This window comes from Nelumbo lutea, chromosome 2 (genome assembly GCF_056320005.1).
Source record: "Nelumbo lutea isolate HS-2025 chromosome 2, American lotus-T2T, whole genome shotgun sequence".
In the NCBI taxonomy this organism is placed as follows: Eukaryota; Viridiplantae; Streptophyta; class Magnoliopsida; order Proteales; family Nelumbonaceae; genus Nelumbo; species Nelumbo lutea.
The window spans coordinates 35,820,067-35,956,855 of record NC_142685.1 but is presented as its reverse complement, the minus strand read 5'-3'; the positions used below and the strand labels follow the sequence as shown (position 1 = coordinate 35,956,855).

Below are 136,789 nucleotides of genomic sequence, written 5' to 3'. Positions count from 1 at the left end.
TTCTCGCCGAGAAGAAGCCTCTCAAAACCCCCATAAGAGCCAGGCCTCCTCCCGCGGCAGACAAGAAAGACCGGCCACCTCGGTCTCACCGTGGGCAACCAGGACAGGAGGACCCCAACTTGCTAGATCTACATCACCTCGGCAGTCAAAGTTTGAAACCCCGCTTCTGGAGAACCGGTTTGAGATCCTAGCTACAGACTCCAAGCAGGATCCCTCGGGCTACTTCCTGCACAAACCATTCCTGATAGCACGGAGGTGAGCAGCACGAATGTGGAGCCCGCCAAGAAGCAGAGACGCCACCGCCGAGCTCGTCGATCTGCCATCCATAACATGCCCGAGTTCGAAGGCAGAGAAGAGGTAAGCTCGGGCGAAGCTAAGGCTCCCCTCCTTTCAGTTCCATCCCCCCTATCTCCCGAGCTCCTGGCTGTCCCAATGCCTAAAGACTTCAAGCTCCCCCCTCTCAACAATTATGATGGGTCGTTTGACCCAAATGACCATGTAGACGCCTTCTAGTCGCAGATGCACCTGGCAAGGGCCAGGAAGTCTTGCATATGCCTGGCCTTCTCCACCACTTTCAGAGGAGTGGCCCGTACATGGTACCGAAACCTGACACCTAGATCGATAAGAAGTTGGGCGCAGTTCACGCAAGCCTTCACGTCCCACCTCGTTACCAGCAAACGGTGCCCGCGAACTGAGGAAAGCCTTCTCAACATAGCCCAGAGAGAGGGAGAGTCCATCCGGGGCTATATCAAACAGTTCAACAATGCGTGCATGCAGATACCGCGCTTGGACCCTGCTATGTGCCTCATAGTAGCCAAGAAGGGCGTGACGCATAAAGAGTTCAAATGGCACATGGTCGTCAACCAACCGGCGACCATAACCGAATTCCTTAAGCTCATGGACAGGTTTATAGCCACGGAGGAAGAGATCAACCAAAAGAGAATGAGAGCTTTCCAGCCAAGGGGACAATCGAAAGAAAAAGGATGCAGCTCGGGGGGCAAAGTTGGGTCAGTCGTTCCGAGTCCTTGTAGCGGACTGAACTGATTACACCCCACTGAACGCAAAGTGGGCTAAAATCCTGATGGAAATCAAGGACGCCCCATATGTGAAGTAGCCACCCCGCCTGAGGGGGAATCCCAATGAAAGAAATAAGAACTTGTACTATAGTTTTCATAGAGATCACGGTCATAGTACCAAAAATTGTAAGAACCTCCGCGACGAGATAGAAGAGCCTATCCGTAGCGGATATTTAAAGAATTTTGTACAAAATAATAATAATAATAGGGCAGGTCGGTAAGGATGCTCCCGAGTCCAGTAGCAGGCCGGCCGAACAGTCATAGAGGTAGCCTCCAGAAGAGAGGCCGGTTCGGGGCACCATCCACGTGATAGTGGGAGGATCGATTGTCGCAGGTTGTACTTCAGCAGCAGCTCTGACGTCAGTTCGTGAAGCTGCCCAGGAAAAGCAAAATCCTCCGAAGCGGCTGAAAACAGAAGAACCAATTTTCTTCACGGAGGATAATGCGTGAGGGGTCCACTACCCCCATGATGACGCGCTTGTGATAAAGCTAAGGATCAACGACTTCGAGGTCAGGCGCATCCTCGTTGATTCAGGTAGCTCGACAGATATTCTCTTCAAAGTCGCATTCCACCAGCTTTAGTTGCAGGGAAGTGACTTGAGGCCTGCGAACACTCCCTTGGTGGGCTTTAGCGGAGAAGAGGTCAGGCTCCTTGGGAAAGTAACATTACTTGTGGAAGTCGGCAAATGGCCCTCTGTAGTCAGACTCAACCACGACTTCCTAGTGGTTGCAACCCCCTCCCCATACAATGCCATAATAGGTCGGCCAATCACCCATGTCCAACGGGCGGTGGTCTCCACTTATCATTTGGCAATGAAGTTCCCTACAGACTCCAATGTAGGGGTAGCGCGAGGCAACCAGCTCGAGTCCCATAAGTGCTATGTCGCTGCCCTAAAGGGAAAGACCAAGGTGATCGACGACTTTGAACTGGAGCGGACTACTGAGCAAGGTGAAGAACGAGCTGCACCCACGGAAGAAACAGTCACTGTTCCGACTTCAGTAGCAGACCCAGCTCGGACGCTTCAAATCGGTCCTTTCGTCTAGGAACCTCTATGATCCGAACTGATAAGTTTCTTACTTTAAAACTTAGATATCTTTGCATGGTCCGCGGCAGAGATGCCCGGTATAGACCTTGACCTTATAACTCACAAGCTCAATACTGATCCTGTAGTCAGGCCTGTTAGACAGAAGAAATGCAACCTAGCCCCGGAGCGGTGGAAAGCGGTCGATGAGGAAGTCGCGAAGCTCCACGCAACTGACTTCATAAGAGAAGTCCATTACTCGAGCTGGGTAACCCACCTTGTTCTGGTAAAGAAGGCTAACGGCAAGTGGTTCTCGTGCGTCGACTACACCAACCTAAACCAAGCTTGCCCGAAAGATTGCTTCCCGCTCCCCAGAATCGACCGCTTGGTGGACACGACCTCAGGGCACAAGTTGCTGAGTTTCTTAGACGCCTATTCGGGCTATAACCAAATCAAGATGGACCCGACGGATGAAAAAAAGACCGCCTTCATCACAGAGTTCGGTCTATACCGTTACAAGGTTATGCCCTTCGAGTTGAAAAACGCAGGGGCGACCTTTCAGAGGCTTGTAAATAAATTGTTTGAGCCATTAATTGGCAGAAAAGTAGAATGTTATGTAGATGACATGGTTGTCAAAACCTAATTTTCGCATGAATGAATTCAAGATTTGCATTCTGTTTTTGAAATTTTGCGTAAGTTTAATATGAAGTTGAATCCAAACAAGTGTGCCTTCGGTGTTACCTCGGGTAAATTCCTAGGGTACATCGTTAACCGGCGCGGCATTGAGGCCAACCCAATAAGATTAAGGCCATCTTAGATATGAGACCACCCCAAAAGTTGAAGGAGGTTCAGAGGTTGAATGGTTGCATAGCCGCCCTGAGCCACTTCATGTCCAAGTCGGCAGACCGTTGTCTGCCGTTCTTTAAGGCAATTAAGAGCAAAGAGTTCGAATGGACCCAAGACTACCATCTCGCATTTGACGAGCTCAAGAAATACCTCGCTAGTGTGCTGATCTTAACCCGGCCCGAGGAGGAAGATGTTTTAGAACTGTACCTCTCGATGAGCGACAAAGTGGTCAGTTCAATACTAATAAAGGAAGTAGATCGGGTACAATGACCCATCTATTATGTTAGTAAAGTATTGCAAGGAGCAAAGACGAGATACCCGAAGATAGAAAAGCTAGCATACGCATTGGTAATTGCAGCTCGGAAGCTCCGCCCGCACTTCCAAGCTCATACTGTTATCGTCTTCACTGACAAACCTCTGAGGCAAGTCTTACTTAAGCCCAAGGTCTCTGGTCGATTGACAAAGTGAGCAGTCGAGCTCAGCGAGTATGACCTCCAGTACAAGCCACGAACTGCTATCTAGGCCCAAGCCTTAGCAGATTTCATCGCCGAGTTCACATTCAGCTCCGAAGTCCCCGGGCCAGTTAAGCACGAGATCCCCAGTCCGGGTGAGCCCGAAGTTCTCAGGCCAGTTGAGTCCGAGCCCCATGAGGTAGCAGCCTTTGTGGCATCTCTCCTAGTTAGGCCAAGCGCGAACTGGGATGAGGAGCCCCGGATCCTTCACGTAGATGGCTCCTCGAACCAACATGGCAGCGGAGCCGGAACAGTTCTGCATGGCCCAAGTGGCACAAAATTGGAGTACGCGCTATGCTTCGAGTTCGCGGCATCTAACAATGAAGTGGAATATGAGGCGTTGATAGCTAGACTAGCTTTAGCCAGAGAAGTAAAAGCCAAGCATGTCGTTATCTGCAACGACTCCCAGCTCGTGGTCATCCAGGTCACTCGCGAGTACGAAGCTCGCGAGCCAACCTTGGTCGCCTACTTAGCTAAAGTCAGAGAGACCCTACTCAACTTTCAGTCACACTTCATCAGAAAAATCCCGAGGTCGGAGAACGCTGAGGCTGACGCCCTGTCCAGGTTAGCTAGCACCAGCGACACCACCATGAGAACCATGTACATAGAGGACCTTACATAGAGGACCTGCTTTGCCCTAGCATTCTCGGGGGGGCAGAGGAGGTCGCTCCCATCGTTCAAGCAGAGCCGAGCTGGATTGACCCGCTCGCGAACTTCTTGCTACACAGGACCTTCCCTGCAGATCGCAATGCAACCAGAAGGGTGCAGCGCCAAGCAGCCAAATATGTCATGATAGATGAACGGCTATACCGGAGGTCCTACACGCTCCCCTACCTGCATTGCTTGCGACCTACCAAAGTCGAGCTCATACTTCGTGACACTCATGAGGGTATGTGCGGCAGACACTTGGTGGGCAAGGCCCTCGCCTAAAAGGCACTTCGACAGGGGTATTATTGGCCAACAATTAAGGAAGATGCCATTGAGCTCATTAGAAAATGTGACAAATGCCAGAAGCACACTAATATTCACCACCAACCTGCTGCCGACCTCAAGTATCTCACCAGCCCGTGGCCTTTCACACAATGGGGCATTAACATACTTGGACCATTCCGGCCAGCAGCAGGCCAGAGGAAATTCTTAGTAGTAGCAATGGATTACTTCACCAAGTGGGTAGAAGCCAAACCTCTTGTAACGATCACATCCTGGAACGTCCAAAACTTCTTTTGGAAGAATGTCGTGTGCCGCTTTGGGTTACCTCGGGTACTGATTTCTGACAATGGCAAGCAGTTCGAGGACATCAAATTCCAGAACTGGTGTCAAGACATGGGAATCCGATAGAATTTTACTTCAGTCGCACACCCTCAAGCAAACGGTTAAGCAGAAGAGACCCCCTTCAACCTCACGGAGAAAACTGCCTAGTGTTCTATGGGCTTACCGAACCACAGAGAAAACTGCCACAGGAGAGACCCCCTTCAACCTCACCTACGGCACCGAAGCAGTTATCCTGGCAGAAATCGAAGTACCTACGTTGCGACTGGAAGCATACAATGATAAGACGAATAAGGATGAACTATGTACCAACCTCAATCTCCTCAACGAAGTAAGGGACCTCGCGTACATCAAGACTGCAGCTTACCAGTAGAGAGTAGCTCGGTACTATAACGCCATGGTCAAGAAGCGGAACCTCCGCGTCGATGACCTGGTCCTGTGTAAAGTTATGGTACCTGAGCCCGACGCTGGCAAGCTCGGGTCCAACTGGGAAGGACCTTACCAAGTGAAACGAATGCTCGGGGAAGGAACATACGAGCTTGAGACCCTCGAAGGGAAACAAGTACCTTGGGCATGGAATATTGTCAACTTAAGACAATACTATCTGTAACAACTGAGTAGGCTACAAGCCACTCCCCGAGCCTAAGGGCCAAAATACCGAGCTAACATGGTCTCAACATTATAAGACCCTGTTGCCTCTTCGGCACAGGCAGACTCTAGGAGGACAGACTATAAGCCGCTCCTCCAGCCTAAGGGCTAAGAAGTCGAGCTAATGAAAGACCTCGACACCATATAAAGCCTAGTCACCTCATCAGCAAGGGCTAAGTACTTGTAATTCCTAAGGCGCAGGCGGTTCAGGCACAGACCTTGTGATGTATAGCCCGCCCCGACATGCAACAAGTTGAACCCGTTAAGGACAACTGATATCAACCTAACCAAGGAGCAGACAGGTCGGGCATGTACCCTACTATGTTACTCACCTCGGTGCACGTAAGGCTACCCCTACTAAGTATCGGAGTATGGTTCGGAGTCACGACAGTGGAGGAACCCTCACTTCTGGTAATTAGCTTGATAGCCTAACAATTCAGAATAAAATAACCACTTCAGCAAGTGAAGGAAATTACATAAGTGCTTAGCAAAGTGAATTTCTCATTATGAAAATTTCATTACAAAAGTTTTGTTACAAGAAAAAAAAAGGAGATTGAGCTTGCAAATACAAGGACCGAGCTATTTTGGAGGCTTGTTGTCTTTGCCAGGGACCTCTTCAGGGCCAGTAACTGGGTCAGCAGCCTCTGCTTCAATGTCGGCGCCTTCATCCTTGGAGTCCAGATCATCCACCGGCTAACGCACTATCTCATCGGTGATCCAGGAAGTGGTGATAGTGCTTGTGTCCAAATCGGGGTAGAGGTGCCTGATCAGCCACCGGCTGAGCTTGAAGCCCTTGCGGTAGGCCTCGGTCATCACGTCGTCAAACTTCGACGACTGGACATAATCAATAACAGCCTACACCTTGGTCTCCTGGAGGGCATCCTCAAAGATTTATGTCTTCTCTTTGAGGTCGGCTCGGAGGTACTCCACCTCACGCTCTAGTTTCCCTTTTGCTTCCTTGAGGCCCTGCACCTCGAGCTTCAGGGAGTCCCGGTCTACCTCGAGACCGTCCCGGTCTGCCTTGGGACTATCTCGGTCTGCCTTGAGACTATTAACCTCAAGCCTCAAGGCTTCTTGGCCGACCTTAAACCTGTTCACTTCGGCCCCCAGTCTATCCTTGTCTCGGGCCAGCTCGCTCTTCTCTGCCAATAGCACTTCAATAAAGCTCACTTGAGCTAAAGCATCGTTCTGCAGGCGGTGGATCTGACCGCGAGCTGTCCTCAACTCGGTATGGGCTGCGCGCGATGACTTCTCAGCTTCCAAAGCCCGTCTCAGGTGCCAATCAAATTGAAAGGTCAAGGCACGCACGGCTATGTTCAACTACAAGAAGGAGACCAGTAAAAAAAAGAAAAAAGAAAAGAAATAAAAAGAGAGGAAAAGAAAGAGAGGGGGAGAATCTTTCACAGGGAACTCACCACCATGGTATGAGAAGCAGCCCGGGCACCGAGCTGACCAGGAGTGAGATCAACACATTCTGTGACCTCCCCCGGGTACGCGACCTCCTTGCTCTTCTGGAGAATACATCGGGGGTTCAGAATACTTTCACCCCCCGACTCTCCGAGCTAGACGTCGTCATCTCTGCTGCATGGGCGGACTCTTCGGAAGCCTCGACGGCAGCATCAACAGGACAGGCCCCGACTGTAGCCCCAGCAGAAAGTGCCTCAGGAGCGGCTTTTGTAGCACCCCCGACGATGGTCTCGGCAGGCTCTGTGGTGAGCGCTTTACCGCCATCTCGGGACCCTGAGCCACCGTGTCCCCCTCCAGGTTGATGACGGGTTGAGGATAGGGGAGCTCGGGCTCCAGAGCCGGAGCCTGTGAAGGCTGAGCCTCGACGGAGGCCTACGGAGACTCAACGCGTGCCTTCTTGGCCATGCACTTCTTTCTCTTCATTCGGCGAAATAGCCTCTGGCCGTCAATCTTCTCCACCTCCATGGGACCTGCAGTGAAGCTCGGCGTTAGTAACCCCGAAGTAAATATGTGGACAAAAAGCCGAAGTGAAGGAAAACCTACTCGGGCTCAAGCCGACCTAGATGAGCTTCTGCTCGGCTGTGAAGTCTTTGTAATTTAACCCGAGCTGAGCCAGCGACTGGAGTGCCTTCTTGGTCTTCCCATCTATGATGACACTGGGGTCTTGAACGACCACCCTCCAGTCAGTAGGGAAGGGCCACCCCATGCTACTCCAAACTACGAAGAAGTCCCACTTCCAGGCCGAGACTTTACTCGGGAGCTTGTGCATGAGTTTAAAGCCCGAGCAGGGAGATAGGTAATAAGCCCATCTGTGCCCGGGGAGAGTGCCCAAAGCACTCTTCTTTATGGCCAAGACAGTACTGAAGACGTCTAGGTCAATGGAGAGAGAATGGTCAAAGCAAAGAGAAATGGTCCCACCACATTCCGTATGGAGTTCGAGTGAAGTTGGTCCAAAGTGATGTTAAAGTGCACCAGCACCTCAACAATCAGGGGGTGAAGAGGAAGTCAGAGTCCGGCTATCAATTGCTCCCTAAAGACCACAATCTCGTTAGGACGTGCTCCCATGGGAAGTTGCCGGTAGGAAGACTGTATGAATATTGCCTAGGGAGGTTGAACCTCTGTATGAGATCCTGGAGCCTCTCTGGAGTCATGGTGGAAGGGCCGAACTGATCTAGCACCCAACCTCGGTGGGAGGTGGATGCCAGATGACCCAAAGCCGCATGTACATCGGACGGCTGGGCGGCAGAGGAGCCACCCTGAGCCGAGGTACCCACCTTGGGCTCATCGATGAGACTGTCTATGCTAGACGACATTGCAAGGAAAAAATGAAAGAGTACTCAGAAAAGAAAGAGGAGCTCGGGACTCACCACAGGAAACGTGAACTGACTAGAGGAACAAACTGAGGTAGAAGACCCGAGTTGGGAACCTCAAACGCGAACTCAACACTGACGCTGGAGGCTTTGTGGCGAAGAGATGGCCAAGGGTCCCCCACTATTTATAGCCACTGTGCCCGAGCATTAACGGTCAAGATGAAGACGATCCAACGGCTCTTAGAAAAATTGGCTACGGGTTCCTCGAGGTGAAATCAGTTTAGCGCATTTTTTTGCGTCCGCGAAGTCCAAACCACGTGACGTCCGCGCGTAAACTTAACGCGACCTAGGTTCCTTTTGACTGAGCCGGGAACTAGACCGGTCCAGCTGGGCGAAACGCGTGATGAAGCGGCATGAGTACCGAAGCCAAATCCACCCGGTGCAACATGAACTCCCCGCACTGGGTCAACACTGCCAGCACAGGGAGTAGGGGGCAATTGATGGAGGGTGATTTGGCCCGACCTCATAGCACGGGTACACGTGGGCGTGACCTTGCTCAACTGATGACTCAGCATGACAGCACAACAAGCATAGCCGCAACTCGGTGGGAAAGTCACACCGAGTTCAATCCGGTAACTTGGTGGGATAGACTACTCGCCGGGAGCCACCTAGCCCACGCCTCCTCCCCGGGTCTAAGGCACCCCAAGCTGCCTCTGAGCTCGGGGCCCCCTGACCTCTCCTAATACTCGAGCCCCTCCTAGTGGATCTCAGGCCACTCCCAGACAGGAACACACCGATCCGCCTCTAGATGCCCCGAGGTGAAGATACATCGGGCCAGACATCTCGGCATAGCTTGCCACAGGCAGCTCGCCACTTACGGGATAGCCCGACACAAGGTAACTCGTGAAAGAGTAGTTTGGCATATCGCAGGAAGATCTCCTGCCCGACCACCATACCCGACAAATCTAGGGACAACAGCCATGTCCCTCGTCAAACAGCGTCGTGCCTGCCACCTTTAGAGGGTGCCTTACACCTGACAGGCACGTACCCTGCAATGACGGCCCTGCGTGTGCCACCTCAGCCTTGGTGGTTATACCTGTCCTGTCAGAGGCCAGTGGCTTTGATGCAACGGAATTCTGTTATAAGGAGTCCATTCTCAAAGAACATAAGTATCTTCTATCACTCGCACTATCTGCACTCTTATCCTTCACCTTCTCCTTGCTTCTTCCATAGAATACTAACTTAAGCGTCGAAGTGTTTCCGTCGGGCAAACCCCCGGGGATTCTTCTTCTTCTTCATCTCAGGTACCTTTCGGGAGCCATGCAATGCCAGCTACGAGTGACCGGATTGCACACCATCACTAACCATTTTATTTTTCTCTTATTTGGTTTTTCAAAAGATAAAAAATAAATTAATGTTATACCTATTTTTATCAAATTATGTATTTATCAAGTTGTCATTGATGATGACGATGATGATGAGTCAACTTTTAGAAAGAGAGGAGTACTAATAATAATTAACGACTTCTAATGAATTAATTTCAGCTATTAATTACTAATAATAATAACTCACTGATATTAATTAATTACTGATAATAAATTTCTTATAATAATTACAGTTAATACTTAATTACTCACAATATTTCTCATTATTAATTCGAAATGATAATTAATAACGATTTTTATAATGGTAATTAATAATTCAAAAATAATCATTTTACATTTATATTAGCTCATATTAATTATTTTGAAAATAAATATTTAATGTTAATTATTTATATTAGAATTTTTATCAGAAATTATAATTCATACATTTATATGAAATAATTAGATATATTATTATTATCAGTAATTATAATTGATAATTATAATACTTAATATAATTATATACTTATATTATTATTATCAATGATTATAATTAATTATTACTAATAATTATGATTCCTAATAAAGTTTAATTACTGATTATAATTACTTATTGATAATTAATTCCCTAATTATAACAATGATAATATTACTTTAGAATGTAAAGTAATTAATGATAATTAATAAGTATTTTAATAATATTAATTATTAATCGGGATACAATCATTTTATATTTATATTAATCCATATTAATTATTTTATAAATATATAACCAATTCTACTTATTTACATTATTGTTCGTATAAGTACTTATAATTAATACTATTATTATTCTCCAATAAATATTTCATTTGGTTAAAGTTAAATTGTAAACTTTCAATTATCCATTATTGTTAAACTAAAAGAAATATAAAAGAAATTATTATTTCAGGAATTAACTAAAAATCATAATTATAACAAATTAATTATTTCATAATAATAATTTAATATTACTGATTTCAAAATCAATACACACATAATAAGAATATATTATTAGTAAATAATAGTAATAATAATATACTTATTATTATTATTATTATTGATTTCATAATTATTAATATAGTATTAATCTATATTAACTCAATAAAGACATGGAATAAAAAAATATTCAAATTGCTATTAAATGAATGAACTAAAAATCTATGAGTGTTCTAATTGACTTGAATTTGACATATCAGCATGCCCAAAATTAAAATTTCAACCTACATTTCCTATTTTTGTCCCCCAATTCCCATAATTCAAACATACTATTATGTTATGTACATGTTTCTCTACCTTTTTCCTAAAGATAAATTCTAGCCAATCTATGTGCAATGTGGGGAGCTTAGACTTAATATTTGTAACCATGATCGACCAAAAGAAGCGTTGCCACCTAACTTGGAGGTGACTTCCATACTTAGGATGGTCCCATTATTCTCCTGTCTTTCATGTTTCCTCTATTGGATGGACTTTGGAATCATGATTAAATTATCAGTTGATTGTAGCTAATGTGTGGCTCATTGTGACTCTAGCAAGTGCATTAGCCGTTCAAGTAGTAAAGTAGTGAACAAAGTATCATTCCCAAGAGGATTTAGGAAACAATTACCAATACTAAATTGGGTACTTCTTATCTGATCAACAATAAATCAAAACTTTATTCAAAAGCTAAAAAATCCTAAACTAAAATCTATCTAAATTATTGGCCCAATTGTTTTCAGATCAGGTTAGAAGATTAAGCAGTAAATGGCAATCTTAGAATTCAACAATCTATCAATTTGGATCATTCGAATAAATCATGATTGAGCCTTGGTTTGGTGAAACCCCAATGTCATGAACAACCTCTCTCAAGTGCATGCTCATCATATGCATGAGTGACGGTTTTCTATCTCTAGCAAGAATCTAATCCCCATGCATGCATTTCTTCAAACACTTCTAAGGCATCAATTCAAATCGGAATTGATCACCAATTGAATTGTGCAAGTTATCTCATACTTTGCATTCAATTTAGTTCTTGAATAGTAGATCTGAATTCCTAGAGTCTCTTTCAAGCACTCTAGGAATTCCAAGCTTTGGGTCCATTCGGCCAATCTGAAATTTGCAGATCTGAATTCTCTTTCAAGCAATTCAGATCTTGCAATCTCAGATATGAGAATTTAGATATGAGTTTTGAAGGTTAATTGGCCGAATTAATCTACAATTTAACTCCTATTCAAGAAACTTCAAGTACAATTCATAACCATTCGAATGAATCAAAAAGAATTTGAATGGAAGAAGGAGAAAGAAGAAAGAAAATATAATAAAGAAACTGAATTCAAATTAAAGGAGAATGAAACTACAATTGAGTTATTACAAAAGATCTTTGAATCACAAACCCCCAATTTCGAACTCACCTTCTTCTTCTTGATTGCTTGACTTGAACTTCCTTCGGCCCTTCTTCTTCTTCTTCCTTGCGCCTAGCCTTCTTCTCTTCTCTTCTCTCAAGGTGGTTGAACCTCTAAGAGTGGGAGAGCCTTCCTCTCAAGCAATTAAACACATCTCCCCCCTCCTAGAGGCCTCCTTATATAGTTTTTCAATGGGGCTTTTGCCCCTTCTTGAAGCCTCTAGAATGGGGTGTATTACACCCATTTCTTGAACTTTCTAGAGCTCTCTTGAAAGCCTCCTAAGGGCTGCTATTTGGGTTGCACTTAGGCTCTCTCTTAGCACATGATAGCTATACTTTGAGCTATTCTTTTGGGCTGAGAATGAGCCTTCTTTGTTGGGCCGAATTCTACTCTTAGCTAGGCTTTCTTTTCTTGGGTTTTCTCAAGGAATCCACTTGCTCTTCTTGGGCCGAAGTGCTCTCTCTTGCTTTAACAACCGGGATGGGCTGAATTTGGCTTTTTGAACATTCTTTCCTTGCCTTTTTCCTTATTTTTCTTGGATTAATTACCCCTGAAACTTATTCTTAGCATTAAGCTAAATTAAGGCAAAAATTAATAAAATCAACATAAAAATCCATGCTAATGTCCTAAAAATTATAGATAAATTGTAGGTTCATCAGTAGCCATACATGATGATTTGATTGTAGTCATATATTTTTTATCTCTTACTTCAGAGGATGGATGCATCTGTAAATGTTGTTTGGCATGGATTGTTTTTCTTAGCAGCTCTTTGAATGATTTTCTTCCTTCTTTGCCTCTTTGAATAAATATCATTTAAATGCTTTTTATCCATTCATATGTCCCTAAATATTAAGCAATATTGGTGATATTGTTGTAAACCTCTATCTAATTTTATTATTTTATAAATAGATTAATGATTTCCAAGTTATTGATACTTTTTTGGGGGTGGGTTGCTCAATAGGACATTGATTTTTTATTGTTAAATAGTAAATTTCAAATTAAATGATACTGTATTTTCCCCTTACTTAGTATGGGGTCATTGTCTAGATAAAACATGGTAAGTCTCTTAGATCAAATAAATAGACTACCCTAAAGCTATGTTTGGTATGAAGGAAAATGCAGGGAAAGGTAGGGAAACCTTTACAAACACTGTATAAGTTTCCCGTCCTTCCCTTCCTTTCCCTACCTTTTCCTTCAAATCAAACATAGCCTAAATGTCTATTATAAATAATTAAAAAATGAAATAATTATTTGCTGGAAATTACTGAATTAAGTAAATAATAATAATAACCAATTATTTATAGAAATAAATAATAATAATAATAATAATAATCATCATCAAGTACTTAATTAAGTAAATAATAAAAAAAAACAAAATAACAAACATCAGTTATCATTAATGATTATTCAAAGCATGCCCCATAATAATTATTGAATACAATAATTAAACCTTAAATAAGAATCAATATTTATTAACAACCATTAAAATTGTTAAGCCGAATCATTAATGTTTATTCTTAAATGCAAAATGTAAATTGACAAATCTATTTTATAATAATTATAGTCGGTTGGAAAAAATATTTTAAGTAAATATTTAAATAATTACAAATTTAGTTAATATTATTACTATATAACAAAAAAATTAAATTAAATACTTAAATAAATTAATAATAATAATAGTTAAATTAAAGTAATAAACAGTTCGAATTGAATTTAATGACGCATATAATTTTACAGGTTTGACATATAAGGGTCAATTTATGTGGACCCGTATATGGATGTCTTAAAAAATGGCAATATATAAATAATAATAAAAATGATAATAAAAATTATTAATATTTATTCATATATATATATAACTTCTCCGTACTTACTACGGGATTATTTACTGGTTGAAAGAATTAAAAGAACCTTTAAATTTCAGAAGCTTCTTTTCATTACATGTCATGAGTAGGTTTAGTTTAGTCTCTTGATGACCAAGGAGTCGGCCCATTGGACTTTAATGACTGGCCCAACCCGGCCCTGTTATGATACGTCATTCTCGAGCTTCTGGCTCGTAGGCCGACCTCCTAACTACTATGATTCATAGCCTGTTTAATAGTTGGTTGGGTTCTTGTTGGCAGTCATGTTTTGCTACAGGAATTTAGGTACGAGAGTTCCCTATACCTGAACTCCGCGCTGTTGTGCATGTATTTCCACCTGTATTCGTAATGTGTGCTGTGATGAGCTATTTGGTTGGAATGCATTCAATGCATGACACAGTTTTGGTTCAACCCTCAACTAGTACGATGTAACAGATACCGTTCTCCCAAAACCCACTCCCCAGCTATTCTTCTTAATTACAAACAAGTGGAAGAAAACGAATGATTTTGCATTTTGGGGTTGTAGAATGGAAGTGGCTAGCTTCACTCATTGAGCAATGCCAAGCACACAAATTTGTGTTGATTGTTTGTCTAATCCCTATTCACTAATGGCTCATCCACCACACATATGGAATATTGGATCATTTGAAGTGGGTCCCAAGCTGTCACTTGTCAGTGTGGTAGTTACAAACATATTACTCCTGATGTGTTGCCCTCCCTCCCTCCTGTCCGTGTCCGTCCAGGTGGTTCCAAACATTTCATAATATTCTAGATGTGTTGCGTAAGTAAGCAATTCTCTCTCTCTCTTGATAGGTGGAGTAGGAGCATAAACTTTGTAAAGAGTCAGAATGAGTCAATCTGCATAGATCATTTGATTTAAAGCCACTTATACTGCAATGTTAAGCATGAAATCGGTATGGCAACGTGGTGGATTTGAAAAGGGTTTTGTAAATTTTATACCCAATCTGTTTTTTTTAATCTTTCAATCTGTATTTGTTTCAAAACCTATAGTGGCTTGTATTTTGAGAATCCAAAACTCTTTTCGCATTTGAGGGTAGGGATGGGTTGGGTTTAGAATCTGTATCTAATTTACTGCTTTTTATTATTATATATAAATATTATATAAGTAAAATAATACAAATATACAACAAAATTTTTGATTATTTGATTAAGACATATATAAAATGCATAAACTATTAATTATTCATCACATAAAATTTAAAATATTATTAAATTCAACACCTATGATAAAGGTTATGTTTAGTTTGAAGGAAAAATTAGGGAAATAAAAGGAAAGATAAGAAAACCTTTACAAGTCTTGTATCATAGAAAAAGTTTATATGCTTTCTAACAATATACAGGCAAGGGAGGGTCGGGGTTTAACCTAATACTATACCCGTACAGGTTGTAGAATCCCAAAACCCATCTTTCAAACAAAAAAGCCCACCCCGTCAAAGAGAATAGAGGCGAATAAACACAACTTAGGGTAGAAATTGGCATCCCTAATATTTCATGGCCAAACTTCAAATGTGGCTGTTTAACAAAATCCAGTCTATACCCAACCCAGTTAGCAATGTGGTAGTTCCTCTGTATCCCAGTTTAGCTGGTTTCTAACAATGGAAAGGATAAAATTGACGGAAATTTCGAAAACTGGTCCAACTGGATGGATGAATCCGTCAGATGTGAAAACGTTGACGGAAATTGACGGAAATTTCGTACCAGATTGTTCAAGATACTGTCTTTATCATTTTTAATGAGCCGTTGGTGGTTTTGGACGGTTCGAGCTAAATGCTTGAATTGTTGAGTGTGAACCTCCCGCCAAAGTTGGTCCGATTAAACAGTAAAAATGGCAAATGCTATCTTCTGGGACGTTGTTAGGTGAGGGAGCAATTAAAGCTCCATGTCTTGGTTGTTGGTCCCCAGAGGTCTCATAACAACCCCACACATCAACTGTATGAAAAAACATCTGATTTGAGAGATTAGGTGATCAGTAGACTTAAACAAGGTAGAATTAAAAGATGCATGGTGTGAGAAAAATCTGCAAAACCCAATTCAGATTCACCATCTCTCTCTCGCTCTTATTGATTTGTCGACCTAGGTCACCAAAACAGCTGTCACATGTGGAGTGAGAATACGTTGAATCCGAAGTTGTACTTTGGTGGGTGCAGGTAAGATTGTCAAAAGTGTGGCCCAACAAAAGAACATGAGAGAGAGAGAGAGAGATGTGGAGATTTAGGAGAGGTTGATTGAGAGATTCAACTGTATTTAGACATCAAGTAAAGGCAAGGGGAGGAGCTTTTAAGTAGGGGATGGAGAAAGATGGGTAGGAGTTAAAGGCTTCTGAGGAAATAGTGAAGGAGCTTGATTGAACAAGGAGGGTTGCTTATAATACTTCTTGCCTTTCTTTCTTGCTTTCTTTCCTATTTCTGTTGGACGCCAATCGGTAATTCCTTTGCTTCATCTTTCTATAATAATTTGTGTGCTAAATTCTTTCTGTTCTTCTTCTTCCTATATTCTGGGTTGTTTCTGTCTTATTATATATAGCGGTCCGAAGTCCAAGACTCTGAGTGCTGATTTCAAAGAAGAAGGTGACGGAGGTGAGGAAACCAAGACCAAGAAGAGAGTCGGAACAACCATTTCATTTGATTCCTGGGAAAATGGCTGCCTCATTGTCAACGTGGCCATGGGAGAACTTTGGCATCTACAAGGCATGGACTGATCATGGAACCCTAGCTGCTGTTAATTTACTTCATCTTCTTTTTCATATTAGTATTGTTTAATCGTCACTTAGTTGTTCTATTTTGCTTCTTAACTGTTTTTGCATTTGTGATCAACATACAGTATCTGTTGTATGGACCTCTTGTAGCAAAAGTGCTCTATTCCTACTTGTATGAGGACATCCAAAAGGATATGTGGTGCCTTCATATTCTACTCATCTGTACTCTCAGAGCTGCCATGTTTCAGTTATGGTGCTCAGTTTGTAATATGTATTTCCTAACCAAAAATCGCCGGATTGTCCAACAATGTCCAGATTTCAATCAAATAGACAGAGAGTGGAACTGGTAGTTCTTGTTCTTGATTTGATTTCCTTTTTTTTTTTATTTACTTTAAATAAATAAACAACATTCTAAGTGGGTTTATTCCCTTCTCTCCCTTCTCTCTCTCTCTCTCTCTCTCTCTCTTTTATTTTTTACTTTGAACAGGGAAAACTTCTTAATCCTGCATGCTTGGATTGCTTTCATGGCCTGTTACATGTTTCCATCTCTTACAGAAATTCCTACGTGGAACTCAAAAGGGTTAATCTATGCCGTGATACTCCATGTGTTGGTTTCAGAGCCTCTATACTATTGGATACACAGACAATTCCACAGTGACTATCTCTTTACTCATTATCATTCACTTCACCATTCCATTAAAGCGCCAACTGCCTATACTGGTATATATGAACCAATCACAAAGATTTAATTCGCTTTCCATTATCATTTCCAGAGTACTCATCATTACAAGAATATTTTAATTAACAAAGATTTTTATTTACCCTTTCTTTCTTAAATTTGTCTGGTGCAGCCGGGTATGCAACCCCTCTGGAGCACCTTGTATTGAATGTGATCATGGGGATTCCTGTACTGGGAGCATCTCTTATGGGAGCTGGATCAATATCATTGATCTATGGCTATGTTTTGATCTTTGATGCCTTGAGATGCATGGGACTTTGTAATGTAGAAGTCATCCCACACCAGATATTTCGGCTCTTCCCATTCCTTAAGTACCTAATCTACACAGCAACGTAAGCATAATTACTATTGAATTTGTCCATCTCTTCATCAGTTTAATTTTCTCCTAATAATATTCAGACAAAATCTCAAGATGATTCAGATTTTAGCTCTTATTAAATAATTAAATCCTTGTTGATGATTAAAACTAGTCTTTTGGGTTAATTAGAGTTTGATTTCTAACCATCTCCTGTAATAATCTTATATCCATTCATTCATTGTTGCTGGGATTGTGCAGATACCACAGCCTGCACCGCGCTGAGATGAATACCAACTTCTGCCTCTTCATGCCCATCTACGACGCTCTGGGAAGAACACTAAATACCAAGTCATGGGAGCTTCACAAGAAGATCAGCACAGGTGGGTCCTTGACGATTGAACAGCGGGAGTAGGACAAATCGATATGGGCAAAGCGTGCAAAATATAATATCTTCATTAATTAACTGAGAGATTTGGTTAAACAGTTAGTTGAATGGGTGGAATGAAACATGTATCGATTGATCACTGATCCTCGAGCTTAAAACTGTGCTGCAGGCCTGAACTGCAAAGTGCCGGACTTCGTCTTCCTCTGCCATGTCGTCGACATAACGTCGTCGATGCATGCGCCGTTCCTGTACCGGTCACTGACGTCGATGCCGTTCAAGATGATGCTGGCCTATTTGCCGTATTGGCCGATTGCTTTTATGGTGATGTTAGCGATGTGGATCAAATCCAGGCCTTTCATCGTCTCGTTCTACAGTCTGAAGGGTTTTCTTCAGAATACATGGTCGGTTCCTAGATATGGGTTTCAGGTGGGGTTCTGCAACTCTGCGTAAAACTGATTATATTCTTGTTAAATTTAGAAGTGAAGAACCTCTGCAATATTTGTCCGTTCTACTTAAATGTATGTGCTCGTCCTCTGCAGTATTTCATACCTTTCGCTCTGGATGGCATTAACAGACAAATTGAGCATGCCATTCTCGACGCCGACCGATTGGGCGTTAAAGTCATCAGCCTTGCTGCACTGAACAAGGTCTCCCTCTCTCTCCCTCTCTCTCCCATGCTTTAATAAAATCAAATTTCATTTCTTAACAAATTTTTCTGTTGAAGGGTTGATCCCATTCTTTAATAAAATCAAATGATGAAATCGTGAAGGCCCTAACTTGTGGGGCCTAACCCCAATTCATAGTTATTATACCAAAAAAAAAAAAAAAAGAAAACCTAATTCATAGTTAGACAGGGTTTGAATGGCCGGCCTCAACGTCAACGAGTTGAGTTGATTTTTTTTCTTTATTTTTTTTAAGCCAGAGTTGAACTGTATTGAGACGATATATTTTATTGCCATCTCATTTCTGTTACTTGGAGCTTTTAGTTTCATTGATCATCCATATTCCATTTGATTCTCTCCTCAAGATTTTGATTTGAAATATAGAGCCTGATGATTTGCCATACGGCCCATACCACAGGTGGAGTCTCTCGATGTGTAATATTAAAAACCTTTTTCACTTTCTTCCTTAAAACCTCTAATGTTTTAATTTTTTATTGAAACCTATCATTACTCTTTTTTAATAAAATCATTCTTATTTCTCCTTCCAATCTTCACCCTTTGTATTCAATCTTGTAATCCCTCTATCCCCTGTGTCCTTTGAAAAAATGGGCATAAATTAGATGGGGCGGGTAGGGTTAAGTAGGGGTGTGAATTGGACTGAATTTGATGCAATCCGATACAATTCAACGTGAATCCATTATAAATAGATCAGGACCAATCTAATTTAATGAATATTTTGGACCAAAATTATATATGGTCTATGAGATGTACCTTTAACATAAAATGCAACCCAAAAAATATAAAGCCAAAATTTTATATATTATTAACCATATAATTAATTTAGGTCTTAATCAGTTTGGAACAACAAGAATCAATCTTTTAGTTCAGTCAACATAAAATCTTCCACGTGGCAAGATGGGTCATAGGTAAGAGTTTTAGGAATGTCAATGGACTGGCATTGGGTAAAAACCCATGCTCATGTTGGGTTGAATCTTTAGAACACTTTAAATGAATATTTAGTATCATTATCGTTTTCTCATACAACACCCACATCATGAAAAGTAGGAAATTAATTGACTAGGCATGTGAGTTAGGCATGAGTGAGCACGTAACAGTATTACATATGTCCTAGTTAATGCGTCTTTTATCCAATCATTTTGTTCGGTTAAACAGAAATTATTCATTATTTTATTATCTTTATTAAAATAATTAAAATAAAAAAACATAAATAAATTCTAACATATTTAAGTTTTTGATTTTTATTATTTTGATTTTTAATTATTTTGGTAAAAATAATAAAATAATAAATAATTTCTGTTTTACTAAAAAAAACGTTTAGATAAAAAAACACATTAACTGGGATATGCCACACAGCTATTACGTGTTCAGTACTAACCTATCCTGCTTATTACATCCGGCGAATCACCCTTGGACGGTAAAAAGGTGAAAACATGGTTTCATTTAATTTGTGGTGCATCATTGTTTTATTGAGGCCGCCGGGTTGGTGGCAAGAAATTAAGTGATGTGGCCTTGGTTGCAGCAAATACGAACTCAATCGCTGAGACCCTGACACGGGCGTAGGCTCCGTTATGACACATGCTATCCTTGAATTTTCATACGTAGCGTTGCGATTTAAGTTTGCGTGTCCTTTCCACCTACCTTGTTAATGGGGCGAGTCTGGATTTGCCACAATTTTCTTCCTACAGTAAGCAATCCGTGTGTTCTGTTCAGTGTCCTGTCCATTTATTACACTCTGGGTTTTTAGATGTACCGACTTTTACAGACATCTAGAGTAGTGTAAAACCCATCACACATGGATTATTTAATGTAGCGAAATCGGAGTGTGGAGAAAAAGTGTAGTAGATCATGGGGCAGGAAGTGTAGTAAATCAAGGATCAGTTCAGAAACTTCAGATTAAGCCCAGCCATATCATCATCACCATCATTTTCTATTATTTGTTGATACTAGAATTAGAATTAAAAGTAGGAGCTTTTCACAAACTCCAACAACTAACAATTGGTATGTTTATAATGTTAGAACGAAGCTCTGAATGGAGGTGGCACACTGTTTGTTGAGAAACATCCCAACCTTCAAGTACGAGTAGTCCATGGGAACACCCTCACTGCCGCTGTAATTCTTAATGAGATTGGAAAGGATGTGAAGGAGGTGTTTCTAACTGGGGCGACTTCTAAGCTCGGGAGAGCCATTGCTCTCTACCTCTGCCGAAAGGGTGTTCGTGTCCTGGTGAGTACCTCTTATTAGCTTCAATAATCACCTTCTCTAACATCTATATATATGGTTTTCCATTTGGGTGTACGTAGACTAACTATATATATTTTTGTTACCTTAACTTAATATTAATGGGCGATTTACCTAAAAAGTTTAAACACTAATAAGCTAAACATGAGAACATGGGGTTATTCATTGTTGAGCTTGGGTTTGGACGATTGTTTGTGTTTATTATTTTTCCTTTTGCCTCTCCTTGTTTACGGTGTAAATCTGTAACTATGTTCTGCACTCTTTATCTTATGCAAATTAAATTTGCATTGTTTCATTAATTTGCACTCACTGACAGTGCAAATTTTATACCATTTTCCTTACACCTCAAATCTCTCTCTCATATGAATCATACAATTAATGCTCACAGATCATGGCTCAAGAAATGAACCATGACTTGAAGAGATCTTTTCCCGGAACCATATCCACATTTTTGGAAATTATTGACCAAATACCACCAAGGTCAAAATTAAATTTAAAGCAAGACTTAAATCAGAATTTACACTCTTATACATTTATACCAGTGTAAATGTATAAAAGTTTTTATTAGACCATCCAAGTGTAATAGAGTTTGTTTTTGCTAAGTTTCATTTGCAAGTTACTCAAGTTGTTTTCTAGAATAAAATAAGTTAAAATAGTGTTTTGTGCATATTTTACTATTAATTTATATAATAAATGGTTTAATTAGGGGAAGGTTAGGAGTTATGAGAATCAAATTATATATCAGATCATTAATTTCTTTGTCATCCATGGTCCAAGAAATTCATACTTTTACCATGTTTGCAGAGGCTTTCCATGAATGTCAGTCACATGTCACCTGGTCATCCCAAAGCTTGTTATTAAATGATTGTCCAACTAATTTCTATCAACCTATAAAAGAGTAGAAGGAAATTGCAAGCTAACTTGGAAGAGGCTTGTGGAAGCCAATTTTGCCACGTTTATCAACTAAGTACCGGTTAATGATTCCTCTTTATTACATTGCTATTTGTCTAACCACTCTTAGTAACAAGTTGGAACATATGTCCTGGATAATTTCTTCCTGCACAACCAGAATTAATTTGATTATTTAATACTAAGTCATCCCTTCAACCCCATATAATACATTTGCCTTGCCTTAAAGGCCCCAGTAAATGCAAGATGATATTGGGTTTCCATATAAGTATCGATAAGTAAATAAGATGAAAAATCTATTGAAATTTTAATACACAGGTGCCCTTTCTAGAGGGTCTTATATTTCTTAGGGTGCATTCGTTTCTGGATTTTGTGAAGGGAGAAAGTTGATTAGTGATATTTTGGCTTCGATCAAGAAATTTATGTTTTTTTTTTTTTTTTAATTATGTGAGGAATAAGGAAATTTTATTTTTTTGGGTATTCCATCTCTTATGTGGATAAATAATTTTTCTATTTAGGAAAAAGTGTCAACATTTGGATTGAAAAAAAAAAAGACTCTTTTAATAAAAGATTATTATGACTAAAATAATCATTATTTTATTTACTTGAAAAATAAAAAAAGATAAATAAATAACTTACTGAAAAGCCAAAAAGGCCTTAGCATCCATTTCGGAGGACTTAAATAAATGAAACATCTTTTCTGACTTTGTAAGGCCCCTGTTGGTTGTCCACTTCAAAGCAGCTGAATCTTTAATTGGCCTTTACACTGTGTTTTGTTTGAAAGAAAAAGTAACCGTAATAAACTTGAGTTTGGGTGGCTTTTCCTTTAATTGGCCTTTACAAACGTCGTATGAGTTCTTCTATCCTTTTTCTACCTTTTCCTTTAAATCAAACATAGCCTTAGTAACCGTAATAAACTTGAGTTTGGGTGGCTTTTGTTCTCAAAAGATCATTAAATGGATCGTATGGAACTTGAATTTGATTGTCGGTCCCTTCACGTGGCAAAAACCCTAGCCATAATGATTCCAACTACTTATGTGTGGGTTGAAGTGGAAATAGATATCCAAACTATAAGTGATGGTTGTGGAGAATATAATAGCGCCACGGACAGTAGCCATAATGGGCCCCCAAACCATAAAGGACGAGTCAGTGTATCTAAAATGGAAAAAAAAATATTATACCGATGGCGGTATTTGAGCAAACTCATGGGATCATGAGGTTTCCAAATACTTTCCTTTAAGGTGGTTTTTTTTTGGTATTTGATAGAGTGGTGTTGAGTTGAAATTTATAAGGAAGCGACCATTAACCGACCCGAAATATTTTAAAAACATTTTTGAGTTTATCAATAAAATTATAATTTCTACTTCAAAATATCAAATTTGATATTCATGCATATTTATAATTGAAATGACACGCGTTTGTGATGTAAAAACATATATTTCTTACAAAAATTTGTATTTATTGATAAACCCAAAAAACATTTCTAGAGTCCAAAGTTTGAAAAACTTTGTCAAGTTTCATTTGTGTTGACGTGTAAGTGACCATGATAAAAGGTTTTATTTGATAAGTGGTCTATTCATAAAATATTTTTAAAGACATGTTTGAGATAGGTCATAATACTATTGAGGCTTTGAAAAATCCAAAAAATAGATTTTTGCTTTTAAGGTTTCCACTTTATCAAACACCCTTTGTACGCTCTGTGAAAGAGATTGAAAAAATCCTATGTACTGAAATACCCTTTGTATTTCGGTATAATTATAAGATTATTAACCTTGTCCGTCGCATGATACATGGACAGCCAAGATAGAGTCAAGAACAAATTATGATGATATTGATGCTTATGATAATCATGATGATGTACATGTACTTAAATTGTAACATCTACTTACAGATGCTGACCCAAGCCACAGAAAGATTCCAGAAAATTCAAAAGGAAGCCCCATTGGAATGCCAAAACTTCTTGGTTCAAGTGACAAAGCACCAAGCAGGTCAAAACTGCAAGGTAATTTCTGATTTTACTTATTTGAAATGTTGCTAATTTGTTCCAATTACATACATTAATACTAAGTGAATGCTCCGTGGATTAAACGTATAATTAGACATGGATCGTTGGGAAGTGGCTCACACCAAGAGAACAAAGATGGGCTCCACCCGGGACCCATTTCCATCAATTTGTGGTCCCACCCATTTTCCAGTTCAGAAGAGACTGCACCTATGGTGATCTTGCGGCCATGAGACTGCCCAAAGACGTGGAGGGTTTGGGTTGTTGTGAGGTATGTAACATATGATCCATCTCTTCATCTACTTTTACTCTAGCCAGTACAAATAATAAAATTCATGGTTTCTCTATTGGATCATTTTGGACCGGGTCCATTCAAAGATCCTCAACTCACTCTGGGTCCTTAGCCCATTAATATGTCAGAAAAGTTTTTCTTGTGCAATTCAAGTTCTATATGCAGTGTAAATCTAAACTGAATGTAAATTTTGCATTTGGTTTTAGATTTTCTGATTATGATTTGTACTCCCATCTGAAGCAAAATCTGCATTTCCTGTCTCATTTGCACTTATTAAAAGTTGAAATTTTACATCACAAAACCTGGTGCAAATTAAATTTACATCACTTTTCTCCTACCAACTCTCTCATATAAACAAACAACTTTCCTTTCCTCTCTTCTCTGCACCCTATCATCTGAGGACTTCCATTTCTACTTCGAAGCAAATTATCTGAACTGAAATTACACTCGGTCCATTTGCACTCACATGTATTTACACCGGTGCAACTTACATTTGCACCGCTTAGTAACGTACAACATGATCATCAGCCAATCAGCAATACACGAACAAATTAAGAAACTAAATTGTTTTGTTTGATTTGTTTGTGATGGTACAGTACACGATGGATAGAGGAGTTGTTCATGCATGCCATGCGGGTGGATTGGTTCATTGTCTAGAGGGCTGGACCCACCATGAAGTTGGAGCCATTGACGTTGATAAGATCGATATGGTGTGGAATGCTGCACTTAAACATGGACTTACTCCAGTCTAGGCTGCACTTCTCTGTCTCTTGTCTCTCTATTTGTTTTCATTGTGTCCATGCAAATTAAAAGACCATCTTGTATTCCTTTTCAGTGTATCCGTGTTTCTTTTCATAGAAACGACCATGCTATTACTGTAAAGTCATAAATTTGCAGCAAGATGTTGTTATAGGACTACAAATTGTTTGCAAATTTAACGGGAATGCACTGCTTTTTCTTTCTATTAGTTATTTACATTTAAGTTTCAGATGGGTGCACATTCAGAAGCAGTGTGAGTTCAAATGGACTTATGTTCTCTATATTGGGCTAATTTAAAACCAGGAATAAAACCTGTCTATATAGAGTCATTAGTCATTACAGTAAATTTCTAATAGTAGAACATTGGAGCTTTCAATAGTTATCAACACTTGAGAATAGGTGCACCAAATTGAAGATATCATCCGAAGGTCTGAGTTAAGTTTTGCTTATAATGGGGATCTTATTTTTTTTATTTTTTTTTAGAAATGGAGATTTTATTTGGTGAGCTGTATTTGATTCACATGGAAGGGGCTGTTTGATAATCTATATCTATATCTATCTATACTACCATTAAAACTGGGAATGAAGTTTAAATTCTTGACTTTTTTCTTGAATAAAATATCCCTATTTTTGAATTATGTCCTCTTTATTATAATGTAGGTAAAAACATAATTTGTACTACTATTATTATTAAATTCATTTAATTCTCTCTAATTAAGTCCTATATTTAAGATATTAATTATTTTTCCCTCTCATTAAATCCTATTTTTAAGATATATTAAATATACGAATAAGATTTTCTGGCTTTTTCTTGATGAAAACACCCCTGCCTTTTTGGTCCCTGCATAACTATGAGGACAAAAAATGTAATTTAAAAATATTACATTTTACTTTGTTTAATTCCCTATCATTTAGGTGTTAATTAACCCCGTTTCTTTCTCATCATTAGATTCTTTTGTTTGAGATATTTTTGTTTCTTACCAATAAATTCTATTAGTTAAATTAATATCAAATAATTTTGACAATACAAAACCTATGTATTATAAAACTGACATGAAAACTAAACCAGCTTTCTTGTGGCAGGTGAGCGGGTCAAATATCTAGGTCAAAATGGGTCAACCAATGGTCTCATAGTTAAGCAATATCAATTTGTAAATAAATAAAAATTATAAAAATAAGTGTGATAAATAAGAAGTATTTTTATTAATTGTGGAAGTGAAATACAAGATTTAAAACTGACTTAGAAACAAAAGCATTTTCCTATTTAAGTAGTGGATCAATGATTCAACCTTTTAAGTTGAATGGGCCAATCCATCTCCTACTTCAGATATGGTGGAATTAACTCAAGACTAAGGTTTTAGAAACTAGACCAAACACATAACCATTTTGGGGACATGCTCCCAAGTCAAACAATCCTACCGTCTGGTTCGAATGGATGGCCCATTCTATTTTAGAAAATAAAAACGACAAAAAATCATTGTTTGAGTCAACAGGTCAATAGTTTGATCGACCACCTAGGTCAGTGGGTCACTAACCAAATCAATGGTTTTTAGGCCAAGAGTGGTTTTAGGGTGAAACGAAACCAGTTGCCTGACCAGTTCCTAGGTTAACCGGTCTGATTTTCAAAACCATGCTCAAGACTCAAGGATCTCCAATCTCCTATTCGTCCCCAAGATCGTATCTCGCATCTCTTCCCAACTATTCTGTAGTAAAATAAGATGCAAGATCAAAATGACTATAAAACTCTCTTGAAACAAGTGGAACAACTTGAGGTACAGGACGTCCATAATCAGCCATGGGAGCATCCTCATGAAAATACTCCTAGTGCTCCTGATGCTTTCTTTCATGCTTAGTCTCTTCTTCTTTATGAAACTCTCTCCCCAGCTCCACCCATACCCATTTCAACCTTCTAAAGTTTCTTATCAAGGTTTTAAAAATCAGATCAAACATGAAATCATTTTGGCTACCAATTCTCAAGTCAAAAGGTCTGACTGTTCAGTTCGAACGGGATGACCCATTTTGATTTAAACAAATGAAAAAAATAAAAAAATAATTAAAATAAAAAACAACAAAAAACCATTGTCTAGGTCGATAGTTCTATCGCCCTGGTTAGAGGGTCGTTGACTAAATCAACAACTTTTTGCCCAAGAATTGTTTTAGGGTGAAACGGAACCAATTGCCTAACAAAGTCTTGAGTCAAAGTAGTCCAATTGTTTGGTTTTCAAAACCATGATTCATATTTTTGAAAGTATAGGCATTGATGATTCTACTATCAAGGGGATTAATTATCCACTCATTCCCAAGAGTAACATTTATAGTGATGTCGTACGACCTGCCCTGGTCCCTGTTGAAGAGGAGATCTAGGTGAGGTCGCTTGGCTTGTACCTGCAAAGGAGATGGCGCCAGAGTGATTGGGTTGTGGACCCAGGTGCGGAGGCTCTAGCAATCAAGTTAGTGCTGAGCTAGGAGAGCTAAAGAGAGTTGAGTGGAGGGAGAGCAGAATGAGAGTTTAAGTGCTAATAGAGAGCATACCATTTGAGGGTGAGGGATTGCCCTTAAGTAGGCTCTAGGGAGCGATCAGAATGCCTCCGAGATAATGGGCCTTGACCACCAGGATCTTAGGCATACCTAATAACGATCATTGAGTGGACTGCTCGCCATTTTCCCAAGAAACAAGGGAGACTCCTATAACCTCTGCTAAGTAGCGACGTGCCCCCAAGTGTCTCAGAGGTATTAGATGGTTTGCATGGTATAAGACGAGTGAGTGACATAGGTCGGCCTTTACGAGATTAGGGAACTTATCGGAAGCCTGGGTTGTATAAACCGTTTGAGGTGATGTCCGACGTCATGGGTCGGTCTTTCTTAAGTTGTCTTCAACTAGCCTAGGTACTTTGATGTGACACGAATCTGTTTTACTGGTGGACCAATTCCAACCTAAAGCTACTTTAAGTCCTGAGGTGGCGTTGGACACCCACATGGCGACAAATGATTGGCGTGCTACTTTTACTTGTAGTATCAAAGGTCCTAGTAATTTCCACTCTATATGGTTAAGCCAAATGGTTATTCAATGAAGCTTCATACATGTGATGCATCATCACATGACATGAAAATGGATCTACTAGTCTTAAGACAATACAACATAAGCAAATCCATGTTTAAAATAGTCTCGAATGCTCTTTTCTTGGGAAGTACAAACTTGGCCACAATGATATGTGTGGACACTAGCAGTGGCCCACTTCATGGTAGAACTGTTGGAGCCGCCACCCATCATTAAAAAGAAAAGGGAGTGATGGGATGGGACTCCTAGAATTTGAATTTAGGCTGTTTTTAATTTGTGGTGACTCCCATGCCAAGACAAAGGCCATTTGGGTAAGTTGGGGAGGAGAGAGGGAAGGTGTTAGGCACCCCCTCCCTCCTTTCTATGTGAATGTCATTTTCCCTAGACCAAAAATGAAATAACAGAGTGCTAGCAAAATGTAGTAGACCTCTCAACAAATGCAATAACTCACTCCCAATAAGTATGAACTGAATCTAAAAGCCTTCTCAAACTTTGGTGAACTTTCTAAATGAGCAGAGCTTGCTCCTGGTGAGTATGGAAGCCTTCTCAAACTTGAGTGAACTTCCTAAATGGGCAAGAACTTATTCCCAATGAGTACAAACTGAGTCTGAAAACCTTCTTAGACTCTGGTGAACTTCCAAAGTATGCAAGAACTAACTCCTAGTGAGTATGAATTAAGTCTGAAAGTGAGTATGAATTGAATCTAAAAGCCTTTTCAGACTCTGGTGAACTTCCTAAATGAGCAAGAACTTACACTTTGTGAGCAAAAATTGAGTTTGAAAGCCTTCTCGAACTTTGGTGAACTTCCTAAATGAGTAAGAACTTACTCCCGATGAGTATGAATTGAGTTTGAAAGCCTTCTCAGACTCTAGTGAACTTCTAAATGTACAAGAACTCACTCCCGGTGAGTACGAACTAAGTTCGAAAGACTTCTCAGATTCTAGTGAACTTCCTAAATGTGCAAGAACTTACTCCTGGTGAGTATAAATCGAGTCAAAAAGCCTTCTTGATTGGACTCTAGGAAACTTCCTAAGTGTTCAAGAACTCACTCTTGGTGATTACAAACTAAGTCTGAAAGCCTTCTCAGACTTTGGTGAACTTTATAAATGTGCAAGAATGAGTGTGCCTACATTGCTATCACCACCATTATTAAATTCTTTGTATTTATCATATTCATCTATTGGTATTATCATTCTTATTGCTATTATTTACATTTTTGTTTAGCATAGAAAACATCTACTCTAATGTTGGACTTGGTAACAAAGCTTAGTAGGAGCTTGAACTCTATACCTCTCAATCATTTCATCTTTTAAGAACTATTATGGGCTTATCCTTTCCACAATCCTAAAAGGGTTTAGGTTAGAGATCAACGAGTGGAATAGTACTAGGGTTCCCTCTTCACATCTCTCTTGGTACCAAGCCTCTACTTCGATTGAGCTCTTTTTCTTCAAGCTAGCATCCAATGAGTGGGGTAATACTAGGATTTCCTTCTCCACACCTCTCTTGGAACTGGTTTCATACTTAGAGGAAGAAGAGAACCGACGCCTAACCAAACTCTCATTTATTCTCTACCCAGGGCACAAGTTGGTTGTAAATAAGTAATCATGAGAGAGCTTACCTCAGTGTGATTCAAGGAGATGGGGAATTAGATTTTACAAACTCCAACCCCCAAAGCACCTCCAAAGCTTTCAAATAGTAATGGCATCCTGGTAATGCCGACCTTGTGTGCCAAATGGACTGTTGGAGATTGAAAAATTTATAAAGTATTAGGGGTAACAATGATTGGGTGTAGAAGAGACAGTTTAGAATGGCCGACATCCGTTCATGGCATCCATTCTTCTCCATGTCATCAAGCTCCTCCTTCATTTCCTTTTCTAGGTAAGAAGATGGAGGAAAGAGAAGGGGCTCGAAATAGAATGCTCCCTCCTTTTCCCTTTTGGTAAAAAGATAAACATATTTGAAGAAAAGAGAAAAATAAGCAAAGATGAAATATTCACCTGATGTGACAAGAATATTTAGGTGAAGGGGACCATTTCCCTAGGTTGATTCAATGCCTTGGGTCCCCCCACATCCCCTATTTATAGGGCTCAAGTAGGGGTAGTTTAGGTAGGAGGAAAGGTGTGGTATTTTGTGTATTTTGAGGGCTTTTAGGGGCAAAATGGTCCAAACAAGGTGAATTTGGGGATATCCTGGGTAGGAGGAAAGGTGGGGTATTTTATAGGTTTTCAAGGGGTAGTATAAACAAGGTGAATTTAAGGGTATTCTAGGTAAGAGGAAGGGTGGTGAAGTTTCAGATATTTTGAGGTTCTTGCGGTTGTTCTAATAAAAGCTACAAACAAGGGAGTATTCTGATCCAAGGGTTGGTAACGAGGGATGGACTTTTTAGATGAAATTTGGTAGGGTGGGGTTTTTGAGGGTCCTGGACTCATTGGTAGGGTGAAATCGGTCTAAACTTGTATTTGGAGGATTTAGGAGATCATAGCCCTTAATTTGATAAGCATGGGTTTTAGGGTACCAAGAGCCTTTAGAGGGTGTTGGATTAATTGTGTGAAGTGTTTAAGGAGGGATTCAAGGGATGTTTATAGTGTCCACCTTTTGGGCGTTGACAATATGCAATACCCTCATGGACACACTCAGATCTTTGACTTTAGCTTTGTGGGAAGCCTAAGATTAGGGTTACCAATCACAACTCTCAATGCTTTTCCTCTACTAACCCTTTCTAATTTGTCTATTTTCTCTTTTCATAGACACAAGACCCCTCAATTTGAATTGAAATAATTAACTACTTTTCTACTTCATAGCAACTTGTCAACTTCTTAAGGCAAGTAGTCAATTGCTTAATGACCCAAAAAAATTTCCCTTAGCCAAGTTAACTCCTAGACAATAGGAGCCAAAACACTTAACCAATCAATTTCTTATGATAGTAAGTCGACTTCTAACACCTCCAAAATGCAGAATTTTGACATTTAAACAAATTGAATATCAAGATTAATCGGTTTCAATCATTCCCAATTCTCTTCTAATGAATGTAAATTACTCATCACCTAATGGTTTGGTGAAAATATTAGCCAATTAATTTCTAAATGTGCTCTAATGAAATGATGCTTAGGGCCTGTTTGTTTGCTCTAACGTCTAACAGTACAATAATTACATTAAGAGGTATATTGGTATTGGTGAACTTTTCTTTCCTTTGAACTCTAAATATAGAAAATGTTATTCCAAATTCTAAAAATTGTCAAGTATCCATTTTAATCTTATATATGAGAAATTTTGTTTGTATTTTGGGGGTATCATTGGAAAACAAAAAGTTGTTAGATTCCTTTTTTAAGAGATAAGGGGAAATGAACACCCATTTTCCTCTTAAAGTTCTAAGATTCCTCTTAAGAGATAAGAGTTAAGAGGAAACGAATAGACCCTTAGTTTTAATGTGATTTGCTTTGGAGTGTTGAATTGGATTCTTTAAGAGATTTATGGCAGTTGTGTTCTTCAATTTAGTGGAATATATTTGAATTTTAGGGGTTGTTACAAGTTCATACCCAAACTTCAAAACATGCCAATACAATCCCTAAACTCTCGAAAACTGTCAATTTAGTCTTTGTTTGTTATCTATATCATGTGATGACATGTGTGGTTTAATTTTTTTAAAAATGTCTAAACTACCCTTCAAAAGAAACACTATTCATTGTCTTCTACCTCAAAGAGGAAAAACGATATGAAATCAGAAAAGTACAAAAGGAGAATAAGATAAAATTGAATAAGAATAAAATACCAAAAAGAAAATTAGGGATCCTGGTATAGAAAGGTAACACATGCGCAACAGTAGAAGGGAATGTGCTTGAAGGGTGTAGAGACTTCCTTAGTTTTGGTGCCACCCCATTATGTCACCCACTCTGTTTTCGTAATACATGTACAATCTTTGTTGTGTTGTTTCTTTCCCATTATTTTGTTGGCAGTCCAAGATAAAAGAAATTTGGAGTTTGCTCAGGTTGCACTCCTCTATTTGCTTTGTCAACTCTTTTGTAGATAGGGCTATTCACAGGTCGGATTGGGTCAGTTTATTGGCGTTTTTTCCAACCGACCCAACCTGGTCAGTTTACCTATAAATGAAACTGAAACCGGCCCAATACTAAGTAAAACCAACCTGATCGATTTGAGTCAGTTTGGGTCAATTTTGTGAGGGATTCTCCTAGTGTGAATGGTAAAGGATTCAAGTCTAAGAAGCGAAGGCTGGATGCCTAGAAATTAAAAATGATTTGATGGATTAAAGCTGAAATTTTATATTTCCGAAATAAAGCTGAAATATATATATTTCCACAAATATATATCTGAAACATATATATCAAATATATATTAAAACTGAAATATATCAGATATATTTAAGTCGGTTCAGTTTCAGTTTTCACACACAAAAATCGAAACTGAACCGAACCATCAGTTTATGTTTTTTTGTAAGCCAAAATCGACCGGTGCTGAAGAAAAACCAGCCAACTCGGGTTGGATCGGACCGAGTTGGTCAGTTTGGGTCTTGTTATGAACAACCCTATTTGTAGATCAACAATAGCTCGAGTATGTTTGTGTTTACGTCATTAGTGTCGACTGAGTTGCGTTAAAAAAGCTACCAAAACAAGCTTCAACAAATTAAAAGTTGATTAGCTCAGTGAAAATTCTGATTTCTAGGACTTTTGATTCAGCTTCTACAATGTTGGGTTCACTTTGCTAAGCCAGAAGCTATTGCATCAAATTCAAAGTCCTCTTAAATGTGGGTGATCTGAATCTGATTCTATTTGTATATGGATCCACTATCCTATCCAATATGATTTTATGATTTCAATATATTTTCATTGCAATCTAATCCAAGTCATTTTGATATTTTCAATTCACCGATCTTATACCTCTTACTTTCCACAAGAACTCTGAAGGTATGGCCTTTTGCATGACTATTGTTATTCCCTTCTTTCTTTTTGCTAGCAGTTCAACTTATTTGGGAAAGTAAGATTGCATCTAACAAACATTGCATGTAGGGTTGTTCATGGGTCGGGTTGGATTGGTTTATTGGCGTTTTTCCAACCGACCCGACTTGGTCGATTTACCTATAAATGAAACCGAAACCGACCCAGTACTAAGTAAAACCGACCTAGACAGTTTGAATCGGTTTGGGTCGGTTTTGTGAATGATTCTCTCGGTGTGAACGGTAAAGGATTCAAGTCTAAGAAAGCAAAGGTTGGATGCCTGGAAATTAAAAATGACTTAATGGATTAGAACTGATATTTTATATATGAAAAATTTTATATATAATATGTATATTTCTGAAATAAAGCTGAAATATATATATATATATATATATATATATATATATATATATATATATAATATCTGAAATATATTATATATATAATATATATCTAAATTGGTTCGGGTCGGTTTGGTTTCGATTTTCATAAATGAAAACCGAAACCGAACCGAACCATCGATTTATGTTTTTTTGTAACCCGAAACCAACCAATGCTGAAGAAAAACCGGCCAACTCAGGTTGGATCAGATCGGGTTGGTCGGTTTGGGTCTTGTTATGAACAGCCCTAATTGCATGAGTGCAAACTTCACTTGGCTTCTTTATAATCACAACTTTTGGGATTGAGTTATAAACACATTTTGTTATTCCTTAAATAAAGTTCACTTTCCAAAAGTCTCAGACTTAAGAAGGAAACCACATTTCTTGGACTGGTTATGCAATAATACAAATGTGGGTTCCCTTCTAATCAAATCAGGATATATCTAAATCCAATGCAATAATACAAATCTTAGATCTAATATGATCGAATCTCACAAATGTTGATTTGAATCCAAATCCAAATCCAAATCTGTTTTGATATGAAAGTTTTAATAAATTATTAAAAGGAAAAAGATAACAGTTTATATAAAACAAAAAAAAAATACAAGTCTTTTTTTTCAACCATTTTCATCATATATATTGGATAGGGAGTGATCCAAATTAGGGATGTAAGCGACCTAAGCCTACTCATGAGCTACTCAAGCTCAGCTCACTAAATACTTGAACTCAGATCATACCAATTGAGTTTGAGTGATTGAGTCGATCTCAACTCGAGTCAAGTATTTGGTTGAACTAAGATTGAGCTTCGCAATAACTAGCTCAAGTGGCTCATAAACCTAATTGAGCTCATAATAAAATACTATTTTTAATATATTTGTATTTATAATCTAAATAAATAATAAGTTTTTGATATTCAATTATTAATAATATAAATAAATACATTTATAATTGATTTTGACAATATATTATTTATTGTATTTATAATATTAACTTATCTATAGTTTTTAATATATTTTCATTTTTAATAATTTTAATATGCTTAATATTAATTTATTTATAATTTTTAATACTAATTTATTTGTAATCAGCTCAAGTCAAGCCAAGCTCGAGTAGCTTGTAAGTATTGACTCAAGTTGAATTCAAACCAAAGACATGAAAGCTAAGTCAAGTTTTGAGATCTGTGTTTTTGAGTTGGGGATTGACTCAACTTAATTACATCCATAATCCAAACTCATGGATTTTTGGCTTTGACAACCTTGTACTTTTCGAAAAGGCCACTTTTTTTCCCTTGTACAATCAAAAGGTTCAATTTAAACCCTATACTTCGAAAAAGGGCCAACCATAGGCAAAGCCAAACAATGCTTGTAACATCATCGCCTACACTATTTCAGATCGATTAAAATAATGAAAAATGTTGACTTGGCATGCCCATTTAGCATCTGATATCTTTGTGGGGGCCACTCTTGAACGTTAAGCACTACATGTCATCCCATTCAAACAAGAATAAGTTGTAGAGTAAAATTCAATGGAGGCACCCCATCATTTTCTCCATCTCCGACCACAAGTGATATACAGATCAAGCACTCTGGTTGTTATTAAAAGACTTGTGGTCTCCTAGCTCTGGTTGTTCTATAAAAACACATACAGTTGTTATCTTCTACATCACACTAGGAGTTTGATTAACCTTGCCCTCTTCTTTGTCATCATTCAATGCCATTGTTGCAGAAATGGAAGGGTCATCATCATCAAACTCAAGTCACCGGTCTCGGAGCTTTGACTACGAAGGGCAACCTATATTTTGTCATTGTAACCTAAAAGCTCCTAGAATGGTAGCTTGGACAATCCTAGTAGGAGGTTCTATGGTCGTCCAAGATACAAGGTAATGTGTAAATACGGTTTCTTCTTTTAATTTTGTTATTTTTTTATTCTAAGGAAGCACTTTGTTTGTAGGAAAATTGGTGTGATTTCTTTAGGTAGCACGATATAGAAAAGTTTCCAAAAAGGGTAGTTGAGGTGATCAAGGAACTTCTTGAAAAGGGAAAGGTCGTTGATGAGGCAAATTGAAGAACTGGAGAGAAAATGTTTGTGTGAAGGTTTGGAGGGTAGTCATTTTGGACAATTGTCACATAAATTTTTTATTAAGGAGCTTAGAGAATTAAGGGGGGGAATTGATGGATATGAAGGAAGTTGCATATACAAGAAGACATGCTTTTTGCTTTGGTTTTTCTGTATTTGCCTAATTAATTAGTTAGGTTGCCTTTAGAAGATGGATATGATAGGCTTCTTGTTATTGTGCTGTAACAATGAATGAGTTGTAATGAACAATGGCATCAGCTTGATGCATGATAATGAAATATGTTTTTGCCTCATATACATAGTGTGATTCCATTTCAGAGTGTAATATCAAGCAACCTAATTATTATACTCGTTTAAACACCTAAACATTACTCAAAATACATTGTTCAAAACCTCTAATGAGATGAAGAAAGATATGAACAAAGAATGACAACAAAGGAGGAGTTGGTTGGAGAAGACGACCGGACTAGAGTAGCTGCTGATCAAAGATATTTTGAAAAAAAGAAGTTTGGGTAAATGATCAAGAACAATGGTTGACGTGTAGGGCTTACCGTTCAAGACTGGGCCTCGCAGAGATATCATATGCTGAATGGGCATGCCAACTCAACATTTTTCATTATTTTAATCGACCTCAAATGGCACAGGTGATGATCTATCTATCTATGGTTGGCCCTTTTCTTTTTTTGAAGTCTAAGGTCTAAATTAGCCCTTTCGATTGTACAAGTGTCACGGGGCTATTCGATAAGGCCCCGTGTGGCACTCGATGGGGTCGAGAAAGGCTATGAATGCAAGCAACAACACACAAAATGCAACAAGGAGGCACACAAATTAGTCAAAAGGCTACTTGTATTGCATTGATTGATGGTAAGCACAAGCACACAGTTCAATGTAGAGGGGATCTCGTGCTTAAACTTTACACTCTATTGACTCACTCGACTACTTACCTCCCGTCAAAGAGTACGTTAAGCTTTTGGGGGAGTGACAATAAGAAACATCAAAAATGTGAAAAATCATACTACAGAATTACAATAATGCCATTAGCAATCCCCCCCCCCCCCCCCAATAAAAATACATGCAATGTCCCACCCAAGACACACACTTGGACACTCGAATGGCATGTTGAAGGTGTGGTGATGGCACTTGAAGGCGCAACAAAATGGTCACTTGTGACATTCTCCCCCACTCAAATCTGCCTTCGTCCTTGAAGACCACCTTCTGCTTGTGGCTCAAACTTCTTATTGGTGAAGGAATGTCCTTCAACTACTCCACGGACAGGGTTTCTTCCAAGGCCTAAATAGGAGGTTGGGTGGATGGCTTGTGGATGTCCTTGATGGTGGGAAAACCTATGGCTAGTCCCTAAGTTAAGTCCTTGCCTGGCTACTTCAAGATAGGATTTTGGATGTTCCCCGATGGTGGTAGGAAAATTGGTGGCCAAGGTTGGGTCAAAGTGATGGTTTGGATTTTTTGGGTATTGGTTCCCCTGCATTTATGCCCAAGGATGGCTGCCCATCGTGCTACTACGTGGTTCGGCTTGAGGAGAAGTGAGAATGTGATTCCTATATTGCTTGGGTGACACTCGATCTCCCCGATGATTGAGGTAGTGGGTACGATTATAGTTGAAGTTGGCCATGGGTCTTCTCTTGGGCCCATTAGTTGTATGCATATGAGGCTTTTGCTACAAAGGTGGCTTCCGGTGCTGTGGCGGTGTTGGCAGTGACGCTGGCACTGACTTCTTCCTAGAGTCGCTGCGATCACTTCTAGTTACAATAGTGGTGGTGGTTGTAGATCTCTTTGCCATCCCTTGAGGTTGAGGTTGGTGTTGGAGTTGCAAGGCTGAGACTTGCTTATTCTTGGTATTGGTCGTGGCGATCATGTTGACCATGCAAGGTGACTGCTCATCCAAGATCAGAGTGCCAAGGTGAGGCGCCGGTGACGCTTTTGCCTATATCATGAAGTCCATTCCAAGGACAACATCGAAGTCATCCATGTGAATAACGGAGGGGTCAATCTCTCCATCCCAAGTGTCGAGTTGTAGTCTTACTTGGCAAGCCATGCCTTCAGTAGGTTTGACATGTGTGTTGACTACTTTGAACCAGTCGGGCTCTTTGGAGATGGCCAGATTAAGTCTTTTGGCCTCTGTAATGGATATGAAGTTGTGAGTGGCCCTCGTGTCAACTAGGGCCCTAGTTGGCCTCCCGCCAAGGGTTACATCAACATACCTCAGTCCTCTCTTAATTGAGACGAGCTGTTTGGAGCTAGCCCCTTTGTTCATCATAGCATTGAAAAGTTGTAGGGCACCCATCACTATGCTCGTCATCACTCAACTTAGCAATGAGGGCATTTCGCTTCTCCCGTTCGGGCAATGTTTTGTCAAGTGTTCCTCCCCAAAAATGTAGCATGTAGGCAGACAGGTTGGTCTACCTTGGTAGTTGTTGTAGGAGCTGTGACTTCCTTGTGGGTGCTTTCCCTTCTGGTACTGTGCTGGCTGGTTGTGATAGGGCTGCTTCCCTCTCGGGGGACTTGGTTGTCTATCTCCCCCACTCAAATGTGCGGCACGTGGGCTGGATGGCTTGCTCCTTTCATCATTCGACAATCTCAGTTCACTAAGTTGTTCAGCCACGACCATGGCAGAGGCAAGGTCTTGAACATTGTGTCGTTGGAGCTCGAGCTCGGCCCAAGGCTTTAGGCCATCCATGAAGTTGAACAATAGGTCTTTATCTGACATGTCGATGACTTCTAATGTGAGAGCAGAGAATTCCTTCACATACTCGTGGAGCGAGTCACCGTGCTTAAGGGACTTTATCCTTCGACGGGCAAGGAACTCTACACTCTCTGGATAGAACTATCTCTTCAACTCTCGCTTAATATCGGCCCATGATTGTATGGTGCACATACCACGTTCTATGTCAACACACTTTCTGTGCCACCACAATGTAGTTGTATCAATTAAATACATTGTAGTTGTACGTACCTGAGTCCTTTCATCAACCACATTGGCTGCAGTAAGGTGTTGTTCTATTTGCCACAAGAAGTTGTCGAGCTTTTGTGCATCGCGAGTGCTTGAATAGGGAGTTGGCTCCTGAATCTTGATGTAGGAAGGAGTGTGCAAGGCTGAGGTGCTGGCCGGGTTGGCAATTGCTCTCTTCATGACAGCACACTCCCCCTTGATTTCCTCAAGTTGAGCTTGGACATCAGCGAAGGTGTTTAGGGCGGACTTCAAAGCTGCCCATTCGGTTTTCATCTTATTCAGTTCAGCCTAAGTGGCCATTGATGTGGAGATGGTTCTTCTCCATGTTGCCCACTCTCTCTTCATCTCGTCGAGTTGCGCTTGAAATCTCTCAAGCTTGTCTTGGACATGCGAGTTTGATGAGCTTCCTTCTTGTTGGCACATGGTGCTACAGATTTCCTTGAGCGTGCCATTGAGTATGTCACGGACCTCATCCACGACTCCGCTTAGGCGGCCTTCCACTTCCACAGTGTACTCTCCATGAAATCCATATTTTGGTGTAGCTCGTCTAACGAATCTCGCATCTCACCTATAGTGGCTTCGCAACATAGCATGCACAAGTCAATGACTGCATGCTTGTTGGTGGATTTCTCACATTTGCTAGGCTTTAGTGCCTTGTCCTTGTTGATGTTGTCGGCGGGCGCATCATCGGGCTCATGGGATGTGGAGAGTCCATGCTCGATATCCTCCATGATGTCCCTGTTGTGCTTCATATTGTCACTCGCGTCGCAGGTCGAATGGTTAGAAAGGAACTCCTGCTCTGATACCAACTGTCACGGGGCTATTCGACGAGGTCCCGTGCGGTGCTCGATGGGGTCGAGAAAACCTACAAATGCAAACAATAACACACAAAAGGCAACAAGAAGTCATACAAATTAGTCAAAAGGCTACTTGTATTGCATTGAATGATGGTAAGCACAAGCACACAGTTCAGTGTTGAGGGGATCTCGTGCTTAACCTTTACACGCTATTGACTCACTCAATTACTTACCTCCCCTCAAAGAGTATGTTAAGATTTTGGGGGAGTGACAATAAGAAACAAAAAATGTGAAAAATCATACTACAGAATTATAATAATGCCATTGACACTCCTCCATACAAAATACATGCAATGTCCCACCCAAGACACACACTTGGACACTCGGATGGCATGCTGTGGGCGTGGTGATGGCACTTGAAGGCATGGCAAAATGGTCACTTGTGACACAAGGGCAAAAATGATATTTAAAATATACAAGGATTGTCAAAGTAAAAAATCCTGAATTCAATTGAATTCCTATTTTCCCATATGAATATCAAATAAGGAATGTTCAAATCATCGGATCGGATTCAATCCATTTGCACCCCTACCTTACCCGACCCGATTGTTCATATCTACGAGGATATCTGAGTATTATCGTTAGCCACCTCCACGTGCCAGCAAATGAATAAGTCGTAGCTCCCACGCTCTTGTAAAATGTGTACTATTGGCGACTTAGCGTTGCTTTGCAATTTACCTCTCGGTTCTCACGTCAGTTAGGGTCTTCTGGTAAACAAACGAATGCTTGTGGCTTCTTATATAAATCTCCATTTCATTCTTCACTTCTGAAGGAAAAGCGATTGTTGCAACTTGCAAGCTCTACTCCGGAAGCTCCGATGGCGGCCAGAAATGCTATTCTGAAGCATCTGAGAGTGAATGTACAAGGGCGAAGTCAAGCTCCATTCGTTTTCTCGTTCAATCTCCTTCGGCGCCATTTCTCCGAGGAGATTAGGGGCTCCTTCCTCGACAAATCAGAGGTTGCTGATCGCATAATCAACGTCGTTAAGAACTTTCAGAAGGTTGATCCTTCCAAGGTAACCTATTATTTTTTTCCTATTTTGGAAGGGGAAACTAGGGTATTGATTTAAATCATCATGCCTTTTGGGTTTATTACTGATTCTGTTCATAAACATATGTCAATCAACGTGAAAACTGAAATTTGGTAATGAAGCTCAGAATTCCAGAAAGAATATATGCGGTAATCTTTGGTCAGAATTCTTATCCGATTTATCTTTGTGATTTGATTGTAATTTTGGTCAAGCTCGTTTCTCTCGCAAAATTCTATTGATTTTGTTATCTTGTTCATTGTAGTTATTTTCATTCTTGGTCCATATTGGTTGGTCTAATATCTTATGGGCCATTGCTTGGTGCAATGGTAAAATTTGGGTCTGACTAAAGTGAGAATGATTTTATAGTGTCTTTTATGAATTCCGATATTTTAAGATGTATGCAATGTCTCTTGTGAGTTCATCTGGTTCTTATGTTTTTATTTCTGATTTAAGATGGTGAATGGTTCCACACTTGCCTCTCTTTTTTTTTTTTTTCCCTGGAGATATAAACGTCGGATGAACAATTATCAAAACAAAAAAATCTGAAATAATTATCGGATGAATTCAGGAAACAAGATCTATTCAACATGGGTGTCATTTCTGATTGCCCTGTTACTGTTGTAGCACCTTGGTTGGTTGTTTTTATTTTTTGGTCTCAGTATGGCTTGGAAAGTAGTAGGCTCTGCCACCGGTCTATAGTTTCGGAACAGGTAATCCCCTTAAATATACTGGATGTCAATATCTGAGTAGATCACCCTATTTATGTTAATTGAAATAGATAATTCTATAGGCTCATTACATTGGAATCTCTTCGTGGAATACAAAGGTTCTTTTTGATTTTGTTGACTGTATTTAGATTACTACATCGGTAGATCCTGGGATTTTGATGCTACTGCATCAGTTTGATTTTGAGCTCTGTTTCATCATTCTAGTTGCAATTGTAAGTCACGTCACTTTGTTTGTGCATTTATATCTTGGATATATGAAGTATGAAGCAGCATCTTGAAACAGTAAAGTGCAAGGTAAGTTTCTTTCCTAGACAGAAACATCACAGGCTTACCCTTTTCAGGAAAAAAAGGACACATATAAGTAAAATTTTTTGTTCAGTTACTCATAAGAAAAGTACAAATTTTGTTTTGTGTTTAAATTTGGAATTTTGTGCTTTATTGGTACAGTAGTGTTTAACTTACATAAATCCTTCTTCTTGTTGAGAATTAAATAAAAATAGAAATAACTTATAGCATTTCTTGTTGACTTTATGTATTCTTAGTGCCATTTTACATGGTCATGACGCTCATGCCTTGAATTTAAGGTGTCAAAAGGCCTATTCTTCATTCAAACCTTATGAGTATGCCATATACATGTTCCCTAAGGAGACCCAGCCACAGGCATATCTCAATGCCTCTAAAAACACTAAAATAATAGTCAAAACCAACTAGGTAACTGTAGTAACTAGTACATGCCAGATAGATATACTCTAACAATTGGGGCAGGGACATTTTAATTGTTCTGTTACAACTTACAGTTAATGTGGTTCATTGGATACTACACCTTAGTGAGAGAGGAACTGAATGATTTCTTTACAGATGACTTTAATAGAGTATCATACCGTGTGGCAAGCTATGTTACTCAGATATAACAAGGACACAGCTAGAGGTGTTGTATATAAAATTTACACAGAAAGTTTTAACTAAATTTGGTATGAAATGAAAGTGCAAGTTCATGGGGTGCAAATATTTAATGTGGGATTAATGAATAGAAAGGAAACTCTATGGATGTGCAGAAATGAAATGGAAAAAGTTCAACTATTTAATGAGGGGTATACAAGTGCAAGTTCAGCCATTCAGGGGGTGCAGAGATTAGCGAACAACATTGTTGATACTTAGCAAAGAAAGGGGCACATAGGGATCGATTATTTTGGGCAGTTATGTAGTATCTAGTATGATATTGTTTGTTTATAAAAGGGGGAGATAGCTTCTATGCTAAACACTTTGTATAAATGCTTCAAGAATTCTATTTAATATTAATGAATGAATGAATCTTGTTGCCTACCACCCAAAAAAAAAAACAACAGTTACACTGATACAGCATCATGTAATACAACCTTACAATGTGACAGTTAATTTACAAAGAAGCCCAAACCAGTTATGCCCTGATTGTCCAGTTGTCCCATGCTTGGCGAGTGCATCAGCCAAGCCATTTGCTGTTCTTGTAGCCCATCAGAAATTCTGAATCGGGCTCCCATTTCTTTTTCTAGGTGCCACACCTCTTGCATAGCTGATCTGTGATTTCAAGCTCTCAAATTTTCCATTCTCATCCTGTCCATAGTGATCTTAGAATCACCTTCTACCTCAAAATCTCTGAAGCCAAGTTGTTTTGAATTCCTCTTTTTAATTTTTTATAGGCAACTGATATTTTATTCCAAATCAACCAGAGAAAGTACAAACACCCGAACGAGATACCATATGAAAAAAAAAAAAGGAAGCTTGGTACCAAAATAAATTACAAATTATAGACTGGCATGAGAGAATCTCCATGGCCAAGTGGCCCTTAGTATAAAGCCACAATCCTAAACCCTTGTCTTAATGCTAATATTTATTTTTTTGACTTATTTCATCACTTGTTATATGTATTTTCTTGCCTGTTTTTCTCCATTTTATGATAGAGTTTCTTGACATTTCTCCTTCTTTGCTTCTATTAATAAAGTTGTCAGCTACCAAACATTAAAAAACAGACATGTAGTACTTAACCAGAACTCTCTCTAAGACGGTGACTTAGGGCTTTTACCATAGTCTCATCTACATCAGTGTTTAGGCAAAGTTTGGATACGTCTAGGCTCACAGGTGAGGCACACTTTGTGGGATTCTCTTCACCTGACTTTTTGCTAAATTTTTATGATTCCACTTTGAATTTAGTATTTAATAGGAACTTACTATATTGTATATTGTACCTATGAAATTTAGGGTTTAAACAATTTGGCCTATGTAAGACTTGAATATACAAGTTTCAACTTTTGTATTAATTTTTTTGTAACATAATGCTCTAAGCCTTGATCAATTTAGGTATTTTTTGGTTGGGCTGTGACTGGGGTTTTGAAAGCCATAAAGCTCAAGAAAGTTCTTTTATGGTCTGCTAAGATTCTCTTTGAAAGCCAATGTGCAGTAGAAGCTAGAGTTAAAAAAAAAAAAACCAAAAATGGGAAGCTTCAATTGAAGCTTTCTTCCAATCTTTGCCATTAAGTTTCCATTCTATAATCAATGTTTTAAAAATACTCAAAAATGGAACCATTTTTTTTTCCCTCGGGTGGAAGATTAGGGATGCAACTATCTAGATCAAATGTTTCAACCCATGACATAATATAAGGTTCAAAACAAAAACAAAAAAAAAAATGTAGAAAATTTGCAAAAGCAAGCATGAATGTAATATTATATATCCATCATATTAATCCAAAAATAAGTGTGATAAGTGAGAATTATTATTATTTATGGAAATGAATAAAATTAAAAATTTTGAAAAAGATAATTAATCTCTAACAAGTGAAAAAATAACAAACAACTTTTGATCATCTATTAATTTTTTGTATCGAAATAAGCTTAAAATAATAGTTATTATAGGTTACATCATTAGTTTGCACATGTACTAAAAAGGTTTGACCAGCTCAATATTTTTAACAACCAATCAACCTAAAACTGTTTTGGCTATTAATTCCATTTCTATGATCCAACCATTGGGTCTGGTCCAAGCTTGAGGACATTGATCAAGCAAGTTATTTTTATGACAACCAGAATACGTTTCCATCATTTAGCATTCTTGTGAGGTGAAAAGAAAGTATTTGGAGAGCATGTTACTGAACAAGATCTTTTGAATTTTTGAGCTGTGAAAGATCTTTTTTAGAAAGCCTAACCAAACATCACCTTAGTTATTGAGCTTTATGAAATATTTTATTTCAGAATTTAGAGATTTGCATATTCTTGTATATTTGTTTTTTTTAAGTGGCACATTGCATTGCACTTTAGGCTCTAGGAATGCTTCTCACTTTAAAACAATATTCTAATTACTAAGGGGGTGTTCTACAACATAAATGTTATTTTCATTTGTTTTCTGAATCACCACATCAGCAAAAATAAATAAATAAATAAAAACATGTTCTTGAACTCTGCTTTTGTTTTCAAAGGGAAAAATAGGTTGGTTTTGTTTCACAAAACATAACATGTTTTTGGAACTGACAAAATAATGGTTTTTAAAACAAAAACAAATTTTCTAGTATAGAAATTATATGATTTAGGGAATATGATGCTAAATAATCAAATGAAAACATGTTTTTAAAACCAGATTCAAGGACATGTTTTTCATGTTTTTGTTTTAAGAAACAATCTGATTTCAAACCAGATGGTTTTGATTTGTTTTTGGAACTGGAAACAAGAAAAACAATTCATGTTGTAGAATGCCCCTAAGTGGTTAGCTTGGTACAGCTTTAAAGCTATTTTGCCACATGAGCCTAGGTGTCAAGGTCACAAATTTGGAGGGCGAGCTTCTTCTTTTTACTGATAACCTTTCTTTTTAATCATAGAAAAAGTAATATTTGCAGTGAGTATGTACATGTAATTGCTCCAACATTATGACTGTTTCTTTTGCATTTTTTGCATTTTTAAAATGTTTAAGAATTTTTTGTCTTTCTTCAAAAGGCGCATGCTTCCCCTTGCACCTTTCACTTTGGGTGCAAAAAGCCCCCTGTGCTTTTGCACTGTTGTATACACCTTGCAATTTGCTGATCTAGGTACCATTCAAATAAATTGACCCTCTCCTTTGCAACCTACTTAATTTCTCTCAAGTCATGTTAGTACTGCCAAATTCCTTGTCTATCACTACTTAGCCAATTATTTAGAATCATTTCCATCCTTAAATTTCTTATATTTAACCTCTCAGGTGTTCTGGTTCCTTCCAAAACTGCTTGCAAGCCTGCTATTTCCACTATTTTGAGGGAAAGCTTTTTAGAAGCCATCAATTGATGCAGTTTCCTTAGGGAGGCTTGCTGGGGCATCTAGACTTGACCAAGGCTCAACCTTTGCCTTGTCTGTCCCATTGTAGACTACAGAGCTTGCTACTATACTTTCCAAAGAAAAGTAGACTATATCTTTATCTTCAGAATAGGTAACTGGATGCAAATGAGCAGAAAAAGGTAACTGGAAGACTATGGAGGGCATCCTTATATTGCAAGTGTTTGACTTTTGGTAATCTAGGGGGTGAATTCCTCTCTCTGTTCTTTGTCCTCTTCTGCCTTTATCAACTCTCTCTTCATACTTTCTTCCTTATCTTTCCATTTGGTCATGTTCATATAGTCTGGTTGCCCACTTAGGCCATTCTTGTTATTGACAAATTGACATTTATCTTGTTATTAATCAAAAAAAAAATTGACATTCATCTTAACACAACTATGGAAAAAGTTTCAGCTGTCTTTATGTAATATCAGGCACATGTGATGGTTTGGTTGATCTGGCAAGTAAGTATCACTTATTTTCAGTACATTATACAGACACCATCTCTCTTACAACAAAAGAGATGTGCATTGTTTTATGAGATTTTGTGTTCTATGGGTAATGTTAATGCACTAAAACTGATAAAAAAAGCAGATTTTTTTTTTTTTGGAAAAAGGTAAAGTAATTTTATTCAATGAGAAAGCCAATTACAACAAGACTTAGGCCAACTAGGCCTTCCTGGGCCCAAAACATATTACAAGAACATCCATGATTTAGTACAAAGAAGGAGAAACATTCTGACTTTTAAACTCCTCATTCACTGACACCCAGGAGCAAATCTTCCCCACCACTTTCTGCACAGTCTCATCTGGACTTTTAGATTGATTACAGAAAATTCTATTGTTTCTTTCCATCCAAATGGACCAAAGAACAGCCTACGGAATAGTTTTCCAAACAAGCCTGCCTTTCTTGCTAAGACCCTCCAATCTCCAACTCATAAACAGCTCCTTCACAGACTTAGGCATAGCCCAACACACCTCTAGTTTCTTGAAGAAATGTCCCCAGATTGAAGAGGAAATCGGACAATGAGTGTACAAATGATCTATAGATTCAGCACCCATGCCACATAAAACACAGGAGGGATCAGGAATCTGAATACCCCTTCTCTCCAAGTTGACCCTAGTTAGACATTTATTCAAAACCATTGTCCAAACCAGGAAGTTAACCTTGGAGGGATAGGTGGGGTTCCAAATCTGCCCATTCGGGAAGTTCTCCTGACCTGAGCTGCACATCTTAAGGAAAAGGGATTTAACTGTGAATCTACCATCTGCATTCCACTTCCAAGTTCATTCATCCTCCATACTCATATCAATTCTCTGATTTTGAATTTGCCCCAACAGACCCACATACTCCTCCACTTCCCAGTCTAGCAAATTCCTCCTACATAGGGGAGTCCAAGTAAAGGAGCCCCCCCAGAGGTACTAATGTTATCAGCAACTGAAGAATCTTGATTCACTGCAATTTGGAACAGCCGGCGAAAAGCATCAGCCAAGGGGCCTTCCTCACACCAGGAATCCTTCCAAAACTTAATTCTATCCCCTTTTCCAGCTTTAAACTTGACCCCGTTCATGAAAAGAGTACTGACCTTAGAAATACCAGCCCAGAGAGAACTACCCCCAAATGAAAGGGGATCGAGAGTTTTCCAATTTCCCCAATCCACACCATACTTAGCCACAATGAGGCACCTCCACCAAGCATTTGGAACAGCCGGCGAAAAGCATCAACCAAGGGTCCTTCCTCACACCAGGAATCCTTCCAAAACTTAATTCTATCCCCTTTTCCAACTTTAAACTTGACCCCGTTCATGAAAAGAGTACTGACCTTAGAAATACCAGCCTAGAGAGAACTACCCCCAAATGAAAGGGGATCAAGAGTTTTCCAATTTCCCCAATCCACACCATACTTAGCCGCAATGAGGCACCTCCACCAAGCATTTCTCTCATAAGCAAATCTCCATATCCATTTGTTAAGAAGAGCAGCATTGAAATCTTTTACTTTTCTAACTCCCAAACCACCCTTCTCCTTAGGCTTACACACTTGCTCCCACTTAACAATGTGAATTTTCTTCTCATCCTCCCAACCCCTCCATAAGAAGTTCCTTTGAAGCTATTCCAACCTCTTTGCAATTTTATTTGGAATTGGAAAGAGAGAAAGAAAGTGTGTTGGGAGGTTGGACAGGGAGCTCTTAATCAATGTAACCCTACCACCAAAAGATAAATATTTAGCCTTCCAAAGAGCCAACCTCTTCTCCATTCTCTCAATGATTGGACACCAGATTGAAGAAGAGGAACATTTTGCCCCAAGAGGCAGCCCCAGATACTTAACCGGATGGAGCTCCATATGGCAGGCCATTATTTATGCACAATCCTCCAAGTTTACAACTTGACCCATTGGGATGATCTTACTTTTGCTCAGATTGACTTTGAGACCCGTAACCACTTCAAACCAACTCAGAATTCCAAGAACTGTTTCCAACTGAGGTAGGGATGCGCCCACAAAGCAGAGGGTATCATCAACAAACTGAAGAATATTAACTTTCTCTTTACCTGGAGAGATAGCAAACCCATTCCATAATCCCGATTCTGTAGCCTTACTAAAAAGAGTGAGGATTTCCATAACACAGATGAACAACAAGGGTGACAGAGGATCTCCCTGTCTCAACCCCCTAGAACTACCAAAGAAACCCGTGGACTGCCCATTAATTAGGATTGAAAATTTAGAGGTCTTAATACAAACACTAACCCAGTTTCTCCATTTCTGGCCAAAATTCATGCAGTCCAACACCCTATCCAAACAATTCCAATTGACATAGCCATAAGTCTTCTCAATGTCAAGCTTACAAACAACCCCCGGAATACCCTGTCTTCTCCTTGAGTCAATTAACTCATTAGCAACTAAAATTGAGTCTACCATCTGTTTGCCTGGAATAAATGCACTCTGATTATTTGAAATAACATTACCTATCACCCCTTTCATTCTTTCTGCCAAGATTTTCGCCAAAATTTTATAGAAACTGTGAAGTAAGCTAATCGGCCTAAACTCCTTACTATTCACAACCCCCTCAATTTTTGGAATAAGGGAGATAAAAGTGGCATTTAGACTTCTTTGTAGGGATGCATTTGCATGAAACTCCTGGAACACCTTCATCACATCTTCTTTCACAAAGTCCCAGCACTTCAGATCCGACCCAGGGGATTTATCACCTTCAAGCTTCTTAATTGCTGCATTGACTTCCTCTTCTGTAAAAGGCCTTTCAAGCCAACTTTTCTGGGTCTCACTTAGTTGCCTAAAGGAGAGATTGAAGGGAAATGGTCACAACTTCCACTTTTCCTTGTAAAGATCTTTATAGAAAGTGGTTGCAACTGCTTTAATCTCTGAATCAGATTCACCACATCTCTCCTTCCATGTCAACTTCTTAATAATTGAAACTCTAGCTCTAGCATTAGCCACTTTGTGAAAGAAATGTGTATTTTTGTCACCTACCTTTAGCCAATTAACTTTAGCCCGTTGTCTCCATTTCAATTCCTCTTTCACCACCAATTTTTCAATGCTGTTTTTTGCTTGAAGTCTTTTCAGACTTAACTCTTCAGAAATAGGACCCATTTCTTCTACTTTATCAATCTCTTCAATAATACCCAATAAAACTTTTCTTTCAGTCCCCAACTTTAACTTATTCCCCAAGTTCCAGATTTTAATTCTTTTTTTATAGCCGTCATTTTTTTTGCCAGAACAAAGGAATTGGATCCCTCCACCTGAAGTTCTTCCCACACTTTCTTCATCAATGGTCTGAGAGTTTCCTCCTCATACCAAGAGTTTTCAAATTTAAAGGGAGCTTTGACCTTCTCCCTCTCCCCACAAATAAGCTGAATAGGACTGTGGTCTGAGACAGGTCTGGGTAAAGATATCTACCTAAAGTCCAGAAAGATGTCCTCCCAATTTGAGGAAACAAGAAATCTATCCAATCTGACCAGGGTAGGGGTATCCTGGTTATTTGTCCAAGTGAACCTATTACCTTGAATGGGAATGTCCATTAGATCCATATTATTAATGAAATCTGCAAACTGCCTCATCGATACAGTTCTGCCACTTCTTGTATTCTTCTCTTCCACCGACAAGGTGACATTAAAATCTCCCCCAATAACCCAAGGATGAGTCAAAGTCCCCCTCATATCAGCCAGTTCCTCCCAGAAACACCTCCTAAGATTAGAAACTGTTGGACCATACACATTTGTTACTTGAACTATATTACCATCCTGCAACTTCAAGACAAGAGAGATCGAGAAATTCCCACTTTTACAAGAAATCAAACTACAAACTAGGGGATCCCAAAGACATAGCAAGCCTCTCCCGCACTCCCATTGGCTGCCTTTGCCCTCCATCTTACTTGACCATCTCCCCAAATACTCCGAATAATACCAGCATCAATTTTCTCCAATTTGGTTTCTTGAATCAATACAATTCCCGAATTTGAAGCCTTTAAGGAATCACAAACCACCATTCTTCTTCTCCCAGACCCCAGCCCTCGAACATTCCAAGAAAGAATTTTAATATTCATTGATATGACAAAAGAAGAGCCAACACCTCCCACTCCTAGAACTCACTCCCCCCACCCTCTCAGTTTTTCTTCGACCCCCTTACCACCCCAACACTGCTCCCAGCCTTCTCATTCAAGCCTCAAGAGAGACACATCATTTCTCTGCTTCTCTTGGAGTTTGTCCCCCCCTCTTTTAGCCCCCATCTTACCCCTTTCCAATAGAATTCTTTGTTCTATCTCTTCCAAGAACTTCATTGTCTCCGCTTCCATTCCCTCCATCAAGACCCCCAAAAAGCTCCCCAACCCTAGAAGTTTAGAAGTGACCCAAGAAGAGGACTTAGGAGTGCTGCTACTAGACTTAACTGCTTCAATAGTCCCAAGATTTGAATTTCCCACACTCACTATCTGGCCACTTTCTTCTCTCCTATCTGCCGCAGCATGACTTAGCTCATTTTCCTCCGCCACTCTATGTTGATTCTGAGTATCACTCCTAATTGTAGACTGATCTTCAACTTCCACTACTGCCAGCGGCATCACCTCCAGCAACTGCTTGTTCAAAGGGACCATGGAAAGGGAAGGTTGGTTCAATCTTCTACAATCAGCTTTCACCTTCACCATTTCAGAAGGACAAGACTGGGGGGCTGAGTGCTCCAGGCTATCATCACCAGGCTCTACTTCAGGGGAAGAAGAGGTCTGATTCTTCGAAGTGGCAAGCTCAATCTGTCCATCCTGTAAACAAGGTCAAGTGATCCATGTCGGTTTAAACCGGTCCAGAGAAAAAGCTGGATCCAAGCTAGCCGGGCTGAACTGTCTTGGTCTACTTCCGGTCCATCTTGGTTCACTTGCAGCTTTAAGGTTCTTTTTTCTACTAGGCTTCTGATTAGGCCGGGTAAATGGATTTAGCTGACCCGAATCTGAATCTTGGACCCTCATTGAAATTCCCACATCTGCACCATCCCCAACTTCAGAGAGAAGTCTTGCCTCATTAATTGTTGTTAGTGAGCACTCTTCTATAGGCACCACTTTTAGGTCTCTTAAGCACTCTTTTATTAAATTTTTAATATTATCGACCAACTCACCATCTCCAAGAAGACCCATTTTCAAAACAGAGGCACTTCCCTCAAGGCCCACCCTGACTTTTGAATCTTGGCCCTCCGTTAGTATTGGGATCGAACGTTTCCTATCAGAACCGCAGGATCGATCTTCTTTTTCTTCCTTCTCCGGCGATCTCACCCGCATCGGTCCTCCTCCCCCTAGATTAATTTGATGAGCATGCAGTGGGGAGAGCATTCATTGACGTCCTCTAAGACTATTGTCTTCGAGACCATCGAGTCCTCGACCTTTTGAGTTCCCTCTTCTGTGAGCCCCTCCGTCTTCCACCTCCGAATTGATGGAAGGACTTCTCACCAAATGGAAACTGAGAAGAGAAATTCCCCAGCAACAATCTCCACCTTCTCCGGAATCGAGCCACCCTTCTTCACCGTCATTCGAATCCATTTGCAAGTAGCCAACTCAGAGTGAGAATCATCTGTTTCGAGAAAACCACCGCACGCATCCCCAATTGCTCTGATGACACTCGGACGCCATAGAAGCAGAGGCAGGCCGAACAACCTAATCCAGATATCCTCCGACCGATCAAAGTCCTTTTCCGACTCCAGATAAAAACAGCCCGCGCTAGCTCCCCACCAATCAAGAAGAGGGTTCCTCCCCATTGACCATGAACCTTTTTCAAGAATCCATTGCGCCTCTGCTCTGGAAGGCAGGATGAACAAGAAGAGCTCATCCGCCAACTTCTTCACCTTCACTCCCCCCACCTCCTTCCAGATTTGATTAGCCCAGATCTCCACCTCCTTTAACCCCACCTTCCACCCAGATCTACCAACTAAACAATCCCTTAAAAACCAACTTCTTGCTTCCACCCTGTTCATCTCTGTAAATATCATAAGCTTACCTTCGACAGTTTTCAGATCAGAACGTCCCAAGTCCGGCCAAACTCCTTTCACCGCTTTTCTGTAGTAGAAATTTGGTCTTGACCTTGCCCCCATGCCTTCTCTCTTGTACCAGTTCTGAGCTTCCCATCTCTTTCCTCCCCTTTGGACACTCCTAGGAAAACTTTTTTGGAATATTTTCATCGACCATGAAAGAACCAGAGGGGGTGAGAGTCCAAATTCTACTATCTGCCTCCAAGATTTTAATAAATTAAATTAAATCTGGTTTTCACTTTTCAGCGGTTCTCTCCACTTTGGATTGGGCAATTGGACCCAAGCAGAATTAAGGAGCCTTTTAATAGCATTCTAGGCTCTGGATTCTGTCCAGAATCAGATTCTAGTGAGAATCTTTTCTATGTGCACATCTTCTAATGAATTCTACATTAAGCAAAACTCCACAATCTAGCTTCAATCTAATTCTAGGATTTTGGGCAGTTGATCTTGACAGAATATTAGAAACTATCAGAATTCAAGTAATCCAAATTAAATGGAATTTGAGGTGTTTGAATTTGTATTGCACATTGATTAAAAAAAAGTATTGCACAACGCTGATTCTAAATCCCTGTGTGTCGGTGTTGTTATTAGCTTGGAGTATAGTAATTGGACTAAGAGCAGGGAAGATTTGTGTTTCAGTGCAAATAGGGAAAAAATAAAACAAGTTTCTAAAGTGTTTTAAAAGGTGCACATTTTAAGGCATTCAGCTTGCTTGAACCGAGGTGATGCTTTTTTACTGAAAGAAAAACAAGTGATGCTCCTTTCAAAAGGTATATGCCTGGTGTGCCCTGCACCTTGGCTTAGGTGCACTCCTTTTATAAGTTTGTTTCTTCGATTACTTTTTATACGATATTATGTCTTTGACACCTTTGTAATGGTCTATTAACTTTTAAATTACTTTCTGTTAGTTCTTGTGCACTAGTAATGGTCTTTGAATTGTAATTTGCAAATAAAATGTTACTGTTTGCAGTTTGTATGTGTAATGTGCAAATAAAATTTTCATTTCCTTCCATACATTCAATGTTACTATTTGCAGTTGCCAAATTATATTCGAGAATTTGTTAATTAACTGCATTTTTTGCAGGTTACTCTAACTGCCCATTTCCAGAATGATCTTGGACTTGACAGTTTGGACACTGTAGAGGTTGTGATGGCTCTTGAAGAAGAGTTTGGGTTTGAGATTCCTGACAATGAGGCAGACAAGATCAGCTCCATCAATCTTGCTGTTGACTTCATTGCTTCCCATCCCCAGGCAAAATAGAGTTGGTGCTTTGGTTGGCCTTTATTTCTCCCCCTTTTTATTTAGATCCTTTTGCTCTTTTTATTCCTGAGAGGATACAGATACAGAGAACTGGAATCTTTGCCAAGTTGCTTCCTCTAAATGCGTAGAAGAAACTAGAATTTTTGCATGTTCATTAGTTTCGGTTGATACTTCGATTGCTTGTCTTTGGCATCTGGTTAAATGAGGGGGAAGATAGATACCTGTTATTTACTTCAATAGTCCTGGATTGGATTTCGACTTTGGGGTCTGGATCAAATATGAAGTCCAGCCAAATATTGGCATCATCATAAAGTAAAGATATGGGATATATTAACTAACAAATTTGTTTTTTCTTTTGGTTAGATTTAAGAACCAAAAGTTCATTAAGAACCACCATACTACACACGAAAAGTGCAGTAGGCCATTACATATCAGCTCATAGGAGCATAATTTTTTAAAATTTTGATTAGATTTAGCAAGCTGTAGCTTCCACATTTACTTGGGATGGAATGTATACCCATTTGGGTTTCATAATCAGAAGGATGATGCTATCCCATAAATCTTTTTCATGTCTAGTTGTTGAGGTCTAGCAGAAGGGAAAATCTATGATGCCCCAAGGTACCGTAAGGGCTTTGACCAATCAAAACCCATCCATGAATTTTTATCATCTGATTGGTTAATACCAATGTTCAAAATTTTGCAATGAATCGGACTGTATTGGCCGATACGTATCATTCCGGTACAAGTCCGACACACGGAACACAGAATTTATCTGAAGCATTTCTTTTCTTATGTACAACTTGATATAAGTTCCTTTCTCATTAATTTCATTAAATTATATTTAAGGCCGAATTATCTTTCATTAATTTTATATTTAACGATATTATAATGATATCTTTGACATTTTTAATAATAAAATGATATTAAAATAACATCTTTAACAATTTTAATGATAAAACGATATTATAAAATATGAATCAATGAAAAATAAATCATATGATCTATAACGTGATTACTTAACATGCCATAAAAATTTTGGACTCTTAAGTTTTTAGGTTAAATCTTAAATGTTCTAATTTTAATTTATAATCAAAGACCGGTATACTTAACAAGCAAGGCCCATTAGAGTCATAAAGCCCACTTTCCTGGGCCCTTCACGGGTTCCTTTGCTGGCTGTGGCCTGTGGATTCTCTTCTCAAACTTCCTCACTATCATGATGGACACTCAAGTACAAGCCCGATTTTGTTTTAAACATTATGACAGAACTACCCTCTAATAACCAATTTATTACAAACTGCATATTGATCGGTTAGATGCCACGTTTCATGCAGATGGGTGTTGAAGACACACGCGGTTTTTCTATAGAAGGTATACGACACTCGTCCAGACCACAACGACCAGAGCAGGAAGAGTTGATCATTGATCAATAATCAAATAACTATCAAGTTTCAAGTTTCATCGATCTCCTTCGAGACAATCGGCTCATCCTGTGATTATTGTTGGGTTAGTTGGGTACGTACTTGGGTGAGAGTTGAGAAAGAATCAGTTGAAAGCAATGGAGAAGAGAGCGGCTTTAGGGGTGAAGAAGAAACCCATCAAACAGACCAAGAGGAGATTTCTGAAGAAGGTTGTAGACTATCTCAAATCCGACTCCTATATGTACGCTCCGTTGATCTCTCCACCTCCACCGTCCAATTCTCCTGCTCGACACATCACCAGCTCCTCTGATTCAAGTACTCCTTCTTTCCCTCCTATTCCCCTCTGAGTTTTATTTATTTTTTCTTTTTTTAGTATTTTGTGTTGTTGAGATACTGTCTGCCCATGGATACGTTGTTTAAAGGGGTTTAGGGGTTTTTCTGCAGAGCAATGATGCTGTGGAGGGTAGAGAACTCGTTTACTATTAATAGGGTATTTCAACTTGCATTTATATAGTATTAAGACAAACCCATCTCCCTTTATAATCTGAACAGAGAGGGAGGGGATGATTTTTTGTCTTGTTAATTTGTTATTTAGGCTGTGTTTAGTTGCAGTGCAATTTTACTTGCACTAGTAATGAAAAAAATGCATATTCTGGTTTAACTTGGGTTTTATTTTATTCTGATTCATGTCTTTACTTACTTCATTTGTACTGCAATCAAACAAAGTAAGCTAAAATTTGAAACAAAAATAGGTCAGAATTTACCCTCGAATCATTACAAATTTGTTTGCATTGCAACCAAACACAGCCTTAGGCTCAGTTTGGAAGGAGTATATGTAGAGTGTAAAACCTTATATTTTGTATGTACATCTTTGTATTTTGTATGCATTTGTACCGTACATATTTGTATTTGTATTTGTACTCCTTATACTTCATGTTGTCGGTTTATTTAAACTCATAAAAAGAAGAATTGAAAGAGAAAAAGAAAGAAGATAGAAAGTTGAGAATGAGTTTAATTGGTTTCTTGACGGGTTTGTTTAGGGAAATATTGTGGGATGGTCAAGATGAAACGGTGGGACCAGTGGAATTGAATACATATCTTAGGGTCTGTTTGGTTCAGAATTGGAATGGTATATTCCTCCTGCCTATTTGGTTCATAAAGGGATCGGAATCAATCGGAATGGATTCTCATTTCCAAGGGAGGGGGAAGCAATGGCCATTCCCTTAAATGCGAAATGCCATTCCATCATTGATTGAGGTAAAAATCGATGATCCCTACTAGCAATGGTGATGTGTAGAGCTTGGGTGCAACTTTGGTGACAGATATGCAAGAAAACAGTGTTAGAGGGCCTGGGTCGACCGGGCAAGGAACTCCGAAGCTTAAGTCAGTAATTGCCGAGCTCTTCGAGGTGATGAAAAGTATGCAAGTAGGAATCAGAGAGTAAGTATCCTAGTATGTGAGTGTACCTTGTGAGAGTCGAGGTTTACCCTTATATAAACCTTGAAGGCCTGTTCGTTTCTTCTTAACTCTTATCTCTTAAGATGAATCTTTTAACTTTAAGAGGGAAATGGGTGTTCATTTCCTTTTATCTCTTGTCTGTTAAGTGCAATTTTATGACTTTTTGTTTTCTAATGATACCCCGAAAAGACAAATAAGAGTTCTCATATACGGGGTTAAAATGGACATTTGATAATTTTTAGAATTTAGAATTCAGAATTCAGAACAACATTCTCCGCATGCATTTAGAGTTCAGAGGAAAGAAAAGTTCACCAATATCAACATACCTCTTAATGTAATTATTGCACTTTCAGATGTCAGACGTCAAAGCAAACAAACAGGCCCTGAGACTTGGTTGAGACGTGTTTGGCACATTTGGGCTACTGATGACTACGCGTCCACTGCTTTCGGGATGTGCCCCGACGGCACTGCAAGCGTCTTTATTCGCTTCCTCGTGAAGCGTGGGCAAGAGGGCTTATAGCTGTCAAGTGGGCTTTGTGCTTGCATACGTCTTGGGCCAGCTATCCCGTGGAGACAAAGGAGAGAAAAAGCGTGTGCGTAGGTTGGAGGCATACTGAGGTTGGAGAGGTCCCTCAGGTTGCAGGCTACCCAGGTCAAATAAGAAGGTCGGTAACACGGTATGGTCGAATCGGATGTGTGCTTCGGGCCTGTAGGCCAATCTGCCAAGGTGCTCTTAAGCGAGGTTAGAGTTCACTCGGGCTTCATAAGCTGATCTATCGAGGCGCCTTTAAGCAAGGTTAGAGTTCACTCGGGCTTCATAAGCCGATCTGTCGAGGTGCCTTTAAGTGAGGTTTTGCTACATGTGTCGCTGAGGTGCCATAATGTATTTCTGTCACCATGTGGAAGAATATAATTGGAGAGGAAGATCATCCCTCATCAACCATGAATGGAACAGTTAATGGGATTCTGATTCCACCAACCCAATGATTGGTGCAGATGGGGTGTCACTTGGACCAGATTTCGTCCAATCCGATCCAGTCCACTATGAGCATTGCAGATGGACCAGGTTCAATCCAATCCGATGAATACTCTGGACCATTTTTTGGACCAGTCCAATTCATTGTCTGGACCATCGAATCCATTCAAATTGGTTTTAATTTGGATTGGTTCCAACCCAAACCTAGTCCATTGACACCTGTGTTCTTATCTTCTATCAATGGAGGATATTGGTTCAGTCTGACCCAATCCAATATAAATCCATTACAGATGGGTCGAGTCCAATCCAATCCAATAAATACTTTGAACCATTAAGTCTGGACTGGTCCAATTCAATATGTCTTATTGGTCCGTCCAAGTTGATTATGATTTGGATGGGTCCAACCCAAAATTGGTCCATTGACACTCCTAGGTCCAGATCACTATTCTTGCAAATAACTAATACCAATAAAAGTACCATAAAAATGGAAAATACAGTTAATGAAGTAAGAGAAAAAGAAATATGGGAGTGAGTCCAATGCCCAGGTGGGTAGGTAATGAGGAAGCCGTTAGTGCTCTTCAGTGCCAAGGCCTTGCTCTTGAGAAGAGAGGTGGCCCATGAGTGTTAACCCAGGAGTTTCTTTTGTGATGCTTGGTTGTCATCATCTTCTGGAGCGTTTAGGATTACAAGTCAAAGGACATATTATTTTTGGATCCCACTTTTCCCTTGGTCAGTTATCAATTTGATCTCCATTAGAATGGTGCAGAGGGTGTCTACTACAGATAATTTCAGAGAAACTAACTTGAGAAATCTCAGTCCAACTGAACATTGATAGACTTGCCCAGGGTGGGGGGTTTCAGAGCCTTCGAGTATTGATGGTGCATCACAGAACAGTTTGGAGGTGTTCCATGCACCACCATCAAGGGCCCGTTCAGAAAGTTCTTTACTAGTGAACGTTAAGTTGTCCAACCAGTTGTTCTGAGATATGGGATAGTTACAATGGCTCTAGTGTTCCAGGGTAGCTTGTTTGTGCTCTAGTCTTTCTTCTAGACAATGTTTCTTTTCATCATTTTCTCATTTACTCTGGTCACTTTTGTTTCCTTTTTCTCTTTAAAAGGGGGTATCAAATGGAGACTCTGTTTTTTCTTCATAAGCTAATTTGAATTTCCTTGGACTGGTTTGAACTGAAAGAGAGTTCACTTGGAAATTTTCAAAATGACCCATTGTTCCTATACCTGATCAAGATGGAACTGCAGCATTGGCATTTATTATACAAGTAAACCTTGTTGGTTTTGAATCCATAACCTTTGGCATTGTTGCTTCAAGGGTCGACTTGTGAATAACTGTTAATATTCCTGTAACTTAGAAATCTTTTGCCTTCTTCCACTACGTAGGAATTGGTTGACAAAATATGAATTATGCACTTCCAGATAGTCTCTGCTTGAGGTTGTGTACAATTTTTCCCGCCATGATGTTGTTATCTTGGTTATTGAAAGCTTTAACTGAGTTTGTTTGAATGACAGCTTTATTTCTAGGACTTGCATACACAACTTCTGGTGGGAATATTTATGTGCTACTAACCTCAAAAATGCTGTTTCTATTCCTTGGTTCATCAAGTGAGGTTTCAAGTATTCATTTGGTTTCACTGAGAATATCTTGTTCAAGTCACGACTTTCATACACACCACAATTCATTCTCCAAGAAATTGGCAGTTGTGCTGAGTCGGATGGCTGAGAATTTTACATGTTTGCAACTATTTGAGGGTAATGTAAAGAATGTTAGTGGAACTATCTTCCTAGATTGGTCATCTATATATTTCAAGATGTGATTATATCATCAATCCACATGAAGGTGTTAGGTGTGTCTTATTACCAAGTTGGAATTATGGTGCAGCCATTCCAGATCCTCCATCTGACATCTTTATGTATATGAGCATTGTGTTTCAGTGCTGAGGGCACAACCTACAATGTCTCTTTGTTCACAATTGGTGTCTTGAGTTCATCCATCAGACAAGCACAAGGTTTTACAGGGATAAATCACATAGTACTTTTGATACCTTCCATGCAGATATTTCCTTATACCAAACATTCTTTTGCACTAAAGAAATTGTAAAACTATTAGCATGCCGGGGCACATGGCTTTACAGGAATAAAATCATAGAAATTAGAACTTCATGTGGGACAGCCTTTTTATTCTCATAAAAGAATTACTATAGATTCAAGCTTTTTCTTGGAAACAGACTCTTTGTATGTGCAGGGGTAAGTCTGTGTACATCTGTCCCTCCCCAGACCCTCATTGGTGAGAGCGTCATGCACTGGGATGCTCTTTATAGATTCGAGCATTTGATTTTGTTTATTTCTTCCCTGTCTGGAATCTTTATAATGTGCATTAACCCTGTTCTTAATTTCAGGACCTCTTAGTTGTCTAACAGGGGTGACTACAGCAGTTTCAACAAGGAAAGTGAACAACAAAAACAATCAAACAAATGACGAGCCAGAAAATATGTTGAGGGAAGAACAAGACATTGAAGGTTCTCATACTCAACCAGGTAATTTGGGTCCAGGAATTTCTAGACACTTTGAGATGGTAAAGCATATTGTACACAAGAACTGTCGTCCTTCTTCCTTATTTGGCCATGATGTCCAGAATATCAAACGTTGTACCACTACCCTCCCTACAGTTAAAACTTAAGCAGTCAAAGAGCACATATCGGTGAGTCCTCCAAAATTTTCCTTGATTTCTTGTGATTTTCAAGCACAAGACCATTAACATCAGTTTGTTGAAAATCATTATAGTTTCTGTTATTCAATGTATAATTCCAAAATTCTAGTTAGTGGAGTCTTTGTCAAGGTAAGATACTGAGATTTAATGTTCTTCGTTCTTGTTGCAGCCAAAGTAAAAAAGATGCCTGAGACGTAGCTGCAGAAGTATTGCACTGTACTTTATCATGTTCTTTCTTGTATAGTTAAAGTCCTGTGTTTAAGTCTTCCATGGTTTAATGGTCATATTGTAAGTAAAATTGGTTTGCATCTCTCTCTCTCTCCCCATCCCCCCTAACAGTTCATAGTTTTGAACTTAAGTGGGCAGATTTAGATTGACTGTGGTTAATTCGTAGAGGAGCTGGACTGTGGTTTTCTAGCCTCTTGGGGGTTTTTCTTTTTTGAAATATCCCCTTCCTTTCTGCAAAGGAGATATTGCTACCTGAGTCTCTGTTTGCTAGGAGAAGGACAAGGAAGGGCACGAGCACGAAAATGTCATGGAAGATGGACTAATGATGCATCTGGTTTGTTTTTGTGGGAGTGTTTGGTTGGCATCTTTTTGGTTTCTATAAGTCAGATGCCATTTTGGTTAACTCGATGGCAGGTTAGGCGCTTAAATGTAATCAGTCATTTATTCCTCTGGAACTCCCCAAAATTAAGACTGACCTGGCCTTGGGCAGTTGGGCTTCTTATATATGACGAGTGAGGAGTGATCACCATTTTGTGCTGGCTGAGTTCGGCTTCAGTCAGTGCAAGCCTGTCCTCACATCGTTCCAACGGCCTCATGATTCATGAAATAAAGCATATGGAGATATACCAATGCAAGGTTGTAAAGGTGGTTAGAACATGCGTTTCACTGACCGAAGCCGGACTCGTGTTAGCTTGGTTTTGGGTTATACTCACTTAAAACAATTTCTGGTAGTTCGTTTCAAGGTTTTTATCAGGGGTCCGGTTCTTGGGTTGAACAGTCTGACCGTTTAAACCAATTAGATGGTCTGTTTTGACCAAAAAAGAAAAATATAAAAAAATAAAAAAAATGGTTAAATTGTTGAATGGTTCAAATGATTCGATTACTTGGGTCAATGGTTTGTTGATTTGATTACTTGGGTCAAATGATTCGATTATGGTTTGTTGATCAAATTAATGGTTTTTGGTGAAACAAATGGATTGATTTCTGTTTTTTTTTGGTCTGACTGTCCGGTCTAGTTCAGTTTTGAAAATTATAGTTTGTTTCATTACAAGAAGAGAAGAAAAGATTGTAAAAAAAAGGATAAATTGCTGAAACTTCTCTTAGAATTTTCATCTCTAGGGATAAAAATGTCTAAAATTGGTTTTAACAATTTACCCTTTTTTTTCATTCAAAAAGAGATCAAACAACAAAAAAGACTTTGACTCAAAACAAAGTCTATTATAAGTAAAACCCCACAAGCATATGTAAATAACGAGTTTGCATCACCGGCCCACCGCGCTTCACCCCACGACGTGCGACTGACACCTGTCCAGTCGCACGCGGTGGGGCATTCCCGCGTGCGACGCTTACGTGACGGACATTAGCCCCGCCAGTTAGCCCCAAAACCAGTTCTTTTACCATATTCGCACCCCTCCTGAAGCTCAGATTGGAGGAGAAGTTCTGACCCCCGTTCTCTGTCCGAGCTCAGATCTCCGCTTCTATCTCCGGCACCGGCGAACGCTCCGGTCATCAGGTAAGTTCTAACCTTTGTTTTTTTTCTGGGGCTGTGATTTTTTTCATTAAACCCTCTTTGATGTTTTATTTTACTTTTGACTTTTTTAAATGAAACGCTCCGATCACCTCCATTTTTGCTGCCAAAGACGCGCAAGCTACAGATAGAAACTAGAACATCCATGGCTTCCCACGCTAGAGACGATGCAAGAAATAACAAACCAGAGAAGAAATTAATGGATTTGGCATCACTAATTGATGGTTCTAAAAATGGAAAAATGCTCATTTTCTTAATCAGGGTTTTTTGATGGCTTACTTGAAGTTCGTACTGTGATAAGAATCGATCCAGACAATTCACAGATAAATAAACAGTCAATGGTTCGAAGTTGAAATGGCGATGAACCTTCAGAATACCATAGGAATTCACATGAGAAAATGGAACCACCAGAAAAGAAAAGAAGTGAAGCAGGAATGAAAAAAGATCGATATTTTCGATCAAAAAATCCAAAACCCACCTTGTAAATCCAGTCAACCGAGTCATTGCGAGCAGAAACGTCGCAATCCTCCCTCGGCATCATTTCTCCTTCTTTCTCAAGAAGCAACGAAACTCTCGTATCGAAGCCCGAATCATCGAAGAAAAAACATCCGTTCTTTCTGGTTCTGGCGAGACCCGCTCCCGACTGAATCGGCTCCGTCGTCGACGACGATTCGGCGCAGAGAAGGCCCGAGAAGCAGTCCAAGGGGAATGCCATGGCACAATTGGTTTTGGGTCTAACGGACGGGGCTAACGTCCGTCACATTAGCGTCACACGCGGCAACGCCTCACCACGTGCGACTGGACAGGTGTCAGTCGCACGTCGTGTGGGGCGTTTGTGGGGCGAAGCGCGGTGGGGCGGTGATGCGAACTCGTAAATAACGATACATCACCTATCCTCGTGAGTCCCTTATTGGGCACTTGCCCGTACCGTCCAGTGGTGCCTAATACAAGGAACATAATAAACCCAATAGTCCGTTCCTTTCGCCAATATTTTGAATGTATCGGCCAATACATACTAATTGTATAATATTAGAATCCATTTGTATTATTAACTCTCATTAATAATCCTATAATTACTCCTTATCTCTCTAATAATACATATATTTAATATAACTTGTCATAATTAACCCTTAATCCCCCAATAATTACACCATTAAAGCATTATTTAAATTTGAATTTGACTTGCCATTAAACCAACCCTTCTTTTGGTAAAAAAACCTATTTAAAACTATAAACATGAGATAAATAGAATTAAACCTTGGTCATTTGTTTGTCATGACCATAAACCCACCACTATGGCATAATCTAATTGTTGATATAATTGTATGCAATTTATCCTTAAGCAAATTTTCTTAATGGATGTCTATTAATTAATGTTAAAATTGATTATTAAAATTTATATACTAATAAATATTAATTAAAATTATATTGTATTTTTGAAAATTAATACATATTTCAATCTTCCATTATTTTTCAATAATTACTAATTATGCCTCAATATCTCACACTTCAAATAAACCATTGAAGTATGGTTTTGTATGTTTACCTTCGTATAAAACTTATATTTTCTATTATTAATATATTTTTAAAATTTATTTGTATTTTATAGTATTTTCATAACTTGAATTTTCATCTGTTTCCATATATATCCAAAGCATATCCTGAAATGTTTTTTAAATGTCTTTCCGATACATCTTGCATTTCCAATATTTTGAACATTGCTCTCAACCCACCTGTGTCATGAATTAAAAACATATCCAAACCTTGCTCCTAATCTTGCTATTATTAATATATCTTTAAGCTTTATTTGTGTTTTTTAGTATTTCGATATCTTGATTTTTCATTATTTCCATACATATCTAAAGCATAACCTGAAATGTCTCTTAAATTTGTCTTTCTGATACGTCTTGCATTTCCAATACTTTGAACCTTGCTCCCAACCCACCTGTGTCACAAATTAAAATCATTGCTGATACAGGTGTAACATATTGGTTGTGTGCTTACTCAGTATGTTCACCAGGTGTGCCTACTGGGTCCAGGCTCATGAAAATGGTATTCACTGTTCAGTCGAAACTTTGAAGTTAGAACCATGTATGAGTTAAGAGTTACTAGTGTACATGTCCTGTTTAGAAAGATTTCCCAGTTGAAGTTATTCTTCATAACAATCTACCTTTATTCCTTGAGCCAACAGAGATATTTCTGTATGGCACATTAGCACCTCATAGTTAACTGAGTAAACAATTAACATTCGCATTCAATAATTGACAAGATCAACAGAGGGTGCCATTTCTGAACATGCTTATATGTTCCTCTCTTGTATTCTAAGAACATGGCAATCATCTTGGTGGGACTTCCTCACCTTTCGCTCTAGCAACAGAAGCTGAAAGGATCCCAAGATCACGATTCAGGAATGTTAATGCAGATTCGCACTCAGCAATCATTCTTGTGACAGAAGATGGTTCATCTGCTGCGTCAGAAGATCCAATGGCCAATGCAGCATGTGAATCTCGAAGGTTCCTCAGGTTTGATAGGAACTGTCATTAGAAGCAGAACACTTGGTTTTTTTCCCAGCGAATATGTATTCACATCCTTCAAAGTCTCGAAACAGATATAAAACTAGTGGTGATCATGAAAAACTGAAAAATAGAACCGAACCAACAAGACCAAACTGAAATTTCCGGTTAATCAAATTGACCGGTATACATATATTTTTATATTATCTATATTATAAATGAATATATGCATTATATATATAATGTATTATTTATGATATAATTTTTTATATGCATTTTTAGTTTTTTATTATATATTTATATTATATATTATAAAAATAAAAAAATTAAAAAACCGACAAACCGAACTGACAGTTAGCCGAACAGATCGACTTAGGTTCGATTTCAGTTACTGTTTTTCAAAAAACTGGCACTATTGGTTCGGTTTGAAAAATAGGCCCACGGTTCGATAACCTAACTATGGGCACCCCTATACAAAACTGAGGAAAACTCTAGGCTAAAAGAAGTGGTCTTTTACAATAAAAGAAAATACAATAATAAAAGCAAAAGGAAGTACAAGATGAGGTGATAAGAAATCATCGAGCAGTAAAATCAAAAGAAAAGGCCTATAAGCCCTTCTCCTTGACAATACCACCCAAAATGACTCAAATTGAGCTACTTTTCTAGAGTGAAAAAAAAAGCCTTGAGCCATTTAACAACTTCAGAAACCCAAACTAAACATTACCAATTCAAAGACAACAAACATCAGAAACCAACCCTTCACTAAAAGGATCTTAGAAATTCCTCATCCCTCTGAACCCCTATGACTTCTCCCAGCTCTGAAATAGCAGCCCACCATCCACCAGAAACTCAAATTCCCTAGACCCTGAATTCAAAAGATTCAATACAAACTTCTAACCTAGGTTGAGAACTGAGATGTCAGATTTCTCAACAATTTCCTAATCCAAAGACCAGAAGTAATGCATAGATGCTATCTAAAAAATTGACAGTTTTCTTTTACTTGTAACAACAGATAAAGATATATTGCCAACATAAAGCCACCTTTTCATGCATCAAGGATAGATTAGTTTTTATGCAAAAGTAGCATTAGAGTTTAATTTAGAACAGTTAAAAACTCCATTCAGGATCTTCTGAGTTTTAAGGCAGTTTATACAGGATAAAATGGAAGATCAGATGTTCAAGCTTAAGAAACTAGAAACTAATGTTGAAGACATTGTTGTCATTGCAGTGAGGAGAAGATAACTAGTTGTTTTGGATTCCTTGGCACCTAGGCACTCACTGTCATCATCATCCAAGCCCTGTACCAACTATATGGGGTTGGCTACATGAATCCTGGATCCTGGATCAATCAGTTTCTAAAACCCTATTCCTGATAGATTCACTAGAAACTAGCCACATGGAACAGGAATTGCATTTCCTTAAAGGGGAAAATAGCATTAATCAAATTAACCCCAACTAATCTACCAATGTTACTACTTTCCAGATTTCCATGTTTAAGGTCAAAATCTCTATTGGCAAAAGATTGGAGAAAATCATGAGACTTCTTTAGGAGCCAATTGGGCCTAAAGGAGAATATTTGATCAAATGGGAATCAGTTTGTAAATTGTAAAAGCAAAGAAGGCAGCTTGGTAAGTGGCCTAGAAAATCCATACCTTTACCTTGAAAATCCATACCTTCCTGTTCAAACCATTTTTTGCAGTATACCCGATATATTCCTAATGGCAGCAATACTAATTTTTGGAATTATTTATGGTGGTGGAAAGGAGCAGCTCTGTAGGGGCAGATTTCCTGGACTTTCTCTTTGTCCCTCCACAAAGATTTTCCTGTTTTCCATTGTGCATCCTTAACCAAGAATGGGCTAGTTTAGAACCTTGCTTTGAAGATTTTTTTTTTTTTTTTTTTGTTTTTTGTTCTAGCTGTTCTTGCTCTTCTGGAAGGTGATATTCTTGGTATGTCTAAAGACTCTAAACCTAACTTTAGAATTTGGTCTGCCAACTCCTCAGATCTTTTTTTTCTCATTTTTTTTTTCTTCTGCGGTTCCTTCTTTAAGGGGATCACTTGTGGTCTATTTTGAAAGGGCCAATTCCACTTAAAATTAGGGTGAGAATTTCTGAAAAAAGAGGCTTAATTGGTGCTTATCACCCAATATGTATTATTTGTACAAAGCAAGCTATGATTCTCATACAGTTTACTAATCTCTTGTTCATTTGATTATTTCTATTTCATACAGTGGTATTTTGGATTTTCTTCGCTTTATGAATGCAGGTCAATCCTTCCAACAGACTTGAGAACTGATTGGGAGATTGTTTTTTATGCCTACTCAAGAAGAGAGGCAGAATGGTGCACTACAGCAGAAGAATTGTGGACAATGAGAAAAGAAGAGCACGAAAAATTTTCAAGATAAATCCTGTACAAGAGCTGCACTTATTTGAAAACTTTTTTATCAGTAAATTGTGGAGAAGAGGGGTAGTTTTATCTTTTTATTTATTCCTCTTTGTCTATTATTGGGCATGTATGCTAGTGTACAGCCTTGTACAGTTCTATATTTTAATATAAATACCTATTTCCTGGGTTGAATCTGGACTGATAATGATAGACCAACCAAGCAGTCATTCTCTCCTTGTGGTTTTGTCTCTTCTCTCTTTTTCTCACCTGAACTATCATGGTATCAGAGCATGTTGCTCTCTGATCCATCTCTTCTCAGTCAAAAATCAAAATCTGTTCTTCCCCTTGTTTTGAGATTGGTTTCAGGGCTGCTTTGCTCAACCAAAAAATCAATCTACTCTATTCCGCATGTCCATGAAGGAAGTTTTAATTAGATCGATCTTGATAGATCTAAGATCATGGTGAAACTACATAGAGTGTAGAGGAAGTTCTGATCTTCTCTCTTGGGTGGCAGCAGGTTTCTCTTTCCTTTTTTGGACTGTACTCTCTATCACTTCTTTCTCAGCAGTTCAAACAGTTTTTCTTGGCTGCAAGAGGTTCTTTTATCTCTTTCAGAAATTATTGCTCGTCATTGGTGTTCATACTACCTGTTCCATTGTCTTTATCTGTGTTTATTGATCTTGGAACTTGAGAATGCCGAAATCATCTCAATCAAGTTTGATGGCAGCAACTATGCACTTTTGGAAGTTTCATTTTCAGTATTTTGTTGAAAGGAAAATGATGTGGGGCTATATTGATGGTTCTACAACCACGCCAGATGCTAGTGATGCAAAGGGGCTCAAATAGTGGAAGATTGAAAATGCTCAGGTTGTCTCCTAGATTTTGGTTCTGTAACTTTTGATGTTGCTATTAATGAGGGAACTTAAGACTGCACATGACATGTTTGGGTACCTTGAGAAGGTCTATAAGCAATCCAATATGTCCAAACAATATCAGATAGAGCTGGATATATTTTCTTATATTGGAGTAAAGAATCCAAGAGTACTATGCTAGATTTATGAATCTTTGGACTGAATATGAGTTCATTCATTTGGGGGATTTATCTACTAGTTGTGTGAAAGCAATGAAGAGTCACTTTGATAAGAGAAAAGTTATGCACTTCTTGATGCATCTCTAGCCTGATTATGAGACAATATCTTCAAACATACTTAGTGGGAAAGTCGGACTTAGATGTGACCCTTGGGGAGTTATTAAGAGAGGAAACTCAGCTCCTTACTCGGTCCTCTCTTGATAATAAGAAAGAGAATATGGCATAGATGCAGTTTTTATGGCTACCAAACAAAAGGGAAAGAAGGATTTTTCGAAGATACAGTGTTATAAGTGCAAGAATTTTGGGTGTGTTGCATCATAATGCAAGAACTTTTGCACCTATTACAAACAGGAGGGACATATTATTGTTGAATGTCTGGCTAGGCCACCTAAGAAATGAAAACATAAGGTTTTTCAAGCTTTGGTTGAACCATCCAATGCTTCTCCCTCCACTTCAGCACCCAAGACAGATTCTCAGGGTTCACTAAATGAAGATAAGATTCGCCAACTCATATCTTTGGCTATTTTCTCTGTTTTTTTTTAGCTATTGGCCTGGCTAGTAAGTCAATCGGCTTATTATGCTCTTCTCCATCTCATATGTGCATAAGCCTCAAATCACATGTTTGGAGCTTCCTTTGGTCATTCTCCTAAACTTTACACCTCTGATAATCACATTGTTACATCTAATGGTGAAACTCATCCTATTTATGGTTGTGATGATTTGTTTCTATCCACTTCCAAGTCTATTCCATTCCTATATTTCTAAAACTCTTTTTGTTCCCAAGTTGACTACTAATTTAATTTCTGTTAGACAACATGTTGATGATGGTAATAATGTCCTTTTCTCTTGTGATGGTTGCTTTATCTAGGACCAGCACATTGGAGAGCTAAGGGAGAAGGGGCGTAGGCTTGGAAAGGCTGTTTGCTCTTGAATTTGAGGATTAAAGTTAAAGTTTTTCATCAGCTTCTTGTTTGCTATTTACTACTTCAAAATTTTCTTCCGCTTCATATAATAATGTGTAGCACTTATGGCATAGATATTTAGGTCATACTCATGCTAAAAACTGAGATTATATGTTTTCTTCTAATTATTTGCCTATTACTAGCTCTTCATTCAATAATTTTGATAAATCCTATTTGACTTGTTGCTATAGTAAAAGTCATGTTTTTCCCTTTCCATATCCTGAGCTTGCTTTTACTCCTTTTCATCTTATTCATAGTGATGTAGGGCATCTCCTATTATTTCATGCTTGGGTTACAAATACTTTGTGTTATTTATTGATGATTGCACTCAGTATACATGGGTTTATTTTTTCCATAAGAAGTCTAAAGTTCTCCCCACATTTAAGAACTTTTATGCCACGATTATGAACCAAATTAAAAGTACCATGAGTATCTTGCAATCTAATTCCAGGGGAGAGTACTTTGATGATGAGGATGATGAGTTTCAAACTTATCTTAAGCAACATGGTATTCAAGCCCAAAGGTCTTGTCCAAGTACCTCTCAACAAAATGGTATTTGAGCACAAGAATCATCATATTGCTAGTATTGGCAAGATCCATTTTACATTATTCATATGTTCCCATTACCTTCTGGATATATATATATATATATATATATATATATATATATATATATATATATATATATACTGGTTGGTTTAGTTATCTACGTTTCGGTTTAGTTTTCTCAGTTCAATGTGTGAATATTGGTTTTCTCAATTATAAAATTGATCAAGTGGGTTATGTGCTTCATGTATACCCACATAATTCAAAAAATGACAGAACAATAAGAAGACTTATACAAGAAATAGAGAAAGTGAGTGACAAAAGTCAATATCGAATTGAAGATAAAGAAATCATAGGAGTATTCTCAAGTTTGATCAACAATGATTGAAGATCATGACTCAACCAAATGGTTGAACAAGCTCCTAAATTTTATTGAATGGTTAGACCTAAGTTCAAATGAAAGTATAAAGTAAGAAGATTGAAGTATATATGGGAAGAGTTCTACCAAAAAAAGTATGGGAAGAGAAACTTTTCAATGACTCATAGAGAGAGTGATGTCTGATATGATGCTACATTTATTATTGTGTGTATTCTTGTTTATGTAATTTGATTATGTTTTTCTATTCTCTTGTATATTTTTTATCTTATTTTCGTTTCATTTGGAATGAAAATCTCTCTCTTTCCTAGCCCTGTCTCAGAAAAGAAAGTCTAAGAATGATTTTTATTTTTTCTTCTGATTAGAAAAACTAATGTTTGAGTGACAAGTGACACATATTAATATTATGCACAAAAGGCAATATGTTTCTATTAATTTTTGAGTGACAAGTGACACATATTAATACAGTGAATTGTTTTTTTCTTGTTGCTGCTTTCAAAAACAAGTCAAAACCATTTGATTTGAAAACAGATTGTTTTTCAAAACAAAAACACAAAAACATGTTCTTGAAATTCTGGTTTCTTAAATATGTTTTTATTTTGTCACTTAAACCATATAAATTCTATACTAGAAAATTTGTTTTTGTTTTAAAACCCATTATTCATTATTTTGGTGGTTCCAAAAACATGTATTATTATTTTTTTTTGAAACAAAGCTAACTTGTTTTTCCTTTTGAAAACAAAGAACACGTTTTAGTTTTTTTTTTTGCTGATGTGGCGATTAATTCCAAAAACAAATAAAAAGAAAAGCATTCATGTTGTAGAATTCACTCTTAATTTTTTTTTTAGTTCATAAATAAAACTCAAAAAAATATGAAATGCCTATTGTTAATTTCATGCGTTGGGCCACACACACACGCACTTCTACGCACTATTTAGTTCTTATGTTGCAAATACATTGCTTAACAATGAAGAATTTATTGGTTATATTTTTTACTTAAATGACCCTAATTACTTATTTACTCTTATCTATGCATTAATTAGTAAATGTATACATGTATAACACACTTGACAATTTCAAATGGTGATGATGATCAATGTTGTTGTTATAACCTACCTATATGTAATTAACAAAGAGAAGTAGTCTTTGGTGTTAACAGAGACAAATAATTGGAGTTTGGATCTCCTACATAGTATTATGCAGGGGAAGATGTTCTCAATTCACGAAAGGTAGTATATTGTGAGTTCTGGTGGACAGAAGATCCAGAATCAAATATAATTGAATCATGGCGGGCCGTGATTTAAGCTTAGTTTGGGCCCAAGTGAAACTAGGCAATAGTTGGTGCCAACTTCTTCAATTTGGGAGAGGCTGAGGGCCGTCCTTACAGCCAGAAAGGTATAAGAATGCCGGCGATGGATCTTGGTGAGGAATCTAAAAAGCCTAATCTTATCTAAGGCGACATGCAAAAAGACAGGCCTAAGACTGACGTGCAAGAGGACGTCGGCGAATCTAAAAAACCTTTGTGTGATAAGGTTTCTGGTTTTAGCTAGAAGGCACAATTTTTGGAGTAGGAGCTAGGTGGGGGGCTTCAGTTTCTGTATAACAGCTGGGGCATTGCACCCAGCGCCGACTGAGGGAGGACTGGAGGAAGTTAATTGTATTGCGTTTGGAGGAGGTAGGGAGGCAGGTAGCGAAGCTGTATGTGGACTATTGGGTCAAGGTAGACAAGGAAATCAGAGTCAGAAGGTCTTCTAGTGGTAGAGGCAAAAGGGGAAGAGGTGGAGGTTAGAGCTCCTTAATTAGGTTTGCTAGGGCAGGTCATAGCTTTGCGTTTTCTGTGCTGTGTGGTACTTCTTTTGTTCTTATTTTTCTGAAGTTGTTTTTGTTTTGGGCTTGGTGAAAGTGGGCCGGTTTCGGTCTTGAACTGGGTGTGCTGACCCCTTTTCTGTTTCATCTCTTTTTTCTATTTGTGTGTAATTCTGTTCTATTTATTTATCAAAGAAAAAAAGGGTTAAATATTTAAAGTATCCCTATAATTTAGTAAATGGATAAAAACTTATCATACCGTTTGAAAAATTAGTTACGGTACCCTTAAGATTTTTAACACTGGACAAAATCCTCCTCTATCATTAACGTGCCATACGATCTGTTTGCATATAATGCCATCGACTTGTATGTTTTTTCTTAATTCTAAAGCTACCCTTCTACGATCAATATTATCTTTTATTGTTTTTTAAATTTTCAAAAGAAACCAAATTTATCAGCACACTCCTAGCGTGCTGATAAATTTTCAGGTCCCAACTAATTTCCCTTTTGTCTAGGCAGCCAATGACCATCATGTATCAGCACACTCCTAGCGTCACATTCCAAGCTCATACTTTTTTTTTTTTTTAATTAATAATGCCCTCTGATGAATCAAACAGCCAGTCTATGATAGCGTACACATGGACATGGGCTTAAATCAATGAGCAGGCTTCCCTCAGTTTTGCATTGATAGATGTCAAATGAATGAAACTGAGAATGCATCTCTCTCTCTCTACACTTCTTAAATGCCAATAGCAACTTGAAATGAAGGAAAAAAGAAGAAAGAAAAAGATCAATCAGTTCAAACGGGAACTCTTTAACCGGAAGCACATCAACAAAAAGGGTATTTCTTTTCAATCTTTGTATAGGGAAAGATCTCCAAATTATCTATTAACTTTGACCATCTTTTCCCTAAGCAAAGCCCCACCTCACTGTAAAGACCCACCTTGGCATAAGTGTATTACAGGGTAGAGCTTCTCACCATTAATGGAAGCTCAAGCTCACCCTCTAGGGATTTTAAGATCTAATATCAATATCAATTTGGTGGGGCCTTCTTTCCTTAGACTCTCTTATTTATGGTTCTTCATTTTTTTTTATCAATTAGGTTTTATTTTGAAAATTTAATAAATAATAAAAGACAAATTTGACATTTTACTTTTTCTGTCAATAGCACCTATGTCCATTGTCAAAAAACTTAAAAGTACCTTAAATAATTTTTCAAATAATAGGATAAGTTTTTATTCATTTATTAAACCAGAGGGATAACCCCCCCCCCCCAAAAAAAAAAAAAATCCAAAGGCCTATCTTCAGACTTCTTATTTGTAGTTTATGTCAATGTATTCAATACTTTCTTATTTGAACTACTGATTTATTTGACTATGTCAATAAATACATAATTCCTATTTAATAATCTATATAATTTTACTTTTATTATTAATGTTGTTTGGCAATTACAATGGCAACATATAATTTTACTAATGTTTGGCATGAGTACGCATCATTAAGTCAAACTTCAAAGCACTCACCAATTGGGACACCTGTTCATTCATTTATTGTATTCATTTAATACTTTTAACAAAGGATAAAGGAATAAAGGGTGAAAACCACAACATTGAAGTGGAACTGATTTTATTGTCAATATATATATAAATGTAAAGCCGGAGTCCGATAGCCCTAGTTGGCACTCAATCCAGGGCCCATGTATCATGATAACTTGCTTTCAAGAGCACTAAGGGGAATCAAGAATTTATCACCGGCATGAAACATTATCGTTGATTCAACGATCGGCTGAACAGCCATCGTATTCAGCTGATCTGAATTATCTTTTTCATTGCATTAACGTACATCTGTTATCTTAGATCTAAAAATGGGCGAATATGGAAAACTCAGTTGTACAAACAAAAGAGACTCTTGCTCTCCAAGCACCCAAACCCAATAAATCTGTCATTTCGAAAATCAAAGCTTGGTCTCACCTCCAATGCCGAATGTGACCTATAAAATAGGATATATAGATAATTGAGAAAATCTATCATGTCTAAACTCTGAAAGACATGGTACGGGAAAGAGCTTTAATCAATCAAATTTTATTTATAAATTTTGATAAATACCATTTGATTCATTACGAGATCTGAATGATCTTGTACGGATATTGCAGATATGGGTTAGATCAACAGTTTTGTTTGCAAAGGGTTTTTTATCTGCTATTATATCGAGTATTGTTGAAGAAGAACATGATTGGTTTCCATGGTCGGCCAGAGATGCAAGATTTGTTAAGTCCTATGGTTCAAAGTATCGATACATCTCTTGATTCAGCACAGATGTATGGATAATTATTTAACCGATATGCTTATTATTTATTATTTTTTTTATTTTTAAAATTTTAATTTTAAGTATAATTCTATATTTATGATTTACTATAAAAAGGATTTTGTAAAAATAACTAAAATAAGTATATCAAAGCTCAAAGATATGATACGACATGTCCCATATCAAGCGTAAGATATTGATACTTTAAACCTTATTATAATTAGAGGTACTGATTTGAACCTCTTGGAGGTCACCATCTACTGTGTTGAGAGATTGGATGTTACCATTGTAGCCTCTCTCACTGCAGTTTGGGAAGAAGGGTGAAAAAAGGGAGCAAATGGTTACACTGTTTACCTCGTTCGAAAATGAGAGTAAAGTATGTATTACTTTTTTCAAAACAAACTTTCTCTCATTTTTGGGGCAAAATTAATCTGACATGTATGTATATTTATTTCAATTTTTTTTTTATGAAAATTTACTTTTAATTACCAAATGATAGTAATTTTGAACCGGAGCACATATTTGCAACTTCTAAATGCAGTCTTAGTTTTTATCAGTATTTTTTATAATGTGGTCAAATTGATTGGTCAAACTAGAGAGAGAGAGAGAGAGAGAGAGAGAGAGAGAGAGAAGTTCCAATAGGACCCCTAAAAACCAGCTCAAGAAAACACTACCTTAAGCCCCAAAAAAGCCAGACTAAAATAGTAAAAGCTTCACAAACCGAGAAAAAGATAGGACCAACAAAGAGTAGGCTCAGCCCACCAAAGCCACAAAATGATGGGTTTGGATGTAGTAGGCACGTTAGGTGAGCACAATGAGTGAACACATAATAGATGTATGACACATGTTCCAGTTAATGTGCCTTTCATTCAAACGTTTTTGTTACATTAGACATAAATTATCTATTATTTTATTATTTTTATCAAAATAATTAAAAATAAAAAACAATGGAAAAAGAAAACGTAAATAAGTCCCAACTCCCAACACGTACTCATTTATGTTTTCTTTTTTTACTGTTTTTTATTTTTAATTATTTTGACAAAGATAATAAAATAATGGATAATTTCTATCTAACGGAACAAAACAATTTGGATGAAAGGCACATTAATTGGGACATGTGTCATACAACTATTACGTGCTCACTCATTGTGCTTACCTAACATGCCTACTACATCCGGACCCACCCAAAATGATAGGAAGCACTGAAACAAGCAAAAACTATAAACCATCTTTTACAACCACTCGATCAACAACATACTGGCAGCTAATTGAATCATTGAACTTTTTTACTAGGTAAATGGGTTATGGGTTAGACATTAATTCTCTTTTTTTTTATCTTAATTTTTGTATTTTATTTTCAACATTATTTATTTTTTATATAGAAAATATATAATATTATGAACATGTCCAAATTTTCTATAAAGTTTTTATATTTTTACAACTTTTTCTAGTTTCTTCTATTTTAAATTTTTTATCATTTAATTATGATATTATGGGTTGACTCATTTGATGTAGACAATTAACCATTTTCTTTTTGTAGTAAAAGAAAATTCTGTTAAAAGAAAAACAAAAGATAATTACAAAATAATAACCCAAAATGTAAAAAACAGATTGGTATAACAACCTATACAAAAATTTACAATCACACTAAAATCTAACCCCAACACAAGACAACCTCAAAACGAAGCTCACACTAAAAACCAACCTAAAACCTAGAAGCCTTGACAAAGGGGAACCAAGGCCGCGACCATGAAAGAAGAAAACCATATATATAATACCAGGATCAAACCCAAGCTAAGTAGAATTTTCCCCAACTCATTCTCCACTCCCTCTACCCAGAATACTCCTTAACCCTCTAGCATTTGCTTAGACCAATTTTTCTACCTATAGGCCACCAATTACTCAATTTTTTGATTTCCCCAAAGTCACGATATCCATATCCTCAACCATTCCCTCCTCTTCATTTTGCTCCTTGGGCAATCCATACCAAGCTTGGATGGCATCTATTTGATAGCCTCTTGCTTCAAACTATAAAAAGATTTTCCATCCCTTTTTTCCCCACCAAAAAAGAAGAAACCCATTGAATTCACCACCTAAACATCTCTATCAAACCTCCTCTCCTTTCATAACAAAAAATCACCTCTATTATGGGTATGTCCACCTTATCTATAGCCTAACACCTAGAAAGGTCCATAGACCCCTATCTATTCAAGGCCAAGGCATCTTTTCTTTATTAGGACAGATGGGGAACTATCTTGATTGCCATTAGCCGGCCCACAATACTTCTTTTACCCTTCTCACCCTTTTTCGACTCCTAACCACAAACTCACCCTCTTGATGTGTTCCTTATGTTTTCAAGCTGAAGTGATTAAAAATCTTCTAAGACTGTTCTACGATTTTTCAATTTCTTACTAACATTTTCCAAGGCTATAGACTCTCTTAGGCACCACCATTGCCACCTTAAGCCTATTAGATGGTAGAGATGGGTACCAATTGGAGATGTGCCCATTTATTTTTTTGTAACTTTCGTAATTCTTTGTATTTTTTCATATTTCAAGTAATTTATCATTTAACTATGACATCATAGATTGATTCATTTGACCCAAGATGTTGAACCACTGCCACCTAGACAAGAAACTGCTTTCATTTTTGGCTTAGTTTTAGATTTTCTATTCTTTCCATCATTAACACAAATACTTCTCATTTATTATCATACCTATCTTTGTTTAATATGATGAATACATAGTATTAGAGATGTTACCATCTTTTTTAATAATTTTTTTACATTTTTATATTTTATCTATATTTTAATTTTATTATTTAATTACGATATATCATAGATTGATCCATTTCACCCAAATGGTGAACTACTTAGCTGCCTTTTGGATTAAAGAAAAATGATTCATTTTTTAGTACTAAGTAGCTGATCTTGAACTTCCTAATGCAGCATTAAGTACTAAGTATGTGGAGTCTACTTCATTAATTGGCGATGAAGTCCTAACATACAGGAAAGGACATTTGAAGGTTCTAGCCACGTACCCAATGAGGGGCTTACTTAATTACTTGGCACCTAGCTACCATGGTCGGACAAAAGTGTCCGACCACTCCATGATTTTTACATCAAACTCTTAAATTTTAAACCCTAAATCCCTAACTTCTAACCCTAAACCCTAAACCCTAGACCATAAAATTAATTGAAAAATGCAATTAGTTGAAAAGATGTCCTCCCACCAGGTAGGAAATGCAAGCGTCCTTCTTCCGAGCACTTACCCTGTGAACATGTAAACTGTTCTCATAGTCAGCCTGAGAAACATTCCTAACTTCCATTGGCTTGCTATTCATCAGTAGGGTGTTCCCCTTCATGGAAGGAGAGAAAATAATTTCCATATCCAACTAGATGATATCCTCAGCGGATAGGCCAATGCAAACTTGTGATTGTGAACTACACATAAGTGGTAGTTATGGCGATTAAGTTTTCCATACCCATGACTGATTTCTGGCACAGCTAGCTGCTCTTCACAATGATGCTCCAAAGTCCAAGCAGATGGAATATGACAGGTTATGGATGCCCTAGAACGGTGCATGAGGTTATGTCCCTATATCCAATCCAATGCCCTAGAACTGTGAATGAGTTATATGTCATCCTCTGGCCTATACCCAAAATTTAACCTTCAAATTTAAACGGTTGTACGTACCAGATATAAAAGTAGTAGTTCTCATGACTCCACTCTCTGGGAACACATTATATTCAAAGCATGACCTAACACATCAAGACTACTTTAATTTGCATTACTAGCTATACAAAACTTTTCCCTACTCCAATTTACCTGAATTGTACTATAAACAATAACCTCTACTGCTAGTTATCATGGTACTGAACTCACGGATTTGAATGTGCAGAAATGAAGGCCCACAGGTTACGAACCTAGCATCGTAAGGAATGGCAAGTGATGTGGCTTCAGATGGGTCACATGCGTTTGTCATCTGGATAGCAACCAACAGAACCAAGTGGCCCACAAAAGAAGCAGAAGGGTAAAATTAGCAATACATGGACGGGGAGTGGATGGAATCAGTCACCAAAGATGGCTCTCGAACCATGTCTTATGGTAAATATGTACTCTGTATTGCTTTTAAAGATAATTGGTTTCGTGGAGTAGTATTACAAAACCACAAACACACTGATTCAGGAATACCAAGCTATATTCTCATAAAGAGCTTTTCCACAATAATGCAGAAGAGAAGGGGGAATTTTTTTTTTCTAAGGAAGAAAAGCCTGACCACATGTTCCGTTAGATTAGGAACTTTGAAGCATAGAATGTATCAATCAATCAAAGGCTCTATCACACAGTGCACGTGTGAGGCATTAAATTGGAACCTATGAGAGATAAAGACGTTCACATGCTTTTCAAGGCATCAAACCCTGAAATTAAATCCTTGTTCAATTCACACTCCTCATGGGTCTCTCTCTCTAATGCAATATCACCTCAATCTTTATCTGGCTAGGCTGTCCGTGGACATTTTCAAGTACCTCTCACCACAGAAAAAGACTTGATATGTCGATATACAGACAAGTTCACCCTTGAAACAAGGTCACAGCAGATAAAAGTACAAGCAGAGAGAAAGACTAATTGTTACTGAAGTGAATTTCAGAGATACAGGTCAAACATGTGTGCTTGCTTGGTACTTGCTACTTGGTATCGTGTTGAACTGGAACCAACCTACCTCATGTTATAGTCTTACTAGTGTGGTTGCTGTTTGTCCTGTTGATTCGAAAAAGAAAGCAAATTAATTGAGAGGAACAAGAAAAAGGAAGCAGAATGCCTTCAAGTTTGGTAAGACACTTAGGCTCTGTTTGGATAACTTTTTGCTTTTGAGATTTGGGCTGTAAAAAACAAAATTCAGCGAAATAAATATTTTCAGCGTTTGGTAAGAGTCAGCATTAAAAGCATTATAATCTTAAGCCAAAAAAACTTATTAATACCAAAGCATAAAGCCTAAAGTGAGGCTTTAAACTTTTGGTAGGGGTGCAAATCGGGTACCAATTTTAAGATTTTTGGAGTTCATGCATAGGCCCCATGTTTTCAGTCCAGGCTCATTCAAATTTTGACAAAACCCCAACTTGATCCCGCCCAAGTTGCACTTGTAACTTTTGGACTTTGAAAGCACAATTCATGAAGCTTATCCAAATAATGTTTTAGAGTTTAATGACCCTAGCGGGCTTTTAATTAAGGACTAGGTGAGTGTTTGATCATGTGGAAAAATCAAAATCCAAAGACTGCTCGGGTTTTGGACTCATCTTCACCTTTAGTTCATTTGAGCTTTTTACAGGATTAATTGAGTACTGATCAATGGACTGATTAGTTTCTTTCATAAATGCAAGATGGGGTAGATATTTGCCTATATATGAGTCCCCTAAACCAACTTATCTGAGTGCCATAAATTCTTTTCTTCCTTTTTACTCCCTCCTTCCCCCCCCCCCTCTCTCTCTCTCTCTCTCTCCTTCCTTCCCTCCCTCCCTGGAATAATGAGAACAGGGTTTTCTTCCAATAGGAGAGAAAGATTGTTGTGTGTGGGAAGAAGGAAGAGAAGGGTGGTGATGGCTCCTTTGGTGGGCAGGAAAACGATCCGACCATCCATAGAGGGGAAGCTGAAGAAGCTCCAGAGGATTGTACCAGGTTGCCAGGAGTTGGATGTTGATGCCTTGTTCCAGAGGACCGCTGATTACATTCTTGCATTAGAGCTTCAAGTGAGTACTCTCAAGAGTCTAATATTATCTTTTGGACCCTAAAGACATGTAATCAACTAATCATCATTTTGATGGTTACTTATTCTTCCACTTTTTAGCCCATGTAGTCCTTATTGTATCTAGCAATAGCAAATTTAAATGTAATAATCATTTTGATGGCAAATTCTCAAAATATCCAAGAGAGAGAGAGATTTGATTTCTGTTACTACGGCAGTGGTATTGAATCTGTTCATGACTTTCTCTTGTGTTTTCCTACCTTTGATAAGGCAACTTGATTTTAGCTTGTAGGGCTCCACCTGTGTGCTTAATGCAATTGAGCAACTCAAATTCCAAACTTGTGAGAGATTGTAACGGCAGTTGCTGCATCAAGAAATTAAAATTTTTTTAGTTTTTCATCTCAAAGAAGATCTAATTAATTGATTGATTACAGATGGACAAATTTGACCCATAAGTATATGGAGCGTAAAATGTGGAAAGAATATACAAAGTGAAAACTGAAAACGCTGCTTTATCTAGCCAAAATGTTCTATCTAAAATGTGAATCCAATCAATCCAAAGGAAAAATGGTGGTAGGCTTATTATGGACTAGGAAGTGTGATGAGCTCAGGACTGACTACCTTTCCCTTCCTTTCCCTATCTTTTCCATCAAACCAAACACAGCGAGAGAAATCATAGTTGTTTCAGTATTCCTGCATTATTCCCTTTCTATTTGTTAGTCAAATAGACTAGTTCTCTACCTCTGTCTGACAGATGGCAATAATTAAACAACAAGTTTTATTAAATTAATTGTATCCAGTCTACCTGATTCAAGTACTGTGGCATGCAGTTTGGTTGAAAAAGGAATCGGATTTATTTTGACCATTGAAACTACCAAATCGAATTTTCTAATTGAATTAGGGTTTAATAAGTAGTTAGTAAGTTCCTCTAAAAAAATAAGTAGTTAGAAGTATGGTTGCTTGTAACTTCAGCAAATTAATGAGTGTAGCTATTTTCTGGGAACGTCTTGTCAGACCATGAAAACTATGGACAAGGGCGCTCAATTAATTGGAGGAGCCTGATGAGCACACCCACTCAAAAACAACCAGGCTAGAGATTGGTACTTTATTTGATGGGTGGATGTTGACTCTATTTTATGACCAACTGTAGTAGGGTTTTGGACAGATCCACCCTTAATACATCTCACAAGGTAACCAATTCGAATATTTATAATTTCCTCTCAAACTGAAGTGGACTAAAGGACCAATTTGGAGAGTTTCTTGATTCGTCTGTTTGGGTCAAATTCCAAAAGGAAGATAATTCTTTTTAATCCTTTGGTTCTTATACTTTAGGATATTTAAAGTTTGAATTCCTAGTGGTGATGCATCATTTGAGATATAGAGCAAAATTAATTACTGTTTCAAACTTTCAATACTCCATTATCCAAAACAAATATTATTTTTACAAAATATTTGTCTTTTGTTTTTAAATATGGTACTTAATTATTTTTTACTATATCAAGAATGGGCATGCTGGATCTACCCCTCCCAACTACTTTTTAAAGATTACTTAATCCCCACTTTCTAGTTTTGTAATTAACATTAATTGGTTTTATAGTCAAAAAGTAATTTTGTTAATACACACACACTGCATGAAGTAGAGTATGATCCTGTATTAAGAAAGAAAGATGAATATATAAAATCATGAGCAGAAGAGGGCATTCTGCTGAATGAGGGCTTACATTTGTCCATGCAATGTCCATACAGGGGTATTTTGGTTTATTACATATGAATCTGGGCATGAATAATTGTAAACCCTAGTTCAATAGTATAAATTGATACCCATTTTTTGCTAGAAAAAAAAATGCTTGAATCACGTAAATCTATGTGTTCTCTTATTTATCTTTGGTTATTTTTCTAATTTATTGTTTTTCATAAGTGATGTTAGCATAGCAGGACAGTAGTCCATGCATATGCACTGGTGCTAGACATGAGTTGAAAGTGAAAATAAAGGAAAAAAACACCCAACAGTAATTTTAACAGGTGAACCGAATACTTTAAAAATGGGTAAATTAATGATTCTCAGTAGGGAAGGGGAAGAGAAAGTAGGTTTAGGAATTAGAAACAGGTGAGGAGAAAGGGGAACTATGATGAATGATCATGCCGTGGGAAAAAGACAAATGCCTAATCTAGTGTGCTATATGTAATTGTCTCCATCTTATTATGACAAATACAGATAAATAATTAATATGGTAATTAAGTAAAATCTTATATAAACAACTTAATTTTCTCGTATACTATACATCAGGAACTTGTGGAATTTATTGTTCATTTGTAAGATTTAACGATATCGAGATTAATTAGCTTATTAAATGCTTCACATGGAGACTCAAACTGGTGGGTCACAATAATTAACCACCCCATTCAGCTTGGCCAATTTGATGTAATGAATCAACAATTCATGTAAAGCAGATGCGAATGCCTCTTGATACGTGATTCTCCTGACCCAACCTTTACCTACACACAGAAATCTTCTCATGATGAGTCACTATCTTCTCAATAGAATAAAGTTGGCCAATATGTGGTATGATTTATGGGCGTAAATTGCTTGTTCCCTTAACTTGATTCATAAGATCAATCCCTTTCTATGAGCCGAGCACTCTGCACTCTTGGCCAAATGAGCATGCATGCATGGTCACTCTCTTAGTTAGACCAGACAAACTCCATGTGGACCCATCCCATCTCATGAAACTCGTCAAGTACCATCTTAATCCTTTCTTTTCTCCATGCCCGACTGAAAGCACAAAGTTTGATTTTTTGAAAAAGCATCTTATGGTCACGTCCAGTACTCGAAAATATGGACAGTGATAGCGGGTGGCCGGGTTTGACCATCAAATCACATCCACGGCTGACCGTTTTAACTAACAATGAAACAATGAAACAGACCCCAATTACCCTTCCTTCATTGATCAAGTTGTTCAAAGCAGATCAACCCAATTGATAGCCTACGTCCTCCGGCAACTTCTCCATCCCCCACAAAAAATAAATAAAAAAGAGGAAATAAATTAAGTAAAATCAATTCTCCTTTTTTTTTTTTTTACTTTCTTTTCTTCCATTAATATAATTCTGGGTAGAGGGGGCCGGAGAATAAAAAATGTGGTCTGGTCGCCATTGATGTCACCATCCGGTCAATCCCCATTATAATGGCAAAAGGCAAGTGGGGAGGAGGTGATCGAAAAGAATGCAAAGAAAAACAATGAAAGAGTCAAGATCACCTCAAATGGAGGCATCTCTTAATTAGCCCATCTTATTCATCAACACGTGGAGGCCAGGATTATGTGGTATTCATTCATCTTCATCCTATAAAATTAAGAGGGGATGCATGACAATACATATATATGGTCGAGTGTGATCGATGTTAATTAAGCTAGGGAATCCATGCAGTCTCACCAGTCAGTCAGTCACCAGCAATTTTTTTTTCGATTCGATAAAGATGTAACACATCATGAATTCATGATTCATGACAAGAGAGGTTATCCTCACCTGGACATGACTAGCCATATATGTCTCCGTTCAGAATGAAGGCAATTCTAGGCCGGACAACACAAAGCAAAGATCTCTAGTCCATTGGGTAGGTTCAAGGGGTACCCGCCTTTGTGTTCTAGTACAAGCTCACCATGCCTGTATATGCATTATATTGCTTCCTGATGATAATGACCACTGTACTGTAGCATCTAGACAAATAAAGGGAACAACTCTTTAGGGTTTGGTTCGCCTAGAACATGAATATTGACCACATGCATGCCTCAATCATCATCATCATCATCTATATATGCTGAGCATGTATGTGGCTTAGTGAGCCAATATAGATTTTGGGATAAGGTATGATGTAGGCCTATATGCCAATATTTAGGTTATGTTTGGTTTGAAAGAAAAAGTAGAGAAACTTTTACAAACCTTATATAGATTTTCTTGCCTTTCCCTACTTTTTCCTTCAAACCAAACACAGTCTTAAGGTGTAAATGTGTAATTCCATTTTGGGCAATCATCTTTGGATATGCAAAAGGATGTCATATATCTTTTAAAAGTTAAAACCTAATTCTTATCTTTCTGGGACAGAATGGTATTTTTAATTTACTCCTTAAATTTTAAGGAAATATATCATATGCACTTGTCTAGAGCTAGAATCATTGTGAGCAAGCATTTTATATGCATTTTCTACAATTATTGAATGGCATATTACTGACAAATATGAAATAAATTTTTGATCAAAACATATAGAACAAGAGTAATTGTCTTTATAATATATATTAAATTAATTGTATAAATACTCGTAGTTTGTTAAAATATAAAAAAAAATTGTACCATATGCATGTTTGTGCCATGGTACGTACAACAAATAATTTAGATTTTAAAGGATGACATCTTCTTGTTTATGTAGAGTTGAATATCTCAGAGTGGAAAGAAATTAAACCTGCAGATGAAAATGGCCCATACATAGTTTTGCCTTGATTTACGTTTTCTAGAATCTCTCCAACTAATTGCATGCTGTATTTCTGTTCATAATGTCCTTAATTATATCGTATAATAGAAACTAGAAAAGATTCAACAGTATTTACTGTTTTGCTAAAGAGAGACCAGTATTTGGTGGAAAGTTGCTGCTTTGTGAAACCGGTCAGAACCCTACTATCAACCATTTACTGGCTAAAAAGTTTCTGATGGTTTAGATAGAAGCATTTTCTTCTGGTTATCACACTTTCTTTTAAGTCATTCCCTAAAATGATTTTTTTTTCTTTTAAACAAAAAAATAAAAAATAAAAGGAATAATAATAAGTAGGGTTACGTTATTAAAGGAAGAAGATAGCAGATAACATGCAAAGATGTGATGATGCCACTACGTATATAATTGTACATTGAATCCAACCGGGTGTAGGATGCTTCCACCCAGTTGGTGAAGCTCTCCACTCCATCTATTTTTGTATTTTGCATTCGCACATTTATGTGACTATATAGATGTCTTGTCCACGACCACATGGACATCTTATGTATAGCAGATTAGGTGAACGGAAAAAGATTCACATGCATATTTGTGGGGCACCCTTTGTGGTGGTAGCCCCACAGAGGGTGGTGGTGGCCCCAAAGATATTTACAACGAATCAATTGGTTCTACAAGAAGTGATCAATCAGGTGGCCAAAGCTTTTTGGGTATCATAGGTTTTTCCAACAATAATCTATACTATATTATATATAATATAGTAATATAGGCCATATCAGTAATCCTCTCCTTCTCTCATTTTATCAATACTTAATAATATTATCAGATAATAATTAAAAATTTTTAATGGAAAATTAATTTCAATAAATATAAATGTATTTCTTATATTTTTAGTAATTTTGATATTTACTATAATTTTGAGCAATAATTAGTGATTTTGGTAATTTAATTACTAAAAATGGCTGGTTTTGGTAATTTAATTTAGTCAAAATTAAATTATAGAACTTCTAATTATTCATAAATAATTAAAAAAATTTAATAATTTTTATAAGTATTTGATACTACATTTATAATTACCACAATTATTGGAACTATATTTATGGGTCTGGGGGATGAGCCCCCAGGTAGGAATGACAATGGGCGGGTTTAGGGCAAGGACTGTTTTCCTTGTCCCAACTCTGAGTCTTAAAATTAATTTGTCTCTGACCCAGATCTCCGTCGAGAAAAAATTTAGCCTATATACTCGGTCCCCGATGGAGTTGGGTTCCTCATTGGGGACCTAAATCCCATAATTTTTAATTAAAAGTTTGTTTTTAGAAAGATATTTATTTAAAATAAAGGAAAAATAAAAACACAAAAACATTTAAATTATATAATATAAACACTATTATAAATAACATAAATAATATTATATATTTAATATAATATATACACATATATTTAATATATATGATTAGGGTTGGTGTGGGGCGTGGACTTCATTCCCCGTCCCCATCCCTGTCCCTGGCCCCAGTTGGGTATTCCTATAATCCCATTCTCACCTTGTTCCTGATAAGGTAATCTTCAATAAGGCATCCTACACCTGGTTGAGAGGTCAAATACTCAATAAGGATGGAGAAAATTATCATCCTACCCCTGGTTGTTAGCCCATAAAAGTATAGTTTTTAAGCCCAATAAATTTAACATCTTTTTTCCATGCATTTCACACGGGAGCCGCTAATACTAATATATACAAGTTGGATTTGTAGTTAATTTTTCCATGGGAATGAACCCTAATCCGAGCACAGAATAGAAATTCTTCAAATTAAGTAACCTGACTTGCTGCCTTATATGTTTTGTTTGTGTGTGTATATGTTTAGGTTGAGCTAGGAAGTAAATTAGGTAATTTAATATAGGTCGGAATATATTCTTCGAATAATGACAATTTACAAAATATTAATCTAGTAAATAGAAAAAGTGGGTGACAAAACTAAATAATTAATTCATGAGAAAGAAATCCTAGGAGTATTCTTAAGTTTCAACAAAATTTGAAGATAATGACTCAACCAAAAAGCTTGAACAAACACTCAAATCTTATTGAATGGTCGAATCTAATTAAAATGAAAGTAGAAGATAAATAGACTAAGCATGAGAAGAGACAAATTTTGTAATGACCCATGCATAAGGAGAATGATGTTATTGTTTTATTATTATTATTATTGTATGTGTTCTTGTTTCATTTAGCTTGACCCTATTTTTCTATTCTTCTTTGTATATTTTTCACCTTATTTGTATTTTATTGGGAAAGAAAATATCGTTCTTTTGCATCGTTGTCTCCTATTATAAAAGTAAATCTAAGAATGCATAAATTGTATTAGTTTTTGTTTTTTCCTTTGACTAGAAAAACTAATGTTTGGGTGACAAATCATACAACAAAGGTTCTGTTTGCAATCGATGATTTTCAGGAGAGTTTCGTTTCACCAATTTTCCACTTCGAGAAAAATGGAATAACCATTTAATTATATTCAGCGAAGGTTTCTTGAATCATCAACAGGGATTTTTTTTTTTTTAATTGATGATTAACGGATTTGCAATTTTGATCATGAAAGGAACATGAACTTGCTGTGTGCATGACATTATTTTAAGTCCTCGCCACTGAGGAAAAAATTGAACTTTGAAGTTTTTACATCGGCGTCTAAATTAAAAAGGAACGGTGGTGGTTCAGTGCCTGAAGTGTTCACCGATATAAGTGTTAATCGGGGGGTGCCGCCCGGTACGGTCTAGATGATGGCATGTAGGCTATGTCAGGCCCGGCATGATAATGTGGACCATGTTGGGTCTATGGTTTTAGGTCCATGGGCTGGGCCGATATGGCATGATCGAGTGGGCTGTACCGCCCGTGGCCCGTGTATCGGCATAACCCATATATATAAAATATAATATAATATAATATATTATATTATATAAATCATAATTATATAATATATTAATAAAATAAATAATTATTTTCAATTTTGTTATATTAATTTATTTAATTACTATATATATAAGCAATTGTATACATCAAAATTCATATAAAATTAAAATTTTAAGTTTTTTTTTTTAACTTTGTTAAATAAATAGTTTTCACCCAATCCACGGCTTGGCCTGGCCCACAGGCCCACACGGGCTTGGGCCATGGGCCCTACTGGGTCGACCCCCCAAATTACCCTAGGGGAGGGAGACACGACTAGGGATGGCCCGTGAGCTGGCATGACATGGCTTGCACGTTGCGCACACTGCTCGCAGGCCGTGCCATGCCGGCCTAGCATGACCCATTTTACACCTCTATTCACCGATAGGTGGTGGCAGACGATTGAACTGCCACAACACTCTTACACTCCGATTGGCTTATGAGTCTTGTGATTGATTACTACTTGGGTGAGAACTTAATTAGAAGGCATAAATGATTCAACGTGGCAATCCCAAGTGTGAAATTTTGTTTCTTTTTTAAAAGATAAAATATAATTTGTAAGAGAGGACTGCTAGCATTCAAGATGACTTATAGACATGAAAGAAGCATCATAGGATCATTCTAAGCTCTAGAAATGAACTGAAATAAAGAACCACCGACCTTGAGCTATTAAGGCAAAGGTGGCGTCTATGGCTCTATTCCAACGTTAAAGAGTTTCAAAAACACTTCTTTGGCTTCACCACTTTCTATTCTTCTCTTTTCTACAAGAAGTAGATTCAGAGTACACCTCTCTCACTGCTGAATTGCAAAACCGAAAATAAAGCAAGTAGGGAGACTCTCTTCTCTAGTCATGGTTGTTCTTAACCGATGGATGGCTAGTGTGTGTGTGTATGGGATTCTATTCATAGAGAGGGCCCTTCCTTCATGGTTAAGGAACTAAAAAACTAGAGGCTCCATCAACTTCTGTTTTTGCAAACTGTTAATAGCGAAACCATGCACTCCCTCTCTTAGTGGGAGCCTTAGGTGGGCTTCTAGAACCAGCTTGCCATTTCAGCAGCTAGCTCTAGACACCACTGGGTCCCAATATCTGATTCATCTCAAGCCACCATGAACTCTTGACTAAATGGGTTATGACAATCTTCAACTTGGTTGAGATGAATCTTTCTATTTAACTTAATATGTCCATTAATGACCTAGTATAGTTAATTAACCTAAGGGTATCCGTTCCGTTCAATTGAAATGACTATCCCCAAATCATCAAGGTCACTTGAGTTCTATCAATTTGACTCAGAACCACTGATGGTTATAGAGTTAGCAACTTCAACAAACATGAACAAACTACTTATAATGCTTAGACAACCTAAGCATGACCCACGTGTCTCTGTCTTACATTATGTGTACACATTTAAATTGAGAGTAAAGATAGAGATATGTTTATCAGAATTAGTAACTTTGTTGTGATCATATATCATGGTGTCAATAAGAACTATTACACTCGATAGAAATCCAACTTATCAAAACTGTCCACCAACCCTATGCGCACTACATGCTCCAAAAAGAGCTTAGGTGGAAGTCCTTTTGTTAATGGACCTGCTAGCATGAGTGTAGTACTACTAGTTCTATTGACACAATTTGGTCCTGAACCCTTTTTCCTCACAACGAGGAACTTGATGTCAATGTGCTCCAACCTTGTTATTGTTTTGTTATTCTTTGAGAAAACATGACAACAACATTATCACAATAAGTCCTCATTGGTTTCTGAATCAAGTGCACTACCCAAAGACCTAAGATAAAATTATGCAACTGTTCAAGTCATGGCTAAGCTAGCCCTGCGAGGCACGTGGCCACCTAGTTATTGCCTGACCACGTCAGCATAGCTCGGCCACGTTGGCATAACTCGATCGAGCTACGCTATTATGGTACCCCCCCCCCATCTTGTCCTTTCAACCACGTCAACTACACATCACGTGGATGAGCACAACTACAGATAAAGAGGAATAAGGAAGACGACTCGGCTGAGGAATGGGACTCTATCTCGAATACCTTGAAAGCTAACCTCATCCCGACAATCCTGTAAGCCCAATCCGACTAGGACACGGATCTTCAGCTATAAAAAGGTACTCCATGCTCGAGGTAAGGGATCCTCAACTTCTATCACCCATACTACTTAGCTCGGACTAGGATCCCTATAGCTCAGCCCGTCCATCCATCATGTCCTATTGACTTGAGCGTCGGAGTACCTACCCAGGGATAACTCCTCAGGCCTCTGACTCCTCTTTTCTTGATCATAGGTCATGGAGTGCAGCCTCGTCCTTGTAGCTCGGCCCCTATTAGCAAGGACTATCTGGTTGTTGTCCTCAGTTCGTGCACAACCTTGGATTGAGTAGCATCAGATTGGCGCTGTCTATGGGAAACACACAAAAAGCCTTTCTCAAAAATCTTTCATTCCTCACTGCACAATCAAGAAAGTGATCAAGATGCCCAAGAACTAGTCTGAACAATCAACAAGCTGATCCCCATCTTGGGAATCTTGGCATCGCAGCCCTTCGCATCAAGAAATTCCACAGCCTCCAACCGCGGTTGATCTTGTAAAGTTCCGAGCAATGCAAGAGAGTTGATAAGATCTTCAAGATGATGCAAACACTAGGATACGTGACACCACCCTGCCGGGCCATCCCCCCATCCCTAACGCGTATGAAGGATGATCCTCATCCTGAGGACCCCAAAATGTATCGGTCGGAAAGGAGGGGAGTGCGGTCCAAGCATGAGAAGCAAGACACAATAAGGCAGTTTGCCTCCATGGCCCGCTCCCGTGAGCCTGGCAACCACACACATAGCCGCACTACACAGCTGCACTACACAATCGCCCTACACTGCACTACACAATCGCGCTACACAGCCGCACAACACTACCACTCTACACAGCTGCACTACATAGTTGTGCTACACAGCCGTTCTACATAGCCACACTACACAATTGACTGATCGACGCACACACGACACATTGCACTGAATCGGTTGACCTACTAGCGGGCATGGCACAAAGCTCGGTAGAGTATCACTAACTAAGAAAACTGACTTAGCTGGCCTATAACGACTCGAGCCCTTAGCGCATAGATAGTAGCTAGCTCGACAACGTATAGCCGAACATCTGACTCGGCTGATCAACGACCAGAGTCCAAATCGGAGAAGATCACTCCTGCCTCCAAGGCCAGAGGATGGTCATCGTACTCCGTATTCGGCGACAAAACATTGGAGAGCCAGCTGAACAACGACTGACCCACGGGGGCCCCAAAGGCTCTCGAGACCAGAAACTGAGTGTCCCAAAGATGAGACCTTGGAATATACTCTGGCCCCACTAGCCGGAGAGTAAAGATCTTGGTCAACCCCAGACCTCGACCAAGGTAAGGCAGAGGAACCAACTTGTATGTATGCACACAAGTTCAGAACAAAACTGTTTCATTAAGTTAAGCCATCAGTACAGTAGGTTAAAGCTCGACATACTGAGCTATCAAAGAAGAAAAAGACAAAAGAAGACAAAATTCTAAGAGTAACCCCAACTGTTCAATCCTCGGCAGGGAAATCGACAGCAATGCTGACCAAGGGAAGCCGCACTACACTTCGGCCGAGCACTCCACCCTTCGACTTCGGAACTGGGGGAGTGGTGTTTGGATTCCGAAACTTAAGCTACAAGTTCCTCAGTCCAAGAATAGAGAGTCCATCCTCGGTGCAACATTAAGGGAGTTCGGCCCAACAACTCAACACCTTCCTCGACGTAGCACTACCGAGCCTCAGAGAGACCCAAACTTCGAAGCTCAGAACCTTCCTCAGTGGGGCATCAGAGAGGTGCAGACTCCGAAGCTCGGCACCTTCCTTGGCACTATGCTACCGAGCCTCGGAGAGACCCTGACTTTGAAGCTCGACACCTTTCTCAGTGCAGTGCTACCGAGCCTCGGAGAGGTGCAGACCCCGAAGCTCGGAACCTTCCTCGGCATTGCGCTACCAAACATTAGAGAGACCCATACTTGGAAGCTCGACACCTTTTTCAGCATAGCGCTACTGAGCCTTGAAGAGGCACAGACCCCGAAGCTCGACACCTTCCTTGGCATTGTGCTACCGAGCATCGAAGAGACCTAGATTTTGATGCTTGACACCTTCCTCGATGCAACGCTATCGAGCTTCGGAGAGACTCAGAATTTGAAGCTCGAAACTTTCCTCGGCAAAGCATCGGAGAGGTGTAGGCTCTGAAGCTCAACACCTTCCTCGGCATTGCGCTATCGAGCTTGGGATAGACCGAAACTTTGAAGCTTGACACCTTCCTCAATGTAGTGCTATCGAGCCTCAGTGAGGCGTAGGCTCCGAATCTCAACACCTTCCTCGGCGTAGCGCTACCGAGCCTCAAAGAGACCCAGACTTCGAAGCTCAAAACCTTCCTCGGTGCAATGCTACATGGCTTCGGAAAGGCACAAACTTTGAAGCTCGACACTATGCTACTGAGCCTCGGAGAGACCCAGACTTCGAAACTAGGCACTACGCTACTAAGCCTCGAAGACACCTAGACTTTGAAGCTTGACACCTTCCTCGGTGTAGCACTACCGAACTTTAGAGAGACCCAGACTTCAAAGCTTGGAACCATCCTCGACATTGCGCTACCGAGCCTCAGAGAGACCCAAACTTTGAAGCTCAACACCTTCCTCAATGTAGTGCTACAGAGCCTTGGAGAGGCATGAATTTTGAAGCTCACCCCCTTCCTCGATGTAGCGCTATCGAGCCTCGGAGAGACCTAGACTTCGAAGCTTGGAACCTTCCTCGGCGCGACGCTACCTAGCTTCAGAGAGGCACAAACTCCGAAGATTAGCACTGTGCTACCGAGCTTCGGAGAGACCTAGACTTTGAAAGTCAAGACCTTCCTTGACGGGGCACCGAAGAGGCATTGACTCTGAAGGTCGACACCATCCTCGGTGCAATGCTACCGAGCCTCAAAGAGACGCAAACTCCGAAGCTTAGCACCTTCTTCAATGTAGTGCTATATAGCCTTGGAGAGACATAGGCTTCGAAGCTCAGCACCTTTCTCGGCACAGTGTTACCGAGCCTCGGAGAGGCACAGACTCTGAAGCTTAGCACCTTCTTTGACGTAGCGCTACAAAGCCTTGGAGAGACCTAGACTTTGAAGCTCAACACCTTTCTCGGTGTAGTGCTACCGAGCCTCAAAGAGGCGTAGACTCCGAAGCTCGACACCTTGCTCGGCACTGCACTACCGAGCATTGGAGGGACCCAGACTTTGAAGCTCAACACCTTCCTCGGTGCGATGCTACCAGAATTCAGAGAGGCGCATACTCCAAAGATCAGCACCCTCCTCGGCACTACGCTACCGAGCCTCAGAGAGACCTAGACATCAAAGCTCAACACCTTCCTCAGACTCCGAAGGTCGACACCTGTGAGGCCCTCAGCTTTGAAGATAGGCAAGCCACAACCAAACATCACAACAAGCTTGACACCTATAGGCCCTCGAACATCACAAAAGCTCAGCACCTGGGGGCCCTCAACTTTAGAGCTCGGCAAGTCATAACCGAGCATCGCAATGGCATCAATTCCACAACTCGGCACCCCCAAGGGCCCCGTCTCCATAGCTCGGTGCCACATGGTTGAGCATCACAACCTCAACTCTGAAGCTCGACCTCCGACCTATAGCAAAAAGCCTTTCCTCGACATACGACTAAGCTAAGCCCCAACTTTAGAAGCTCAACGCATCATGGCCGAGCATCATAGAGGCCTCAACTCCAAAATTTAAACCCAACTCCAAAGCTTGGCACACCATGGTCGAGCATCACCACGGTACAGAATCTCGACTTCCACTTGGAATCAGAGCTGTTCCTCGGCTCCACTAGGAGGATGGATCTGGAAGCTCAGTTTGACACCTTGGCACTTTGCCGAGCTATGCAACCACGCAACACTTTGGATCAGGCACCCCCCTCCTCGGCTTCAGAATTGGGGGAGTGGTGTTCAGATTCCAAAGTCAGAGCTCTTAGAGTTTTATAACTGACGATGGGAAGATTCCTCGGCCACGTTCCATATTGCCCAGTTCTCAAGATTGTGATAGGCGTCGAGGAACACCAAAGAGGCCAGACGCCCATCCAGACATCAACTTGAAGTTCTTCAACTGAAGAACGAATTGGACTACTTCATTCCTTGACTTCAAAACTGGGGGAGTGGTGTTCGGGTCATGGCTGAGCTAGCCCTACGAGACATGTGGCCACCTAGTTATCGCCTGGCCATGTCGGCATAGCTCGGCCGAGCTATGCTATTATGGTGGCCCCCCATCTTCTCCTTTTAGCCATGTCAACTACATGTCATGTGGATGAGAACAACTACGGATAAAGAGGAATAAGTAAGACGACTCCGTTGGGGAATGGGACTCTATCCCAAATACCTTGGCAGCTAACCTCATCCCGACAACCCTGAAAGTCCAATCCGATTAGGACACGGATCTTTGGCTATAAAAAGGTACTCCATGCTCGAGGTAACGGATCCCCAACTTCTAACGCCCATACTACTAATTAGCTTGAACCAGCATCCCTATATCTTGGCCCGACCATCCATCACATCCTATTGACTTGGAGCGTCGGAGTACCTACTCGGGGATAACTTCTAAGGCCTCTATCTCCTCCTTTCTTGATCACAGGTCTTGAAGTGCGGTCTCGTCCTTATAGCTCAACCCCACCCTATTAGCAAAGACTATTTGGTTGCTGTCCTTAGTTCATGCACAACCTTGGACTGAGCAACATCAGCAACCGTATGGCATGACTGGTTGCCACATAATAGGTTATGAATTCTACTTCCATAGTAGATGATATAATCCTTGCAGTTTGTTTTGCACTTCTCCATGAAATAGGCCCTCCCGCCATTATGAAGATATAACTAGATATAGATGCACGAGTATCCCGACATCCAATAAAGTCAGAATTTGTATACCCTATGACCTCTAGGTTTTTTGAATACTTATAAGTGAGCATATAACCCTTAGTCCCCTGTAAAATAAGGCATGGTTTTCTTGTCTGCCTTCTAATGGTCGATACCAAAATTCTTTTGGTATGTTTCAAGCATTGCAACAATAAATGCTATATCAGGATGGGTACACACGCCTGTGTACATAAGACTTCCCATAGCTGATGCATAGGGAACATTACTCATCTACTCTTGTTCTAACCGGTTCTTAGGGCATTGAAGCAAACCAAACTTATCTCCTTTTACCATAGGGATAGAAGTGCTAGCACAATTTTGCATGTTGAACCTTTTAAGCACATTTTCTATATATGCATTTTGGACCCAGGATACTACGAGACCAATCTCAGAAAATATTAATGCCTAAAACATAAGAAGCTTCACTTAGATCCTTTATATCAAAATTATTTGATAAAAAATTTTGGTCTCGTGTAACATTGCAAAATTATTACTAGCAAGCAAGATATCATCAACATATAAGGTCAAGATGATATAACTGCTCCAATTGACCTTCAGGTATATACATTAGTCAATAATATTTTCATGAAATCCACAATTATACAAAATATTATGGAATTTTAGGTACCACTAGCAAGATGCCTGCTTCAAACTATAAATGGATTTTTTTTTTCAATTTACAGATTAAACATTTTTTGTAGTCTACTTCAAAACCTTCCAATTGTTGCATGTAGACTTCTTCATGCAAACCACCATTTAGAAAGGCTGTCTTGACATCTATCTAATGTAGTTCTAGATCAAAAAGAGCAACTAGGGCCATGACTATCCTAAATGAGATCTTTCTTTGATACTAGAGAGAATGTCTTTATATAGTTTATTCCTTATTTCTAAGTGTATCATTTTGCAATGACCTAGACTTTATATCTTTATATATCTTTTGATGTTCCCTTTAGAGTCCTGTTTGGTTTTAAAAACAACTTTACAACTTTTTGGCTTGACGTCCTCAAGTAGAATAATGAGATCCCAGACATCATTGTTTTTCATGGATTCTAACTCATCCTTCATGGCTTGTAACCAATGAGTTGATTCCCTTGAGTTGATGATCTCAACAAATGATACAAGATCATTTTTCAAATTCAATTCATGCTCATACTCATTTGCATAGACTTTATAGTCATTTGATATTGCCAATCTTTAGACTCTTTGAGATCTTCTTAGTGGGATTTGTTCTATTGGTGTTGTATTTTCAGTAATTTCATTATTCTGGACAACTTGTGTATTAGTCTCAAGAGTTTCAACTGGTATAACTCTTTCTTGTATGACTGGTATAGGTATGATCATCAGATTTTTTTGGAAGGTGATCTGCTTGGGTCCAGAGGTCCCACTAGAATTTCCAAATTCTAGAAATTTGGCTTTCTTAGATTCCACAACTCTAGTATTCAAAGTAGGGCAAAAGAACCTATAACCCTTAGATCTTTTAGGGTAACCAATAAAATAACCAGTAACTATTTTGGGATCTAGTTTACCTGATTGTGGATTGTAAACTTTTACCTCATCTGGACAACCTTAAACTTGTAAGCATCGCAATTTGGGTTTCCTACTAGTCTTTAAGGCTTCACCCCATGAATGCTCAAGTAAATTTGAATTACACAACATACTTCTTACCACATCTATAAGAGTATGATTTCATTGCTCTACTACTCCATTATGCTCAGGTATACTTGGCATGGTGTAGTTTGCAACAATCCCATGTTCTCGTAGAAACAAGGCAAAGGCTCTTAGGTTTTGACATGTTTCAATGTATTTATTATAATATTCACCTCCTTTATCAAATTGTATACTTTTGATCTTCTTATTGAGTTGATTTTTGGTTTCTGACTTGAAGATCTTAAATACATCAAGTGCCTTTGATTTCTCATGAATCAGATACACAACTGTATTTGGAGAAATCATATATAAAGGTTATGAAGTATTTGTGTCCTCCCATAGTAGGAGAATGGTGGTCTACAAATATTTGTGTGTATCATTTTTAGTAACTCTACACATTTTGTGGCTCCCTTCTTAGTGGTCTTAGTGAACTTTCCCTTTGTGCAATCCGCACACATGTCAGAGTTAGAATAATTCAATGAATTGAGGACTCCATCATTTGTGAGACGTTCCATTATTCCTCTAGAAATGTGGCCTAATCTTTTATGCCACAGAATAGATGGATTCTCATTCACTCAATTTCTTTTATTTTAGACCATATAGTTATTGTGAAAGCTATATGGGCTATAAGAAAAAATATGGTGCAAATTAATCATATAAAAATTATCGCATAACATACCACACCCAACTTTAATAGAATCATGGAATAGAGTGAAACTTTTATTCTTAAACTTAAATTCAAAACTAAAACAATCAGGTTGAGGAACTGAAATAAGGTTTCTTTTAAATGTAGGTACATATAATGTATCTACTAAGTTTAGATGAAAGTTAATATCCAAAATGAGACAATATGTCCCTACGGCATCAACATCTACCTCTATTCCATTGCCAACAGCTATGGTGTGTTCTCCCTTATGCATCCGTTAGCTTGACAGATAGCCCTATAGGGAAATCGTGACATTTGCAATGCTTATATCCACCCACCATGTGTTAGGCCGTGCGCTAACTAGATAGGATTCAAAAATCATAAAGGTAGAATTCTTACCTTTCTTGTCGAGCCATGCCATATATTTGGGGCATTCTTTTTTTACGTGTTCCTTCCTTTTATAGAAGAAGCAACGTGCTTTATGATCCCCGCCTGCCACAGCTACAACCTTTTCTTTGCCCTTCTTTTACCCTTTCTTCCTGAAGTGTTTCTTATGTGGTCTAGTGGTTAGGTGACCACTTTCAGGCATTTACTTTTAAGCCATTCTTCTTCTTGAACACACATGGCAATCGTCTCGCTCATCTTCCATTTCTCTTTCTGCATATTGTAGTTGATCTTAAATGGACCAAATTGTGCAGGAAGAGAAGTCATAATGAAATGCACAAGGAATCCTTTAGATACTTCAATATCCATTTCTTTTAGCTGGTTTGCCATGTCACCCATTTTCATAGTGTGCTCACGTACTCCACTGCGACCATCATACTTCATGGTAATCGTTTTGGTCATGAGGGTACTTGCTAATGTTTTAGTGGAGCTAGTAAAGTGTTCTTCTATTGCTTTTAAATAATCCATTGCTCTTTCCTTTTTAGGAATTGCACCACAGGTCGTAGTGAAAATGGTGCCCCTTATGATCATAAGACTCATGCGATTTAAACATTCTCACTTTTCATAAAGTGCCTTTTACTCACTAGTACTGTCACCAGTGATTTTAATGGGTTTTTCCACCTTAATTGAAATATCTAGTTCTATGCACCCTAGAACAATCATAGTTTGGTCCTTCAACTGGTTAAAGTTTATACCAATTAACATTTCAATACCAGATAGATAACTAGTAACCATGGCTGGATTAACAATTGCAAGTTTCATAATAAGTGCACAAAAAAATGTCATGCCATATAAAGTACAAACACATATATCAATAATCTAACTCAAAATGGGATAATTATCAGTTAGATCTCATCAAAACCATTATATAATCCTGATTTGGTCTTGACCCTAGAACAATGTAGAATATTTTTCCTCAGTTGGTTTGAATAATAATTCTACAAATGATTTCAATGGTCTAGACTAAGTAAGTGATTCTGTCGGTTGGTAAGCCCATCACTGTTGGGTTACAAGTTTCTCCAAGTAAAACCCCTTATTTAATCTTTCCATTCCACTCTTAACTATTCAAAAAAGCATATTTATAATGGGTCGATCCACTACCCATCGTAGTTAGGTGCAAGTATATGGCTTATTTATGGAGGAGAACTTCACAATCATACCCCAAATAAATATAAGTCTTATACATGAATAATAGTCATTATCACATGCCTTTTCAAGAGAGAAAATAGCAGGCATTTCAAAACTGATAAATAATTATGCAAATTTGTCAAAACTAGTAGAATCATCATTAAACCATAATGAAATATGCATATACATAGATTAGTTTTGAACGAAAATTTGAAAAAAATATAAAAAATAGGGTCCTTTATGATCCCTCAAAATTTCAGCCAAATCCGAGGTCGAAAACCCCCTAAATCGACCTTTAGAAATTATCAGTATGATACTAACAGATTAGTTATTGAACCAGTTCAATATATCTTTCTCCAAGGGGAGTTTTGATCTGAAAATTCATACATAAGTGGGTCATAGGGTCTAATAGGGCCCACAAAATTTCAGCCAAATTGGAGTTCAAAAGCCCCTCGAGTCGGTTACGTAATTGTGACGCTGTCATAGTCTGTTGGGTTGAACTGGCCTAAACTAGATTCAGACCGAATTGGTTATGACAATGCCAATCCGAGTTGTGTGAATTTGAATTGATTCAAACCAAGAACCTAATGCATCAGGTCCAATTAGACTGGATCGGGTCAGACCAGATCAAACCGAAATAACTAGGTGTAAGTTAAATGGGTTGGGTATCTGGGTCTCCCGACCCTCGAACTTCATCTTCTTCACCCAAATTTAGGTGCTACAGTGTTCACTCTGTTGAGCTAACACAACAGCATCAAGAAGGTGTTCAGGGTGGCCAGTCAATGGCCATCAGTCTGCACGTTGTCACCGATCACCTAGGAGTCTTTTTTCGGCAAAAAACCGGCCAAAAACGGCCAAAATCTAGCGATTTTCAGATTTGAAAAAATTTCAAAACAGAGAAGAAATAGAAAATTTTAATCCATTTTAGGACATAGATAGAGCTACTCTGATACCAATTGTTAGGATTCAGGATGACTTCTAGACATGAAAGAAGCATCATAGGATCAATCTAAGCTTTAGAAACGAACTGAAGCAAAGAACCATCGACCTTGAGATATTGAGGCAAAGGTGGCACCCATGGCTCTATTCCGATATTAGAGAGCTTCAAAAACACCTCTTTGGCTTCGTGACCTTCTATTTTTCTCTTTCTACAAGAAGTAGAACCAGAGAACACCTCTTTCTCTGTTGAACTACAAAATCAAAACATAGCAAATAGAAAGACTCTTCTCTCTAGTCATGGTTGCTCACAATCGATGGATGGCTAGTGTGTGTGTATGGGGTTCTATTTATAGAGCCTAAACTGCCTAGAGAGGGGCCTTCCTTCAGGGTTAAGGATTTAAAAAACCAGAGGCTCCATCAACCCTTGCTTTTGCAAACTGTTAACGGTGAAATCATGCACTCCCTCTCAGTGGGAGCCTTACGTGGGTTTTAGAACCAATTTGCCATTTCAGCAGCTAGCTCTAGACACCATTGGGTCCCAATATCTGATTCATCTCAAGCCACCATGAACTCTTGACTGAATCAGTTCTAACAAGGACATCACCTTGGACAAAATAGAGATGATGCCCAAGTCGAAAAAAAAACCACAATAACAACAGCCACAGAACAACCGATCCATAACTTGTAGAATATAAAAAACCGAGGCTCCCTAGAAAAACTAACTTGACACCGTAGCTCTCCCTCTTCCTCTTCTACTTCTCCCCCAAACACTTTGTGAAGGCCTAGCGTTACTCAAACTACTGGGAGGTATAGCCACTTTTACATCGTAAACTGAGATAGACTCTTTTGATTTCCTACTACCCGGAAGATAATCCAAACTTCCAGACGACTAGTTTGAATCCTCGTTAACTGAGTCCACTCAATTCTTCGACACAAAGCTATACACTTGGGACATCAGCTGCACAAGAGCTGAAAACTCTTTGTTTTTGAACCACTCATGGGCAAGAGCTTTCTGCCCATTAGCGAATGTTACTCGTAGCAACTTCCTGAAACGCATAGCCTTCTTAACCAAACTGTCGACGCTACTAGGACCGGCACACACTTCCGACGCCTTATCCAATTGTTGGGAATCTTTCTCCATTGTGTTGAGCAGATACCAGCTGTTTGGTAGCATCAACAGTGGCGGAGCAGATGGGACAGATTCCGGGGACCCTCCCGAATCGAGAGGAACTTCTACTACAGAAATAGACAAAGGTTCCAAGTCACAACAATCTCTGGAAATGGGCCCAAGGATGGGCTTGAACCTATGCCAGATGATTCCAAGAGGAACCAATCCTCATCGACAAAAGGGTAGGTGAAATCGGATTCGAAGGATGTAGTATAGAAGACAGAAATACCTCCACTGCGCTTAGGTTACCCGAAACCACCTTGGTCAGGTTTGGAACCAAACTGTTATCTTCATGACCCGACTCCAAAATCATATTTTCCTTGAGAAAAAAAGCCATTTCGAATTTTGAATCTCCTGCCATAGGCAGAGGGATAATTTGGAGGTTTATCGATCCTAGAGGGGGGACGACTGAAGGACCGCCAACTCCATCACCACCCTTAGCTATAATGGATGACGGCGTCTACGACATCTCCAATAGCGAGAAACCATTCTATGGACTAGAGCCGCAGGTTCAAAATAGAGGGGGTCGAGTGAAATGGCCTTCGTTGGAGAAATACCACCTGAACGAGAACCAAGCTGAGACCTCGCCTGGGTATTAACGGGATGTCCGTTTGGTGAGACTTTGGAAGGTGAGCCTGAAACTCCATGCCGCTCTCCTGTTGAGAAGATTGCATCTTCGATTGTTAATCTCAAGTTCTCAACAAAAGGCAAGAGTCTAATACTTCTAGCAGAAAGAACTTGGGGATGTCTCGAACGGACCTACTCCAAGCCATCAACTAAAGTGAATCTATCTTATTCCAAAAAAGGTTAGAAGGGTCTACTTCGATAAATCCTCCAACTGTGTTGTCAATCTCTTTGAAAACCAACAGGCTCCAAGTGTGAAGGGAACTCCAAAGAACTTGATCCACCAATGTCCGAATCCATTTGTCCTTTTGTCGCTACAACCAACCAAGCTCCATTTGGTGAGATTGAAGTGGGAACTGTTATACAAAGATTTACGAGAGTCACCGGTTGGACCGATTGGATTGGACAGGTCAGGCCGTGTATAATTATGTTTTATATGAAATATATGAATATTATATTTAATTTATGTTTTTCTATTTGGTTATAAATTTTTTATTTGTAAAAAATTATTTAAAAATGCAAATTGAAGCCAAAAATGATTTTTTTTGGAAAAAAAATAATGTGCAAGGTTATCACCTCCTAAAGTTTGCATACACAATTAGTATGCAACCCGCGACGCGGTCATTAGGTCGAACGGGTTAATGGTCTAATTATCTAGGTCAGACGGTTTTTGACAAAGTCAACAATTTTTTTACCTTCTCCGGGTTTTACTCAAACTGAACCCAGAATCTTGGTTGGATGACGAATTGAGTTGTTCAACAGGCTGGGTCAATGACGGATTGAAAACCCCTCCTATCTACCTAGCTATCAACTTTTCCATAATCCCCCACATCAAAGCTACCCACCTCTCCATTTCCTCAGGTAATGGGTACCTTCTTGCGAACTCAACAACAACAACTAGACAACAGTGAAGGAAAGACTCCTATTCTCTCTCTCTCGTTCCTCCCTTTTCAGATCAGACACCCAAAGCTGCCATAGTTTCTTGTGCAGTACTCCTATTCTCTCTCTCTCGTTCCTACCTCTGGTACAGAGCACCTGCTACTAAGTAAATCAATAACGACATGGTTACATCTGTTAATAAATGAATTGCGACAGCATTGAGGCAAGGGTTGGCCGTTGGGGTTTTAAGTCTTGTGAACGACTAGGTTGAGAACTTAGGAGGTAGAAATAATGTTTTAAAAATCAATATGGAATCAGAACCATTTTGGCCACTGATTTTCAAGTCGATGGTTCAATCGTTCAACTCTAATGGATAATTTGTTCTAACAAAAAATTAAAAATTAAAATAAAAAACAGTCAAAAACTGTTGAACGGGTGAAATAGGTCAATTTCCTGGGTCAACGGGTCATTGACTAATTTAATGATTTTGGCCGGGAACTGAGTTTGGGGTAAAAATAAAATGGAACCAATTACCCAAATGATTTTCAGGCTGAATGGTTCGACCATTTGGGTCAACCGCGGTAAGAAAACAATGGGTAGAAAGGATAAGTTAGGGCATGTTTATTTTGATGCTAATGGGAAAAGGGAATAGGGAGATTAGGGATTGGGTGTTTGAGGAATAGATTTTCTTATTTACCCCTAAAAATCATCATACATTACAATACCCCAAAGAGTTAATTTGAAAAAGAATATGTATGATAGTTTAGAGATTTGGAATCATATATTACATATGATAAAGGACTTAAGCATACCTTGAGATTTCAAATAATGATTTAAAATACCCTGATTTTTAAAATGGACATAAACATACTTACTTTGTGACTTTAAAATGGTCATAAACATGTTAGTTTTATTAATTTTATTTTCTAGTTTTCAGGAAAATGTTATGGGATTCATTCGCTTGATGGGAGAATTGGCCATGAAGATTTGCAGGGGATTTCTTGAAGGCACTAATCTTCTTGGTTGTGCTTTGCATGTTTGGCTCTTACCACCGATCTGAAGTTTTGCCTAAGATGGACTGCTGAGCTGTATGAGAGATTCCTAGATGCTATTAACCAATAGGAATGTAGGATGGCCACCGGTCTGAAGACAATTTTTGAAGCTCCATCAAAGATTTCAACGTATCCAACGTAATGTAGGTCATAATCCATACTGCCAAAATAATCAAAGTTCTCATCTATTACCGTTAAAGGACATAAAATGGAAAAATAGTATTTAAAAATTTTTAAATTAGTTCACAATGCATATTTAAGTCCGGTGGAGTCAGTCCATAATTATATTTAAGTCTATTTTAAAAACTTAGAATACATTTAAGTCAATTTTTATATATCGGGGTTGGGTTTTTATTGAGTTGATCTGATTTTTACTTGGATTCTGCTCACTCCATTTGAATCCAATTTGATAACGAGAATAGCTCATCCAACTCCAAGATAGTTAAATCCGATATTTAATTGGGCTGTAGAGTTTTGGATCTCATTAATAGGTCTAATGGGACCATAGGATTCTTTACCTAATTTCTTCAAAATCATCTAAGTGACTCCAAAATCAATCTTGATCAACTAGACTAGGTAAGAATTAATTAGGGTATGAGAATGGAAGGGTTAGGCATTCACTCTTGCTTGGAACCAAAATTCCGACCTTTACTTATTTTTAGCTTTCTTCTAATTAAAGAAAATGTAGAAAAGTAAAAGAAAATGCCCAGTCATATTACTTAAATATTTTCTTAGATTTTCTTTCTGCCAATTAATTAGGGATATGGTTTTGTCCTTGACATCTCAACTTATCTAGTTTGCATAGACTAAATAAAGGTGTACATGGCATGTTATAATGCAATGGTAATAAATGTATTCTACTCTAAATGATGTATGAACTGATAAGCATGTGAGAATGAGAGCAGAGAGTAATATATATGAAAAAACTAGGATGATATATAGTCATGAAAGCAAATACTAGAAAAAGCACGATAGGTAACTTCTTTTTCAGCCCAATTTTAATTCTGACTTTTGTTCATTTTGGTTTATTGTTTCAATCAAAGCCTTTTTATTAAAATACAAAATTGCAACATGATAATTCAAAATAAAGGGGTAAATTCTGTCCAACGAAATATTCAGATAATAAGATCCATTCACACTTTTAGAAGTAACTAGTATTTGTGTTCACACAAATTTTGTTGTGATGATAGTATATAATATATTAGTAGGGACCCGTGTGACGCACGGGATTATTAAGTTAAAGATAAACAATAGAAACATGTAAGAGTATACAATTTTTTTATATAATAATTAATAATCATTTATTTTTTATATACTATTTTTGATAAATTTTTTACAATACAAAAGTAATAATAATTAATTTTAGATAGGGTTGTATATCAAACTTAGGGATGTCAATTTTCCCCATTTCCCTGATTTCTGTTAGGATCTGAATCGAATGGGGCAGGGATGGAGATGATTTTTCCCTCGCAGGGATGGGGATGGGGAAATTTTCATCCCCGTTGATGGGGATGGTGCGAGGATAGGGAGAGCACTCCTATCCCCACGGAGACCCCAATCCCCACCCCATGGGATCCCGCTAATATATATGTATATATGCATACGTTTATATATGTATATACGTATACATACGTCTATATGCTAATATTTTTAAAAACATGGTTGAATATGTTTGAATTTTTCTAATAGGATTATAAATTTTAATTATTTTATTTTTATTTTTTAAATAAAATAGAAAAAACATAATGGTTTACATTATAAAGAATCATGGGGAGTGGGGATCCCCATGGAGACTAGGAATTTTGAATAACATTTAGATTGAATAGTCTAGAAAATCATAACTTATATTGTTTGTACATAATTTCATGATGAATTTTGTAAAAATATATAATTATTAATAATATAAATATTATTAAATTAATTATAATTATTTTTTTATATTTTTAATAAATATCTTAAAATTATTTTATAAATTTGTTAGAATATTTAAATAATTCTTAAAATTTTTTAATTCAAACTTTCTTTTTAGATAGATGTAGATAAAAAGTGGGGGAGAAGATAAATAAAAATTAAAGATAATTTAGGAGAGAAACTCTTTACTAAATTATAGGTAACTTAGGAGAAAGTTGGGGATAGTGGGGGAGGTTGTTTAGGAGAAATTTTAGGATATTAAATTATTTAGGTTATTAGAACATGTGTGGGAGAGAGAGAGGGAGAGCTTTTAGGAAGTTTTTTTTTGGGGTTAAATAAAGTTTCTTATTGGTAGTTTAAAAAATGACATGGATTAAAAAAATTAAAAAAAGGAGAAAAATGAGAAAATTTCTAGACTTCCTTGTTTTAATATATATATATCCAATTTTTTTTTATAATTTTTTTATATTTCTAGATCTATAAAAATGATTCTCATATATCACATTTATTATGGTTCATTAATATAAAGATATGTCCAAATAAAATTCTTGCAAGGGTAAAGAGAATTAATAAAATTTGTTATTATTGTTATTATTGTTATTATTCTTATTTATCATTAATAAAATTCTTATTATTCTTATTTTTTATGGTTCATTAATAAAATTAATAGTTGAAAAGCTTACAATGAACTACTATAAAAAAAATATCACTTAGGGCCTGCTTGTTTCCTCTTAACTCTTATCTCTTAAGAGGAATCTTTTAACTTTAAGAGAAAAATGATTGCTCATTTCCTCTTATCTCTTATCTCTTAAAGTGCAATCATACAAATGATACCCCCAAAAAGACAAATAAAAGCTCTAATATATGGGGTCAAAATAGATATTTGATAATTTTAAGAATTCAGAACAACATTTTCTACATTCATAGATACCAATATACCTCTTAAAGTAATTATTGCACTTTCAGATATATCTTGCCATCCAATGATGTGAGTTTTAAGGTAACGGGAATGAAAAATTAACTCATCATATGGTGGGAATAAAGAAGAGAAAACCACTTGCTACCTTAATGATCAAGAATTGAACCAATGAAAATAGGTTAAAAACATTTTTTTTTAAATAAGAAAATAGTTTAAAGAATAAATTGTTCATTCATTTGCAAGTTAAAAATCTCTTCGTGGTGGTTAATGTGGACCAATATTGGCTATTGAGAACATAAGGTGTATTTTCAAGTTTCTTTTTTTAATTTAAATAAATGAAGGGGTAAATTTCTAAAGCCTCCTGTAAAGTTTTTGATCATTGCTAAACTCCTCTTCCTCCCCCAAAAAAGGGGTCTAGTAAATTGTCTAAAACACCCATGTAGATACTTTTGGCCAAAATGTCTATTTTCCAAGTTTTTTCTTCATATCATCACTACCCCAATCCCTTATAATCTCTTTTTCAAAATTGATGTATTTTTCAAAATTTCCCTTCATATCAATTGCTCAATGGTAAAATTGCAACTTTAAGCTCTCTTTTTTTTATGTTCATAACATTTATATTGTTTTTTATGTATAAACTAGCCTCAATAATAATTAGATGAGTATTTTGGACATTTTCATACCTCTTGTTAGAGGATTTTACAAAGGGGGTCTACTTGCAAATGTGTCAACAAGAGTAGGGGTGGTGATTGTAATTACCAAACTTTGGGGGAGGTTTGGGCAATGGCCAAAAACTTCAAGGTAGGGCTGTTCACGGGTCGGGTTGGGTTTCAACCAATTCCAAGTTTGCACAATGCACATGAAGTCAAAGTGCTAATATTATATATACTATTTTAGAATATATTTTCTGGAAATATATATTTAAAACCAAAACATATATACAAATATATCGAAATATATATTTTCTAATTTTTGGAAATATATATCTAATATATTTCAGAATATATATTTTTTCAGATATATATTTATTATTTAAAACTAAAATATCTATATTTAATAGGTATTTTTTCAGAATATATATTTTTTTGCATAACTCGGTTCGGTTCGGTTTGTTCATTTTTGCAACCCGAACCGACCGGTAGTGAAGAAAAATCGACCAACTCGGGTTGGGTCGGGCCAGGTTGGTCGGTTTGGATTTATTTGTGAATAACCCTACTTCAAGGGAGGTTTCAGCAATTGCCATGGTTCGTTTTCCAACTATTGAACAAAAAGAGGGATTTTTGTGTATTTTTGCTAATAAGCATTAAATGGGAATGTCAAATAACATTTTTGCCATTGATTTGTTTTACAATTATGAACAAAAAGAATGGAGTTTTGTGTCTTTTTTGTAATAAGCATTAAATGAGAAGGAGAAGTCACTTTATTATAAACATTAAATGAGAAAATAAAATTGCATATTTAACATTGCTCCTTCTATGATTCAAACCTTAGAGATGGGATATTTTAGTCTAGTGAAAATTCCAAATCCAACCACATCTATTTATACTTTTATAGATATTTAGATTTTGCAAAACCAAGTTAAAAATGAATAATTAAATTAGACATATAATGACAATGGTTCTAAAACTAAACTAGTATAAGAATGCAAACAGCAAGGAAATTAAATTAAGTAGTGACATTGTTCATATTGAGTCAAAGTCTAAACCCTCACTTAGATTGGTAGGAACTAGTGAACAGGTTGCCCAGTGTGCTTTCTTCCAAGAGGGATTTGAGAAGATTCTAATGTAAGAAAGCTACTTGGTAATCTAAAGTTTGGATAGCTGATTTTGTTTTGAAATCGAAATAAGCCAATATGACGGATGGTGGAGAGAGAGATTCAAGCAGGAATGATCTCTCAAAGATCGAACAACAACTAAAGAGCTAGAATGATCTCTCAAAGCGAACCCAACACCTACACTTAATTAATTTGTCGCGGTAAAGGATGCACCAAAATTTAACTTTAACAAGCCCAAAAGGAGGTCTGATCCAATGATTAACTAGGCTTCTTGAGGAAGATGACTCTATAGTTTATAATTCATATCCTGTAATACTTAAAGCTCTTCCTTAGCCTAAGTACGGATTCTACCAGTATGTGAAGGTATATGGTAATGAAGAAGAAATTAAACCTTAGTCATAAAATGGAATGCAAGCCAAATACAAAATGGTGTGATTTCACACAATGTCAATTGCCTAAACTAATATAATCCTATACATGTACTTAGTCCCATTCAACCATGATTTAATTATATGGTCTCTGTTGGGTGTTAACGGCCCTCCTTTTCATGACTATTGTGTGGTTTGCAGAGGTTTCTTGTTTACTTCCAGTGTTCATGATTATTTCTTCTTTAATTTCTTAGCAAGATTGGTTTATCTATTGGTATTAATTGTTTTTTTTTTTTTCTTGTTATTTATACTTCATAGATTGTAATCTGAGCATTTAATTTATGAATGAATTTTCCCTTTAAGCCTGACCTGATCCAAATGCCACATGTCTATAGATGTATTGGGCTGTTATTACATAGGATTGATCAATTATTGGAATGAAACATCAAATATGCTTCAAGCTTTTGTATACGTCTCCTATGTGACTGGACAAAAGTAACTCTTGTCCATGGTTTTTTAAAACGAACCGGTGACTGAACTGGTCAGGAGTCCGGTTTTTGAATGGCCGATCCATTCTGATAAAAAAAAAAAAAAATTGGAAAATGGTTAAAATCGTTTGAACGATTAACCAGCAGCTAACTAAAATCAACGATTTTGGGGAAAAAATGGTTTTAGAAAAAAACGGAACCGATCAGGTGACCAATTCCTGATTTTTTCAATTCAACCATCTGATCCAATCCAATTTTGAAAACAGTGCTCTCGTCAGTACCCTTAATTTTAAAATATGTGCCTTCTTTACACTACTCTGTACCATGATAGTTGGGTCTAGAGTCTGGACAATGGTTTAGAAAAAATTCAAACTCCATAATGTCACCTTGATCAAACTGGTCTGCCCGTCTTCATGGTACAGTTAAAATATTTTGTTCTATGTTTATTTTTGTAACATTCTGTTTATTCCATGAGAATTTCATTAGAAAGGGCGCTTTCAATGTTAAAGTTTCTGTTTTTCTTGTTTCTAACGAACCCACATCAACATTTAAAAAAAAGAAATACCCTTTTGAACTGTATTTTTGTTTTGAAAAATAAAACAAATTGGCTTTATTTAAAAAACAAGACAACATCAAAATAATTGATTTTAATTCCAGAAAAGATGTTAATTAGAATATACAAATTATACTATCTATAGAACATTATATTAAATATCCATATGAAAACATGTTATTTAAACTAGAAATTAAACGATTTTGGATTCTGTGGTGGATACAAAAAACACATATCATGCATGTTTGTGTGTTTTTCATTTTATCAACCAACTTGTTTTCAAACTGCCAGCTGGTTTTGTTTTGTTTTGTTTTTAGAACTGTCAAATAAAGTTTAAACTTTCGATATTATATGCGTATCATTCGGGACCTCTCATTTTTTAAATATAAAATATGTTTAAATATCTTCCCAGAAACTAAATTTTGAAAAAAAAAACAAAAAAGAAAAAATATAAAATTATGTGTATCTAAGTACTAATACACCTCTGCTGATGCACAGGAACATGGGCATATAGAAAAATAATTGTAATCGGATAATTCCACCACCTAATTATTAAAATTATCCTGTTTCTAAAATCAATGAAAAAAAGTATACTTTCACAAACAAAGAGAAAAAAAAAATGTTTTAATTTCCTGATTATTGATTTCGGCTTGCGACACACACTGACATCACCTACAGATCCTATTAAAAGTGCTACTTTAAAACTCCTATCTAGCATACCAACCTACGTTCAAATGGAAATGGGTCCAATTTACATATAAAAATAAAAATAAAAATAAGAAGCATGAACCAATTAAAATCGATTTGTACAGAATCTGTATCCAAATAATCTATACTCTATAAAATGTTAAAATACCCAAGGAAAATATGCTTCTGGAACCATAGATTCAACATTGCATTTCTTGTTTAATAATTGAGAAAAGAAAAAGTTAATAATTAAAATGTGTACAAAAGCCTAAATAAGCAACAAGACCTAGACAAGAGGCGTTAAAAAGAAAAACAAAAACAAGTTGGTTAGATTTGGATTGGGTCAATGCAATTTAGGTGAGTCCGAATTTCTAGCTCACACAAACTCTGTCCACATCTTTCCACGACACATTATCTTGTAGGAGATGTTCTCCATGTGTGACTGCAATGTTATGTGGATAGATGTGAGCAGAAGATCCGAACTCATTTTAGGTTGGACCCATAAAGGCTAAATTCTAATATTAAATATTCGGTTATAGATCAACCCTAAAATAACATTGAAAATTCAAAAAATAACGAAGAAAAAACTTGAAAATTCAAAAATTCAAAGAATAAATACTATAAGAGTAAAGAGTGAGAGCTTCTAGTAATACATAAATATACCTGGCAATTGGGTGACCTGACCCAATTTTTTTGGTTCACATCAGGTTCATCTCGAATTTGGGGGTCACTAGATACGAGATCTTAACCCTGTTTTCCGGGTCAGGTCTGATTAGGTCAAATTCACTGATTGGGTCAATTTTTTGCTAAGGTTGAGAGTAGTGATTTTTGCTATGTCTACAGGCAATACCCACAATAAAGCCGCAACTTTCTCAAAACTAAAGAGAACCCAAGCCTATCAATATCAAAACAAACAAAAAAAAAAAAAAATCACTACTCTCAACCTTGACTCCGAAAAAAGACAAGCAAGAACATAAATTAATTATGTATTTTTTTTTCTAAGAAAATATTATTTTTCTAACCATTTATTTGCCCCACTTTTCTTAAAATCACAACAAAGATTACAGCAGAACAAAACTAATTTATGTTAGAAACAAACGAACACAGATGCGTGTAGTGCATATTATTTGACAAAATAGGTTTCATAATTACCCTGCCGATTTTATTTGGGTTACAATACTTCCATAATTTATTTAAGTTTTAACTATTTGATATAATATGGTTTGGGAGTAAATTTTTGTTCAATTTCCAATTAAGAAATCAAAATTGTTTAACAGCATAACATTAATCCAAAGAACATGCCGTATATCCTCTATATTCTCTCTCTCTTGAATAGTTGAATTTGCATAACCAGACTGCAGCACCATAACGGCACATCACGACAGGCCGTTGGCGCTAAATAACTTTATTATTATTATTATTTTTTTTACTTACAAATCTTCTTCTACTTGCACTAATTATCCAAATAAATAAATCATCTATCGCTTTATATAAGCCTGTAGCGAAATTTTATTATCTTATTGTCTATATATATATATAAACAACTTCAGACATTGTTACTAGTTTCTTGATCTATTAATCTTTGTGATAAATTCAATTTGAAGAGACAAGCTACAATGATGGTGCCCTCCTTCCCATCTGATGATAGAACTCTATCCTCTTTTGACATTATATCCTAATTAAATTGGATTACTCAAGAACAGGGGTTGCTTAAGCAAGAAAGAGGTCTAGCAAAGAAGCGACCGACCATCCTTGTTTTAAGGAGCAACAAATTAAATTACTAATCAAATGGATCCTAACAGACTTTTGGCTGTAAAGCTAGTAATATGCAAACAAAACAAATCCCAAAAAACAATACTATAATCCACTCTACAACATAAATCCTTAATCTAAGACAAACTAGAAAACCATGGAATAACAAAATCCTTAATTAATCTAGATCTCCAATTGGCTGGATTCATTAGTGGATGGGCCATGTGTACATGTGATGTGAGCACTAATGAGGCTTAACAACACATGATTATTTCTAAATTCTAAATAATCTAATGTCAGGACTTTGCTGATTTTGACAAATTTGGTTTGTCATGGAGCTTTGGGATTGTAAAGGAGTATGGTTTCCGGATGCCCCTCATCATTGAAGCTTGTAGGACTGTTGGCCTTTGTTGGGACATGGTGGGAGCCCATCCATGTGTTCACATGTGTTTGTGTATGTGTACTCTACAGTGTTCATGTATTTGTGTGTGTGTTTCTGCGTGTGGGCACGGCCACAGCCACTTAAATCAACAGATACATACAAAGGGATATGGGTCCCTCTACAGTGTTCAAAAAGTGCAGAGTCCGAGTTAACCACAATTTTCCTCCAAATCTCTCAAAGGTGGTACGAGTTGGGTGCAAGGATGGGCGTAAATCACGGGCGTTGACAGTTGAGACACCCCCAGGCTGGCTGGCTTACTTGGTGACTTGGTCCTGCTCCTGCTCCTGCTGCCCTGCCAACGCACTCAGCTTGTGGGTTGTGTGTCTTCACTCTTCAGTCCACTCCATGTGAATCTCTTTAACACCTTGGTACACTTACAAGCAATAAATTTGAGAAGTAGCCACTGTGGAGTAAACTTCCATTACAACCCTCCCCTTTATATTTGCATACTTTCACTTACATCATATGGGAGAATTGGGGTAATGGGGTTCTGAGTTTTAATTCTGCGTCTAGAGTTAATTATCACTCTGCTCAGCTGGTCCAGTACTCGCCAGTGGTAGTTGTTCTAACACTTGGTAACACTAATGACCACATTCTTGTATATATAGTTATTTATATATATATATTCATGTCCATAGGCTTCTTTAAAATATTTTAAGATGAGTGTTTACTGTTAATCAATTCCAATGTTTTCGAATCAGAGAATCGTTCAGGCAATAGGTTCTGTTTTACTACAAATTTAGCTTTTGGCCAAAAATCGTTGATTGATCAATAATCTATTGACTCAAAAACCGGTGACCAAGATGATTCTAGTTTCGGATCGGTTTTCAAAACATTGATTAATCCAATTAAGTTGAAGAAAGAAAAAATAGTCTATTAAATATTCACCATGATCATCCAAAATTCCAAATGAAGTTTGATTCATGATCTGATAAGTCTTGTACATGATTGATAAAGAATGTGCAAATGACAGCATAGTGGAGAGCTGTTGGATTGTATTGGGAAGAGAAGAGAGAAGCAGAGACGGTTCCGTACCCCACGGCCTGTTGATGGGTAGTTGGGAGAGTTGGAGAAAAGTCTTGAAAGACAAAGGGGTAAGAAGATGAGGGAGATGCATGAGATTTTCAGTCAGTGACTTGCAGTCTCGTAATTTTCAACACAGGCCCAAAAATAGTAGCCGCCCATTAGATTGTGGGCTCAGCCCTAACATCCCACTCAATATACATAGTCAGTAGTGATACCCCACTAACCTACGGTGGGGATTAATTAATATTACAACTACTACTTGATATATACCTCAGTGGAAAATTTGCCCAAAACTATATATATACATATTTTTGTAAGCCAGAAATATCCAATTATTGAGGGAGATCTCTCGTCTCTGTATTTGTTTCACACCATAGATTTTATTTTCTGCCAAGGCCAATGCATAGGAATTTTTTCCCCCTGGTGGGGCCCACCCACCACAAAGCATCAACATGTTCTCCGGATCCTGCCAATCACAAGTCACAACCTTCATTGTCCTATCCTTCTCATTATCAATAGGTCCGAAAATGATGTCACCCTATACACTTATTAAATTCAATTACCTAACAAATAGGAAACTCATAAACCCTAATAACCCCAAAACCCCGGTTTAGCATTTGACCCCTTTTGGTGCTCCAACCACCTCCACATTTCTTGATAGGCCCCCAGCTGTGTATTGTGTGCGTATAAAACTAAAGAAGATTTGGATTTGTGTATGGCTGGCTGAGAGAACTTTTCTTTTGTTACCGTAAAGAGATAATATTTTAATCTCTCGGGTTTGGGTGGTGGGCCTCGTGAACCATGTGCATACATGTGGTGTGTCTTTCTCTCATGGTCCCACCACTTCCCTACTTTGTGCAAATAAATGGGCTTTCTACAAATTTCCCCCACTGCTCTCTCTCTCTCTCTCTCTCTCTCTACACTTTGGTTGGAGAGAAACTGATTGTTTCTAACACTCTGCGACATCTTTACTCATTTGTTCCTGCTGCTCACTCAATTAAAAAAGGATTTTAGAAAGAAGGTAAGCATCCAAAAGCATCTCTCTTGACCAAAGCCATGAGAAACCTTTTTTCTATTCAAGCGAACTGAATTCTTGTTCCTTGTTTTTCATCTCCATTGCTGATTCGTGTCCTGGGAAACTCTGGTTTTTCTTAATTTATAGTGAATTCTTTACCTTCTCCAACATTTTGATCAATATCCACTGCAACTAGCTCCACAGCTCACCTCTATCTGTAGAACCATAGTTTTCTTGATTCTCTCTCCTCTTTCCTGCAACTTGCCTTCAGCTTTTGATTTTATCGTTTGCTTTTCCCTGGATAAGAGCAAGATAATTTATGTTTGCCTGAACCAGATTCTCGCAAATTAAAGTCATATATATTTGATTACTCCCCATTCCAAATAACAGCATTGGTAACTGATTATTTCATATTTTCCACGTTTAATTAGGATCGGATTCTCCATATCTTTATTTCTTTCGTTGCAACAGCCATGACTCCTAGTTCTTTCAAGCAAGAACTACTGAAAAAATGGGTACTGGGTCTCCAATCCTGTGGTTCAATGGCCAAGGAAATGAGTTTCCTGGAGAGAAAAAATGCCATCAAGCTATCGGCAGACATTGCCATGGCTTCCGCTAGAGGTGGAAAAACTCGATGGAGTCGCGCGGTCATCTCTAGTGCTTCCAAACGAGACGATAGCAAGCTTCTCGTCAGGAACATATTGGGCAATGAGTTTGAGCGGCTAATGAAGGCATCAGTCGGAACTCCCTCGTGCAACAAGAGGTTTATGAGCAAGAAGATCTTGAGAATGAGCCGCGGATTGCGTAGGCTGAGAAGAAGTACTGCACCGAGACGGGTGCAAGCTAGCTCTATCGCCAAAAGGATGGTGCAGAGAAGAACCCAAGTTCTGAAAAATCTTGTACCTGGAGGAGAATCCATGGATGGATTCTCTTTGATAGAGGAGACTCTTGATTATATTCTCTCTCTCAGAGCTCAAGTTGATGTAATGCGATGTCTTGCTGATGCTTCAGAGCGCTTGAAAAGTAAATAAGATCATCGAGCATCTAGTTAAATTTCTTTTCTTTTCTTTTTTTTTTTTTTTTGGGGGGGGGGGGGGGGGGGGGGGTTTAGTTTCTTCCTTCTTCCATGTTAATTAGCTAGACAAGATGGTGAAGAATAGAAGCTTATATAATTCGGGCATGTACAGATGAAACTATATGTTTAAGTCAAGCCTAGCTTTTCTTTTCTTTTCTTTTTCCTTTTCCCCCCTTATTTCTTCTCATTTCCATAATTCCATTTTAACTAACACAAGTTTACAGGTCTGTGTCTTATGCTTTTGGGTTTAACCCTTTTATGATGCGAAGGCATATCCATTTTGGTTTTTCTCATTCATTTTTTACTTGTTATATTTTTTGTTTCCATATTCTGGTTTTGAGCTTATTCAGAAAACAAGAGAAAGTGTATAATTTTGTTTTCCATAAACAAAAGTAAATAAAAGAAACAGCTTTAACTCCGTTGGCAAGAAAAGAAAATTAGTTGGCATCATATAATATAACAAATCCAGTATTGCAAGGCTTATACATTTGTTTTGAGCAACTTGATACCTTTTTATAGTAACTTCAATTTCTGGCCCAAATTGTTTATCTTAACCTCCATATTCTAGATGCTGTTACATAGATAAAGAAATAAAATCAAATTTAAAGGGTTGAGGAGAGAGAGAGAGAGAGAGAGAATGCAATTCTATTTCCTGTTTTTTGAAGCAACTTTCATGGCTGTTGGTTATCTGCTACTTTTTCTCTGCTAATATTGGTGAGGAAAATGGAGATTGGTTTTGAATTGTTGAAACGTGAAATTAATTGATAAAGCTATAAAGCTTGGTGTTGACATGAGATCAGAAGGAAAGGCCAAATTGCACACCCGTGCAGATCGACCAGTTTGTGTAGGATATATATATATGTGCTGATGGCGATAGGAACACATGAGCATAAAGATTTTCTCTATGTTCTAATTTAAAATATTACATGGGAGGTAAGTGCACATCAATCATAAGTATCCAAACTAAAGCCTCAGCGTTGTTTTAACCTTTTCTCCTCAAAAAGCAAGGATATTTTGTTCTTGCGTAGGTTGGCGAGATGGAATTATATTGTGCCCACCGCCATTAAAGTACTTCATGATGTTAATGCGGTTATCGATCAGACACCTCAAATTTCAAAACCATTTTCATTTTCAATTCAAATTTTCAGATCTTTAGAACTTAGAAGACCACAATGAGGCCATTCATTTGATGTGAGGTTCACATGAAAAACTACGTGGTGTTTTCTGTTTCTTCTTATTCTTCTTCTTCTTCTTCTTCACAATTTCAGAATTTCCAGGGAAAAGTGATAACCATGAATACCAACTCTGAAACCATAATATGGGCACACAGGTTATCACTTGACAGGACAGAGATGAAACCCACTTGCAAGCCAAAATAAGTACAATTCACATGTAATTCCACTATGTATATTTTAAAGAAGAATTTATTTTCAAAATGTGCAGGTGCTTAATTATCTTAAGCAAGAGTTCAATTATAACAATTGTTCTATGTGAATCTTATCATGTTTCTTAATCCAAAAATGTTTTCAATATACGTATTAATTCCTCACTGTTTTGGTGCGTGACAGAGCTCCTATTCCTCCATCTAACACACTATTTCACCCCAACTTAAATCCAGCAGGCTTCCAACCATGATCCACAAGAACAGTCCAACCTTTTAGATGTTGTGCCTGCACCTACCACGTACCATATATATATATATATATATATATATATAAATTGGGCTAAGTGGGTCATGTATCCACGGATTTCCCTTCATTTGTATAGATATCATTCGCCAATTATGCATTTTATCTTCATGAATTCATTGTCTGGGAAAAGGAATCTGATAATTTTGGGTCTCACAGAAGGACAAAACATAGGCTTTATTCTATATTGCCAGATCAAGCAGCAATAAATGAAGACTAGTACTCTTTGGAATTGTTCCTCCAGCATGCCTCGATGGATGTGGAACAACCATCTAGATATCCTTTCCAAATATCATTACAAGAAAATATAGTATTGGTTCAATATTCATCGAGTAGCTAGGCAAAGAGTCACGGGTACTTCTCTCTGCTTTCATGTTCTATTTCTCCATTTCTTATGCAGTTGGTCCAGTACTCAAATATCTGGCTAGTAGCCTTCATTTAATGGAAACTATTTGAAACATTTCATTAATGATTTATTGTTAGCTAATTTCCAACTTCTACTGGTGAACAGGTCACATGTTGCTTAGCTTGCAAAAGTCCAAGACCCATGCTGATATATTGAAATGACACAAAGTAAATTAATGTCTAGCTAGCTATAAATATATACGGCCGAGGGGAATTTGAAATATCAGAGGCCACATATTATTGTTTCGTATGGCACCCAGTATCATATCCACATATTTTACAAGCAAAAAAGGCAAAACCAAAAGTAATTAAGCAACTCTGTGGTTAAAGTGGAAGTAACTCTTATGGTAAAAGTGTCCATGCATGCTACGCCTTTTCCTATATTTAATTATCTATTTTATTTGATTAATTACTGTAGCATGCTAGCAGCTCAGCGAGAATTAACGATTGTTGTTTCCATTACTCATTCAGTCTTTTGGAAATCTAATTTAATTTATAGATGTGAATAAGCTTAGTTGAATAAGGGCTCTTTCTCTCAACAAGCCAAACCAATGAACATTAATGGAAATTGTATACAAGACAAGAAAGAGAAAACTGTGTACAAGGATATACGTACACAATAATATAACAACTCTCCTATCTATATCTATCTTATGACACTCTTTAGTTTCTAGACTCTGGGTTGCCACTTCGGTCATGTATTCCTCTTGGATATGGCCATCCTTAACATGCAAACTTTGAGACACTCGATCTGGGTTGCCATTCTTATCAATGGTTTCAGTTGCTAATTCTAGCATTGTTTCCTTATCAGGTCCCTTCAAGGTCAATGGGGGAACAACAACATTGAACTTGACCTACACACTAGGAGCTGATCAGAGAGCTTTGGTATGAAGGCATCAGTAACCTGATCTGAGTAGACATGTGGCGGACATGCAGGGATTTGCAGAACTGAACATCAATGTCCATATATATGCTTCGTTCTGGAATGTGATAGAGGATTATAAGCGAGAGGTTGTCCTTGTCCCCACATTGTCACATTAGAGAGTGGGTGCATGGTCAGGTGATAGAGACGCCAGGTTAAAGCTCAAGCCAACTGATTTTTACTGCAGTGTCAGCCATGCAGTGGAATCTGGACTGATGATCAGTACTAGATTAGAACCAACACAAACTGCAAATCCTTCTATTTTGCTGCATAGGCTACATCAGGTGTAGTGAGAGTGATATACAAGGCACCAACAACACTCTAATAGTATGTTTGGTTTGAAGGAAAAGATAGGGAAAGGAAGAGAAATGTATAGGAAAACTTATAAAAGGTTTGTAAAGGTTTTCCTACCTTTCTCCTTCTTTTTTTCCCTAATTTTTTTTTTCCTTCAAAGCAAACACAGGCCTAAAGGAAAGGATTAGAGGGAGAGAAAAAAGGGTAGGAGGACCATTATAATGGAGAGAAAATTCATGCTCCCAAGTGTGAGATGAGAGAGAAGATGGTTGCATCACCATTCCTTACACACAGACCGTATGGTGGTTTGTTTTGATAATAAGATTAATGGTACGTATCATGCTTCATAATCAATGTCGGGAACCTAAGAGAACCCCTTGGCTACTAATTAAGCTTTATAATGTTCAATGAAACTGTTTGCCTTTATCTTAATATATAATTCTGTACACCCACTTATAGCCAGCTACATTCATAGATGGATGAGAGCGTATAGCAAGGACTAGGTGTTTGCAGAGTAAAGCATCAAACTCGACCTGAAGAGGATGGAACAACAAGTGAAGGGGGAAGAGACGCCCTCAGCTCTCCGGCCGGTAGACGATGTAGACTAGAAGATATATAGCAGAGGTTAAACACTAAGAGAAAGAGATGTCTGTAACATTTTATTAAAACGAAAAGCAATGCTGTCATAATTAGAAAGGAAAATAGCTTCACCACAAATGTAAACTTATAAAAAAATTTTGACACCTGTCCCTTGAGATATCCCCGAACCTACCCTTGAAAAAGACTAAAATCCACTTTGGAGAGTTATCAGAATATTTATCAAATGTTCATTAAGTGTGCTTACTATATTGTCTCTATTAATCCAGACACTTGTAGCATTCATGGGAGGCACTATAATCAAGAAACACACGTGGTTGCAATCTGTGAGAAGAATAAGGACACGTAAATAAGATTAATAAGCACAGCCAAACATGCAAAGTCGTATGGTGTAATATAGTGTTAAACAAAACTTCAAATGGTGATTTATTAGATAAAATCTTTGGAAAAGTATGAACATGTTCAATGCAGATTTCTGAATTCCACTGCAGAGCTATAAACGTTCAAAATATCAAAAATTCTCATTCTATACACCAATGCCCGCCTATGAATTAGAATCAATTCTAAGCTGGCACCTACCCCAACTGTACTTTGGGCCTAGAAATTCTGACCCTGGGCTGAACTATCATTCTTCCTAAAATCTTCTTAGGAATCTTATTGATGAGAAAATGTAATATGAATGGACTCATCCCATTAGCAAGTAGGCATGGACATATGTGTTGTAAGAGATCCCATGAGGATAGGAGAGGTGATGAGAGATACCATGCTTATCAAGATATGCTAAAAAGGAACAGTAGTATTCTCCACCATAATCAAATTGAGGATACTTGAAAGTTGTGAAAAATATATTTTCAACATGAGCTTTAAATTTCAAGAAAATTTCAGTAGCATCAGGTTTGTGCACCGTGGGATAAGTCCAAGTGAAATGTTAAAAATCATTAACAAATGTGATGTAATATTGAAATCCATTAGTAGAAGTAAAGAGCATAGGGTCCCAAATAACATTAGAATATATCACTGCAAATGGGAAGTAGTTCTTTAATGCCAAGGAGAAAAGGGAGTCTATGACTTTTTGTAATTTGACAAGGTGACAAATTGGAGAAACATTAGACTTGTTGAACAATGCACAAGGAAGGATGATGTCCAAGCCTTGCACGTCACTGGTCTAAAGAAATATGTTCACCACTAAAGCATGGATGCCATTGTGAGAGAGAATCCCCCACTTGAAGTATGTATAAACCATTCTTAGTTGGCCCTTGAAGAACTTTCCTTAAGAAACGATCCTTCATGACAAAACCATGAAAGTGAAATTTAAAGTAACACTAGTGGAAACCTGTGTGCTGTATAGGATTTGTTAATCAAAAGCTAAACAATAGAAATACATAAGAATATATAATTGTTTTATATTTTCAACTTTTAAAATAATTAATAATATTTTATATTTTATATATTATTTTTAATTTTTTTACAATACAAAGTTAACAATAATTAATTTTAGCTAGAGTTGTTCATCAAATTGATGAAATCGACCAACCCAACTAGGTTGGATCAGTTTCGCTTTGGTCATTTGTAAATTGACTAAAATCAAACGACCTGATCATAGATAATACTAATACTTTATATTTTTAATATAACTTTTAATATGGGAAAGTGAGAAAATTCCCATATTTCTTAGTCTAAAATATTTCATATCATAAATTTGTCTTTTAAATAATGTCACTATAATTTTTTAAATTTAAATTTAGTTTTTTAAGTTTAAAAATTTTGAATTGATTGACCAAATCGAAAATCGATACAAACAGATACAACCTAAGTTAGCTAGTTTTCACTAATGGTTAGTTGGTTTCGAGTGACCAACTCCCCAACCTGACCAAGTTGATTTGGGTAGCCAAATAGCCTACAACCGAGCCAAACCAACCCATGAACACTCCTAATTTTAACTAAATTAATAGTCTAACATCTAATAAATAGCAATAGTTTAATCTCCAATAATTATTGAAAATTTATAACAAAATACACAATTATTTAAGATATATTGCTAATGAAAATACAATAAATAACTAGTAAAACTATAATAAAGACAATAATTACAAACATACAATAAATACTAAAAAATATATTAAATTAGTCAATAAATAGTTTAATCTCAAATAATAGTTTAAACTTTAATAAATTATAAAAAATACTCTAAGTACAGTAAATTAAATTTAAAAAGCTAAATAATAGTAGTTTAATCTCCAATAATTATTGAAAATTTTATATTCAATAAAAACAAAAATAAATTTATACATAATTATTGAAAATATATTTATCATAGAAAATAATAAATAATTATTGAATATACAATAAATATTAATTTTACTGTTAAATATAGATTAAGATTTTAAAATTATTATCAATAAATATTAATTTTTATGAAAGTTATTTTCTAGAGTTATTAATTAATATAAGTGAAATTAGGTAACAACCCGGTTACTTGGAGCTCTAAGAAACAAGGGATTGTGTCTCGCTCTAGTACTGAAGACAAGTACAAAAGCTTGGCTTTTACTTCCTCCAAAGTTTTGTCACTTTAGATGCTTCTCGAAGAAAATTGGATTCTCTTCCTTTGTGGTACCTTGCATTCGGTGTGATAATATGGGCACCAAGTCCCTTTCTCTCAATCTAGTCTCTTACTTCCAAGCTAAACATATTGAGCTTGACCTCTATTTCATAAGGGAGAAAGTACAATGTAATCAACTTCTTGTACCTTCTGCTAATTAGCCTGTTGATGTTCTAACAAAATTGTTACCTTGGCCACAGTTTGATCTTCTTCATAGCAAGCTCACCATGGTCCCCCTCTCTTGCTTGAGGGGGCTGTTAAAAGACAATGGTTATCACATTATGCACATTATCTTCTATTATGATAAGGCTTGGGTTGTAATTTTAAATTCAAAATTTGAACTCGTACATATCTTATCCTACATAGTCACAGTATAAATGAAATGCATACTAGTTGATCTCCTTGAACTGTTTTTTGAATCATACTCTGGCTCCTTTACTATCCTAAGAGTAAGATACTCTTGTAGTTTCTAGACTCTTGATTGCAACTTTGACTATGTATTTCTCTTGGATTGCCAAAGCTTTCCATGAAAGCTTCGAGGTACTTGATCTGGTTTGCCACTCTTATCATTGGATTCAGTTGCTAATTCTATCATTATTTCCTTATTAGAGTGGGACTTGCAAGTATGTGAAAGGGTCAAAGTGATTTTGCAATGACCAATAAACCCATCAAGGCCTAGGATTTTGACACCACTACGATATTGTCATTGAAATCTTAATGGCAGTACATTTAATATCTTTATTTGAAGTAATATTTAGCACATAGCAACCCATTATCCTCATCAAAGATCAATCTGTTAGGAATGGCTCCAAATAAATAAATTGTCATAAAAATAAACCTTGGGACATTAGCAACTTTTCAAAAAACTTACACCCTTCCATTCTTGTTGCTAAAGATGTCCTTAATTCTAGAAATCCTTAATTATCAAATATGAAGAACATTGTTTAGATTGGGTTTTTCTTCCCATTCAAAAGCAGAAAAAAAAGGTCATTTTGAAAGTTAAACTCACCCTCCAAGATTGGTATTCTTAAAACCGAATATTTTAAAATTTTCATTAGATTGTTTTTGGTTTAAGGGAATATTATGGTGGAATGGGATGAGAAAGGGCAAATGGGTGGAAATTTTTCACATTTCCCTACTTTGTTGCAAAAGGGAAAATAATGGGAAAATTAACCCCAACAACTATTACTAATTAATTAATTAAGTAATAATTTTCTATTTTTATTTTATTAGTAATTAACTATTCTACTAATTATAAAATGATTATTAATTAATTCATAATTAACTATTAATTGAGAAATTATCTTTTAATTTGGTTAAAATATTATTTTATTTATATTTATTACGTTTTTTTAATAATTTCTTGTTTTTACTATTAATAATTTTTACTTAGTTAACATTCTTACTTTTTAATTATTTCCATTATTTGTTATATAAATTAATAATAAAATAATTATTTAATTATCTACTAATTAGTTAATTAGTTATTAACGTGAATTAAAATTTTAATTTTATTAGTTTATATTATATGACTTGATTAACAATTTTAATATTTAATTATTAATTAATAATTAAATATTACTTTCTTTAATTGATTGGCATTTTAATAATAAGTAAATTAATAATAAAATGATTATTTAATTATCCAATAATTAGTTAATTAATTATTAAAATGAATTAATATTTTAATTTTATTAGTTTATATTTTATTCTGTTAATACATATCACTTGATTAGAAATTTTAATATTTAATTAATAATTAATAATTAAATATTACTTTCTTTAATTGATTGACATTTTAATAATTATTTATTTTAATTTATTCATTCATTAGTTTATTTAAATTATTTTATTAATATGTTATTAAATAATTAATAATTTAACAATGGGTCATGGATCTAATATTAATAGCTAGAAATACTTCAAGAAATGTGGTTTTTTTTTTCTGTTTGATAGGTTTTCCCTTCCTTTTTCACTTTTTTCCCACCAAAATAGTGGGACTTTACATCCTATGAATTGAGAATTGTAATCCCATCCTTTTTTCATCCCATCTCATTGCATCCCATAAATCAAACATGAGAAAATATCAGAATATTATGATACTCAATCGTGTTGCTGCCAAATTTGGTAATGAAGGTAATTTGGGAATCAAGAGATGAGATTGGCTATGGGTTCCACTTATGAACACAAAAAAGATGTCAAAAGCCCTGTAGTCCTGTGGCAAAGACTCCGATTGTTAAGTCAGTAGAGAAGATTAAAAAGTTGAGATGAGTAACAGAATGTGTAAGAAAGGATACCTACCGTCTCCCAAGCTACTTATAAGCGAAAGCCTATATTAAATGCCAAATTAATGAGGTTTATAATGTCTTCTCACGTCAGATTGCATTGACTACCATCATTAAAGGCACCACATGGTCGAGTGTTACTCGAGCATTAAATGAGTCTAAATGCTCGACGAAGGTCGTAATGGTCAAAGGTGAGCACATCATTAAGTCTTAAGGGAAATCCCATAAATGCCCTTTGAGGCCTACAAAAAGATACTACGAGGCCACCATCTGTCAAGACGTTTGGATTACAATGTTTGGTTATATCACATGACCCTAACTTTTGAAGCTGAGGTGATGTGAGACCAAGTTATCGGGTATCAAGTTAGCTTTAAGCAAAGGAAGTAATATGGTTGCAGCAATAGTAGGTCCATTTCTCCAGTGTAGAGTTCTTAGTAGTTTGAGCGTTGGGGAGACGTGGTGATTTGGATTCGTTGAAGCATCAAGCCTTGGATGCAAAGCACCTTCTTGAGAATTGGCATGCCTGACAAGGAGCCATTTTGGCTTCTTAGGTACTTATTGTGGCATTTGTCAGCGTGGGAAGATGAAGCAACATGATCTCTGCCATTTGTATAGTCATGATCCTAACCATTCAATTTCCTATAAAAAAGGGAGAGTAACTAGCCAAAATTTTTGCCATTTTCTTCTCTATTTTTTATGCATGAGTTACTTGTCTAGTTGCCCAACTTACCTCATCCTATTATGTCATTCTTCATCATTTCCATAAGTTTTTCTTCCAAATTAAAATGTATCGAGACAAACCATGAGGAGTATAAGCTATTAAATTGGGATTCCCCTATCTTTTTTTCTTCACCTAAGTTGGAGTTTGAGAATTTGACTTTAGGTCCTCAATCCTCCAAGATGGAGGAGGTTTTGGTGCATAGGTCTAGATCACTCCAAGGGAGGTGGTTGACGTGACGACTGGCTGTTACACAAAGGGAGGAGCCAAACTATTTGAGTTAAAATGTATCCTCAAACCTAGGGACATAGAAAGAATATGCCAGTGATACATCATAGCCAACTGATGTATAGAATCTTGAAACTAAAGAGAGGCTTTGGATCAACCATGAGGGAAGGTTGTGTCTTTGAGCATCAGCTCCAAACGGGATAAGACTCCCTTTCCATTAGTTAGCTATTCCCAAACATTGTTAGCCTCATGGTAGGGATCATCTCCGCAACCCATTAGCAAAGTGTCAACTTGAATCTTAAACTCTTCAAGGCTCTACTTTGCTTGAGAACCTACCCATCAAATAAAGGGTGGTGGTAATTCATGGCTCATTCTAGGAAGAAGATCCTGGGTGATTCTCTATTTTCTATCAACGTGTGGAAGAGCTGATGCTTCTTTGGGTCCTACATCGAAGGTTGGCCCATTAGGACGCTGTGGGAAAAACTGGACCTCAGATTTGGAAAGCTACTCTTGACTTTAATTTTTAACGACAAGGGCCTCATCAGTTGGATTCAACGTGGCAAGGGTACCATTGAATAGTTCCTCATTGAAAGAGCCTTGATGTCATTTTTTGCTGAGTTCAGGCACATTGAATCCACACCTTTGTTTCGATTTCATTTTTTACTAAGTGAACATTACTGACATTGGCCTATCTTGAGTATCTCGAAATGGACCTTTCTGAGGTAGCGAAGAAGAAGGAAACCGAGGCAAAAAGCTGCAAAGAACAAGGTAGTCAAGACCGAGATTGTTAAGAAGAAAGCCGCTCAAGGTCATGGTTTGAATCGATGCTCGTTCCGTTCCTTTACAGTAGCAGCAACATTCCTCTCACTTGATCTATCATCTTGAGTGGTTTGTTAAGACCACTCACACCATTCACAACATGATGATTTCTGGGTAGTTGGCTCAAGGGTGTGTTGTTCCTGGGGATAGGAAGTGCTTGACTGTTGAGTCAGACCAATCATTGATGAATGCAACCTAAGAGAGAAATGTCGAGGTAAGGGTTTGGCTCTACTTTGAATCTTGTACACCTATAATTGTATAGCACTAATTTTGGTATTGTGTAGGCCCATTTGAAAGTCACTAGCATATATGACTTAGTTACGGCCTTGGGACATATACAACTTGAGTGTGAAAGGGACTAGGATATAGCTGAGGCCTCAAGTTTAGAGGTCCTTAATGTTGAGTGCAGGGAGGAGATATTCTACTTTTAAGAACTATTAAAGAAGGAAAATGAAGAGATTTGATACTTCAACGACACTGCCCAAAGCACTGTGGATAACATTGCCCTGGTTGAGATGTTGACACTTCAACATCTAACTTAGTGACTCCCAAATTCTTAAACAACAAACAATAAAATGGCTGGTACTACTACTTATTAACTCCCAAATTCTTATTGTTGTTCAATACGGAAAGTGGGTTCAAAGCAAAACAACAATAACAATATCTAATTCAGTAAAATAGATTAACATTTAACATGCATTAAAATTTAAAAAATATTAAGTAAAAATGTAAAACACTAACCTGTTAATGTATTGTTTGAGACTTGAGAATTGAGAAGAGAGGAAGAAAACAACACTTGTAATGGTGGGTGAAAAGACTTGAGGTTTGAGAGTTGCAACATTAGACAATAGAGAGTAGAGAGTACAATGATGAAGATTGGAAGGAGAATCAAGAGATGCTTCTTATTGCAAGAGAAGAATTGAAGAAAGCTGGGTCAAACCTCTCTCTCCAAGACTCTAATGTCCAAAGATGAGCAATTGGGCAAACAAAAGGTTGTGTAGTGTGTGCAGTTGTGCATAACATAATTTTCTTCCTAAGTTTGGCAATTTTAACCCTTAGGGATCTTTCTTGCAAGTCTTGTCGATCCCAAAAAGACAATAGATAAAAGGGGTAATAGCATATAAGGCCAACTTTTGGGGTTTAATATCAATAAAAGTAATATATTTAAAAAAATTTCAAAATTGGGTTTAACTTTTTAAAAATGATATCAATAAAGGTAAAAAATGTTGTTCATCATCTTCTTCTTGCCATTTGTTCATCAGAGCTGCCATCTGCCACCACCCACCACCGTCGTCCGGTGCCGCCCGCCGTCGCCTCTGGCAACGCTGCCGGAGGTGGCCGGAGGCAGAGGTGGCAGTGGCGGCACTGGTGGTCATTCCTCTACCCACCACCACCGCCACCTCTATGTGCACCCATCTTCGACAACGTTGCCGGAGGCGGAGGCGGGCGGCGGCGGTGGCGGGCGACAGTAGATGGCGGTGGCTGGTGGTAGCGAACAGCGGCGGATGGCGGTTCTGACGAACAAATGGCAAGAAGAATATGATGAACAATGTTTTTTCCCTTTATTGATATTATTTTTAAAAAGTTAACCCATTTTTGAATTTTTTTTTAAATATATTACTTTTGTTGATATTAAACCCCAAAAGTTGCCCTTATATGCTATTACCCCTAAATAAAAGTGTGGGTCTTTATTTCAATTAAACTTTGAAATTGACTCAAACTATGACATAAAAATTAGCTTTTCCCATTGTGAGCTTTGGGAAGCTCATGGCCAGACCAAAATGATGGAGTCACTACCCATTTTTCAGAAGAAATGGGCCCTCATTTTTATATTCAAAAAATTTGATTTTATTGTCTTGATAGTGGCACTCCTTTCTCAAAGTTGTTGTAGTAACCTAATATAGGAATGGATTAGGCTCAATTTCTAACAGAAACCCACAAGAATGATTGCTATAATTTCTGAAACCTGAAAAAAAAATGCTCCTAACTCTTGAGACTAATTTCGAGGTGATATTGTCGGGCCTTAGGTACTAATTTCCCTAAGGCCTTCGTGTCCTTGCCTCTTTTTCTTAGTCTAGGAGAAGATAAGAATGCAAGCTCTCCAAGGTTTCTAAGCAACCTAGAAATTACAAACTTGAGCTAAATGTTGAAGTGAGAGGCTTACATCTCGTATATGACCTTGATAAGAGTTTTCCAACAACTGGGACATATTATATTGAAGCTTGAATGGATCCTAGAGCTGGGGAGTGCTTCTGACGAATGAGAGTTCTCTAGAGCTTTAAGATGCTTCTAGGGTCTATCTTCTATTTTTCCCTTCTCTAACCCCCTCCTAGAGCTCGAAGTAGGTCTTTATTTATAGAGAAAGGGAGGGGAACAAGTTTGAATCTCACTCAATCATAGAGCATAGACCCCACCCTCTTAAGAGCTCAGGTTGGGACAATTGATGTGGTGATTTAATCTAATGCATCAAAACGATATCTTTCTAGTTTATTGATTAAACGAACGAATTAGGCTATGAAATTTGATGTTCAAAGGTTTTTGTGGTTTTTGAACATGGTGATGGGGTCCAATTGGTTAAATAAATCTTGTATGATGGAGATCTATGCCTAGTGTGCTTTAATCAATATGATTTGCCAAAACAAAATCTTAGGTTAGTGGATGGTTAAATGAGTGAATTTTGAGATGAAATTTGATGAGTAGGCATTTTTGGGTGTTCTGAATCTTATGGAAGTAATGGATCTTTGATCAGTGGTGTGGATTAAAGGATTTGGTTCAAATTATGATTTTTGGCTTATGACTCATCATCCAATGAGAGGGTCCAAAATGGAACCTTGCTTGTTTTGGGAGAAAATGGAGGAACCTATGGTTGGATCTGATAGGCGGTTTGTTTTGAGGATTTTTTATGTGTGGGAACGGATTAAAGTAAGGAGTCAAGTGGGTGGTTTTGATTTGAGAAAAAATGGTTAACCTTGGTTTTTTAACTCTAGTCATTTAGGGTTGTCAAAATGGAACCTTGGTATTTTCAAGATTGATCATCATATATTCAATGTGGGATTTTGGGGGTTAATCTTATCTCTATATCCTTGGGGTAGTGAACATGTTGGGTTTGATTTTGTGGAGTCAAGGTTTAAAACGTCACATAGATCGAGACTGTTAGAGAGGAAGTTAGTGTGATGAAGTGCAACTAAGCTTTAGTTTCCTAGGTCTAGGTATCATGTCTTATCAGATGTTCGATATTGATTTCAAGTTTCTTATTTTTCACATGGATTGTATCAAAAGTAGGGAATTTGGGTTTTGATAAGTCTCAAGTTGATTGGTTGTGTTTTCAAGTTTTGGGGGTATAAAAAGGTAAGGTGAAGGGGCCAAGCAAAAAGTAGGTGTTGACACCCATATACCATGTTTCCTTTTCTGTATAAATTTTCTAACTCAAAAAAAAAAAGTAAAAAAGAGGGATGAAGAAATTTAGAGAAAAGAAATAGCAACCCCAAGACATAAAAAATTTCCATTTGACTGTTGTTACTTAAACTTCAAGAAATTAACTAGGATAAGAAAGGACTAAGGACTAAGGAGCAATAGCTAAGGATGAAAAGTTGGAAACACACTTTACATTACATGTACAATTCGATTTGAGTTGGTTTTGATTGTCACACTTGAAAACCAAAATTGACATGCTCTATTGATTTATTTACTTACAAGTATTGAAACCGACTAGTAATTTTGAATATTTGACTAAATTGGGTTGGGCCAGGCCGATATGGTAAGTTTGACTCACATTATGAACACCCCTACTCTTAGGCCTTTAATGGACTAAGCTTTTATAAGGCTTTAGAGTCGAGGTATTAGTTAGTGAGCGATCAAAATGTTTAATGCTTTTTTAGCAAAAGTTGAAGTGTTAACTTTGATTTCTATGCATAACAACATGGAAGAAAAATACAAGATTTTCATAAATGAGAAGTTGTTACATCACCAATAATACATCTAGTGACATTTTAAATTCCAAGTATAAGTTATAAGCTTCTCATTAAGGTGTTCAAACCGATAGGTCCTAGGTCATAGTGCCTTCACTACTTTATAGGGTCCTTTCTAATTTGGTACAAGATTACCCATGTTGGACTTGATGACAATGAATTTTCTCAAGATGAGGCTATCGATCCAAAATTGTCGTCTTCAAACCTAAGAGGTGTAGTACCCTGTAACCCACTTTTAGTAGGCCACAAATCTAATTGGGGTGTGTTCCTAGGTTTCTTTTAATAGATCTAGGTTGGATCTAAGTTCTCCATTGTTCCCTCCATTTTAGTTCTCAGTCTTCAAGGTTGACTAACCAAACTTGGATAGTATGGTAGCTTTGGTACCAAAGTCAAGGTTGAAGGATGTTTTGTTTATCTCACTCTAAGTCCTATAGGTCTAGACTACACATATTGGGAGTTTTTTCATAAAAAGACTCAATCAATTCTAATCTTTAGGTTGAATGATGGTTTGTATGTTAGTTTAGAAGTAGTCGATTAAGGTGAACTATTGCTTAAATCTAAAGTTAACACAGAAGTCTATAAACTTCAAATCATTGAATGACCGTTGTCCATAATCAACATGTGAGGTACGTTGAAACGATAGATGATGTTGTTTTAGAAAGAGTTCTAAATGTTTTTTGTTGTAATCTATGTCAACAACTCGACCTTGATCCACTTTGTGAAATAGTTAATGACCACAATCAAAAGCTTTATCTAACTCATGGTTGGAGGAAAAGGGTCTAAGGTTGTCCATTCCCTATTGAGTTAAAGGCCACATACTACTAATAGAGATGAGGGAAGTAACAAATCGATGTGGCACATTGGTGTGCCTTTATCATTGGTTGCACTTCTAAATGAGCTAAGCAATCTCTTTTTTCATTGTGGCCTAGAAATAGTTGTGGCTAAGGACCTACCCCTTAGATGGATACCACAAAGGCCTTTGTGTATTTCGTTGATGATGTTGTCCCCTTCTTCAGGTGTCAAACACTTCAAGTAGGGCAAAGTAAATGATCTCTTATATAACTTGTCATCAATAAGTGCATATCAAGCTGATCTATACATGAACTTTTGAGCTTCAAATATATTCTTTGATAGGTGGATCACAATGTAGGTAGTTCAAGATAAGGTCCATCCAACTTGGATCAGTTTAGACTGGATATAGCTTGGTCTAAATCTTCTATGTTGGGATGGGCCAATTCTTCCACAAATACTGACCTATTAAGGTCTAACTCTACCGAGCTAACTAGATTAGATAAGGAATTAACTTGGGCATTCTCAGGCCATGAAATCCTTTAGAAAGTAAGGTGCTGGAATTGAAAAGTTAACTCTTGGATTATTCTGAGATACTTGAACATAGCTAGTTCTTTGGCCTTATATTCCCTATTCACTTGATTAGTAACCAATTATGAACTCTTAAAGGATTTCTCCTAATCTACTTGTATCTCCCTAGCCCAAGAGAGGTTGGCCAAAAGTGCCTCATATTCGACATTATTGTTAGAGGTTGGAAAGTTGAACCAAAGTGCATACTCCAACATTGTATTGTCTCAACTTAGAAGTATGATGCCTGCTCCACTCCACTTTAAGTTGGAAGACTCGTTTACATGTAAGGTCCAAATAAGTTAAAGCTCATCTGTTGTGCTACATTGTTATTGTCAAAGGTACACTGGAGGATAAAATCTACCAAGACTTAAGATTTAATGGATGACCTTGTTTGATAATTGATGTCAAATTCTCTAAGCTCAATAGCACACTTCATCAACCAATATGAGGTCTTACGCTTCTACAAGATCTTCCTTAAAGGTTAGTTGGCGAGGACAACTATAGTATGCACCTAGAAATAAGTTCTCAACTTCCTATTTGAGGTCACTAGGTGCATATGCTATCTTCTTCACATCGGGGTACTTGGTCTTGGCATCGTGGAGGACTTTATAGCATAGTGAACTACTTTTGCTCTTCACATCTTCTCAAATTAGTAAACCGTTACATTGTCAAAAAGAATTGAAGTCACACAAAAAGCCCTTAAATAGATGAAACAAATTTCTATAATGAAAATTACCCTCAAACACTAGACAAAACTTATCCAAAACATATAACCTACAACGGCATTGTACTACTTGGAATTTAAGCTAGAGAAATGTAGAAAACATTTCAATGCTTCTAGTTGGAAACTTGTTGGCCTATCCAAAAAATCACCAACAAAAAGCACTAGTGGAACCTTAGCTCTTATCTTCGTCGTCATTGGAACCTCATCGTCTTCACCATTTTGAGAATTGGAGCAAACCAAAATGTTAAAAACCTTTACAGAGAACCCTTGCAAAATGCGAACTAGTTGTAGTAAGGGGCTTTTTTGCGGGGGGAGTAGATGTTGTCGGAGACTTTTGATTGTTAATCTAATTTAGTCATGAGGAAGAAGATAGACTTCCAAAGGAGAAGGCAACCTCTTAAATTTATGTGATGGGTAATTCTAGGATTTTCAAATGTTTCAAATCACACATATAGTTGCATATTATAAGTGAAGTAGCACATTTTAAAGTTCAGATGCTAAAATTGAACTACACCCAAAGTACATGGTACTAATATGAAATTTACCCTAAAAATAAGAGGAAAGAAGAAGGTAATTGATGTGGCACTAAGGAGTGGACTAGGGAGAGAAAAGGGACAAAGGAAAGAGAGAGAAAGAGAGAAAATATGAAGGGAGAAGGGAGGAAGGAGAGGGTGGGGATGAGTCCATAGAAGTTTGGGAAAACTTCCCAAGTAACCAGCAAATCTTTCACATAAAATTAATTGGAGTTCAAAAGGACTCCTTGTGTTTTCTCCCCTTATATTCAAGGAAAAAAATTATTCTCAAAAAGCATTACCATGTGTACTACTGTACATAATAAACCCTCTTTTATTGGTAAGTTTATATTAAAATTTAAACTTTAAAACAATTAATTTTATTTTAATTAAGAAAAGCACCAAGAGAAAATAGGTAGGGAATTTATGTCATGCCAGAAGGCTATGATATCAAAAGATCTTTGATCTACCAAACTGGTAGCTTGCTTTTAATTGCCCAACACTAGCTGGAAATGGATGGTAAAGACATAAGAGAGAAATGTATACAAGAATCTACTAGATGAAACAACCAAGACAAACAAAGACTTGTCATCTTGCAAGGCCTTTGCAAATAGCGTCATAGAGACAAGAACCTTCATGAAACTAAGGTCAAAACCTCCAATAGAAATCCCGTAGCCACTGAATACTCCTGTTACAATAAAAAGCCACAAACACAGGGCAGAGAAAAAACTACCAAAACAAATCTACTACATGGAAGACGACACAAGAACTTAATCTAAAGAAACACCAACAACATTACAACATAGAAAGAATAAAAACAAAAGTAGAGACATTACTTTCCATTGTCATAAAAGCAAGGAATTTGTCAACTTGTTTTTTTTTTTTTTTCATGGTAGCCTAATATTAAAACCACATCACTGATTTCCTCATCATGATATTTCAAAAAAATTCCAAAACATGGTAGACATTACTTTATCTTCCATCCTGAAAAGGAGGATATCCTCCTTTTATTTTTTTTTTCAAGGAGCATAAGTTTTTCATCGAATATGGCTCATGTTGGATTTCTAAAGTAAGGTATCAATCAATAGAATTTAAAGAAAACATATCCCTTCACTATTGATGTAATCCTTTTAACACCACATTTTATAAAAAATAAAACATGCCTTATATCATCTGCATTATATGGGGCAGTTTTAACATCAATCAACATATTCAACTATGATATTGGGAAGATATGATATCTGAAAATTTTTTGACCAATCAGATGTTATTTATCAAAATTCATGGGTGGGTTTTGATTGGTCAAAACTCTTCTGATACCATGTCTTTCCCGCATCATAGATTTTTACTAAACGGTGCATTTCATGGGTCTTGACAAATAAATTAATATAAACAAATATAAACAAATATATTGGGAAAATCTATGATGCGAGAAAGATATGGTATGGAAACAGCTTGGACCAATCAAAACTCACCCATGAATTTTGATAAGTAACACTTGATTGGCTACCACTAGTTGACTGGTCAGAAGTTTTTCTTCTCATATCATAGTCGAACAATGGGATATTTGTTAGCCTTCTATCTACAGTCAAACGTCTTACTTGTTGGGCTTAATCCAGACATCTTCATAGTCCATTTATGTAATGGGCCTTAAATTAACAGAACTTGGCGAATACAGTGGAAGCCCATCCAGTTAGGCATGTAAACAGAGTGAATTTGAATTCAATTGTAAAAGTGATGATTCAAATTCGATTAAATATTCAGCGGATGTGAAGAGTTAACAACTAAATTCGAATTCGACTGGTTAATCGAATATTCGAATTCGATTGGTTATTCGAATCAACTCTAATCTTGAAGTGTAACAATGAGCCTCTGTTCACCATAAACGAACAACTCAAGCAAACGAAAAAAGACAGAAAACAAAACACCTAAAAAACTAAGCAAAGTGAAGAACAACAAATGAAAGGAAAAAGAAAACAAAACACTTAGAAAATCTAAAGCAAGAAGCTAAGTCTCTAGTCACAATAACAAATCCTTTTACCGCAGAGAGAGAAAGAGAGAAATAATAGAGGGAGAATAAAGAGAGAGCAAGAGAGGTAGAAAGAGGGATCGTTCATCAAAAGAGAAACAAAGGAAAAAAACATTAGAAAGATGCAGAGAACTTGAAAACCCCAAACATTCGGCTGATTTTTCTGCAACAATGCCTCCAGCTACTAGAGTTTGGATGTCGACCACCTTCATACCATGGAGAGACGGAGGGGAATGGCGAATGGGGGAGAAGCGAGGCAAGTGAGATGGAATAGCAGAGATGAGGGAGATGAGATGAACAGTACGCTATTGGCAAATGAAAAAGTAAACTGAGTGGTATTATCACTTAGAAGATAATCGCGTGTTTTGTAAGAGATATGTCAGTAGGCTATTGGTAAATCGAAGATGAATAGTACGCGAACTATAAAAACCCTGTATCTTGTAAGAGATATGTGAAATTAGAAAGCATTAAAAGGGGATGATAAAAATATATTATATAATATTATATTTATATTTATAATATAATCGAATTTGAATATTTATCAAATTGAATCAATTTAAATTCAAATTCCATTGGATTAATTAATCGGTAGGAAATGAATATTCGAATTCGACCATTTATACTATTCGAATCATTCGATTTTGATTTGATTACATGAATTCAAAATCGGTTTTTCAGATACCATTGACACCCCTACATCCAGTAATGACGCATGCATGAGATCTCCAAGGCGCAAGGGCTGGCTTGTCCATATCCCCTCAGTATGAAAGGAAGTATATTGTGTGTATATATATTAATTAAACCTCTTGACAATTTGAAGCGTTTATGGAGTTATGTTAGAGGGAATCAAGGGAAGGCCAAAACTTGTAGAGTGCAAGTTGGATTGGAGAATTTATTAAGCATTGAGAGAATTGAGAGATAGATGGTGGAATTAATGGAATTCGATGATATTATACTTTATTGGGTGTTGCATCTGATGTGTAAAAATGATTTGAATTCTGAAAGTTGAAACCTTTGATTCTTTGGTAATTAAACACGCAACACTAAAGCCCACTTTACTGATAGATGCATATTAATTTAATCCATATAAGGATATATACTTATTGTTGCACCAGATCAGATCATATCATATCTGATCAGATTGGGATGAATCGTATTCAGATTCCAATTCAACCGATCAGAATTGAGTTTGAATTTGGCAAACGTACAGATGTCATTTGAATTTATTTTCTTTTGAAAAAATAAGGTAAGATTTATTAAGAAATAAGAAAGGGCTAGAGCATACAATAAGTATACTAGCTAGGGGTGCTACCGAGCACCGACACAATCACACTGGAAACCAAGACCAAAGAAAAAAGACCCAAGCCCAGACGCCCAGAGGCCGGACCCAAGCCCGCAAGGCTAGGGACAACAAAGCACTAAAAAACACCAGAAACAGCCCCATCACCCTCGAAACAAAACAAAAGCCATAACCAGAAGAAGAATATATCATATTAGCTAGTGCCTGGTGTTGACCATATTATTGATATATGCATGTACCCACAAATTAATTCGAAACAGATAAGAATATTAACCAGAAAACATATGTTCCCACTCTTAATAAACAAGCAGAAAACCATTGCGAATCATCACAAATACATACTCTGTCTTGTACAAGACGGCAACTTCTCTTGGAGTTCAGAAGGAATTTAATATTTGAGTATCGCCTTTTAGTGTTTGTTCCGATTGTGATTTGGATCTTGGGCTGTTAACATTGTTTTCTTTTATTTTTTATAATGAGATTTGCCAAAGTTAAGCATGATTCCTCTGAACTCATAACTGCCCATCATGCAAATGCATGAATGGACACCTAAGCAAAGGATAATCCCTCTAATAACATGAGCGTAATGAACAAGTAAACGAAACTCCATGAAGTAAACAAATCCATCAAGAGAGAGAGAGAGAGATGACCTCATATCAACCACAAAAGGAGAGAAAAACCCATTAAAAGCTTCTCAGCCAACTTTCATCTTTGATATTATATGGAAAAGGTAATCCGCAGTGAGTTTCCTTAGTCAATAGTTAATTATGCACGCCTTATTGTAAAGAAGGAAAGCTTGGTCTCAATGATACATGTCTTCTTCTTTTCTCCATTGTGGCCCAACTGCACGTTTGGTGTATAATGCTTGACACCCCTTAACTTTTTCTCTCTCTCCTTGCCTTTTATGCCTCTTTCTGTTAGTTGTCTCAATTTTTGGCTTGAGGGTTACAAGGAAGGATCCTTGTGTTCCTCTTTATTTCTCCACCAACAAAATATATCTTGCTTCTATCATGGTAGGCATGTGTTCATCCTCATTGTTTTTTGAGTATCCTTTCAATCAAATCCTATTCCCTCTATATGCTCTTATTATGCCAACCGGGTCCCTTGTTTTCAACCTTCTTCATTTAATTATTTTATCTGCAAAGCTGGTGTAGAGTATTCTTGCCAACTGTGATCATGGATGTACTTTCTCTTTTCAGAAATACTTGAGTAAGATGACAGGATGCCTCTAAGCCCTCCTTGCTGCTTTGTTGTATACCAGGTGATAATACATGTAAACAGGGTCCTCCCTCATCGTTGAATGTAGTCGATCACTTGTCATCAACGGCAGAAATTAATCCTCTTGGTTGATCTGGTGGACCCACCTTACCCCTCCATCTGGATTAAAGTACTTGGCCAAGATGCTAATCACTTATTGAATATTTGATGATATACTTTTGAACTATGATCCTGTTAAGAACACAACTCCAACACAAAGATTTGACAATAATTTAGTGTAATTGGAGCCGTTTATATATATCTCGACAAGTGAGCAGTTTTCCTTTATTATGAGTTCATCTCCAAACTAGTTTTCATTCTCAGAACAGCATGGATTCCAACTTTGCTCTAGCAGGTGATCCTCAGGTGCCCCATGAGCCTATGGATTTTCTTTCACGAAATTGGTGCAACTCTGCACTTCAAGTCTTCCGACCAGTGGAACAAGATCAATCAATTGTTCATCAAGATAGTCTGGTTAAGGCCTTGGAGAATGATATTAAATCTCCATCGTTGGTGAGTATAAACCTTAATATATTTTCGATCGATAGTAGTTTACAGAAAAGAAGAAAAGCATTTAACCATGTGCATGCTTGCAGAACATGGACAAGAGCTTAAAAATGGATGAAGGAGACCTCAAGTCTGTGCCGCCATGGAAACCAAACGATGTAAAGGTAACAGTATAACACCCAAGATCACCCGATAGTAGTTTTTACAGAGAGGAAACTGCATTTAACTTTCTATCTGTTTCTCTTTTTCTTGGTATATATTGATGTTTTACCAGTTCTGATCTATGTGTTTGTCTTTTAATTTGTTTCAAAAACCCAGTCATGGATCTGGCTTCAACAAGCGATGCATCCAGAACTAAACTATGATCGATGTTTCCGAAAGAGATGGGTAAGCTCATGTTTCTGCTCTAGTTTCCTGTGTGGTGTTTGTTGATCTTATTAAACAATACAACACCTGCTGAGTCCTGATATCTTCCCCTCTTGACTCCACCGACTAGTTTTGAATTATCAACATACCCAATCCTCAACTTAATTTAGCTTTAGGAAACTTAAATGAAACGGGCCACTTTTCGGGAATCAAATCAATATGAAATCTGGTTCGGCTGGGTTTCAGTCCCACAAGATGATTTAGGACAAACTTAATTCACTCAGAGGTTAGAAACACTTTCGAATAGCCAAATTATGAACACGTCGTTG

The 136,789-nt window shown here is 37.5% G+C and overlaps 4 protein-coding genes, 2 long non-coding RNA genes and 1 pseudogene across 10 annotated transcripts in view; 6 read left to right on the top strand and 1 right to left on the bottom strand.

Annotated features, from left to right (window-relative positions):
* The first annotated feature begins 15,739 nt into the window (after window positions 1-15,739).
* Window positions 15,740-25,001, top strand: CER3 (Fatty acid hydroxylase superfamily). Its single transcript, XM_088968874.1, has 12 exons — window positions 15,740-16,218; window positions 16,320-16,483; window positions 16,617-16,837; window positions 16,979-17,211; window positions 17,343-17,562; window positions 17,787-17,908; window positions 18,083-18,339; window positions 18,453-18,560; window positions 20,613-20,819; window positions 23,635-23,745; window positions 23,843-24,016; window positions 24,634-25,001. The coding sequence occupies exons 2-12, from the start codon at window positions 16,433-16,435 to the stop codon at window positions 24,787-24,789; spliced, it is 1,860 nt and encodes a 619-aa protein (XP_088825000.1). The 5' UTR covers window positions 15,740-16,218; window positions 16,320-16,432; the 3' UTR covers window positions 24,790-25,001.
* Window positions 25,002-39,852: 14,851 nt separating this feature from the next.
* Window positions 39,853-53,269, top strand: MTACP2 (mitochondrial acyl carrier protein 2). Its single transcript, XM_088973754.1, has 2 exons — window positions 39,853-40,099; window positions 52,751-53,269. Exons 1-2 carry the CDS (start codon window positions 39,902-39,904, stop codon window positions 52,925-52,927), a joined length of 375 nt encoding a protein of 124 aa, XP_088829880.1. The 5' UTR covers window positions 39,853-39,901; the 3' UTR covers window positions 52,928-53,269.
* Window positions 53,270-54,258: 989 nt separating this feature from the next.
* On the top strand, window positions 54,259-59,915 carry LOC148869847 (uncharacterized). Of its 2 annotated transcripts, XM_088973753.1 has the most exons (5): window positions 54,348-54,660; window positions 58,303-58,542; window positions 59,190-59,327; window positions 59,426-59,491; window positions 59,670-59,808. In XM_088973753.1, the coding sequence occupies exons 1-4, from the start codon at window positions 54,483-54,485 to the stop codon at window positions 59,461-59,463; spliced, it is 594 nt and encodes a 197-aa protein (XP_088829879.1). In that variant the 5' UTR covers window positions 54,348-54,482; the 3' UTR covers window positions 59,464-59,491; window positions 59,670-59,808. The 2 variants fall into 2 exon arrangements, with proteins under 2 accessions (XP_088829878.1, XP_088829879.1); XM_088973752.1 differs by having other exon boundaries at window positions 54,259-54,660; window positions 59,190-59,491; window positions 59,670-59,915.
* Window positions 59,916-60,925: 1,010 nt separating this feature from the next.
* LOC148869846 (uncharacterized) lies at window positions 60,926-61,976 on the bottom strand. Its single transcript, XR_016108175.1, has 3 exons — window positions 61,735-61,976; window positions 61,536-61,622; window positions 60,926-61,414 (listed from the first exon to the last, which is right to left on the bottom strand). It is a non-coding gene; the product is annotated as an uncharacterized LOC148869846 (long non-coding RNA).
* On the top strand, window positions 61,116-68,422 carry LOC148869845 (uncharacterized). The gene is made up of 3 exons (XR_016108174.1): window positions 61,116-61,241; window positions 66,035-66,178; window positions 68,113-68,422. It is a non-coding gene; the product is annotated as an uncharacterized LOC148869845 (long non-coding RNA).
* A 44,264-nt stretch (window positions 68,423-112,686) lies between these two features.
* Window positions 112,687-114,038, top strand: LOC148869844 (transcription factor IBH1-like 1 pseudogene; annotated as a pseudogene). Of its 2 annotated transcripts, none has more exons than XR_016106639.1 (2): window positions 112,687-112,814; window positions 113,240-114,038. The product of XR_016106639.1 is annotated as a transcription factor IBH1-like 1 pseudogene, transcript variant X1 (transcript). The 2 variants fall into 2 exon arrangements; XR_016106640.1 differs by having other exon boundaries at window positions 112,703-112,814; window positions 113,280-114,038.
* A 21,787-nt stretch (window positions 114,039-135,825) lies between these two features.
* Window positions 135,826-136,789, top strand: part of LOC148869843 (auxin canalization protein (DUF828)) — a 4,821-nt gene continuing 3,857 nt past the window's right edge. Inside the window, exons 1-3 of one of the 2 annotated variants that reach the window (XR_016107836.1) lie at window positions 135,826-136,100; window positions 136,184-136,258; window positions 136,413-136,481. Coding sequence is in view for 1 of the 2 variants with exons in the window: in XM_088972519.1 (XP_088828645.1) it covers window positions 135,918-136,100; window positions 136,184-136,258; window positions 136,413-136,481 (327 nt within the window). In the remaining variant the exon portion in view is untranslated. The remainder of the gene's footprint in view (window positions 136,101-136,183; window positions 136,259-136,412; window positions 136,482-136,789) is intronic. The other variant, XM_088972519.1, reaches the window with a different exon arrangement.

Excerpts from the sequence above, each read along its gene's own strand:
- MTACP2 (XM_088973754.1), top strand. The coding sequence starts at position 39,902 with ATGGCGGCCAGAAATGCTATTCTGAAGCATCTGAGAGTGAATGTACAA. Across the intron at positions 40,100-52,750 it reads AGAAGGTTGATCCTTCCAAG|GTTACTCTAACTGCCCATTT; the intron begins GTAACCTATTAT and ends CATTTTTTGCAG.
- CER3 (XM_088968874.1), top strand. The coding sequence starts at position 16,433 with ATGGCTGCCTCATTGTCAACGTGGCCATGGGAGAACTTTGGCATCTAC. Across the intron at positions 23,746-23,842 it reads AAGCAGGTCAAAACTGCAAG|ACATGGATCGTTGGGAAGTG; the intron begins GTAATTTCTGAT and ends ACGTATAATTAG. Across the intron at positions 24,017-24,633 it reads AGGGTTTGGGTTGTTGTGAG|TACACGATGGATAGAGGAGT; the intron begins GTATGTAACATA and ends GTGATGGTACAG.
- LOC148869847 (XM_088973752.1), top strand. The coding sequence starts at position 54,483 with ATGGAGAAGAGAGCGGCTTTAGGGGTGAAGAAGAAACCCATCAAACAG. Across the intron at positions 54,661-58,302 it reads CACCAGCTCCTCTGATTCAA|CTTTATTTCTAGGACTTGCA; the intron begins GTACTCCTTCTT and ends TTTGAATGACAG. Across the intron at positions 58,543-59,189 it reads ATGTTTGCAACTATTTGAGG|GACCTCTTAGTTGTCTAACA; the intron begins GTAATGTAAAGA and ends TCTTAATTTCAG.